Consider the following 144,179-nt stretch of genomic DNA (forward strand, 5'->3'; position numbering starts at 1 on the left):
TGTTTGCTTTCTAGTGATCAATCCACATGTATTTTATCCTTCAGTCTAAGTGATTCATTGTTCAATTAACATTTCTTGCCTTCTATAAATTATTCCTCAATTAAGTTTAGTGTAGGGTAATTGGTTTCACCTGTGGCAGCTTCCTCCCATCTGCATTACTGCAGAGACATGCTGTCCGAGAAGCTCTGCTGTTCGTGATCCCAAATGTATTTCACGTGTATTTTTCTTCCAATGACATACTACTCAGGTCAGAGGAAAAGTTATGCACTCATTTAAGGGCAGCATAGGGCTATTAGCACAGCATTTTCAGTTCTTCTCAAACTCATTACTATATGAATCTTCATGAATTTATGTGACTCCCTGTTATACAGAATACAGACGTCTTTATTACCACCACCACCATCATCATCTTCATCATAGATCACTTCTGTATCTATTGCTGATTCTTCTTGTGTTTGATAACTTTTACAGAATTTCAGAATGTCAACCTGGTCCTTTTATGAAATGGCCAGTCTAAGATTGAAAAAAGGAGGCACAACTTGGAAGAAGTCTTTTTATGTCTCTGCAGTATGTGTATATGTATATACAAACATAACCTACATGAGGGAAAATACAAATAGAATTAGGAAAGTTTATGTTTCTGTTATTACAAGTTCATCCTCTTGCTAGAGTGTGGTATAATGAGGTGGAGGAATTAGACAAAGAGTAAGAACAGGTCTCCTTTTTAGCTCAAACTTGTTACTGCTTATTTTGGTGTTTCTCATTAAAAAAATTATTTTAGACAGAGAGAGAGTGTTGTGGGGGAGAGGGGGAGAGTGAGAGTGAGAGAGAGAGAGAGAGAGAGAATGAATCGTGGGGCTCGATCACACAACAATGGGATCCTGATCTGAGATAAATTGAATCAGATGCTCAACCAACTGAACCACCCAGGAACCCCATTCAGTGCATTATAAATCTGTGGGGGGTCTTGTAAAACTACACATTCTCTTTCAATAATTGTGGGGTAGGGACTAAGATTGAGAATTTCCTACAGGTTATTAGGCAATGTTGATGCTGGTCCACATTTTCTGTAGCAAGAACTTGCTTAACTAACTTTGAAGAAGTTCCTCATTCATTTTGAGTTTTTGTTTTTGTTTTTGTTTTTAATTTACAAAATAAAATGGTTGGACTGACAAGTATGCAAGGGATCTCGTCAATCTTACAATGTTTTGGATTGTAAAAGCCCTCAATACCTCTATTAAAATATATTAAGCTCTGTCCTTTGGTGATTTTGTCATAAATTTACTTAAAAGAATTTGTTCCCATACTCCTTTTCATGCCCCAGATGAAGTTTGAATCACAGTTAAGGAAATATTTGAAATTAATGAAAGATTTCCTTTTTTATAATTAAACTACAAACCATAACTTCCTATTACAGAGACATACTAAGAAAATAATTGAATTTCTATGCACCAAATGCTTGGTACATACATATCATCTTTATTTTTAAGAATATGGTACTTATCTGTGTAATATATATATTACACATATAAAAGTAAATAAGTGATGGGGTATGAGTAGGAGAGTAGTGTAGGAAATCCTGAACTCATTTCTTTCCATGGATCCACCAAATCACAGCTACATATGAATCCTTTCCCTCTGGAAAAGATCTGAAAAGTAGATGAACTCTTCACAACAAAGAAAGGTTAAAAGACAAAAGAAGTAAAATTAACTAAGACTATGATAAGTAGCTTAGGATATATAAAATAAAAAGATATAAAAGGTGATATCAAAAACATAAAACATGAAGGGGGAGTAGATATGTAGAGTTTTGGAATGTGTTCAACTTTAAGTTGTTATCAACTTAAAATAGACTATCATTTACACACAGAGTGATATATGTGAACCTTATGGTAACCACAAAGCAAAAATGTAATGAGAAAAGAATCCAAACATAAAACTAAATACAGCCATGAAACTAAAGGGAAGAGAAAGGAAAGAAAGAGAGGAACCACAAAAACAGAAAACAGTTTACCAAAGGTTAGTTAGTACATATCTATCATTACTTACTTTAAATGTAAATGGATTAAATTTATAAAAATATATGCACAACATAAGAGCACCAAAATTTCTGAAGCAAATATTAACAGACCTAAAGGGAAAAATTAACAGAAATAATAATAATCATAGGGGATTTTGACACCCTGCTTACATCAATGAATAGATCATTGAGACAGAACATCAATAAAGAAACAATGGCCTTGGGGTGCCTGGGTGGCGCAGTCGGTTAAGCGTCCGACTTCAGCCAGGTCACGATCTCGCAGTCCGCGAGTTCGCGCCCTGCGTCGGGCTCTGGGCCGATGGCTCAGAGCCTGGAGCCTGTTTCCAATTCTGTGTCTCCCTCTCTCTCTGCCCCTCCCCCGTTCATGCTCTGTCTCTCTCTGTCCCAAAAATAAATAAACGTTGAAAAAAAAAAAATTAAAAAAAAAAAAAAAAGAAACAATGGCCTTAAATTACACATTAGATCAGATGGGCTTAGTAGATACATACAGAACATTACATCTAAAATCATCAGAAATTGAATCGGTTATCAAAAATCTCCCAACAAATAAGAGTCCAGGACCAGATGGCTTCCCAGGGGAGTTCTACCAGACGTTTAAAGCAGAGATAATACCTATCCTTCTCAAGCTATTCCAAGAAATAGAAAGGGAAGGAAAACTTCCAGACTCATTCTATGAAGCCAGTATTACTTTGATTCCTAAACCAGACAGAGACCCAGTAAAAAAAGAGAACTACAGGCCAATATCCCTGATGAATATGGATGCAAAAATTCTCAATAAGATACTAGCAAATCGAATTCAACGGCATATAAAAAGAATTATTCACCATTATCAAGTGGGATTCATTCCTGGGATGCAGGGCTGGTTCAACATTCGCAAATCAATCAACGTGATACATCACATTAACAAAAAAAGAGAGAAGAACCATATGATCCTGTCAATCGATGCAGAAAAGGCCTTCGACAAAATCCAGCACCCTTTCTTAATAAAAACCCTTGAGAAAGTCGGGATAGAAGGAACATACTTAAAGATCATAAAAGCCATTTATGAAAAACCCACAGCTAACATCATCCTCAATGGGGAAAAACTGAAAGCTTTTTCCCTGAGATCAGGAACATGACAAGGATGCCCACTCTCACCGCTGCTGTTTAACATAGTGCTGGAAGTTCTAGCATCAGCAATCAGACAACAAAAGGAAATCAAAGGCATCAAAATTGGCAAAGATGAAGTCAAGCTTTCGCTTTTTGCAGATGACATGATATTATGCATGGAAAATCCGATAGACTCCACCAAAAGTCTGCTAGAACTGATACAGGAATTCAGCAAAGTTGCAGGATACAAAATCAATGTACAGAAATCAGTTGCATTCTTATACACTAACAATGAAGCAACAGAAAGACAAATAAAGAAACTGATCCCATTCACAATTGCACCAAGAAGCATAAAATACCTAGGAATAAATCTAACCAAAGATGTAAAGGATCTGTATGCTGAAAACTATAGAAAGCTTCTGAAGGAAATTGAAGAAGATTTAAAGAAATGGAAAGACATTCCCTGCTCATGGATTGGAAAAATAAATATTGTCAAAATGTCAATACTACCCAAAGCTATCTACACATTCAATGCAATCCCAATCAAAATTGCACCAGCATTCTTCTCGAAACTAGAACAAGCCATCCTAAAATTCATATGGAACCACAAAAGGCCCCGAATAGCCAAAGGAATTTTGAAGAAGAAGACCAAAGCAGGAGGCATCACAATCCCAGACTTTAGCCTCTACTACAAAGCTGTCATCATCAAGACAGCATGGGATTGGCACAAAAACAGACACATAGACCAATGGAATAGAATAGAAACCCCAGAACTAGACCCACAAACGTATGGCCAACTCATCTTTGACAAAGCAGGAAAGAACATCCAATGGAAAAAAGACAGCCTCTTTAACAAATGGTGCTGGGAGAACTGGACAGCAACATGCAGAAGGTTGAAACTAGACCACTTTCTCACACCATTCACAAAAATAAACTCAAAATGGATAAAGCACCTGAATGTGAGACAGGAAACCATCAAAACCTTAGAGGAGAAAGCAGGAAAAGACCTCTCTGACCTCAGCCGTAGCAATCTCTTACTCGACACATCCCCAAAGGCAAGGGAATTAAAAGCAAAAGTGAATTACTGGGACCTTATGAAGATAAAAAGCTTCTGCACAGCAAAGGAAACAACCAACAAAACTAAAAGGCAACCAACGGAATGGGAAAAGATATTTGCAAATGACATATCGGACAAAGGGCTAGTATCCAAAATCTATAAAGAGCTCACCAAACTCCACACCCGAAAAACAAATAACCCAGTGAAGAAATGGGCAGAAAACATGAATAGACACTTCTCTAAAGAAGACATCCGGATGGCCAACAGGCACATGAAAAGATGTTCAGCGTCGCTCCTTATCAGGGAAATACAAATCAAAACCACACTCAGGTATCACCTCACGCCAGTCAGAGTGACCAAAATGAACAAATCAGGAGACTATAGATGCTGGAGAGGATGTGGAGAAACGGGAACCCTCTTGCACTGTTGGTGGGAATGCAAATTGGTGCAGCCGCTCTGGAAAGCAGTGTGGAGGTTCCTCAGAAAATTAAAAATAGATCTACCCTATGACCCAGCAATAGCACTGCTAGGAATTTATCCAAGGGATACAGGAGCACAGATGCATAGGGCCACTTGTACCCCAATGTTCATAGCAGCACTCTCAACAATAGCCAAATTATGGAAAGAGCCTAAATGTCCATCAACTGATGAATGGATAAAGAAATTGAGGTTTATATACACAATGGAATATTACATGGCAATGAGAAAAAATGAAATATGGCCTTTTGTAGCAACGTGGATGGAACTGGAGAGTGTGATGCTAAGTGAAATAAGCCATACAGAGAAAGACAGATACCATATGGTCTCACTCTTATGTGGATCCTGAGAAACTTAACAGGAACCCATGGGGGAGGGGAAGGAAAAAAAAAAAAGAGGTTAGAATGGGAGAGAGCCAAAGCATAAGAGACTGTTAAAAACTGAGAACAAACTGAGGGTTGATGGGGGGTGGGAGGGAGGAGAGGGTGGGTGATGGGTATTGAGGAGGGCACCTTTTGGGATGAGCACTGGGTGTTGTATGGAAACCAATTTGTCAAGAAATTTCAGAAAAAAAAAAAAAAGAAAAATAAAATCATCAGAATACATATTCTTCTCAAGAGCACATGGAACATTCTCCAGGATAGATCACATATTAGGACACACACAAAAAAAATCTCAATAAATTCAAGAAGGTTGAAATCGTTTCAAGCATCTCTTCCAACCATAATAGTATGAATCAATTACAAGAAAAAAAAACTAGAAAAACTACAAAAGACATGATAATTAACATGTTACTGGTCATAGAAGAAATCAAAGGTGAAATTAAAAAATACCTAGAGAAAAATTAAAACAGAGATATGACCAATTTAAATCTGTGGGATATAGCAAAGTGGTTCTGGGAGGGAAATTATAGCAAAACAGGCCTACCTCAAGAAAGAAGAGAAATTTCAAACAATTTAACTTTACACCTGAACAATTTAACTTTACACCTAGAAAAAGAAGAACAGGCAAAGCCCAAAGTTTGTAGAAGGAAGGATATAATAAAGATCAGAGCAGAAATAAATGAAATAGACACTAAAAAGACATTACAAAAGATCAGTGAAACTAAGAGCTGGTTCTTTGAACAGATAAAAAAAATTGACGAACCTTTACTAGACTCACCAAGAAAAAAGGAGCGTGGGCTCAAAATCAGAAATGAAAGAGAAGTTGCAATTGATATGAAGAAAATGCAAGGCTCATAACAGGCTGCTATGAACAATTATATGCCAACAAATTGGACAACCTGGAAGAAATGGATAAATTCCTAGAAATTCACAATCTTCCAAGAATGAGTCATGAATAGAAAGCCTGAATAGTTTTATTACTAGAAAGGGGATTGAATCACTAACAAAAACCTCCCAACAAGCAAAGTCCAGGACCAGATGGCTTCATTGGTGAATTATACCAAATTTTCAAAGATGTAATACATTTGTTCTTCTCAAGCTCTTCCAAAGAATTGAACAGAAGGGAAAGATTCCACACTTGTCTTATGAGGCCAGCATTACCCTGAAACCAAAACCAGACAAAGACACCACAAGAAAAGAAAATTATAGGCCAATATCCCTGACAAACATAGACCCAAAATTCCTCAACAAAATATTACCAAACCAAATTCAGCAATACATTAAAAGGATCTTTCACCACAATCTAGTGAGAGTTACTCTAGGGATTCAAGGATGTTTCAACATCAGCAAGTCAATCAGTGTGGTATACCACATTAACAAATGAAAGATAAAAATCATATCATTTCAATAGATTCAGGAAAGCATTTGACAAAATTTAACATCCATTTATGATGTTGGGTGAGTATAGAGGGAATGTACCTCAACATAATCAAGGTCATATATGACAGACCCACAGCTAATATCATAGTCACTGCTGAAAAGCTAAAATCTTTTCCTCAAAGTTCAGGAACAAGAGAAGAATGCCCACTCTCCCACTTCAACATAGTATTGGAAGTATGCAATTAAGCAAGAAAAAGAATTAAAGTCATATAAACTGGAAGGGATCTAAAAGTTTTACTATTTGCAGATGACATGATATTGTATATAGAAAACTCTAAAGGCTCCAACCAAAAACTGTTAGAACTAATAAATGAACTCATATAATGGCAGGACACAAAATTACCATATAAAAATCTGTTGTGTTTCTATACACTAATAACAAACTATCAGAGAAAGGAAATCTATAATCACATCAAAAACAATAAAATACCTAAGAATAAACATAACCAAGGAGATAAAAACCTTGTACACTGAGAACTGTTAAATATTGGTAAAAAAAAAAAGATTGAAGACACAAATAAGTAGAAATGTATTCTGCTCATGGATAGGGAGAATTAATATTATTAAAATTCCATATTATCCAAAGCAGCTACAGATTGAGTGCAATCCTTATCAACATGCCAATGGCATTTTTCACAGAACTAGAACGTATGATTCTAAACTTTGTATGCAACCAACAAAAGACCCTAAGGAGCCAAAACAGTCTTGAGAAAAGACAAGCTGGAGGTATCATGCTCTCTTATTTAAAACTATAGTGCAAAGCCATAGTAATCAAAACAGTATGATTTTGGCATTAAAGATGCATAGGTGGATGGAACAGAGTAGAAAACCCTAAAATAAACCCCATGCATATATAGTTAATTTATCTATGATAAAGCGGGCAAGGATTATACAGTGGAGAAAGGACTGTCTCTTCAATAAATGATTCTGAGAAAACTAGACAGCCACATGTCAAGAATGAAACTGGACAACTGTGTTACAGCATACACAAAAACCAAGTCAAAATCAGTTTAAGACTTGAATAAGACTTGGAAAATAAGACATGAAACTGTAAACATAGGCAGTAAGCTGGTCTTAGAGATTTTTTTTTAAAAATCTGTCTCCCCTGGCAAGGGAAACAAAAGCAAAAACAAGCAAATGAGACTACAGCAAACCAAAAATCTTTGGCATAGTGAAGGAAACCCATCAACTAAAAGAAAAGACAACCTACTGAGTGGGAGAAGCTACTTGCAAATCCTATATCCTTTAATGAGTTAATATCCAAAATATATAAAGAACTCATACAACTCAATAACAACAACAACAACAAAAATCTCAGTATTCTCAAAGTATCTGTCAATTGCCTTCATGGGCTTTGAAAATGAGAGAGAGTCTCGATAGACATTTTTTCCTCAAAAAGACATACAGATGGCTAACAGGCACATGAAAAGATACTCAACATCACTAATCATCAAGGAAATACAAATCAAAGCACAATGAGATATTACCTTATACCTGTCAGAATGGCTGTTATCAAAAATGTAAGAAATAAGAAGTGTTGCTAAGGATGTGGAGAAAAACAAACTGTGCACTGTTGGTGAGAATGTAAATTGGTGCAGCCACTGTGGAAAATAATATGGAAATTTCTCAAAGTATTAAAATTTTTTTCTAATGTTTATTTATTTTTGAGAGAGAGAGAGAGAGAGAGAGAGAGAGAGAGAGAGAGACTGAGCATGAGTAGGGGAGGGGCAGAGAGAGAGGGAGACACAGAATTCTAAGCAGGCTCCAGGCTCTGAGCTGTCAGCACAGAGCCCAATGCAGGGCTTGAACCCATGAACCACAAGATCATGACCTGAGCAGAAGTCAGATGCTTACCCGACTGAGCCACCTCGGCACCCCTCAAAAAATTAAAAATAGAGCTATCATATGATCCAGTAATTCCACTACTTGGTATCTATTCAAAGAAAACGAAAACACTAATTTGAAAACAGGTATGCCACCCTTATGTTAATTGCATTATTTACATACAACATATGGAAACAATCTAAATGTTCCTAAGATGAATGGATAAAGAAAATGTGGTATATATATTCAGTGAAATGCTACTCAGCCATGAAAAGAATTAAATCTTGTGACAACATGGATGGACCTTGAGGGTGTTATTTGCAGTGCCATAAGACAGAGAAAGACAGATACAGCATGATTTTACTTACATGCAAATCTAAAAAACAAAACACAACAAAGCAAAACCAGACCAATAGATACAGAGAACAGATTAGTGTTTTCCAGAGGAAAGAGGTGTTGGTGGGGGTGGGGGTGAAACAGGTGAAGAGAATCAAGATGTACAAACTTCCAGTTATAAAATAAAGAAGTCTGGGGGATGTAATATACACCATGGAGAATATAGTCAGTAGCATTGTATCAACTATTTAAAATAGCAGATGGTAACTGGATATATTGTGGTGACCACTTCACAATGTATACAGAAGTCATATCACTATGTTGTACACCTGCAATTAATATAATATTGTATGTCAATTCTACCCTAATAAATAAATCTTACAAGTATAAGTAAATACATAAATATACAAACATTTGCTTTTTGTTTGTTATTCTAAACATCTTTTAATGGAAAGCCTCATGAATAAAACAAAATACAAGTGAATTTACTTGTATCAACAACTTTAGAAATGTATTTTTGCCAGTTTTCAAAATCTGTACTGTATTCTTCTGCCAACTCATTTTTTAGGGGGATCTTATTATTTTAAAATAAATGCCAAATATAATTTATGATTTTTCTAAATACAACATTACTTTACCACATTTACTACAACATTAAAAATTTCAAAAAGATTGTTGCTCTTATAAGACCACTTTATTTGTGTGTGTGTAACTCTGTAAACAAAATTGGTGTGGTGTGCTGGTAGATGTTTGCCAGCTGGCTCTCTGAAAACCACAAAACAAAAGAAAGCACAAAGAAAGCATTGGTTCGCTGCATTTACAATTTCTCTGGTGTAAATACTTCCACCATGACCAGTTTGAAGCCAGAAATTTGACATTAGTAACAACATGGATTTGAAAAGAGGTGCTTATACATGTCTCTTGAGCCAGAATAAGCTGACTCCAGCACAGAGTGTAAATCTGCTTACCTAATTACATGACTTAGGCACATAAATATATATTTCCTCTGTAACTCAAATGTTAAAGTCCGGGGTCCTTTTAAGTGTGGAATGGGTAACTTATTTCTATAAATATTTTTTTTATTTTTTATTTTTTAATTTTTTTAATGTTTTTTATTTATTTTTGAGACAGAGACAGAGCATGAACGGGGGAGGGGCAGAGAGAGAGGGAGACACAGAATCGGAAGCAGGCTCTAGGCTCTGAGACATCAGCCCAGAGCCCGACGCAGGGCTTGAACTCACGGACCGCGAGATCGTGACCTGAGCTGAAGTCGGACGCTTAACCGACTGAGCCACCCAGGCGCCCCTATAAATATTTTAATTTATGCCAACAAGTTATCAAAGTATTTCTGTCAATTCCCTGCATGGGAGGTATGGAATATGCAGGAGTAATGATTTCTTTATTTAATTTTTTTAATGTTTCTTTTGTGAGAGAGAGAGAGAGAGAGAGAGAGAGAGAGAGAACAAGCCAGCAGGGGAGGGGCAGAGAGAGAGAGGGGGAGACAGAATTCCAAGCAGGCTCCAGGCTCTGAGCTGTCAGCACAGAGCCTGATGTGGGGCTCGAACTCACGAACTGTGAGATCATGAACTGAGCAGAAGTTGGAAGCTTAACCGACTGAGCCACCCAGGAGCCCCATGATTTCTTTATTTAATTAAACAATATCATACATCAAGGTCATGGGACCTTGTACCAATTGACACTCCAAAAATTTGTTCAATGAACAAATGAAATGTTACAATATGTAAATGAAATGATAATTATGAAAAAAATATGTATTTTCTTTCACATATCATTGAGGCCAGAGAATTGCATGTTTTATTTAAAATAATATTCTTAAGCTATATAGGTGATTTATATTCAAAATTTAAAATGCCTGGGGCCATTTTCAGGCATGTGAGTCATCTAAAATCAAGAGATGGAAATCTTTGTGTGTGTGTGTTGGGGGGGGTGATGTTAAATAATGCATGAGCAATGTAATTTTATTGTGTATCTCATTAGTAAAATGCTGTGGGAGATAGTAATGTTAAAAAAATAAATCTTTCTTTTCTTAGACACCATTTTTCAGCATCATCACATTTAAAGAGTCAATTTTCAGACAACCTGATGGGAAATTGTATGAAGTTATAATTCAGTACAGACAGTTGCTATTCTGTGGATCAAAAGGAAAATCATGAATCTCATTTCTAATTCAAGCTTCAGTCTCTTTCTCTCTCTTTATTTCCCCCACCTTTTTTTAATCTTCTGCAACAAACAATTTCAAATCTCTTCCACCTAATAAAATGTAAATTACCTTTTGGGTTCAAAGTTATTAGAGCAGTTTTATTAGCTCTTGCACTGTGCAGTATTCTGGTAAGGAACTGGGTTATATAAATAATCATCTTTTTCCTTATCTCCTGGCTTCCATCTATAATTAATGGTTTACATCACCTTATCTTACAGACAACTATTTCTTCATAAACAAATATGGATCTGGTGCAGATGTGGCTGAGTGTCCTAAAAAGCCAATATATCAATTTTGCTGCATTTTAAAACCTACAATTTTATGCCTAACACTTGGCATTGTAACCATGGTATCTGCAGTTAGATGTCAGATCCAGAAACATCAAATAGAAAGATTATTTCTTGAGTCTTATAGTCAGAACTGTAAATTGGGCAAATTGTGAGAGCATGTAAGAAGACTACGCGTAATAAAGATTTTTTGATATTTTAAAAAATATTCACCTTAGGGAATTTGTTATTTGAAATACTTACCAGGAAAAAAGTTACCTTACTCTACATATGATCCTTAGTTTTTAAAGTTTCTTTTCAAATAAAAATATATTAGCTGGATTTTCCCATGTTTCTTTATTAAGAGGTAGTGTGAGGAATAACTGAGCTGTATCTTTCCAGTGTGTAAATTTTGATACATATACATGTAAACATATAACTCTACATTTTTGAAATCATATTAACTTCTAGATACCAAAGCATTTTTTAGAAATCTCAGTATGTTGAATAGATTCCATAGTGGACATCTGTTTTTGATTTTTCCTGCTCAGCATTTATTTTCCCTTTCTTACAACTTTCCAACCTACTTAGGAATGTTTTCCCCTCACTGTGTAGTTTTGGTGGGAAATTAATCAAGGTGCTCTGCCTACAATCAACAGAAACTAGCAGAGTTCTTGTGAACTCCTCCAGCCAAGTATCTCATATTAACTGCCTAACCCTCCCTCCCTACAATTAAACCTGTGGGGTAAGCAGGACTATATTCTAATCTTCAGCAATAAGACTTTCTCAGGAATTATGAATATGACTTTATATAAGAGATTAAAACAGACTGATTTGTTGTTGCTGTTCATTCACTTGTTTTCCTGTTTTTTTTCCTAGTTGAGGCCTGAGTTTTTATTTTTATTTTGTATTTATCATTTTTTAAATGTTTATTTATTTTGAGAGAGAGAGAGAGAGAGAGAACGAGCAGGGGAGGGGCAGAAAGAGGGAGAGGGAGAGAGAGAATCCCAAGCAGGCTCTGCACTAAACTGTTAGTGCAGAGTCTGACACCGACCGATGGGCCAGGAGATCATGACCTGAGCTGAAACCAAGAGCCTGACACTTAACCACTGAGCCACCCAGGCACCCCATTTGAGTTTTAATTTTTAAAATAACCAAAAGGTCACCAATGGGTTTAACTAAACCAGATGCAGTTCACTGAAGAGGAGATTTAACTACTTTTTTGTTTATTTTGTTTGCTTGAGAGAGAGAGAGCCAGAGGGAGGGGGAGACAGAGAATCGTAAGCAGGCTGGGTGTGGAGCTGATGTGGGGCTCAATTCTCATTACTGAGAGATCATAACCTAAGCCGAAATCAGGTTAACCATTGAGCTTAACCAACTGAGCCACCCAGGTGCCCTAACTACTTTTTTAGGGAGCAGAGATAGCTGCTTTGTGATTTAAAATAACTCCAAATTCTTTTTCTCTCTCCATTTTATATTATGGATGGATATTATAATAGAAAAGATGGTATATTTGTGTTTTGGATCACAGGTCTCTGATAACTGCCATCTGGACAATTATGGAGTCCGTTATGAAATAAGACATTCTGGAGCAATCCTAGGATGCTATGGAATTGTGTAGGGTCAGAGGCTGGGGCTGTTTCAGCTGTATTGAACCAGGCTTAATGTCAATAGGTGGTTAGCTGACATACTCAAGGGTCCTGTTCTCTGAAACCCTATATGAACCATATGATTCTGGAAAAGAAGAACACGTATTCTTTAAGAGTAATCGTATTATTCATTGGAAAGAAAAACCTTTTGCTTTTCCTTGGTTTGGTTTTGAAAAAAACTTTAATGGCTTAAAGTTTTGCATTCTAAGCTCTTCCTCAGTCAGACGAAGGACAAGGAATATTGTTGTTTCACCTTGGATAAGTCACTTAACTTGGACCTTAACTTCTTTACCTATAATAAAATCCAGGCTTATTACCCATATAACAATGTAGTTACCCCATGAGTTAAAACACTTTGCATTTTCTAGTTAAAGTGAAATATGTAATATAATTAAAAAATAATACAATGATGATTAATCATTTTTCACAATTTAATTATGCAATATGTATGATTAATCATTATAATTTAAAGGTTATAATAAGCAAGCAGAATAATTAGGTATAATGGAACATGAGGTATAGGTTAAAAGGTATACATTAAAATTACTCATAAGTATCCTGGAAAAATTATTAAATGATATTACTGAGTATGCCTTTAATGTAATTAGTTTATGGACTTTATATGTAAAAGACAGGCATTTCTCTCCCTTTGCACCAAACAAAGAAACTTTCCCTTGTTTTCTCTATCTTCTTTTTCCAGCTGAGTGTATATTTTTAAGTGCTCTGCAATTTTTATTCAGATCTTCTAAAAAGGGAACAGAAAGAGATCTGAGATTTTTGGAAGGACAAACAGGGTCAGCTCTCCTGGTAGAATCTTTAATGCTAGTCTTCATTTGAATGGACTATTTAAATACAGACAGCTTCCATCATACCAACACCTCATCTTTAATTGCCTGAAGTTTGGGCGAGTTTACCCGTGCAATGTCAAGGAAAGGTTAGTTGTTGTTTTTTTTTTTTAATTTATTTCAGCAAAGGAAGATGTTCAATAAGAGGAGGTAACCCCAAATTCCATGTGGTTCTTGCTACTTGATACCAAAAAAGGAATTATTAACCTTTTTGCCCTCTGTAATGGTAATATTGGAGAAAAAATATCTGCTTATTCATTCATGTATTTATTCATTCAGAAAACATACAGGATTGACCATGCTTCATATAAACATCCAGTGGATGTCCACACAGCTATCCAGTGCCTTCCCTAGTAGGGAGAGAAGTTCCTAGAGTCCCAAAGTGAAATTTGTGCTAAAAACAATGGCCACATTTTCAATTGAGTTTGCTGGAAACAAGCAAAAAACCCAAATATTGATAATATGCTGAGCATAAGTCAATGAATTAAGTCTACTTTGAGATTTTTAGCCTATTTCAGGGAATTAACATCTTTAGTAACATCTTTCAATGGGAGAAGACATTCCAGGTTCTAGACAAATGACCAAGTTTAATTTTGTAATACAACTTGTAAGTTAGAGCCTAGCTATTCTAAGAGATAGACCACCAAGATCATCATGTTATCGCAGGGATAAAAAAAAAAAAAGATGTAAATAGCATTTTTCTGCTTTAATGTCCTAGAATCTATGATACTTAAATTGAGAGAAGTGTTTGATTAAATCACTAAATGAACAAACAAAAAAACATTTTGAAAAGCAAGTGTCATTTGTAATGCCTTTAGGAAATGATTTCTCAGTCCCACCTTTATAAATAACTCTCAGCAACATCAAAAGGAATTAAGTATGTTTCTGGAGAAGCACATAAACAGTATGAGGTAACAGGAACCTACTTGGGTCTTGCTATTATGAGTCCTACTAAAGCATAGTGTCAGGCAGTGCAGCAGAGTTAAGAATGTTGGGTAAGAACTGCACATGATGTATCTGTTGAAAGCTACTAGTATGGCTTCTTGGAGAATGGTCATATGTGATGAGAAGGAGAGGAAAGGAAAAGAACTGCAAAAGTAAATGGAAGTAAACCAGCTGCAGCCAAAACTGCACACCAAGAGACAGTTGCACTGGGCTACAGTGAATATTTTAGTCTCTCCACCTATTTCTGCTTTCTTTGCCATTGAGATAGTCTTTCAATAAAAATAGAGGGGTTTATGAAACTGTTCTCTTTGTTTGGCAGGGACCAGTGTGGTCATAATCATTTTTGACCTATTATGTATCTAGAGAAAACAAAATTGCAGATGGACCCATTATTGTAGTTTAGTTGGAGGAATACAAGGTATGGATGGGAATTGCTAAATTAGTACTGTAAACCTTACCTGCTATGGAAGTACTGAGCAAGTTGCCACTAAAGCAAGCTTCACTGTGCAAGTGGTGCTTAGTTCAACCTTGAAGGAATTCGGTTATTTAGATTGCAGGGTAGGAGAGCCTACCAGTGGAGATGTAATACTGAGTAAAGCTCTGAAAGTATAATATGTAGGCAAACTCTTGAAGATAATGAGCTGATCATTTTAGTGTAGCAGAGGAATTCTTCTGGACAAGAAACTGGTATTTCTTGTGTTTGGTTAGAGTTGGTTAGTTTTAGCTTCTCCAAATTCCCTTTTCTTCCTACTCATAATGGTTTACCCTCTGAAATTATAAAGGTAGCAAGTGAATGGTTTTTCATTCATTTATTCATTCATTCAATTTGGATGATATAATGGTATGTTTTATGTGTCAGTCTTGGCTAGACTATAGTCCCCATTTATTCAATCAAACACTAATCTTGGCGTTGCTATGAAGGCATTTTGTAGATGTGATTAAAGTTTATAATGAGTTAACTGTAAATAAGCAAGACTATCTTAGCTAATCTGGGCAGACCTAATTCAGTTAGGTGAAATGCCTTAATAGCAGAACTATGACTTCCCAGAGGATGAAGAAATTCTGCCCCCAGATAGCAGCTTCAGTGTATGCCTGAGAATTCCAGCCTATCCTTCCTAATGTCCAATTTCAGACTTCTGACTTACCCAGCCAGCTCTACAATAATGTAACGCAAAATCTCTTATTATCTCATACTTATTCTGCTTCTCTTTTTGGGACCCTGACTGACATAAAATGTCACAACAAATAGATTTGAGGGGGGAGGTGTAATGGGAAAATATTTTAATGTTTTAGTAGGAAGATGTTATTGTGAAAAGTGGGGCTTTCGTAAACAATGACTAAATCTAATGGTAGTGCACAGGGTAGATTGCAGGGAGAATGTGTGTTAGAGGCAACCTGACTGGAATGTTAAACTAATTCAATGAGAAGTTTGAGACTCAGTTTTATATACTGGACATGGAGTATAAGGATTCCTGCTAAAACAAGGGACCTGAGGAATCAGAGTAACAATTGAAGTTAAAGTCTATTGAAAAAAATCTGAAGATTGGTAATGCAACTGGAGATACCAAATCCAATTGCACCCACGATAGGGTTCTTGGTGGTAGATGCTTTGGAGCCAGGTGAAGATACAGTCAAGGCTAGAGCAGATCAGAATTGGAAAGAGCCACGACAATATGATTCCAGGAAGATTTCAGATTGGCTTGAAGAGCTAAGGGCAGGATGAGATTCAAAGTACTAAGACAGCTTAGGATGCCATAGCAATATGTCATAAATGAAATAACATATGACTCAATTAAGGCATTGTTGAGAACGGAAAAGAATGCGGTAGAGGAAGGTGACATTAAAAAAGAAAAAAAATACTCATATTTGCAGGAGAATTACAAGAGTAGAAGGAAAAGGAACCAATGTGCTCCCCAAATCACAAAGTGTTTAACATGTGAGACCAAATGCACACAGATAACAAACCTCTGTATGACTCTTAACAGAGTAGTGATCTGCAGTGACTCACATATTCTAATATCCTTTGCTTAAAAAAATTGCAAACATATTAAACTATTGGACAATGAGTTTAAACTGCTGTATTTCAATTTATTTTTTTCTTTATTTTCCTTTTTCTATTTTTTCTTTTGAGTTTTTAGTTTTAATTTCTCCATTTTTTACCAATGATCTGTTTCTCAGTTCTACACTAAGGCAATAAGTGCTCTAGTGTATGGCCCCAGTTCAAGGGTCTGCTTTTATTGTAAATAAAACTAGACCTGCCAAACATTGAGAGCCAAGCTTTCTTTTTCTCTCAGCTTTTGACAATCCAGAGAGACCAGAACTCTGAAGTAACATCTCCTATATGTGGCCCTAAGGTTTTGTCCCTGAAACTGTTCTGAATTTAATGAGATATCTTGGAAAGTATGGCACCTCTTCTATATTGTTTATTAGTGGCCTGTAAAAGGAAGGGGAATAGTGTTAACCTCAGCACATATTTTTCCAGGGGAATTTAGAGTATTTGTCACTTGAGATAGAGTTACCTACCTCTTAATAGCTACCCATAGACATTATATGTTTCCTGACAAGCATCTATTTGGTACTCCCTAAAAACAAAATAGGCCTAAAGCTCAACAACAACACTTGATATTAGATATTGTAACAAATATTAAAATTGCAAGGCATTAGTGCTATTGAGAAAGAGACATTTAAGAAATATTACAAAACAGAAAAAAAAATTATTTTTCTGAAATCGTTGAAAGCAAATTAAGCTCAGAGATAGGGTATCTAACTGCCGTCTTCCTGAAATGTTTGGTTAAATATTTAAGCAGTATTTGGTATTTAGATTCAGAGGGATTAGCATTTCAAGGCTAGGTCCACAACAGGTTAGCACTGTGACCATGACAAACCTCTTAAACCTCCATTACCTCATCTCTAGATGGGCAGGGTGGTGATAACAGTGTCTACCTGTTTGGATTCATGTGATTAATAAATGCAACTAAGATGTTTAGTGCCATGTGAAATGCTGTTGACTCTATTCTTTTGTTATTTTTACTGATTGGCTCAATTATGCTAGTTTGCCAGGCACACTTTATTTAGTAGACATGGAGTTGGGAAGAAAGAATCGTGACTGAGATTTTTAGTTCAGTGTATTAAAATTAGAATATGGTCTTGCTATCACTGGAAAATATGTGTAGCTCTCATTTGAAAGCAGTTCTCACATCTTTTCAAAAAGATATGTTGGAAGCAGGCACATGTTGTCCACTGTGGCATACATATAAGAGTGAGTGCTGCTTTATAAATTGAGAATTCTTACAAAATTGCCTTTAACCTTAGTGGTCCTAGGAAGCTACCTCCTAAGTGGATTATTGCAAAGTACTTGACCAGTCTATGATTTCCTGAAGCCCTCAAGCTTAGTTTAATGGTAAAAGTTTCAGGCCAATCCAAGTGAGTAAGAGTTACATTTTAGACCATTGGCAACCTCAGGCAACTTAAGTTACTCAGAAGTAGCTGCATCTAAATGAATGAATTCACTTGCTAGGGTCTCAGAACAGCTGTCACAGAGGCCCTGCATTGAAATGAACAAACTCTGTAGATTTAAAATAAGAATATGATTTACCAGGAAGGACTGCATAAAAGCTGTACCCAGAAAAAAAGGAAGAAGATAACATTTATTGTGGTTTCCATGATGTTATGTTAATTGCAGCGTATATTAAAATGAAAGATTAATATAAACCAAAGAGAGAGAACATCAGTAATAGTCATTATAATGATAAAACAGCATATCTAAACTCCTTTCTCCAAAAATCTCCGTGTCATAATTTGATGAGCAAAAAATACAATCTTATTTGTTATCACCATTAACAAAACATTTGTAATATGCCGAACTGTATAATTATGTTAACTTGTAATAATTAATAGAAAAACATATCGTAAAGAATTACTAATGAATGCCATATGGAAATAATGAAGAAATTGATCTATTTCTTCATTGTGTAACCTAATTAAAATTTATAACTAAAAGTATTATGCTTTGTACTAGGTATTTGGTATATGTTAAGTTTGACATTTTAAATTAATGGCAAGTGTGATTATTTAATAACTGCTTTGGAAAGCTAATTTTCTCAAAAGTAAATTCAATAATTTCCTCATGATATATCAAAAAAATCTCAAATAAATTATAATTTGTCCTAATGGTGCCACAAAATAGAAAAAAAATAATGTCTATTTGATATTGGTTGTGGGAAATCCTTCGAAAATGTGGATGCATGTAATGTTATAGGATATTATCCTTTTTTTTTTCCTTCTCTGAATTTCATCCTTTTCCATCAAGCATACCGAACAGAAAGCTACCCTCTCTACTTCATTATTTTCATAAGGATTGTGGCACACCAAAACATAGAAATAGACCACATCTATTTTTGGATTGCTTTTTTTCTTTCAAGGCCAAAGTCCAAGTATAAACATGGACAGTTATTGGAGGAGGAGAAAAGAAAGGTGGAACCATCTTACCTCATTACTTGTTGCCTTAGCTCTTAGCCCAGGCCTATGGCACTGTTCTGGAGAGCTGGCAAAACTCTATGATGGACTAGAGTTTTCAGGCAGCTTAGGCAATAAACAAAAGTAGATACCACAAAGGAAAAAGAAATGCTGGTTTTCCAGCCCAAATATGGAAAAAGTATTTTTTGAAACTGAATAATAATTTTTCATATTACACACTATATTTTATTTATTCAATCATATACCTTTTTTTGAAAATTTAGTTGATGTCCAATGTGTATTATAATAAACACTACTATAAAATATGATTTATATATTTATTTTCAAACACAGCCTCAATTGTTTACTTAGAGTAAATTCTTCCATTTGGAAGTCTAGAGTAAAAACATATATATATCTATATATATATTTATTTTTGATAGAGAGAGTACAAGTGGGGGATGGTCAGAGAGAGAAGGAGACACAGAATCCGAAGCAGGTTCCAGGCTCTGAGCTGTCAACACGGAGCCAGTTGCAGGGCTCAAACTCATCAACTATGAGATCATGACCTGAGCCAAAATTGGATGCTTAACCGACTGAGCCACCTAAGCGCCCCTAAAAAGATATATATGTTTTTAAGCCTCTTAATGCATATGAGATATCTCTTTCTGGAAAAGTTTTGGTAATTTTGAATCCAACACAGAATGTATGAAGTGGTTATTTCACTGTACTTCTACTACCATTATCTTCTCCGCCTCCCTTTTTTTTTTTTTTGCCAATTTAATGGGCAGAAGCTTACACAGTTATTTTAATTTATATTTTTGTTACTGAAAAGATGCAACTTTGAAAAAAAGTTTTTTTTCAATTTGTAATGATTTTTTAAAAGAAAATGTCCATTGTTTCTAATGTGTTTTTAATGCTTTGTAAAATCTTTATGTACATTAAAAATATGGCTTGTCCATGAAATTTGTTGCAAAAATGTTCTTCATTTGCCTTCTACTTATTAGTTTTATGTGTAACTTTATAAAGGGATATTTGGTATTAAATGTTAATGTAAACCATTCTATTTTTCATTTCTTTTGTGTTTTTCTTTAATTAGTGATATGCCTTTTCCATTTTCATTTAGAATTAAGTTGAAAAAGTTGTATATGCTATTTCTTCTGTGTTTCTTGCTTTTATTTTGAACTCTAATCAGTCTGAGACTTATGTTGTCAGGGCACAGTACAAAATAATTTTCCTCATTCATTTTTTGGATATCTTTATGCTGATAGCTATTGTTGGCTAGTCATGTGCTGTGTCTTAGGGATAAAGTAGCATATATAGGACATATTCCATGCCTTTAAACATGTCACCTAGAAGCAAAGAAGAAATTGCAGAAAGTACGAGAAAGAGCATTGACTATTCAGAAGCTGGAAAAACATCAGTGTGGTCTGTGCAAAGAATATGAAGAGAATCACAAAGTAGAGGCCAAAAAAAAAAAAAAGCCAGATGACAGCTTCATGAGAGACACTAAGAGATTGGACTAAACTTACTAAGGGCCACAAGGATGAAAGTTGAAGGATGTAGCAGAGATGGACATCACACAATTTTGCATCACTTGTCCCTGTACAAGTATAAAGCTAAAGTCTCATATCCCACTGCAATCAGGAACACCCACATTGGATTGCTCCGTGTTGGAAAATAACACTCATTCTGTTAAACCACTGAAGCCTGGAGGTGGTTATTACAGCAACAGTTTCCTGTCCAGATATAGTGAATATAGAGGGTATCCATTGTTGAGGTTCATGTCATTCATTTAGCATTCAAAATATAATGGGTGATTTCTAAATAAATATGCGTATGTTAGATCCTATGGTGGTTATAATAAGATGGTGTCTGCATTTAAAATATATGAAGAGACTTGGCAGTGGTAGGTAGGGGGAAATATTAAAAAAAGAAAGGAAGTTAAATTGTAATATACTTTAATAAAAAATTGCGAGCTGGGACATCAGCTTGGGAGTTTTCTCTCCTCTTGAATATTATTCTCTGTTGTTCTGTATCCAGTTTCAGTCATGAATAGGACCACTTTAAATTATTAAATAGTGATAGGGCACCTGGGTGGCGCAGTCAGTTAAGCAGTCTACTCGATTTCAGCTCAGGTCATGATCTCATGGTTGTGAAATGGAACTCCGTGTTCGACCCCACCCAGGGCATGGAGCCTGCTTAAGATTCTGTTTTCCTCTCCCTCTACCCCACCTCCAGGCATGCACGTACTCACTCTTCTCTCTCTCTCTCTCTCTCAAAAAAATAATTAAAAATAAAAATAAATGATTAAATAGTGAAATGGGGGAAGTGAGCTTTAGAAGTTGCCTTATAAGTGGCAGTTGCACACACACGCGCACACACACACACAAATTTTCCTGTGAGGTGTGAATGTTCAGTTTTATTGGTTGTACCACCTAATATGCATATAATTACAAAAAGATTTAAATGCTACTAAACTAATCTCTTACCTATTATCACAATGCCTTTAAATACATGCAATAGTAATGTTTTTCTCTCAATAGATTGCTTTGTTTTGGGAAGGTGCTTGTACTACAGATTGAAGTGTTGGTTGAGTATAGAGTTTCTCTTTTTAGTGTCTAATAATAAGCAGTGTAAACAGAGAAGTCAATTGAGGTTGGCAGGTTGGGAGAGTAGGGTTGGAGTTTATGCTATTATCTGCAGAAGCAAATTGTACAGGCAAAAGCAATCAGCATAGATCAATTTAGCCTGTGGAGTTGAGTTTCTGGTAAAATACGGCTCTACATTCCACCTCCATTTATACTTGCCCTACAGGTTATTATTTATTATTGAACATTATTACAAATTCTTAAGAGAAAATAGTGTAATTCATTTGAAGTGATGCTATACTATTGTGCATACAGTACGCTCAAATTTTCGCAATTACTATTCTGACTTATAGGGTAATGAGCTGTTATTCAAGTTACTTCTTGTGGTTACAATGTTAGCAGATTCATTTCTATTTGTTAAAGTATTATGATTATTTGTAGTCATTAGGAAAATAGTTCTTAATTAAGTAAACTCTATGAATCATTTTCTCTGAATACTTGTATGCCCTTTGTAAGATGAATTAAACAGTGGTTTGCTTGCTATAACATGTAAAAATCTATCAACTATTTTGGGCTATTAAAGGTTGAGGAAGCTTTTATCAAAATTACATTTCAGTAGTTGTGACACACTGGGAATCAACATTATATACTTATTTCTAGGTTCTAGGTTGTCTAGTTATTACAAGAGTGATGCCATGATATTTTCTTTGTATTGTAAGATGAATTGTGTGTGTGTGTGTGTTTATATATACATATGTGTATGTTATCTATGTGTGCATTATTACTGTCAGTACCATATCAAGTGTTGCTTATCAAAATTTTTTTAAAAATTAAATAAAGTATGGATTAAATAATAAGAATTTATTGAATACTTTACCTGTGGTGCACCTTACATTAAACTAGGGGATCTATGGTATACAAGTTGGGTGCAATGTGTAGTTGTCATTCTAATCTTATAGTTGAGAAGACAGAAATAATGCATGAAAAGTAACTAGAGAAAGGAGACAATTAAATTAATAAATCACATAGTAATTCAATACAGAAGTTCAGAAAAAGGTGAGGTGAGTAGAGGCTTTAGCAGAATTTGAAGATCTCTTGTAAACAGTTTAAATATGAATTGAGGTGGCAGCCTGGGTAAAGTTTGGGTAAATAAAGAAATGTCTATTCTGGATTTGTAGAATGTCAAGAGCACGTACATATGAGTTGGATGTGTTTTTTTGTGCTAAAGGAACCAAAGGGTGGAGGAACCATTGGTTCTCAGTGAGAAAACAAGTCAACTAAGTGGAATGAGGTGGAGAAGGCTTTGAAAACTACGGAACAGATATCTAAAAATCTCCATTATTTATCTATCCATCCCTCTATCTATCACCTATTTATTTGTTCCAATTCAGAAGCTCTTGAATCTCTAGATCAATAATGAAAATGCTTTTGTGAATTGAGTGTGTTTTGGGTAGCAATGACATGATGATAGGTTTGATTTCAATATATTTTCCCTCCAAGAACATAGCCTCTCCACCTAAAACCTGGTGTTCTTTTTTTATTACTAATTTTAATAATTAGCCACTTAGTGATTTTATTTTATTTTATTTTATTTTATTTTATTTTATTTTATTTTATTTTATTTTATTTTATTTTTAGAGAGAAAGTGTGCACAGACGTGTGTATGTGGGCAGGGAAGGGGCAGAGGAAGAGAGAGAGACAGACTTTTAGGCTCCATACCCAGCATGGTACCTGATGCAGGGCTCAATCTTATGACCTTGAGATAATGACCTGAGCAGAAATCAAGAGTTGGATGCTTAACTGACTGAGCTACCCAGTGCCCTAAAACCTGGTGTTCTTAACCACTTAAATAATTTATATAAGAACAGACCATTTTTCTTTGGTCTTAAAAATTAACTAGTTGGTTGATGTATGGAAAGCAAGCTATCACTATTATACGTTAGACACATCATGTGTTTTATCATATAATTCTTCACACCAGTGCCTGGAGTTAGGTGTTTTTATCATTTAACATTTGTAATCAGGGACATTAGAAGCATGTTATTAAGCATATTCAGACTTCTTTAATTCCAAAGTCTGTGCTTTCTTTTATATTCAAAGTGCCACACCAAACTGTCCTTGGTTAGGTATGTTCAAGGTATTCATCTTTCTTCTACCTCCTTCAAAAATAATATGCACTCTCTGCTCTCCTGTTTCCCATAGCTCAGATGGGCATGTTGATACCAGGTGCCCCTGTATCTTAGCTGACAGTTGATGGAACCAAAGGCAGGTACCTGATCTAGGTTGAGTCAAATAGTTTGTCTCACTATAGGAATTCGAACTAAGATACACAGTGATAAGTTGAGCTGATGTTGGTAATTGGATTTATAAATGATGAGGTAAAGCCAGAATTACTGCTATGAAGTGTCATGGTGTCTTACAAGTGACACTTAATGTGGAAGCAGAAAATAAAAGCCTTAGAGAAGAAGCAAGTCCCTGGGAGGAAAATGAAACAGATGTGGATTGAGAAACAGAAGCGTGCAGGAGTCTGTGTCTTTGTATGACTGAAAAGGTCTTTATCATATCCTTCTGATTGAATAGACATAAGACTCTAGGTTCAAAATCCTATTTCCACTGCAAGTTGTGGATTTTATATTATTTCACAACATCTTGTAAAAAAGAAAAGCTGTATTCTAGTTCATTTTTATCTCTTTTAAGCAGTTTAGTTTTTCCTAGTGGAAACTTGTAAGTTTTGTTGTCATTTTTATTTGTTTGTTGCTTTTGTTGTTGAGGACAAATATCTCACTGAGTCACTGTGATTTAGGTATGCGAAAATTACACATTATTCAGTTTTATTTAATAAAACTCTGCTGCAATAATTTTCAATGTGAATTGAAATATAATGAACTTACACAGAAGTAAGAGAAATTGATTCTATCTTTCACAAATAACTTAATCTTTTCTTCTTCATGAAGGAGCACTAATAGTAAAATAATTTAAACCAAAGTTTTTGCTTGCCTTAGATCACTAGGAAGGTGATTATTCCCAAGATTCTTATAGACAACAATCATATGTGAATATTGTAGAAGAATGTCAAGACAATTCATAACATTTATAAACCGTGAATCTAATGCATTTAAGTAATAATTTTAAAGTAATAGTATGAAAGAATTACTAGTTTGGGGGCTCTGCATGTGATTATTTCTTTAGTATTAATATAAAATGTGACAGCAATTTCTGAGGTTGTCTCTATGTAATAAAAGTCTAATTAGAAATAACAAACAGCATATTTGGAAGGGGCCAATGGATTTTTCTATTGGAAAATGGATACAATTTGTTTTTCCCATTATTTTGTATATATTTCCTTTTAAAGATATTTCATGCCAAGGTAGACTACATATAGAGAAAAAATAATGCTTAGATGATATAGGGATTACTCTATACATGTTTGTGGATGGCCATTGGTCCTATTTGGTTGTACAAAAAGGGGGCATTTTTCTGTTCTCCTTTAAGCAAAGTGGACCTAGACCATGTTTCAAATGACGAAAAAACAGGTGATAAGAGGAGGGGTTGGAAAGAACAGTTGCCATGGTTCTTTGAATGATTCTAGGTAACTAAATTCTTTAAATCACTATTTGTTCGTTGAACAAGTATTTATTGGGTATTCCTGTTGTGTTCCAGGTATTCTTCTAGGTGTTCAGAATACATTAGTGAATGAAACAGACAAATATCCCTGCTCTTGTTGAGCTTAAACTTTTTCATAAGTCCATTTTTCTATACTTAATTAAAACGCATCATAACTGCTTGGCAGCTCTTACCAGCAATGTGCAAAATTTGATGTGTATTTATGCCTCTCCTTTGCATCTACTTACTCATTCAATTTGCTTGTTCTCTCAAATATTGAGAGCAGAGTGCTTATAAATCCCTACATTTTTCAGTGCAAGATCACTTACAAAAACCCATGGCAGTGCTGCTCCAGAGAACATATGAAACTGTCATAAAAGTGCTGATACTTCTAGGGTACCATTTTTTTTTGTTTTTTGTGTTTTTTGTGTGTTTGTTTTTTGCGAGATAAGCTAGTTGTAAAACCAGGCAATTCATAGACATTACTTTACATATCTAGTTTGGGGAACTGTGAGAAAATCATGGGTATATTTTGAATTCCATTTGTATATAGTACTTCATCAGGAAGATAGGAAATAGAGAGTTCAGGGGAAGATAAATGTGAGAGTATTGCCAAATCCATGTAAAATCTCAGTCTGGAGATCTCCACGAGATCATTGTTGGCTCTACAATGAAAGACTTGGGAAGACACACACTTAAAGGGATAGGAAATTTCACCATGAGCTAAAAATAGTATCATTGAGCCAAGATTTAAATTTAAACAGGTCAAATAGAAACAGAGAAAGTAAGTAAGAATATATAATTTTGTATCATTATGCAAAAGGTTTCCTGGATATGCTCTTAGGGATTTGAAAGAAATGCATAGCATTAGCACTTGCCAGTGGAAGCAATTGGCTAGAGAGGAAGCAGTGAGTGGTGACACTGGGAAATCAAACCAAGAGAATTAGGTACTGCTTCACATGGCTAGAGACACTAGAGAGAAACAAATCCCTCAAAGTTCTGTTGCTAAGTTCCTGAAAGCCACTGTTAGTGCAGAGAGAAGAGCTTCTGGATTCTGCCACCAGATAACTACATAGCCATTTTCAGCAGAATCCATAGCCATCAAGAGGCATTGCTATTAAGGAAAGTTTTATGGAAGTTTTAAATAACATCAGAAAACACTTGCAATATAATATGAAATGAAAATGAAAGTTGCAGAATTTTCTATACAACTACAAGAAATATGTATGTTATATATGTCCATATATAGAAGACAAAGAAAAGGAATACATATTTTCTTCAATGCACATGATTTAAATTTATAATCATGGAAATTTTTTTCTGTAATTCAGTCTAATTACTATCAAATTTCATATAATACTCTATTTTGGACTTAAGTCCATCTTAAAGTCCACTTAAAAGAGTTTTACAGTTTGGAAACATTTTTTTCTGTGCATCAAAGTAGAGTTACTCAAATATCAATGTAGTAGTGAGTGAAGAGTGAGTGATAATTTCAGAGTTCTGTATTCTTCACTTTTTAACTGGTAAAAGGGTACAATGGGTGAAGACAAGCATAACTACTTCAAGATATTTTAAGAATAGCATAATAAATGTTAGCTATAACCATAAGAGTTATTATGATTTGGGTCTCATTCTCATGGAAGCTGAAAGGAGTTTATGGGGTTCATCACCATGTGTCTCCTTTGGGTGGAGGCTGGTTACAGAGACATGTACTGGGGTTGCTTAGGATTGTGTGAAGTGAGAAAATACCATGAGGGAAATTAGTGATGACTGTACATAAGGGGTGTCAAATTGAATTTTCTTCCAAGAAGGTTTCCATCAGAAAGAGGAAGTAAGGGAAAGCTATGTAGGATCAAAGTCAAGTGAATAAATAGTGGAAGGAGAGTTGCTAGAAACCTTTTCTTAAAGACCATGAATTTGGTTTCTTTTCAGATTAGTTTCTCTTTGGTCCTTTGCTTTAACAGTGTTACCATCCAAAATGGTCTATGACTTCCACAGTTGTTGTTGTTGTTGTTGTTGTTGTTGTTGTTGTTGTTCCCTTACAGAACTCACCTACAATTTCTTGATAATTAATACTGTTTGTTGTTTTAATAAAGGGTTTGCCCCTCACAGTTTATATCCTGGATTGAAGTTGACGTGTGTATGCTGACCACCAGAAGGCTGTGAGAGCAGGAAGGGTAATGTCTAGACAATGTCAAGTATGGTAGCCAGGTAAGAGGGAAGTTGTGTAATCCATCCTTTTAGAAAGCTGAGGAACAGTAGCTGTCCAGAAAAGTCAGGATAACTCTCCACAGGTATGAAACAGTGTATCTTTTCATAGATTGTTAGGACAGATTTGAGCGCTCATAAAAATCTGCATTAGGCAAGTGATCTCTCAGTTGGTCAGTTTTAATCTAATAGTCACCAGCAAGAAATACTAAAAAAGGAGGATGAAAAAAGTCAGCCATCAAAACTAGCTTCCATATTAAAACAACATAGTTCTTATCTTTTTTTTATTTTTTTTTAATTTTTTTTTCAATGTTTATTTATTTTTGGGACAGAGAGAGACAGAGCATGAACGGGGGAGGGGCAGAGAGAGAGGGAGACACAGAATCAGAAACAGGCTCCAGGCTCTGAGCCATCAGCCCAGAGCCCGACGCGGGGCTCGAACTCACGGACCGTGAGATCGTGACCTAGCTGAAGTCGGACGCTTAACCGACTGCGCCACCCAGGCGCCCCAAACAACATAGTTCTTAGATTGAAACGTCAACCAACAGCACGTAAGTCATGAAATAAATTGAAATAATTTATGACAATTATTAATCAATGCAAATCATCTAAGATAATATGTTAATTCAAATTAACATGGCGCTCAATAAGATAATAGATACTACAACTCAGCATATACCATATATGTTATACCCAGTAATTTTATATATTCAAAAACATTTGTTGGACTCCTGCATGTTAACTTTTATGCAACCAATTTACTTTTCATTTTGATTTGCTGAAACATTCAACATATAATCAAGAGGACTTATTGACCTAAATACTAATCAGCAAGGCTAAGGCATTTTCTTTTTTTTTTTTTCATTAATTTAAATTTTAGTAACATACAGTGCAATATTTTTTTAAAAAGTTTATTCTGTGCATCTACCTGTGAAAAGTCTGTATCCATCATATTTGTGTTTATGATACAGAAACATAAAAATCTGAGTGTTTTCATCAACAAGCTGACAAATGCTAGAGAAATGAAAACAGCAACATTGACAGCAACAGGAAGACCTTATTTTCATTATTCAAAGAGTATGCTACTGTCATGATTTGAGAAGTAAGAAGGAAGTACAATCACAGTAAAAAGCATTTAGCTGCTCTCATGCTTTGTCTAAGGGAAATGAGATGATTTTGTTTTGAATTTGATTTGATTTGTGTTCTCAATTCAAGGTAGAAATATCATTTGCCATCCTGTTAGAATTATACTATTAATTTTAATATTAATTTGACGAGCTGATTTTAACTCTCTATTCTATGATAAACCCTCTAAATTCTATATCCAAATATTATTTCTGCCATAAGCGTTATAGGCATTGAAAGCTTGATCCAGCTCTCTAATCCTGTCCAGCTCTGATATTATGTTACTAGAGCTCTTAAAGTCTTTGCATTCATGTCATGTCTTTGACATTTATATCAGGTACAATAGATGAGCTTAAAATAAAACAAGTGATACTTGCATTCAAGCTACACAACCCCTTTCTGGCAAGGTTCTTATCTTTCCAATAAACCACAGAATTTATTGCCTATGTTTTTTCTTTAGGAGAAAACTTGACCTTGTCTCATACCACATATTGTTGACACTTAAGCTTTTACAAAACAGTTTATTTTCTTTCTTGTAATTGGTTTCCTTTAAAAAATTAAGAAAGGAAACTTCTCCCTACAGGCATCTAATTCTTATCATTTTATGCTGTTTTTTTGTTATTGTCAGAAAATATGTTCTCAAGGCCATCTCAAAAATTATATTCATGTAGAAGAGTTTTACTTCATATAGCCATGCTACAATTGTATGTGCTCTCCATAAAATTGAAAGGAGAAACAAAATTATAGACTAATGAGATAAAATAAAATCAAGCTTTATCTCAAGAGTAAAAAATTGACATGTTGAGTTCTTACAATGTACCAAACACTCTTCTAAATACTTTAAATATGTCATTACTTAAGTTGGCACAAGATGAACTGAAGTTCAGAGAAACTGAATGACTACCACAGGTCATCCAGGAATTAGGTGATGGAGTTAGAGGTTGAACATATGTGTTAGTTTACAGACTCTGACATCTTATGACTATGCTATACTATTTTCAAATGTTGCTTTAAGTACTGACTTTCCTATCCACAGAAAGCACAAAAACTAGATAAATGGAGTATTTTAAAAACTAGGGATATAATTCACATGAAATTCAGAAGAATTTTAATAGCTTGTAAATAACATTTGTACCATTCTACTTTATGCAACTTTTATCAAAGTTCTGTAAAAGTTTGTTATTATGTGTTGACTTTTTTTAAAGTAAAAACATTTTTTAAATGTTTATTTATTTGAGTGACTAAGAGACAGAGTACAAGCAGGAGAGGGGCAGAGAGAGAGGGAGACACAGAATGTGAAGCAGGCTCCAGGCTCTGAACTGTCAGCACAGAGCCCTACGCGGGGCTCAAACCCACGAACTGTGAGACCATGACCTGAGCCGAAGTCAGACTAACTGAATGAGACACCCAGGCGCCCCTTATGCGTTGACTTTTTAAAAGTAAATATATGGTCGGGGGTGCCTGGGTTGGTAGTTGGTTAAGCATCCAACTTCAGATCAGGTCATGATCTTGTGGTTCATGAGTTAGAGTCGCATGTCAGGCTCAGTGCTGACAGCTCAGAGCCTGGAGCCTGCTCAGATTCTGTCTGTCTGTCTGTCTGTCTCTGTCCCTCCCCTACTCATGCTCTATTTCTCTCTCAAAGCTAAATTTAAAAACATTAAAAATAAAAGTAAAAGTAAATATATTGTTCATGACTTTGTAGTTTTCTTGTGGTGAATATGTGCAAAGAAGTTTCCTGGTTATATGAAAAGATTTTTAGTTTGTAAATTTTTCCAAAAATCCCTGAGATAGTAAACCATTTATTTTTCATTATTGATATTATTTACATGTTGAACATTAAGCATTTCCTGGTGTTTGAGAGCACATGCCTAATATTGAAGCATATCTGTAAAAAAAAACCCAATTACAAAACAGATAACATGTAAGGAATTCATTACATAACATTCTAAATGAGATGTAAGAGAGGGATTCTGTAAAGTAAAAGGGCATCAGCAGAACTACATAAATGCTATTTACTATTCTGTCATGTTTTTAAGACAGGAGAAGAGTAATGTGGACATAACCGTCTACTTAAAGAAATCCCAGATTTCCAGTTAAGATCTTGAACCCGTTTATTATGGATTGAATTGTGTCCCTCCAAAATTGATTTTGAAGTTCCAACTCCCAGGACCTCAGAATGTGACCTCATTTAGAGATTGGGTCTTTCTAGAGGTATTCAAGTTAGAATGAGGTGATTAGTCTGGGCCTTAATCCAATATGACTAGTGTCTTTATAGAATGGAAAAACTTGGAGACAGACACACATACACAGGGCACACAGTGTGAACATGAAGATGGACATGTACAACCCAGTGAGAGAGGCCTGATACAAGAATAGTGGTTGATTATATTTTTGTCACAGATTATGACTGGTTCAAAAGAAAATAATTTGTTTGCATATGCATAAATTTGCACAATTTCTTCTTCCACATTTTTGTGTGTTAAAAATAATTCTAATAAAACTTTGTTCATAATATTGCCTAACTGTAAAACATAAATGATTTTTCTTTTAACCAGTAATAATACTAAAGTCAATATAATGTTGATCTTTGAATGTTCTGTGAAATGAGTTGCTCTTACTTTCTCTTTTAGATCAGCTGAAATAGCTGAAATGGGATTAGGCGGATACCAATTCTATTTTAATTGTGTTTTTCTTTCACCTCTTATAATTTAAATATATTAAAATTATTGGAAATAGGAACAGAGTAGCTCATCAGAGGAATGAATTTAAAAGCTATTCTTACTATCACTTATAACTTCTGAAAATATATATTATAGAGAATTACACTTTACTGCACTTTCAGACTCAAAACTAATTGTAGCCACACAGTCATTGGTGATTATTTAGAAATAGTCTTTTAAAAAGTACTTTCATAAATATTACAAATAGTAATTTAGAACCTTTCTCAAAGCCTAGAGAATGAAGTTGTTAGATGTACATTAAAATTTCATTATTATCAAATGCTTCAGAATATATACATCCACTCTTAAATGCTATAAAAATATTTAGAAAATACGAACTTGAAAGTAAAAATATGCTTAAACTACCATCTATTCCCATCCTGGCAAAAGACACTCAGAAAATGGCAAAAAGGCATTCAGTTTTTATTCAGTAAAAACTTGCTCTACAGCATTATCTTCTGAATTAATATCTTTTTCCGAATGATAGCTTTCCTTTGTCATCCAAGTACAAAAAGCCTGTGGTAATTGTCATGGTGTCTGATTCATTGTCCATAGTATCTTCATGTATAGTTTTAATTAAATCTGGAAAGGTTCACTTCTACAACTGCCAGTGGCTCAGCGTTTTCACGCTGCAAACTTGGTATCCAGCCTATAATAGTGTCTCTTGCTGTGTTAAACAGCTTTTCAGTATGTATAGTTGTTGGGCCTGACCTTTTCATCTTCTAGTGTTCAGATTAACAGAAGGTAGAGTGGCTGAGAGGCCTCACTGATAAAATCTTTTTGCTTAATTCTTAATTCAGAATATGGTGGTAATAATAGTTCTTAGCTTAAGCACAATCTGTTTTAAAAGTTCTATAATTGCTAAATTATAATAATCATAATCATGTGAGATGACTGGAAGGGAAGAGATCAGGAAATATACTTTTCTGTTTTAAAAGGATTTTTATTGCATTCAGTTGAAAGCATGCCTGCTTGAAGCAATATACGGCTAGTATTTCAATTACACAATTTTTTAAGAGGCTATCACTGCAATCACTTACTTGGAAATAATGAAGAACTTCCCATTCCATCACATCCCGCAGTATGATAGGGTGTGTACCAATCTTTTGAATCTACTGGCAATCAGCAGCAGGATAGTAGCAAATTATTTGAAATTGGTTAGGCATTGGCTTAAAAAAATAGATGGAAAGAAGAGGTATATTTATTTCCATTCATCAAAATATATATGAATAATTATGTACATTTAGTAAATATTATGTTTGATTTGGAGATTATCTCCCCTTGTACGAGAATGATATGTTCATGGCTTCATTATATTAAAGAAATTTATCTGTGTTTAAAAAGCTACTAAATGTGGCTTTTAACCCTGGAGCATTTGACCTTCTGTTTTTTTTGTTTTGTTTTGTTTTTTAACCACTGTAAGAAGAAGTGGAGTCTGAATGTTTCATCATTTTAATCCTTTATATCACTCTGGAAAATGTAATCAAAGGTTTGAAATCATATGTTTATGTTAAAAGCTTGGAAGGATTTTAAAGGTTAGTCTTTAAAATTTAGTGTTCCATTCAATGCAATCTCAGTCAAATTGCACGAGCATTCTTCTCAAAACTAGAACAAGCAATCCTAAAATTCATATGGAACCACAAAAGGCCCCGAATAGCCAAAGGAATTTTGAAGAAGAAGACCAAAGCAGGAGGCATCACAATCCCAGACTTTAGCCTCTACTACAAAGCTGTAATCATCAAGACAGCATGGTATTGGCACCAAAACAGACACATAGACCAATGGAATAGAATAGAAACCCCAGAACTAGACCCACAAACGTATGGCCAACTCATCTTTGACAAAGCAGGAAAGAACATCCAATGGAAAAAAGACAGTCTCTTTAACAAATGGTGCTGGGAGAACTGGACAGCAACGTGCAGAAGATTGAAACTAGACCACTTTCTCACACCATTCACAAAAATAAACTCAAAATGGATAAAGCACCTGAATGTGAGACAGGAAACCATCAAAACCCTAGAGGAGAAAGCAGGAAAAGACCTCTCTGACCTCAGCCGTAGCAATCTCTTACTCGACACATCCCCAAAGGCAAGGGAATTAAAAGCAAAAATGAACTACTGGGACCTTATGAAGATAAAAAGCTTCTGCACGGCAAAGGAAACAACCAACAAAACTAAAAGGCAACCAATGGAATGGGAAAAGATATTTGCAAATGACATATGGGACAAAGGGCTAGTATCCAAAATCTATAAAGAGCTCACCAAACTCCACACCCGAAAAACAAATAATCCAGTGAAGAAATGGGCAGAAAACATGAATAGACACTTCTCTAAAGAAGACATCCAGATGGCCAACAGGCACATGAAAAGATGCTCAACATCGCTCCTCATTAGGGAAATACAAATCAAAACCACACTCAGATAACACCTCACGCAGGTCAGAGTGGCCAAAATGAACAAATCAGGAGACTATAGATGCTGGAGAGGATGTGGAGAAATGGGAACCCTCTTGCACTGTTGGTGGGAATGCAAACTGGTGCAGCCACTCTGGAAAACAGTGTGGAGGTTCCTCAGAAAATTAAAAATAGACCTACCCTATGACCCAACAATAGCACTGCTAGGAATTTACCCAAGGGATACAGGAGTACTGATGCATAGGGCCACTTGTACCCCAATGTTTATAGCAGCACTCTCAACAATAGCCAAATTATGGAAAGAGCCTAAATGTCCATCAACTGATGAATGGATAAAGAAATTGTGATTTATATACACAATGGAATATTACGTGGCAATGAGAAAGAATGAAATATGGCCCTTTGTAGCAACATGGATGGAACTGGAGAGTGTGATGCTAAGTGAAATAAGCCATACAGAGAAAGACAGATACCATATGGTTTCACTCATGTGGATCCTGAGAAACTAACAGAAACCCATGGGGGAGGGGAAGAAAAAAAAAACAAACAGGTTATAGTGGGAGAGAGCCAAAGCATAGGAGACTCTTAAAAACTGAGAACAAACTGAGGGTTGATGGGGGTGGGAGGGCGGGGAGGGTGGGTGATAGGTACTGAGGAGGGCACCTTTTGGGATGAGCACTGGTTGTTGTATGGAAACCAATTTGACAATAAACTTCATATACTGAAAAAAATAAAATAAAATAAAATTTAGTGTTCAAGAAATCATTCCTAAGTGGAAAGAGCATTTTACAATTTCATATAGCAGCAAACTTAGAGAAGATCGAAGTCTGAGTATCGTAATAATGTACTCTGAGGAAGAGTGATGCCAGGTACATTTAGCGAGTTTCCTTAATATTATGAGCTGATTAAGTTAGCATATTTAAATAGTTTAGTAAGTATTGATAAGCAATGAGTATAGTTAAAAAATATAAAGCAATAGATAAACTTCTGCACATATTACAGTGGGGATACTTGCAACAGGTCTCCCTGGAAAAATCATAGATTTTTGAAATTTAAATAGACTTTAGAGATTATTTTAATCCCTGCATTTTCTAGATGCTTAAACTGAAGTTCAGAGTTGTTAGAATTGCCAGTGGTCACAAAGCTAGATGGTGACAGAACCAAGAATGTCACCCATTCTTCTGTTCCCCACATGTTTTTCTGGCTAGAAATATCTAAATTAGAATATCACGTCTACCGTCCAGTGTTTTAGAGACCATGAGCATTTTGCCTAAACCATACAGAACAAAGGTTTCCTCATCTGTGAAGGATGGAAAAATATGAGAAGGGTTGATAATTTGTTTTTAAATGCATGGTCACATGGTGTATATAGTGAATACTGGTAGCTATTATAACTATTAAAAATTATTTATGCATCCTTGGCAGGTTTTCTTATCTACATGTAATTAAAGAAAAAAGAATGAACTAAGGACTCCTTGGGCTTTCTCTGGGTGAAGAGAATACATTTTTAAATGGGGCTGCTTCTGTCTGTAGAGACTAGGGCTTTAGAGGGCCCTGACTAAGTATTTGACCATTTAAAGGAAAGATGTTAATTTAGCTTTCCTGTAGTCTTTGGTATTAGCCCAATGTAGAAAACCTGCAAAAGGGTTTATGTTATTTAGTAAAGGAGCTTTAATGAACACGGGAAATGCAGATTTGAGACTAAAATTTAACTTCTGGTAAATTAACTTCTGGTAAGAAAATGGAGAGATAAATAGCTGTCTCAGCAAGAGAGGACAGAATCTGGGGGGCACAGAACATTGTCTCGGGTGAAGTAGAGAGATTCAAAGAAAAGAAATATAACCAATAAGAAACTTCTCATTGGGGAATAGCTCAATAATTTTAAGAACACATCTATCTAATATTAAATTTATTCTACTGAGGGGATATTCAATACTGCCATAAAAAGTATAATTTGAAGTCAATTTTGTCTTTTAACCACAAATTATTATCAAGACTGTAGCTGCACAGAGTTATGCTAACAAAAAATAAGGAATGACCCTGTTAATGATATTTTGATGCAATTTTAATAATCTGGGCAAACTGAAAGAACGATGCCTAGGAATCAGTCATTCCAAAGATTTCAGTTTTCTCCCCCACACCCCCTGCATTTTCTAAAACATAAGTTGGGAAAAGGCAACAGCAGCCAACCAAGGGACTGGAAAAAGGACTATAGAATGCTCTCCATTAATACCATTGCTACTATGGTTGAACAGCTTAACTGAGAAAGATGTTGCCCACAAAAGAACACTGTATCCTATGTAGGATGGTCCTGCTCTATTCTGTAAAAGCCTGTCTAATGCAGTCCTAAGTCTGTGAATGGGATAGCTCTACATTTAAAAAGATCACAGCTTGTGGACTCTGACAAAAGAGTGAAACACCTACCAAACAGTAACAGGCACTGTTTATGTTGCTTTTGTTCTAATCTATTTTGTTCCATGACATTTGTAAGTGAGCATATTTATGCGTGTGTCTATGCATATGTGATATTTTTGTGTGTAGGTTATATTTATACATGTATGTATATACACATGATCTCTGTGTATTTATATATATGAGTATGAACATAAATATAAATGACCCTTTACTCTAAGATCCAGGCTTGAAGCACAACTCACATGTTGAATCTTCAGAGTTCCCCCTAACATTTCACTGACAATGTAAGCCACATAGCCAAGCCTGACATCAGTGGGGCAGAAAAATATAATTAGCTCTCAAGCAAGTTACAGTAAGTACATACAATATATAACACAGTCTATCAAACATTGATTAAAAGTATGTAATTTAGCAATAGGCATACATGTTTTAGGTTAAAAATATTGAATTAAGCATTCTATATCCAGATACCCTCAATGTATAAGTTTATAAATGTGCTTAAATGTGGTTGAAAAACAGAACTAAAAGTATTTTTCTGATAAAATTATTTTTCAAAGGAAAAAATATGTAATGTAAACAAATTGAAGTTATCATACCAGTTATAAAATCCCAAATTATACCACTAAATTCTAGAAATTGTAGGGAAGTTAGGGCTTCTCTCAAATCCTTACTAATTGAAGAGGTTTCATAAAAGAAACTCCATATACTATTAAACTGAAGAATTATACTAATATCAAATGTAATAAATTAGAAATGCGACAGTTATTTTTATCCAGCTAAGTTCAACTAAGGTAAGAAATAACTGTGACATAATTAGCTTTACTGTATAAAGTAGTGATTACCTGAAGAATGACAGGATATGCTTTTTTTTTTTTTTTTTTTACCATCCCCACCATCTTGTCATAATGAAAGGCTCCCTGCGTGTGTCAATTACATGAGAGATCTGGACAGATAATCTCTCTGAGAAGTGGCAGTAAGCATTTGCCTTTGCCCCTAACCCTCACCTCTCCTTAGCCTCCATTTTTTATTCATCAGTACAAAAACCTATGTCCTAGAGTATACATGGGTTGGAAGGAAGGAGGGACAGGATTCTGAAAAGGACTGCTTATTCTGAGAAGCTTGTATCCCACAGTAAAGCAATAGATATGTGGATAGCGAGGACAAAACCCTGAAAGTGGGACTATTAAAGATCAGAAAAATAGTAATATTGGTGAAAATATAGCTATACATTTATATGGCATTACCTACAATCAGTGTCTCTTGACTTCCCACTTTCTGTGATAAAAATATTACCAACTCTATCCTTTCTTGCACCTATATTTTGCACCTTCGCATCCAAATTGGTACTTTTATATTGTACTTTTTTTCTTGTGTTTTATTATTATACTTTTAAAGAACAGTAACATATTTAGATTTTCTTTTCATGAGATAGCTACATTTTTTTTAGTATAGTTGACACACATTGTTACATTAGTGATTTGGCAAGTTTATACATCATGCTGTGTTCACCACAAATATAGCTACCATTTGTCCCATTACAGTGCTGTGACAATATCATTAACTGTATTCCTTATGCTCTGATTTTTATTCTTATGAGTTACTGATTCTATAACTAGAGACCTGTATCTTCCTCTCCCCTTTACCCATTTTCCCCACTCCCCTCCCCTCTTAAGCTATCAGTTTGTCCTCTTAGTTATGGTTCTGATTCTGCTTTTTGTTTTGTTTATTCCAAATTTGTCTTTCTCAGTCTGACTTATTTCAATTAGAATAATACCTTCTATGTCCATCCATGTTGTTGTAAATGGCACAATCTTAAAATCTCATCCTTTTTTATAGTTGTGTAATATTCATCTGTGTGTGTGTGTGTACATTTTCCTTATCCATTCATCTACTTATGGACACTTAGGTTGGTCTTGGCTATTGTAAATAATGCTGCAGTAAACATTGGGGTGCATCTGTCTTTTCAAGTTAGTGCTTTCCCTTGGTAAATACACAATAGTGGAATTATTGGATCATATGGTATGTCTATTTTTAATTTATTTAGACACCTCCATACTGTTTTGCCCAGTGGCTATACCAGTTTACATTCCTACCAACATTGAACAAGGGTTCCTTTTTCTCCACATCCTCCCCAACACTTGTTGCTTCTTGTCTACTTGATTTTAGTCATTTTAACAGGTGTGAGGTGATATCTCATTGTAGCATTGGTTTGCTGTATGTATTCTTTGGAAAAATGTCTATTCAGGTCCTCTGCCCATTTTCAAATTGGATTTGTGTGTGTGTGTGTGTGTGTGTGTGTGTGTGTGTGTGTGTGTAGTTGTGTAAGTTCTTTATATATATATTGGATATTAGCCCCTTATTGTATGTATCATTTGCAATTATCCTCTCCCATTCAGTAGATTGTATTTTGTTTTGTTGATGGTTTTTTTTGTCATAGATTAATTGACCATGTAATTATGGATTTATTTCTGGGCTTTCTGTTCTGTTGATCTATGTGTCTGTTTTTGTTCTGTACCTTACTGCTTTGATGACTTTAATTTTGTAGTATATTTTGAAATATGGAATTGTGATACCTTGAACTTTGTTCTTCTTTCTCAGGATTGATTTGGCTATTGGGGGCATTCTGTGGTTCTATACAAATTTTAGTATTATTTTTTCTAGTTCTATGAAAAATGCTGTTGGTATTTTGATAAAGGTTGCGTTGAATCTGTGGATTGCTTTGGGTAATGTGGAAATTTTGACAGTACTAATTCTTCTAATCCCTGAGCATGGAATATCTTTCCATTTGTTTCCATTTTTTGTGTTTTGTTTTTTTCAATTTCTTTCATTAGTGTTTTATAGTTTATAGAGTACAGGTCTTTCACCTCTTTTGTTAAGTTTATTCCTAGGTGTTTTATTCTTTTTGGTGCAGTTGTAAATGAAATTATTATTATTTTTTATTTCTCTTTCTGCAACTTCTTTGTTAGTATACAGAAACACTACCGATTTCTGGTTATTAATTTTGTATCCTGCCATTTTACTTATTACTTCTAATAATTTTTTGTGGAGTCTTTAGGATTTTTATGAATAATATGTGATTTACAAGTAGTAACAGTTTAACTTCTTCTTTACCAATATGGATGCCTCTTATTTCTTTTTCTTGTCTCATTGCTGTGGCTAGGACTTCTTAATAAAAGTGGCAAGAGTGGACATCCTTGCCTTGTTCCTGACTTGAGGAAAAGGTCTCAGTTTTTCACCACTGAGGAATATGTTAGTTGTGGGGTTTTTTTTATTTGGCCTTTATTATGTTGAGGTATGTTCTCTCTAAACCCATTCTGTTGAGTGTTTTTATCATAAATGGATGTTGTACTTTGTCAAATGCTTTTTCTGCATATTGAGATGATTAAATAATTTTTATCCTTTGTGGTATTGATGTGGTGTGTGATATTGATTGATCTGCAAATATTGAACCATCCTTGCATCCTGATCATGGTGAATAATCCTTTATTGTATGCAGCTTGCTAATATTTTGTTGTTGGGGAATTTTGCGTCTATGTTCTTCAGGGATATTGTCCTGTAGTATTTTTTTTTAAATTTTTTTTTCAACGTTTATTTATTTTTGGGACAGAGAGAGACAGAGCATGAACGGGGGGAGGGGCAGAGAGAGAGGGAGACACAGAATCGGAAACAGGCTCCAGGCTCTGAGCCATAAGCCCAGAGCCTGACGCGGGGCTCGAACTCCTGGACCGTGAGATCGTGACCTGGCTGAAGTCGGACGCTTAACCGACTGCGCCACCCAGGCGCCCCTGTAGTATTTTTTTTTAATGATATCTTTGTCTGGTTTTGGTATCCAGGTAATGCTGATCTCATAGAATATATTTGGAAGCCTTCCTTCCTCTTCTGTTTTTGGAATAGTTTGAGGAGAATAGATCTTAACTCTTCTTTAAATGTCTGGTAGCATTTGCTTGTGATTATATTGTACTTCATATTGCACTTTTTTATATTTGAATTTCATCTTTGTACTTGTATGTTATGACATACAAGATGGTGCTTCTTGGGATACTAAATAATGAGCAATTAGAACTCTTTTATTGCTCTCCTGAGTTTGGAATTAAGAGAGAGAGAGAGAGGAATAGTGAAAGGGAGAGATGGAAAGAAGGAGGGGGTGGGGAGCGGAGGAGGAGGAGGAGACTTAAAAGTCTTCTTTGCTTTACTGCTAATAAAAATTGAACTGGAAAGTAGGAGACCAAAGCTAATTAACTCAGAACAGACTGAACAGAACAACTACAGACCTTCCCTGAAGAGACAGAGACTGCTTATATAAGCAAACAACATGGGGAGAGAGACAATCAAGATTGGTTATTAATTTTGAAAGGGAGAGGGAGGAGAGTGGTGAAAAAAGAAGAGACTCTTGGAATGTTTCTCTATTATTTTTCACATTGAAGAAGTCAAATGAGAATTTCTATTCCTCTATGGCAACATTAGAAATGGGGATATGTCCCTCTAAGCAGTTACAAAGTTAAAAGTTAGTGATGTCTAGACACTATGAGTATGTAAATATTGTTTGATGCAGAATCAAGTAGTATACTATGAATGTGCTCTTTTCTTTATACCTTTTAAAATTTGTGTTTATTTTGTTTTTATTTCTTCTTTTGAATTTTCCTGCATCTCCTCTGGAGTCAGACTGCCTGATTTGAAACCAAACTTAATCACATCCTAGCTATATGAATTTACTTTCGTGGTCTGTAAATAGTGATATTACCACTATATCCTTTGTAGAATTATTGTGATGATTTATGGGTTAATATACATAAAATGCCTAGAACAATGCCTGACACACAGTAAACACTCTAAGAGTATTTGCTATGATTCTGCCTTTATTATGGTATATTCTTTCAGTTTCTCAAATCATATAGTATTTTATAAGTCATATAGATGTAGATAAAAATTTTTTCTAACAATTTCTCCTGGAGTCTTCTGTTCTCTTGCCCAGTATTGAAAAAAATTGTGACATATGCCTGCAGACTAATGGCCATCTGGAACTTTCCTCTTAGATTTTGTATATAAGATCCTCAGTGGTCCTTTTTTTATTGCCCTTCATTTTACTGAAGTACATCTTTAAAACTACAAGAAGGTATGTGTATGACGTAAATTCATAGGGCCTTTGTGGTTTGAAAAGTCTTTATTCTCTTCTCACTTTTAATTGCTAATCTGTTAGCTAAAGGTTTTCTTTTATTTTCCCTCTGATTTTTTAAGGCATTTTTTTTCTTTCTAATAGCTGCCTTTGATGATGAGAGGTCTATTTGCAGTCTTAAAAAGGTTAATTTGTAGGCTGTTTTTTTTTCTTTTGAGAATCTTTTAGGAATCTTATTTTTATCATTGGTAATACAGAATTTCAGAGTGTGGGTCACTTATTTTTATTCACCCTGCTTAATAATTTATAGAGCCTTTATTTTGATTATGAATGCCTCCTATCAGCTTTGATAAATTATCTTCTATTATTCTCTCACTCTTATTTTTTTCTTGAACTCCCATTAGCTAGATGATATCTCTCAAGTAAAGGTAATTCACTTGATATATATGTTATACATATATAATATATACATGATAAATGATATATATGATATAATACATATAATGTGATATATATAATATATATATAATGTGGTAAATGGTATATAGGCTTATATTAAAGGGTTTTTTTAAGATTTATTTTATAATAATTTTGTAATCAGTTTCTTTTTATTTAGGTAATTGCACTTTTTATTTTTCAAGAAATTCTTCTTGGTCTCTAAATGTATTTCTCACAGCATTGAGTTTACTAATTAATTTCCCTCAAATTTTTCTTTTTTTGTTGAAATACATACACCTCCCCCAGTCTTTTTTTGTGTGTGTGTGGGTGTTTTGATCATCTTTTTTCAGAATACAGGCTTTCCTTAAATATCTAGTAATTCTTGCTCATTCATTCATACTTAATATAAGGTGATACAAAGGATGATTATAATTCCTGTGTTTGTAGATAGAATTTTCAACAGACTGCCTCACTCTGGAACAAACAGGCTATTTTAAAAAGGCTATTAAGTGCAAGAATTCAGAATATTTTACACTGGGGTACCGAAACTGCCTTAGCTCTCTCCTTATAATTAGTACAGTTTGTTTTATTTTCTTTGGTTTCTTTAGAAGATAACCATCAATTGTTTTAGCAGGGATCAAGATGCCTAGTGGATTTCATTTTTCGCCAGGGTCTAGGAGAGTAGTGGGATCATTGCCTCTTTTCTTTTTAAACTTTCAAATAATACCTTTTTTCCATTTCCATTCCTCACTCTTAACTTCTGTTAGACTTTGTCTTTGAATTTGTAGTTTCCTTAGGCATCTACTAGGTGGGCTGATTGCCTCCCAGATTTCTAGGTGATGTCTGTTAACTATGCTTCACTAGAATTAGTTGAAATCTCTCCTCCATTGGTGACTTTCATTCTGTTTTCTTTATTTTAGGATTATTTGCACATTTGTTCTTTGCACACTTATTTATAATAATTTTAATTAGGGAGCTCCTGGGTGGCTCAGTCAGCTAAGTGTACGACTTCAGCCCAGGTCATAATCTCGCAGCTCGTGAGTTCAAGTCCCGTGTCCGGCTCTGTGCTGACAGCTCAGAGCCTGGAGCCTGCTTTGGATTCTGTGTCTCTGCTTTGCTTTCTGCCCCTCCTCTGCTTGTGCTCTGTCTCCCTATCTCTTTCAAAAATAAACATTAAAAAATGTATAATAATTTTAATTAGTGTCTCAGGGGAGTTATAGTATGTAGAATATACATATACATATACATATGTCCATCTTGATCTCGACCCAAGTTTAGTTTTAAAACATTATGTGTATGGAATGTGGACTAGAGTAAAGGAAGAATGGAGAGTGAGGGCTAGTCCAGATGAAATGATGGTGTGTTAAATTAGACTGGCTTCTGTGGAGATGAAGAAATGTGTACGATTCAATAGGTATTTTGGAAGTGAAGTTTACATTACATTATTTGGTGATTTGGTAAATAAATTCACATTTACATAGTTCAGGGTTTCCTCACAGTTTTAGTTTTTTTGGTAGCTTTTGTTTTATAGAATAAAAAGATGATTCTCATCTTTTAAATATCACTTCATAAAGCAGTAACAATATTTTATTATTTTAGTTAATCATATATTATTATTTTCAAACTCTGTTCTATTTCTTAAGGAATGAAAACCACAAATACACACAGTATTCTATGTGTTGATAGGCATTATTTGAAAATTATGTTAATTCCTGTTGTCCATGATATTGTATAACAGGAGGCAATTCCTGAAACAATCTTGGCCAGGTCAAGGTCATATAAAAAGCTTCAGTCTCAGTGCGGCTGGGTTACTCTGTAGTTATTTCATTAGTAAGATGCAAACTTATATAGCTATGGTTCACATTCTCTAAATCGTGATCTGTTAACTACCATGATTACAGATATCTCTTGAGAAAGATAAATGCTTATAAGATCAAAAGAAGATTATATAACCAGCTTGGATTTGGCTTTACAATCTTGATTGGGACCATATTACTCCTGGTGATTTATAGTGTACCACATCAGAGTGTACCACATCAAGTATTAATTTTACATATTAGGCCTTGTGAAATTAGTCCTGAAAGGCTTCTCAGGTAAGGGACTCTTCCTGAGTAGGAGGCTTCCACATACCACGTTGTTATATGAGATTTACAGTAATAGGGAATCAATAAAAAAAGGTTAATTTTGAAAGGTATAGACAAAAAATAGACCTGATTATTACTAAAGGGACATCTTTTGGGGTACCTCGTTGGCTCAGTTGGTTAACCTTCTGGCTCTTGATTTTGGCTCAGGTCATGATCTCATGGTTGAAGAGTTTGAGCCCCACATCTGTCTGTCAGTGTAGAGCCTGCTTGGAATTCTCTCTCTCCTTCTTTTTTTACCCATCCCTTGCTTTCTCTGCCTCTCTCTCAAAAATCAATAAATAAACTTAAAAAAAATAAAGGCACATCTTTTTTCTTATTACTTTCACTCATTCAATGTCATTGTATTTGACCCACCCATACACTTTTATGAATATGGAGTGAAAAGAGGATTAAAGTTTCCATTATATATAGGTATACTAATAAAATTAATTAGAACCTGTGACAAGAGGAAATTGAAGCAAGAAATACAAGAGAAGTGATTTGTAAACCTAGCTGCTCATCAGACACCATTAGGGATTTTTCAAACTTGGAGGTGGGTTTTGAGGTTGAGATGATTCTTGAAAACTTCCAGGTTGAAAGTCCATAGATGTTTTGAGGAAGGTTAAATTTCAAGTCCATGGTAAAGCACAATTGAGGATGTTTCAGATTATGGGACTGGGATTGCTTTTGCTGATGGTCTTTTGTAGGGTGTGTGTGTGTGTGTGTGTGTGTGTGTGTGTGATAATTAACATGTAACATGTTAGTTTCAGGTGCATTTACTGAAGAGACTGTCTCTTCCCCATTGTATATTCTTTAATCTTTTGTTATAAATAAATTAATTGTATATGCATGTGTTTATTTCTGGAGTCTCTATTTTATTCTCTGTTTTTGTGTCAATGCCATGCACTGTTTTGATTACTATAGCTTTATAATATACTTTGAAATCAGGAACTGTGATGCCTCAAGTTTTGTTCTTTTTTCTTAAGATTGCTTTGGCTATTCAGGGTCTTTTGTAGTTCCATACAAATATTAGGACTGTTCTGATTTTGTGAAAAATGCCATTGGGGTTTTGATAGGGATTACATTAAATCTGCAGATTGCTTTGGGTAGTATGGACATTTTAATAACTTTGTAGCAAAAACCAAACACAATTAAAAAATGGGCAGAGGATCTGTGTAGACATTTTTCTAAAGAAGACATACAAAAGGCCTAAAGGTACATGAAAAGGTACTCAGTTTCACTAGTCTACAGGGAAATGCAAATCAAAACCACAATGAGATATCACCTCATACTTGTTAGAATGATTGTCATCAGAGAGACAAAAGATAAGTGTTGGAGAGGATGTGGACAAAAAAGAACTCTCTTGCATTGTTTTTGGAAATGTAAATTGGTTCAGCCACTATGGAAAATAGTATGGTAATTACTCAAAAAATTAAAAATAAAATTACCATGGGATTCAGCAACCCCACTTCTGGGTATTTCCCCAAAAAATGAAAACAGAATTTCAAAGAGATATCTGGACCCCATTCTCATTACAGCATTATTCATAATAGCTAAGATAGAAAAACTACCTAAGTGTCCATCTGTGAATGACTAGATAAAGGAGATGTGGTGTATATATACATGATGAAATACTATCCATCCATAAAAGAGAACATCTTGCCATTTGTGACAACATGAAGGACTTTGATGGCATTATGCTAAGTGAAATAAGTAAGATGGGAAAGACAAATACTATATGATCTTTTCTGTGGAATCTAAAAAAATTGGAACTCATAGAAACAATGACTCTACTGGTGATTACAGGGTGCAGGGAGGACAGGGGAGAAGGAGAGTTTGTAGCCAAAGAGTAAAAATGTCCAGTTATAAGATAAGTAAGTTCTGGGGATTTAACATATAGCGTAATGATAATAGTTCATCATACTGCATTATATACTTGAAAGTTGCTGATCAACAAGAGTTGATCTTAAATGTTCTCATCACAAAAGAAAAATGAAAATTATATGATGTGATTCAGATGCCAGCTAATAATATGGTGGTAATCATTCTGCAATATATGAGTTTATCAAATCAACACATTGTACACCTTAAATCTACATAAGATTATACGTCAGTGAGAGTTGACCCTTGAACACCATGGGTTTCAACTTCACAGTCATTTATACACAGATTTTTTTCAAGAAGTAAAATACAGTAGTATAAGTGTATTTTCTTTTCCTTATGATTTTCTTAATAACATTTTACTTTCTCTAGCTTACTTTATTGTAAGGATACAGTATGTATAATATATATATATAACATAAAAATATGTGTTAATTGACTGTTTATGCTTCTGGTCATTAGTAAACTATGAGTAGTTAGGTTTTGGGGGAGTCAAATTTACATGTGGATTTTTGATTGCACAGAGTTGGGTGTAGGGTGCCCCAACCCCTAAATTATTCAAGCATCAACAGTGTATCAACAAAGTTGGGGAGAAAATAAAATACATAGTAGAGTTTAAAATAGAGTTGAAGTCTCTCTTTTACAGATATAGTTGAACTCTCTAGATTTGGAAGCTCCATTTTTAGATTATACACCTAAATTAGGAAGTGGAATAGAGGATAAGAGTAAACCAGAAAAGGGGCGCCTGGATGGTCAGTTGGTTAAGTGTCTGACTTTTGGCTCAGGTTATGATCTCTTGGTTTGTGAGTTCAAGCCTCACACTGGGCTCAGTGCTGTCAGCATGCAGCCTGCTTGGAATTCTCTCTCTCCTCTCTCTGTGTGTCCCCTGTTCATGCACTGTCTCTCAAAATAAATAAATAAGCTTAAAAGAAAAAGTAAACCAGAATAAAACCAAGAAAGATATTTATTCAGAAACCAAGAGAGAAATACTTACCTTAATTAATTCTATGAAAAGGTGAAGAAAGAAAGCTTGAGGAAAAGTCATGGCAGAAGTTATTTAAAAGTTAGTTGTGAAAAAAAAGGAAGAAGAAATCACTTATCACTAAAGACTTTTTAGAGCAGTTTTTTTTCTTTTTTTACTCCACGTGGCTTTAAAAAAACATAATTGTAACCATATTCAACAAATAATTTTAATATTCTAATTGAAATATTACAATAATACAATTACTATTGTATGGCATGCATTTATGTAAACAAACATTTGGTAGATATATATAATGGTGGCATAATACTGCATTTAATGGATAAATCATACTTCAAGATCAGCTGAAAATGGACATTTAATTTGTTTCCAATATAGGCTATAATTAATATTTCAAATATTGTTTGGTATATGCTGGGCTTTTTTAACTTCTTTCAGGATTATTTTCTTTTTTTTTTTTTAATTTTTTTTCAACGTTTTTTATTTATTTTTGGGACAGAGAGAGACAGCGCATGAACGGGGGAGGGGCAGAGAGAGAGGGAGATACAGAATCGGAAACAAGCTCCAGGCTCCGAGCCATCAGCCCAGAGCCCGATGCGGGGCTCGAACTCACGGACCGTGGGATCGTGACCTGGCTGAAGTCGGACGCTTAACCGACTGCGCCACCCAGGCGCCCCTCAGGATTATTTTCTGAGTGAATAATTCTGTATTTAAATCTATCGTGTAAAAATTTAACTGTTTTAGAGGGTCAAGATTTACATCACTAAATTGCTTTGTATTTATGCCTTGAGCAGCATACATTGGGGGATCTTTAGCAATACTTTTACAACTTTGAGGTATCTTTAATATTTTTAAATCTTTTCTGGTTAAGTGAATACCAGTCTTCTATTTCTCCACACTGCTTTCATTGGGGATAGGGAACAGAGCAATTGTGCTGCAGACCCTCAGAGAGGCTATTGCAGAATGTTAGGACTTCTTATAGATGTTAGACTCCAGATAAAATGTGGAATATAAAGACTTCATTTTAATATCTCATAAATTATGTCCCTGTCTTTCTTCATTCTGTTTCTTTTGTGTACTTAAATCTGTATTTTATGCAGCAAGTGATTGCTGTAGGAAAATATGTATCTTAGGAAATTTCGTGGATAACAAACTCTGGCAAGTTATGTTCTATGAAATGGAGGCAGGAATCTTAAAGTTAATAATGTTGTTTGGGTCACCAACAGATTGAAATATTAACATATGAGGACAGATTTATAACTTCCTATACAATTTGGTCACAGAAAAAGGAGTTGAAATATATATGTTAGCTGCTGTTATGCAAACAACAGTGGAATTTACACACAAGATAGAAATAAAGAAAAAAGGAGTTATTGAAGAAGGGAAAGTAATATTTAAAGTGATAGGTGTTAGCAACTCATATGAATTCCTCAGTGCTAATCTGAAATTTATATACTTGTTTCTGGTCCAGACACAAAATAACAGATTAAAATTATTATTGATGCTTTGCTTTTGGGACAGACTATTGAAATGAGATTGCTACTTTGGGAGAAAAACAGATCCAATAATCACCTGAACACAATACTGAGATTGATAAAGTATTGTCCAGCTCTGACTTTTTCCATAAGGTAATGGTTTTTTCCCCATTCAAATTCCTAAAAATATGTGGACTGAAAAAAGCAAATATATTTATGGATGATTTCTTTCAAACACTTTCTGTAGAATCTGTTAACAAGAAAAAATAGTCTAACAAAAAGAAAGAAAGAAAAAGAGAGGGAAAAAGATATTAAGGAAAAGTAATCCTCAGGGTGCCTGTGTGGCTCAGTTGGTTAAGCTTTTGACTTTGGCTTAAGTCATAATCTGCGATTCGTGAGTTTGAGCCCTGCATCAGGCTCTGTGCTGACAGTTCAGAGCCTGGAGCCTGCTTCTGTTTCTGTCTCCCTCTCTCTCTGCCTCTCTGCCCCTCCTCCACCTGTGTTTTCTCTGTCTCTCTGTCTCTCTCTCTCTCTCAAAAATAAGTAAACATTTAAAAAAAATAAAAGAAAAAGAAATCCTAGAAAATTAACGAACTGTTGAGTCTAGAGGTTTGGGGCACCTGGGTGGCGCAGTCGGTTAAGCGTCCGACTTCAGCCAGGTCACGATCTCGCGGTCCGTGAGTTCGAGCCCCGCGCCGGGCTCTGGGCTGATGGCTCAGAGCCTGGAGCCTGTTTCCGATTCTGTGTCTCCCTCTCTCTCTGCCCCTCCCCCATTCATGCGCTGTCTCTCTCTGTCCCAAAAATAAAATAAATGTTGAATCTAGAGGTTTAACTGAACCTTTCAGATTAGACTTTCTTTAAGCCCCTGTCAAAAATGACCATAGGTAGCATATTGCTCTGACATCAAGTTGACATAAGTTATTTTTCATGTGGTGCCTGTAGTATCAGTTTTTATTAATCATCATTTCACATCTACTATGTTTCCTAGAGTGTAAATATCTTTACAATTCCCCTGTTGAATTTTGCTCTCATTCTTTTTACTTTTCTGTATTCTTTCTTAACATCATGGAGATGATTTGTTCTGTAGTATATCTATATACTACATATATATATACATACACACACACATATATATACATGTACATAAATATATATATACATGTACATGTATATATACGTGTGTGTATATACACTTATTTACTTACTATACTTAATTATTTTACCAGCACAATTATGAGAAAAAATGAAAAATAAAACACAAAGTTTTGCATATGGGGTATTTTTCTATACAGATAATTGGCATTATAAAACATGAATTCTTCATCCTCAGGTACGTAAGTTATTATAGAGAATATTTACTGTAGTAGAATTGCTACATTTACCCCACACTCTTTTATTATTCAGTCTTTTATCCATTTATTTATTACACAAACATATACAGAGAATGTACTATGTGTGAGGAACTGAGCTAGGAAATCAGAGTTAAATAAGATAGTGTCTGTTCTCAAGAAATTTAAGGAATATATTTTTGTCAACATAATTAAGTTCTATATGACCAGTCTGGAGGCATATGAGATCCTGTTAAGTAAGGCTGAATCAGTCAAATTGCAATATATACAATTTCTGATCTGTATATCTATTATTTTACTTTTATAGATTCCCCCTTTTCTCACTCTGTGGCACCTCTTCCTATTTAAATGTTCAGTGTACCTTCCTCAATATATTGTCCTATGAAAAACCTGATTTTTCAGAAGGAGTAGATATCATTCATAAGTTATTTAGAATGACTGATACCAATGCATTCTTTTTCTAATAACACTACTTTTTAAGCCAAATCTCAAACTGCAGAAATTTAATCGTTAATCACCATTAAAGAAATGTTGATTATCCCAATCAGGTAGGGAAACTTTAGGGCAGGCCTAAAATTTTACTAACTGTAACCTTTGTAAACCAAGCCAGGTAGGAGCAGGCATGTGACTTATTCCCTGCCTTTTAAAACATTCCTTAAACTATTTTCTGTTTTGAGTTCTGGCTTACTCCTGGTTTTCCAACTGGTTTCAGACCTAGTAAAAGTACAAATACACATGCACACACATACTCTGGTTTTAATAAATTGGAGAAATGAGGCCAAGACCCATGGCCTCCATACTTCAGTAATTCAAATTAAGTTTTTAAAAATTATAATGACTGTCTGTAGCCCTTCTTGGATTTCTTCTGAACTTGTAGAGGTAATCTGAGTTCTGTTTGTATGAAATCATCAGACTTTTTATTTCATCCTCCTGTTGATGAGGTTGACTGACTGCATAGTAAATTCAAATGAGAAAAATGCTACTAATTATCAAAATGATCCAAAGACCTAGTTCAAATGAAAAGCTTCCAATGACCAAAGCTGGAACAATTTGAGGAAAAAAGGAAAAGATGATTTTATTTGTTTTCTATTGCTATTGTTAAGAGATTACCACAAATCTAGTGACTTAGCACAAATTTGTTATCTTAAAATTCTGTAGGTCGAAAGTCTGACTCAGATCTCTGCAGGTTACAGCAAAGTGGTCACATTGCTGCTTGCCTTTCTAATGACTCTAGGGGAGAATCCATTTCTTTGCTCTTTTATTTTGTTAACAGAATTCACTTCCTTGTCATTATAGGGCTGGGGTGCCCATTTTACTGATGATGTTAGAAGGTGATTACAGCTTCTAGAGGCCACTTCATGAGTGCTTGTGGCCTTCTTTTTCAACTTCAAAACCAACAACAATTGGTCAAATCTTTTCTCATGTCACATCCCCCTGACCCATTCTTCTTCCTTTGTTCTCTACTTTTAAGGATTCCTGTGATTAGATTGTACCCACTAGATAAATGAGGATAACCTCCCCATCTCAAGCTCAGTCATTACCTAAATTATGTCTGCACAGTATCTTTTTTCATGCAAGGGAACATGTTCATGAATTCTAGGGATTCTTTGGGGGCGATTATTTTTTCGATAATGCTATCAAATAAAAGAATTATCCATGAGTCTATGCTTATACACATAAATAATTTAATAAATACATAAGTGGGAAAGAGGGATATGTCTTCATTACAGAAGAATTCCAATTGATAAATAGAAGTAATGGGGGAAACAAAAGCACCAGACTAACGATTGTTGCAAGCAAGATCCACTAATAGATGCTAAAATTAGTGAGCCAAAGATAATATTTGCATAGTTTCAAAATAATCTTCAATGTATGTATTAATACAAAGGGAAAATAGTAACTTTACTTTGTAGAAACCTAGCAGACATCACTTTCACCAGTGGATCAAGATTAACTTCCCATTAATAAGATATATAACATCATATACACTGTAATGTGATTTAAGAGAAGGACACAATACTTCTGTTATGTTCCTGTCAAAAATTCATTTCTTCATCCTAATCATGAAAAAATGTCAGACACACCAAAACTGAGGCACTTGGCCAATACTGTTCAGAGTTTAGTTCATTAAAGACAAGGAAAGACTGGGAAACCATCATAGACTCTGAGAGAGTTAGGGGGACATGAAAAGATTTCAGTGTGGGGCTCCTGATCAGAATCTGGAACAAAAAAATGTCATTAGTGGAAAATAAAACTTGCATTTTAGTTAGTAATATTGGGACAAAGTTGATTTTCTGATGTTGATAATTATACTGTGATTATATACGATGTTAATATTAGAGAAAAGTAGTGAGGTTATACGGGAGCTTGTTTGTGCTATTTGTGCTACTTTTAAGTCTAAAGTTTTTTAAAGTTAACAAGAACAACAGAAAACACCGGTATAGGATTATGTATATTTTAAATTTCCTTCCTTTTGTTTATCTGTATTTTTTGTTGGTAATGATTATGTATGTATTAATTTTTTATTTAAATAAAAAGGTTAAATAATAGGGGTGCCTGAGTGGCTCAGTAGGTTCAACAATGGACTCTTGATTTTGACTCAGGTCATGATGTCACAGTTGTCAGATTGAGCCCTTTGATGGGAGCCTACTTGAGATTCTGTCTCTCTCTTCCTCTATCCCTGTGCCCTGCTTGTGTGCACACGCTCTCCATCTCTCTCTCTCAAATAAATAAATAAATAAATAAATAAATAAATAAATAAATAGGTTAAATAATTAAAAAAAGGCCTGGCTCAATCACGGAGGCACAATACTCCTGCTACAAGAACACACATAGAGAACAGCCCTAAAGAATTGGCTCATTAACAAACAATCCCTATGAGGTGTAGGGCTTCAGGAAAGACATTTGTGTCTTTCAGTTTATAGAAGAATATTTATCCATTAAGATATTCAAAGGCTTCTTTCAAAGTAGTTTCATGTATTGGGAATAACATGGGTTTGGAGTCAGAAAAACCAGTTACCTACTTCTTGGTCATTACTAGATCTTGTTCACATCAGTTAACCTCTCATCCACTGTTTATTCATCAGTTATAATTCAACTAATATTGTTTGGTAGTGTTTTTTGAAAGGATTAAATGACACAAATGTGGTAATATGCCTGGTAACCATAAAATGCTCTTCACTTATCCATTACTATTACTGTCTAGTATCTCCCATTGACAACTGAGCCTCTAGCAACCAGAATTCCTTGTGATAACAGATCTGAGAAAGTTAACTGAACTCAGTGCAGAACGCTGTTTTACCCTCACTTAACTGAAGTGTGGCTGCAGGGAAGGCTTTGGTGAAGAGGAAGATGAGTGAGCACTTTTCTCTTTTGAGCCTGCACTTCAGATGAAATATATATGGAAATTAAGTCATTTTTACTTCATCTTGATTTTTGTTGCTCTCTTCATACCTTTCTGACCTTCCTTTGCCCCTGAGCTTTTTCAGTGCTGAGTGATGATCACGTAGGTAGAAATCATATGGAAAGCATATCATGCGTGCAGTATGCACAGGGATGCAAGAATTTAATTTTCTTTCAGTGTAAAGCAGTCCTGCCTGTTTAAAACTGATTTCCCTTTACAGCAAAATCTACAAAAGTGCATTGGGAGAAAAAGTTTTCCACTTTAAATAAATTCTGCTGCTTGTGCTTTACGTGAGGAGATTTATGAAGTTCATTTAAAAAATTGGCTAAGTAAAGGGAGTTTTCAATCTGAAATGAAGACAAACTAAGGGGAAAAAACATAAAAATATATGGAGATCTGACTCATCCTAGCCCATTAGCTCAGCACTGGTGCACGCATACATAATGTTAATGCAGGAGTATAGTTTTAAAACCTGATTAGAGTGTAGACTGGGAGTTTAAAAAATAATCAAAGGAATCAGCTTTAGAGTACACATCAAAGAATACTCTTTGTGCAGATGGGAATGAAGAGAAACAGAGAAGAATATCTTGTATTTAATCCTTGATTCTCAGGGCAAGTGTTTTAAGAAAACAGATAAAAGATTAAAGCTTGACTCACATACAAAATAAGAGAATGAAATAAATTTATGACCTGAAAAAACCAAAACTCTTCATTTCTAATTATATCTAGCAATAATCTTCTAACATCCTAGTAAAAGCATTAACAATAGAAAGTTAATATACACAGCAGATTCTTATTTATATTCTTGTCATTTGGTTTTGAATTTGTAGTTAGAGAGCTCACATCCAGCCTCCTTCCAGCAAAGTAAAGATAAAATGTTTTTATTAAAAAATTCTTCTTCATTTCTTTCTCTCAGTTGCACAGTAGCAATAAGAAGGCAGATTCCTAATATAGAAAAAAGAATGATGTGCTACGAATGGATGCATCAGCCTAATATGATTAGCATATCTTTGCAGGTAAATTTTTTTCCTTGTGAGGGAAAAACATTCTGTACCCTTGTCACATTCCTCAATTTATATAGAGGAAAATGAGTCATTAGGGATGGGTTATTGTCTGTGGGTGAGACAGTCCACTCATCTTGTAGTTGTATGCATTTTCCGTTTTAGATTCTACACATTGCTCTAAGTTACCATGCATTGCCCGAAAAATTAAATGTCTTTCTTTGCATTGAGAAACAAATGCAGAGCAGCTCATTTTCTTTTGCTGAGAGGCAGAGCTAGAGCATAGGTGTGAAAAGAATTATTCTTAATATAGATGAGAAATGTTTCCCCAAAAGTATTGAAAATTCTCTTCTAGTCTAAGCATAGTGCTTCTTAAAAAGTCTTGTACAATCATTAACACCAATTTATGTGGGAGGTAATTTGAAAAGTCTTTTAGAAAGCCTGAGAAGCCAAGACTATAACACATCTGTTCATTAGCTTTCAGTCTAACTACCATGCAGTCATTCACCCTCACCTTCCTAAATCAGTGTTCCTATTAAATGGAGGATGTCTATCTCTGAACTCTAAGGAACTGAGCCTTGCTAAGACTTAGAACATATGTAAGGAGCCCTACTCTTGAGGTCATCTGTCTGATCCATCACCCAAGGGAGCTGTAAGTATGGTCAGTATTAATGATGATAAAGACTGAATCATATAATTAAAATTTTGAATCGGATTTGAGATGTACATGTTACAAGAACAGAAAATAATCTATTTGTGGTATATCCTATGACTCTCATTTGGCAAAGTCATCGATAAAGTAGGTCAGTGTTTATGGAACTTCTTTCTGGAGACTAAGAGTAACTGAGTACTATAGTTTCTAACCTAGATTTAATTTAGTGAGCCAAGAGACAGAACAAATAGGCCTGGCATTCTGCAAACCCCGTTAAAATAAAATAAATAAAATAAAATAAAAGTGTATTCAAGTGTTGTGTGTTCACTAAAGCTGAGTGTTGTTAAACTGTTAAATCCCTTAAAGGCTTAATTCATATTATGCATAAATTCAGGTTCTAAAATACTTGGCAGATAATAGGCTGCTGGTGTGTGTTGGGGACAGGGATGGATGGATATCACACCTTTGCAAGAGGACTCTGGAATTTATTAACTTGAGAGTAAAATTATTTAAATTGATTTTAAATTGACAAGGCATGAGCATGAAGTCAATTAAGATAAAGGTAAAGCAAAATTTAAAAACTACCTAGGCTTATCTCAATTTACCTTCAGAACAATCCTATGTGACAATTCTCAATTTAGGAAGCTACTTTTCCCAAATCATACAGCAACCAAGTGATAGAATTAAATTGATGATTATTATAGTCCACATTTTTGGAAGTCACAAGGAGTTTTACTGTGAAGGTAGGTCTTCAAATTGCTGAGGAGTTTAGAGGTACAGCCTTAAGAAGACCAAAGATGTCACTGTAATTCTGGAATCCTTCCCCCCCCACCCCGTCCCTCATGGTTTGCATAACAAATATCAATAGATTGTTTTTCATATATAGTAGCTCCATACCAAACAGGAACTCAATAATTCTAGTTTGAATTATTTTGAATGTGACATAAAAATATATCAAAGAAAAAGGAAATTAGACAAAGAAATTAAAGCAATTTGGACCTTGAATGTCAATTCAGTGAAGTTTTGTGGAAGAATAATTGTTTTTGTGTGTTTTTATGTGAATACTTGAATTCATTGTTTATAATTTGAGATGGAGAAAAAACCACCCACCTCTAGATTGTATTCATTTTTCTGTCAAAAAGGAAAATATTTGTGATTTGTGGCATGACAGATAAGGAAGATTATCAGATCTCTATACACCACATATACCTGCCACTCTTCTTATAAGGCATTCAGCTAAATAGATAGATGAGATCCATGTCAGGTATAAAAAATATGGAATACCCTCACGTGCAGTGAGATATCCTGGATTACTTAGAAAGATTCTTTTGATTAAACTAGATGCAAGAAGACTAACATGAGGTCCTTTATACCAGTGCTGGTTTATTAGTATTTATTGTAATGAGTTGGCTTATGTGATTGTGGGAGTTAGCTAGACAACTCTGAAATCTGCTGGGTAAATTGTAGACCACAGGTGGAATTTCATTTTCTTCAAGGAAACCTCAGTTCTGCTCTTAAAGCCTTTCAACGGATTGGATCAGACCCACCCTAATTATCCAGGCTAATCTCTTTTCTTTGTTTTTAATTTTTTTTAACGTTTGTTCATTATTGAGAGACAGAGAGACACAGAGCATGAGCAGGGGAGGGCTAGAGACAGGGGTGACACAGAATCTGAAGTAGGCTCCAGGCTCTGAGCTGTCAGCACAGAGCCAACATGGGGCTTGAACTCACAAACTGCGAGATCATGACCTGAGCCAAAGTTGGTTGCCCAACGAACTGAGCCACCCAGGTGCCCCTGGGCTAATCTCCTTTACTTACAGTCAACTGATTAATGATGCTAATCACATTTACAAAATAACTTCCAGAGCAATGCCTACATTAGTGTTCTATTGATTAATTGAGGACTATAGTTTAGCCAAGTTGACGGATAGAACTGACCATCACATCATATTGATTGAATTGAGGACAAAAGTTGCATGATTTTTTCAGTAGATGCATACATATACACACATACACTCATCCAGTAAAGTTGAACTTGAAGTCTTCTTCTGATAAGATGTATCTACAAAAATAAAAACAATACTCAGAGATAATGGTAAAAGACTGAAAGCTTTCCCAATAAGATCAAGAGTAAAGAAGAGGATGTCCATTATCATCACTTCTATTCAGTATTGTATGGAAATCCTACCCATGTTAATTAGACAGGACAAAGAAAAAGAATCCATACTGGAAGGGAAGAAGTAAAAATAATCTCTATTCTCAGATAAAATTGTATGTGGAAAATGTCACAGAAACCATACACACACAAACAAAAAATGTTCTAATAAATGAGTTTAGCAAGGGTGCAGGATATACGTTCAATACATTAAAATCAATTGTATATATGTAAACTAACAATGAACAGTCTGAAGATGAAATATGAAAACAATTCCATTTATAATAGCCTCATAAGGAATAAAGTACTTTGGAATAAATTTAACAAAGAAGTGCAGTAATTCTTTACTGCAAACTACAAAATGTCATTGAAAGAAATTAAAGAAGACCTAAATGAATGGAAAACACATCCTGTGTTCATGAGTTGAAAAACTTAATATTGTTAAGATGGCAAGACACCAAAATTAATCTATGAATGCAATACAATCTCTATCAAAATTCTAGCTCTCTATTGGCAGAAATTAATAAACTGGCCATAATAATTTGTTTGGGAATTCAATAAGAGCTAAAATGATCACGAAGAATTTGTTCAAATTTGTTCATTGTGGAGGAGTCACACTGCCTTATTTCAAAACTTCCTACCAAGCTAGTAGTCACACAGTATAGTACTGGCAATAAAGAAAGATATATATAGATCAGTGAAATATAATTGAGAGTCAAAAAATATGCACATAAATTTATGGTTAATTAATTTTGAACAGGGGTGTTAAGGCAATCCAATGGGTAATGAATAGTCTATTTAACAAATGGCTCTGGGATAACTAGATATACACATGCCAAAGAATAAAGTTGAACATTGTCTTCACACCATACATAAAAATGAACTCAAAATGGATCTTTAAACTAAATGTAAGAGCTAAAACTATAAAACTCTCAGAAGAAAGCATAAGCATAAATATTCACCTTTGTGACCTTGAGTTAGGCATTGTATCATCAGATATGAAACCAAAGCACAGGTGCCAACCATAGGAATTTTTCAGTTCATCAAAACTGAATACATTTGTGCTGTAAGTATTATTATGAAGAAAGTGAAAAGACCCACGGACTGGGTAGAATTGTATTTGCAAATTACATATTTGATGAGGCACTTATATCCAGAATATATAATGAATTATAACAATTTAATAACAGACAAATTATCTGATTATAATGGGCAGAATTTCTGAATACAGATATCTCTTCAAAGATGATACCCAAATACAGGAAAAGATACTCAACATTACCTTACCAGTTACTAGAAAAATGCACAACAAAAAACAAGACACCAAAATTATATATCACTTCACATCCACCAGGATGGCTAATAACAAAAAAGACAATAACAAGTCTGATAAGACTGTGGAGAAATTGGAAACCTCATATATTACTGACAGGAATGTGAAAGGGTGGAGACATTTTCTTTTTTTTTTTTCTTTTTAAATTTTTATTTAAATTTTAGTTAATATACAGTACAATAGTGGTTTCAGGAGTAGAATTCAGTGATTCATCACTTACAACACCCACTGCTCGTCATAACAAGTGCCCTCCTTAATATCCATCACTCATCTAGCCCATCTCCCACCCATCTCCCTCCATCAACCCTCAGTTTGTTCTTTATCATTAAGAGTCTCTTATGGTTTGTTTCCCTCTCTTTTTTCCCCCTTCCCATATGTTCTTGTTTTGTTTCTTAAATTCCACATATGAGTAAAATCATATGGTATTTGTCTTTCTCTCACTGACTTATTTCGCTTAGCATAATATTCTATAGCTCCATCCATGTTATTGCAAATGGCAAGATTTCATTCTTTTTTATGACTAATATTCTAATATATAATATACATATGTATATATATAATATTTCTCCCACATCTTTTTTATCCATTCATCACTTGATGGACAGGGGCTCTTTTCCATAGTTTGGCTGTTGTTGATAAAGCATCAACAATAAACATCCAAGTGCATGTGCCCCTTCAAAGCTGTATTTTGGTATCCTTTGGGTAAATACCTAGCAATGCAATTGCCGAGTCATAGGGCAGTTATATTTTTCACTTTTTGAAGAACCTCCATACTGTTTTCCAGAGTGGCTACACCAGTTTGCATTCACACCAACTAGAGAATAGTTTGGTATTTCCTTAAAGTATGAAACATAGAGTTACCAAATGATACAGCACCTCCTCCTAGAGAAATACTCCAGCAAAATCAAAATACACACCAACACACAGGCTTGTGAATATTTATAGCAACATTATTCACATAGCAAAAATCAGAAAACAACCAAAATGTCCATCATTTGATATATCTCACTAGACCTATTAAAAATTATGAAGACATTGGTAACATGGTGACAAAATAGAAAGGCATGATGCTTCCAGGAGGGGAGAATATAATGTATTATATATATATATATATATACATATATATATATATATATATGGATTTTTAAATTTTATTTTGGGCAATAAGTTGTTAAGTGGACAAGTAAAATTAGTATATTTGCACAAGTAAAATTAGTATATTCACAGAATGGTATATTATTCAGCCATTAAAAAAAGAAGTGAAATACTGATGTACTCTACAACATGGATGAACCTCGAAAACATTATGCTAAATGAAAGAAGCCAGTCAAAAAAGATTGTATGGATTGTATACATATTATACAACTTATTTGGACAATAAGTTTGAATTTAAGAAGATAGAATTTAATAATGTCAAAGGTAAACCCAGTATTAAATATAAAATACCAACTATATTACATAGTACATGTGAAACAGGTTAGAGGAATTAATCTAAGTTCAATAAATGGTATTATATGTTTTTCAAAACAGAAGAAAGGCATATAATTGGGTATGTTAATAAGAGCATGTGTCTAGAACAAGGTAATACCTTCTATTCTATGACAGGTCAAATCAGTTCTCAGTCCAAAAATTTAAGAGAGCCTTTGAAAAATGCATTGTGCCTAATGAAGAACACCGGTGCTATTTTGAATGAACAAATCATGCAATATAAAAATCATTTTTAGAACTAATGTGTTTAACCTGAAAAAGAGAGGTCGGCACAGGTAATTTTCTTTACATATTTAATGTAAATTACTTTACTGTAATATAAAGTATTACCTTTTGATCCAGAAAACAGAATTAAAAATAATGTCAAAAGTTAAAAGTAAGAAGATATTGATTTTAGCAATAGAAAACTTCTTTTAATACAGTGAAATGAATTGACTTAGTAGGAGGCAAGTTTTCCATCAGTAATGGTGTTCAAATAGATGTAGCATAATTAATTGGGGATTTTATTCTTAGAAATTACAAGATCTAATGGGATTAGAAGTTTCTGACTTTCAAATTAACAAAATAGTGGAAAGAATGTAGATTTTGGAGTCTGAAAGATTAGGTTTTAATTAAAAAGATTTTTTTTCTTGAGAGAAACAGAATGCAAGCAATGGAGAGGCAGAGAGAGAGGGAGACACAGAATTTGAAGCAGGCTTCAGGCTGTGAGCTGTCAGCACAGAGCCTGACATGGGGCTTGAACTTGTGAACCATGAGATCATGGCCTGAGCCAAAGTCCAACGCTTAACCAACTGAGCTACCCAGGCACACCTGAAAGATTTGATTTTAAATTCTATCTCTGCTAACTCTTAGCAGTATGGCTTGGAGAAGTTGCTAAATTTCCAAATTCAATCTTTTCATATGTATGATAAGATTTGATAGATCTTTCTTCATTAGATCTTTATCAAATTCTGAAAATGTGTGTTTTTTTTAATGGAATGAAAGTCATTAAAATCATTTAAAAGAATTGTGTAAGTTTTGTTTCTGGTTTGGCTTTTAAGAAGCTTGGAAGTCACTACTTTGTTCTATAAGAAATGAAAAGTTAAACTGAAAGATCAACAACGCTTCTTAGGTTTGAGCCCTGTCCCCCAAATCAGAGACTGATAGAAAAATAGAGAGAATCCTAAGTGGAACTTAGAACCTTCAAGGGAACTTGTACCCAGAGGGTAGAGAAACTGAATAGTAATTGAAGAATTACTGGAAGCTTAGAGTGGACAACTCAGACTCAAAAACTCCAGGAGAACCAGTGATTGGAGGTTGGAGAAGGCCACACTTTTAGGACTTTCACTTCCTGGGGTTCTACCAGGTTCTAACTGTAATTGGAGAAAAATCCTCTGATGCATCTGCAGGAGGTAAGAGGAAAGGAACCATTTTGAAATATGCCAGAGCATTTTTTTCATCTAATGACATCTGCCCCCAGGAGAAACTAGTTAACCAGAGGCTAACCTGCTGGGGTTTTATCAGAACCTAACTGACTAGGAGAAGGGAAATACCCAACCCCAACCTAATCTAGGCATCTTGTCCCATTGAAGAGGCAGGGTGGAAAACTGAGAAGCATGTGTAATGTTCACAGTGTGGAGGTACAGGGTCACTAAAAGTCTAAGACCTAATAATAGGACTATTATTCTCCTTTTATATATCACCACCACATTAATAAAGGCCTATTTATAGCAGTTCATTTTACCCAGTACATAATGCCCAGCTATCCAGGAAAAATTACAAGGCATATTAAAAGGCAAAAAACATAGTTGTAGGAGACAGGGGAAGCATCAGAACCAGACATGGCAAAGATGTTAGAATTATCAGACTAGAGGTTTAAAACAACTATGATTAATGTGCCGAATGCTCTGATGGGTAAAGTAGCATGTAAGAATTAATTGGCAATGAAAGTAGAGAGATGGAAATCCTAAGAAAGAACCAAAACAAAATGCTAGATATCACAAATGCTGTAACAAAAATGAAGAATGTCTTCAGTGGATTTATTAGTAGACTGGACACAGCTGAGAAAAAACTCTGAGCTTGAAGATATCTTAATAGAAGCTCCCATACTGAAAAGCAGACTGAAAAAAGTCAAAGTAGGACATTCAGGAACTGTGGGACAATACAAAAGGTGTTAGAACATCTGCACACTTGAAATACCAGAAGGTGAAGGCAGAGAGAAGGGGACAAAAGAAGTATTTGAAACAATAATGACTGAACATTTCTGCAAATTAATGTCAGGCACCAAACCAAAGATTGAGAAAACTCAGAGAACACTAAGGAGGATAAATGCTAAAAATATCTATCCATTAATATATGTATCTATATCTGTGTATATGTCTAGACATATCATTTGCAAACTACAGATAACCAAAGATAAAAAACATTGAAAGAAACTAGAAGGGGGGAGGAAACCTTACCTATATTAGAGGAAAAATAAGAATTATATTTGTCTTCTTAGAAACCATGCAAGCAAGAAGAGAGAGGGGTGAAATACTTAAAGTATTGATAGAAAAACCCATAGGTCTAGTACCCTGTGAAATTATCCTTAAAAAGTGAAAGAGAAATAAAGACTTTTTCAAACATAAATTGGGCTTTGTTGTCAGTAGACCTATACTACAAGAAAAAAGTATTATAGAGAGAAGGAAAATGATATAGATCAAATATTTGGATCTTTGTAAAGAAATAAAAAGTATCAGAGAAGTAATAAATGAAAGTAGACAAGAATCCTTTATTTTTGTTATTCTTATTGGTTGAATGGATAACAGTTTGTTCCAAATAATAACAATAAGTTATCTAATTATGTATGCTTTTGTATGCAACTGTGCTTATGTATGCTTTATGTGAATAAAATGAGTGGCAGCAATGATACAGGGAGGGGAGATGGGATTTGGGATTATTTTGTTATTATAAAGATTGTGTGTGAAGAAGCTTGGATAGTTCTATTTTTAATTTTCTGAGGAACCTCTATGCTATTGATCCAGCAATTCCACTTCTGTGCATATATCCAGAGGAAATGAAAACAGGGTATCAAAGAGACATCTATACTCTCATGTTTACTTCAGTACTATTCAAAATAGACAAGATATGGAAACAACCTGAGTGTCTGTCAACAGATGAATGGATAAAGATGTGGCACCTGTATGCAATGTAATATTATTTGGTCATAAAAAAGAAGGAGCATTCTGCTTTTTGCAACTACACCGATGAACCTTGAGGACATTATGCTAAGTGAAATAAGTCAGAGAAATGTAGATACTGTATGGTCTTAATTATAGGTGGAACCTAAAAAAAACCCAAACTTGTAGAAAAAGAAAGTTAGAAAGATGATTACCAGTGGCTGTGGCAGGGACGGAATGTAGAGATATTGGTTAAAGGGCACAAACTTCCAGTTAGAAGATAAATTCTGGGGATGTAATGCACAGCACTGTGATTATAGTTAACAGCGATGTACTATATACTTGAAAGTTCTTAAGAGAATAATCTTAAATGATCTCACCACAAAAAAGCAATGGTAATTATGTGACATGATGAAGGTATTAACTAACCCTATGGAGCTTAGAATTGAGTCTATTCTGCTTTGTTTTTGATAGTGATACTTACATTGATAAACGTTATTGTACATGGCAATATATCAACTCTATAGCCAAAATATGGAGACTATTATTATTTTAATCTAAAATGTCTGCCCATTATTAATTCAGTCAAACATAATGATCCAAAAATAAAGGTCACATTATAAGTAAGCTAGGTTACATTTCTTAATTTTTTCTAAAAAGATTTCCATTTCAAAATGACCAATATAAATTATATTGCCACAGAGAGGGAGACAAGCCATAAGGGACTCTAAAATACAGATAATAAACTGAGGATTGCTGGAAGGGTGTTGAGTGGGGGGATGGGTTAAATGGGTGATGGGCATTAAAGAAGGCACTTGCTGGGATGAGCACTAGGTGTTATGTGATGAATCACTAAAACCTATTCCTGAAATCATTGTTACACTATATGTTAACTAACTTGGATTTAACTTAAAAAATAATAAAAGAAAAAACTATATTTCCTTTGCTATAGATAAGTAAGTAAATTAATAAAATGATATATATTTCATTTGTCTTTTTATGTTACTAAAGGAGGGTTATTTTTCTATTTTATCTTGAACCATTGTACACCTTCATTCTCTAGTCCCTTTTTATGTTTTATTTATTTTATTTATTTTTTAAAATGTTTATTTTATTTTTGAGAGAAAGCAAGGGAGAGAGAGGAAGGAGCAAAGGGGGAGAGAGAGAGAGAGAGAGAGAGAGAGAGAGAGAGAGAGAGAGAAAGACAGAGAATCCCAAGCAGGCTCCACTCTATCAGCACAGAGCCCAACATGGGGCTCAAACTCACCTAGGCGCCCCTCTCTAGTCCCTTTTTAGAGTTTAGTATCCAAAATGTTGTGTTAACAGCAGAGAGATGTTTGTCAGCTTTCTCTTAATCACTGAATACTAGTTTTTCAATGACGGCAATATTGAAAGCCTAACTTGCCTCAAAATGATATAGTTGCTGTGGATATTTAGAAATGGGAGTGGAAATTTCCAAATTGATAAGAGAGCAGGTTTTAGGCTTACACTTGGCTGTTCCAAGAGAAATTAGATGTTTTTGATCATCGCTTTTTAATCAAATTTATTATTCACTTTCAGGTAGACTTGCTCTCTCTCCAACTTTGATGTTTCTAAAACTATAAAAATTGCTATCAGAAATAATCTCTTAGAGATAGGTAATTTCATTGAAAATAGATTGTATTTAAAAGAAGTCCAGAGATACTTTGATAGTCCAGTTGGTCCTACTTTTGTGGTTTGTCTTTGGTTATTAAGAATTCATTTGCAAGTGTTTCATATAAAAGATGTAATTTCTCTGATGAATGATTGAATAAGAGAAGCAAAGATCTTCCACAATGATTCTGAGTTCAAAACAGTTCATCATTTAAAATCTTTCTGTTTTTCTCTTTTGAATATTTCACTTGGTCACATTCCCTGATAGTAGATTTTGTGGAAGTAATTACATTCTTTCTTAACTCAGCTTTGAAACATTTAAAATTAGATAATAAATCATTTAAGAAATGAGTATAAGTACACTTTATATTCTAATCAAGATGTACAATAAGCTGTACTTAGTAGTTTTTAAACAAAGGTTGACATTATGACTTGAGTGACAGATTGATATTCTGACCTGGGTGATGAAGTAGATTTCAGTTATTTGAAAGAACAAATTTGAATTGGCCTTAATACTCCACCTACTATGTTCAATTACTGCTTACCATATGAATAGGAATCTACATCAACATGGCACACTGAGTTACAGTTTTTGGAGGCACATTTTAGGAAGCGTATTAAGATGTGTTTAAAAGTATTTCTGTAAACTGATGTAATCAGTAAACCATATGTTTCCATTTTTAAAATCTATTTTATAATAATAGAGAATGTTCATTAGGTATTTACAATGTATTAGGCACTATTCTTTGTTCCTTCAATGTATTAACTCATTTAATTCTCATGGTAACTCTATGAGATGGAGCCTGTCATTAACCTTATTTTATAGATGAAGAAACAGACACAGAATAGTTAAGTAATTGTCAAAGTCACACATCTACTTAAATAGAGAAATGGTGGTTCAACCACAGGCAGTTTTGTTTCAGATTGGCAAAACATGAAAACATAATATTCCTTTAAATATTTACAGATCTTATCTACCAATAGTAGCATTAGACCTTTATGAAAAGTTCATGTAGAAACATTCAGGAAAACATACCCAAAGAAGCCAGACTGGGTCAGACACTGACATTATTTACAACTTTTCTAAGAGTGCATTTTTAGTTAACAGACAGAAGTCATAATCTAATAATGCAGTCACTCGGTTAAATCCAATGTTTTTTTGTTTTTGTTTCTTTATTTGTTTTATTTATTTATTTTTAAAAATAAATTTTTTTTTCAACGTTTATTTATTTTTGGGACAGAGAGAGACAGAGCATGAACAGGGGAGGGGCAGAGAGAGGGAGACACAGAATCGGAAACAGGCTCCAGGCTCTGAGCCATCAGCCCAGAGCCTGACGCGGGGCTCGAACTCACAGACCGCGAGATCGTGACCTGGCTGAAGTTGGACGCTTAACCGACTGCGCCACCCAGGCGCCCCTCTCTTTATTTGTTTTTTAAGTAGATTTCATGCCCACTGCAGCACAGAGCCCAACACAGGACTTGAACACAGGGCCCTGAGATCAAGACCTGAGCTGAGATCAAGAGTAGGACACTTAACTGAATGATCACCCAGTGGCCCAAATCCAATGTTTGTTTAAATTGATTACATCATTATCATTTCATTCAAGCTTCACTGTCAGTATTCAGGTGTCAGTATGCTTGGGAATTGGAGTCAATTTTTGAGTTTAAACTTTTGAAACCATTTATAGCAAGTGAGTTTTATGAGAATATCTGATAAATTAGGGCCCCTTGGAGGCTCGGTTGGTTAAGTGTTCGACTTTAGATTTCAGCTCAGGGCATGATCTCACGGTTCATGGGTTCCAGCTTTTCATCAGGCTCTGGCAGTGTGGAGCCTGCTTGAGATGCTCAAGGGAAAGGGAGGTTTATATATTAAATGTGCGTGTCTCCATTACTGTATAATTTTCCTTGTTTCCCTCTTTCTTATTTTTTTATCAATGTAAAATTAAAATATAGTGAAATGTGACAAAATTGAGTGTATGACTTGACAAAATTTTAAATCTTTATAACCAGCTGCAGTATCCCAAAACTCTATCAGTGTACAGATCACACCCATTAACACAGAAAATATCCCTGTATAACATTTCAATTAATACCCACTCACCCTTAACGCATGAAACTCTATTAGTTTCTATTTATATACCTCAGTTTGGTAGTGGCAGAAGTTCATGAAAATGAAATAAATCACAAGTACACTTTGTGATGTCTGTATCTTCTGCTCAAAGTAATGTTTTTGAGATCCACACATTTTTTTTCAATATATGAAGTTTATTGTCAAATTGGTTTCCATACAACACCCAGTGCTCATCCCAAAAGGTGCCCTCCTCAATACCTATCACCCACCCTCCCCTCCCTCCCACCCCCCATCAACCCTCAGTTTGTTCTCAGTTTTTAAGTCTCTTATGCTTTGGCTCTCTCCCACTCTAACCTCTTTTTTGTTTTTCCTTCCCCTCCCCCATGGGTTTCTGTTAAGTTTCTCAGGATCCACATAAGAGTGAAACCATATGGTATCTGTCTTTCTCTGTATGGCTTATTTCACTTAGCATCACACTCTCCAGTTTCATCCATGTTGCTACAAAGGGCCATATTTCATTCTTTCTCATTGCCACGTAGTACTCCATTGTGTATATAAACCACAATTTCTTTATCCATGCATCAGTTGATGGACATTTAGGCTCTTTCCATAATTTGGCTATTGTTGAGAGTGCTGCTATAAACATTGGGGTACAAGTGCCCCTATGCATCAGTACTCCTGTATCCCTTGGGTAAATTCCTAGCAGTGCTATTGCTGGGTCATAGGGTAAGTCTATTTTTAATTTTCTGAGGAACTTCCACACTGTTTTCCAGAGTGGCTGCACCAGTTTGCATTCCCACCAACAGTGCAAGAGGGTTCCCGTTTCTCCACATCCTCTCCAGCATCTATAGTCTCCCGATTTGTTCATTTTGGCCACTCTGACTGGCGTGAGGTGATATCTGAGGAGATCCACACATTTTTATTTGAAAAGCAGTTCATTTACTCTTTTTTAGTTTTTTTTTTTTAATTTGTTAATTTCAATTCCAGTTAGCTAACATACAGTGTAATATTAGTTTTAGGTGTAGAATTTAGTGACTTGATACTTATATACAACACCTGGTATTCATCATGACACGTGTACTCCTTAATTCCCATCACCTATTTAACCCATCTTCCCCACCGCCCCAGTAACCATCAGTTTGTTCTCTATAGTTAAGAGTCTGTTTCTTGGTTTGCCTCTCTTTTTTTCCCCCTATGTTCATTGGTTTTATTTCTTAAATTCCACATATGAGTGAAACTATATGGTATTTGTCTTTCTCTGACTGACTTATTTTACTTAGCATAATACTGTCTAGCTCCATCCATGTCATTGCAAGTGATAAGACTTCATTCTTTTTTATGGCCAAGTGGTATTCCATTGTATAACATTTTTTTTCAGCTAAATTGAGTCATTTCTGTGAGAAAACACATCATCACCATTGTTAATAATAGTAGTTGAAATAGTCTTTATGCGAAGATTTATAGTGGAAAATAAGTATTATTATGATTCTTTCTAAAAAGAATTCAGAGACCTGCTATGTCCCAGGCATTTTTTTTTCCATGATGGAAAAACGGTAGTAAACAAAAGAGAAAAAATATTCTGCCCTTGATTTTACTATCAATTGTTCATGAACTTAAGGAGATTTCTACAAGAAGGAACAAAAATGTAAATACTTAGAGTGGCTTAGCAGGTAACATAAATAGGTTAATAAGACAGGGTTAATATATCAAGAAATAATGGGGCCTATAATGACCTGGACTGTTCATACCCAGTCCAGATGTTTTTGGGTTACATTTCTTTAAGTCATTTTATCAGCCAACAAAATGCTTCTGTTTTTTAGAACAAGGGAGATTTCACCTTTGTTTAACAATCTCAAGGATTAGGGGGTAGAGTTAAGATGGCAGGGTAGTAAGAGGACCTTAGACTTGCATATTCCCTTGAACATAGCTAGATAAATATAAAATCAATCTTAAAAACCAAGAAATCAATCTGAGGACTGACAGAACAAACTGCACAACTAGAAGGGGAGCGGAGGACACATCATGGAAGGTAGGAGGGGTATAGATATGGTTTGCGGTAGAAATGAATTGTGACTACTATAGAGAGGAAGAAGCCCAGATCATAGAGAGAGGTGTATGTGAGAAAGGAGCGTGCAGATCCCACAAGGAAAACACTTCCCCAAAGCCATTGACTGGGAAAACAAGAGGGTTGATTTTTGTGTTTTTTGAACCAGCAAGACTCAAAGACTAGTGTTTTAGGGGTTCATGGCATGACTGATATAGAGCCCTGAAGACACTGCCATGCCCCTGTAGAGAAGGCAGGCAGGTAACCTAGCAACAGATGGCAGGATCTGAGGATCTCCTGAGATGCAGTGGTTGAGACAACTCCCCCTTCTTGGAACACATCTGAGAGAGGTATCATTGATTCACAAGGGACAAAATAGCCAGCGGATGACATTTCCCTCCCTCACCCCTCAGCATCAGTGCAGGGACACCTGATGAGGGCAGCTAACCTGGACACTGACCTCTTAGTGTGCTTTGCTCCATATCTATGCTCCTGAGCTCTGCTGTGACTGCCCTTCTGGGTCAAACCTATATCAGTCACAGCACAGTGTGACCCTCTCCCAGAAGACAAGTGCAGGTCCCTGCCACACCAGGTTCACAAAGCTTGGAATTTTAAAATTCAGCTGTTCTGACTGGCATAGAGCCCAAAGTGCATTGTGTGTCTCCAGGCAGGCAAGCATCCTGAACACCATGTGAGTTATACAAAACCTCAGCTCTAGTGGAGATGCCATCAGGTCTCCTTTAACAAGCAGACCAGAACATGCGTAGTTAAAATTCACCATTCTCTGGCCAAGGTCCAAATACTCCCAATTGCAGGTAAGGAGAAATTCTGCAGAGGAATGACCTGAGAGATAGATCAGAGAAAACATAGCAGCAGAATGCATGCAGCATACACCAGAGACAATTCCTGAAATGCCAGGCCTTGGACATTACATGACCTCTTCTTCATAAAGCCATTACTCTCATGAGCAAGAAACATAACAGGCTTTCCTAACATAGAGAAGAAGATGGAGACCTAGGCAAAATGCAAAGATGGAGGAATTCATCCCAAAAGAAAGTACAAGAAAAACTCATGGCCAGAGATCTAATCGAAACAGATATAATATGCTTGATCCAGAATCTAAAGCAACAATAAAGATACTAGCTGGACTTGAAAAAAAGCATAGAAGACACCAGGGAGTCCCTTACTGCAGAGATTAAAGAATTTATAACCAATCAGGCCCAAATGAAAAATATAATAACCAAGAATCAAAACTGACTGACTGTAATGACCACAAGGACAGAACAAGCAGAGGAATGAATAAGTAATATGGAAGACAGAATTATAGATAATAATGAAGCTGCACAAAAGAGGGAAAGAAAAATCTTGCATTTTGAAAGTAGTCTTATGGAACTCAGTAACTCCATGAAACATAATAACATTTATATCATAGGAGTCCCAGAAGAAGGAGGGAAAGAGAAGGGAGCACAAGGTTGACTTGAGGAAATTATGGCTTTGATAACTTCCCTAATCTGGGGAAGAAAACAGACTTCCAAATGCAGGAGGCATGGAGAACTCCCATCAGAATCAATAAAAGCAGGCCATTTCATTTTGCTACTCTGAGTGGGTGAGTTCCACAGCCTTGTCTTTGAATTCACTGGTATTTTCTTCTGCTACATCTAGTCTGCTGTTGAATCCCTTTTGTGTATTTTTCAGTTCAGTTATTGTATTCCTCAGTTCTGTGATTTCTATTTGGTACATCCTTATATTTTCTATCTTTTTGTTGAAATTCTCACTTTGTTCTCTCAAGTTTGATCATGAGCATCTTTATGATTATTACGTTGAACTTTTTATCAGGAAAATCACTTATCTGTTTCATTTAGGTTTTTTTTTTTCCTAAAGTTGTATCTTGTTCTTTCATTTGGAACACTTTCCTCTGTTTCTTCATTTGCTTGACTCTCTGTTTTGGTTTCTTTAAGGGGTGGTCATGTGTAGGAGATGAACCTTGTTGTTCAACCTTTCCCTACCTCTTGGTTGTCTCTTAAACCTAGTGCTTATCCCAGAGTCCTATTGTTTTTTTTTTTTAAATATCTCCCAGTAGTTGAAGAGACACTAAGACCTGCCAGTTTCTCAAAGGGGTGCATCTCAGTGAAAACCTAAATTCAAGTTGATTGGAAGCTAAGACCTCAGGCATTAGTTATTAAATAATGCAAATGTATGTAGTCCTATGGGACTGCAAGTGTAAGTTCCACTGGCCATATGGCCAAGTGATCTGAGTGGCAGTTAAAAAAAATCAGGGTTCCAGATGAGTGTATAAACGCTTTTCTGGGAGATACTGGTGAGGTGTAGTGAAGCAGAAGGAGAACAATAGGATGGCATTACCAGCCTATGTTCCCAAGAGTGATTCCTTAAGGCCCCTAGATATGCACCAAACTTGAAGTCTGTCCCTCAGGCTGAAGCTCCAGGACAAGCAAATAGGCCTCTTTCATAAATAGAATAGGATGGTGTTTCACTGCTGTCTATGTAGTGCCCTGGGGGTAGTAGCCTGTCAAGAATGGTCTCTGTAATTATTACAGTATCAGGGGACCCAGGAACACAAGCCCCCTTGGTCACAAAAACTAGGTAACCCAGGGGCATCCACTGGTGGCAGGCACAAAAACTGAGGCACAAGATGCACTTAAGAGCTCCAAGTTTGGGAGATACTGGCACTCTGGAGTGCAGCAATGGGAAAGCCAAAGATAATGGGCACCCTCTGAAGTCTCTGGAAAGGATTACAGTCAACCATTAGTTGTGTGTTTAATTAGAATCCTGCCCTTCAGGCTGCAACTGTGATTAACTAATAGGCCTTTTTTGCAGAAAGGCTGAGTTCTTGGGTGTGTTGCCTCTTGCTGTGCCCTGGAGGTGGTAACTGTTTAAGAACTCTTTCTTTGTGTACAATCTTGTGGGACCTGTGAGTGTAAGCCCAGCTGGCAACCAAAACCAGGCCATGTAAAGATGTCCCCTGGTGGCAGACACACAAATCAGGTGCCAGACAAGGGTATATAAGCTAATTTCTGGGAGATACTGGTGAGCTATAGTGAGGCAGAGAGAGCACGAAGATGGGATCTACCAGCCTATGGTCCCAGACAGCACTTTCATAGGCCACTACATATGTATCAAATCAGAAGACTGCCCCTCTGGCCAAAGCTCCTGGACAAGCAGATATGCCTCTTACATAGAAAGACAGGTGGTGTGTTTTAGTTTGCTATCTGTGCAGTGCCCTGGGGTGGTAGCCTGCGAAGAACTGTCTCTGATTGTTATACCCCCATGGGACCCAATAACATAAACTCCCTTGGTCTTCAGAGTCAAGTGATCAAGGGATGTCCTCTACTCCATCCACAAAAATCAGGGCATCAGATGCATGTAAAAGCTCCCTTTCAGGAGACAATGGTGCTTTCAAGCATGACAGAGGGAAAGCATGAAGATTGCACCAGCTGGTTATAGCAAGACAGAGGGGGAGTATAAAGACGGTACTCTATGGAAAAAGGAGAAAGAAAAAGAAAATTAGAAAATGAAAAAAGAAAAATAAAAAGAGAAATGATGCCCATTGGCTATAATAAGGCAGAGGGAGAATGTGAAGATGACCCCTGCCAGTCTTCATCCTGGAGTGTTCCAGCAGGCTTCTATACATGTGTCTTAAATTAGATGCCTGCCCCTCAGCCCTGCACTTTAATTTAAGCAAATTAACCTCTTGAAAGAGGCTTAAAGTCTAGGTGCAGTCAGATGCCTGTGAGCTGGGCCCTGGGGCAGGTGAGTCCAAGCTTACGAGCTCTTCAGGAGCCATTTCTCAAATGGCTAATTTTGTGGGTCTTGTGGATGTGAACCCCATTGTTTTTCAAAGCTAGATATTGGCAGGGGCCTTATCTCTCACGTACAGTTATTAAAAGTTGGAGTGCTCGATATAGGGTACAAACCCTTCCCTCCAGAGGGAAGCTCCAGGTTTTGAGTTTTCTTCTGATTGTGAGACACTCCATCAAGGATTGTTTTTATGGTGAAATTGTGTCTTGGCCTCTCCTACCTGTTTCAATGTGGTTTCTTCTCATTTTTCCCAGTGTATAGTTGTTGCTCAGACAGACTTTAGGTTTTTTTCAGAGGAAATTGTTCCATATGTAGCTGCAGACTCAGTGTGTCCATGGAAGGGGTAAATTCAGGATGATCTTGAACAAGATCTAAGTGAAGGATGTTTTGTTGATGTCACCATCAGAATTCTTAAATTGTGTGTATACATTGCTTAAAGGAAATTAATTTATACTACTTAGATATTAATTTCAAATATATTAAATTTTCAAAAAGAGAATTTGTATATATTTTCTATAAATTAATAAGTTCCCAATAGCAATGATAATAAACCAGCATTTTATACAGTAATGTTATAGCAGAAAAAGTCACTATTTTAATACCATTTATAGCATTTAATTAGTACCAAAATATAGGCAATCTTTTGTATTCAGGACATAAATAATTTTGAGTTCCCCATTGCATAGCAGATAGAAATTATCACAGAAATATGAAAAACTGACTATTACTGGATCAAATGTCCCTTAGAAAAAGTACTTCTCAGGGATGCCTGGGTGGCTCATTCGATTAAGCCTTCAGCTTCAGCTCAGGTCACGATCTTGCAGTTTGTGAGTTCGAGCCCTGCATCGGGCTCTGTGCTGACAGCTCAGAGCCTGGAGCCTGCTTTCGATTCTGTGTCTTCCTCTCTCTCTGCCCCTCCCCTGTTCACGTTCTATCTCTCAATAATAAATAAACGTTAAAAAATTTTTAAAGGAAGTACTTCTCAGATATGCAGAATGATTCAAACTATATTTCTTATAATTGACTGAGTTTCCTCATAACTGTTCATCTCAAAGACCACCAAGGATGGAGAACAAAATTGGTATTTGTTTTCTAAAACTTTTCTTATTGAAATGACTTGTTTTCTATTTATAGTTTTCCAGTCTTTTTTTTTTTTATCCCTCTTTCTTCCCCATTAGCTTCTCCATGCATGAGGAGCTATGGAGTTCTTGCAGCACAGTAAGAGGGGTCTCAGGTCTGATTGGATATTATTGGGAAACTTTCTGGGTCTTCTGTCTATGACTTTTAATGTACCAGTATTATGTGTCAGCCTGGCCTTATCCTACAAACTGAAGAAAGTCTGCAAACTGTTTCCTTGTTTCTCCTTTTCTCTACCTAGTCAGGACCTAGTAGTTCTCTCCACTGACTCAGCTCCGCAACTCTCTTTCCCTGGTGCTTCATATTACTAAAACCTGGTTTTCATTAACCTCTAACCTTGGTGGTCTACTTTAAGCCTTTGCCTCTGTGTGTTTGTGTCTGTGGTATGGCAACTTTGGACAATTGCCAACATATAATTACCTCTTTCAGATTCTTAAGAAATGGACCCTTTGCAAAACACTCTCTTCTCTGGGTCTCAAATGGGAAGTGTAGCCAAAGTCCCTTTGCTTTTATTTCTTCCTTCAAGCTATCTCACAAATCTCTTCCAGTGGGAATCTTGGTCTGGCCAGGGAGGTCAAAGCATACTTCTTTCTTTACCTTCTTCTCACTATCAGTTTATCAAGGCCAGGTTTCCCTCATCTTCTCCTGCCTGGTTTTTCTTACTTCTCTTTCCCAAAGTGGCATTTTACATGCCATCTTCTTAAGATATATATGGAACAGAGGGAGAGAAACTGAGACTGAAGGAATAAAGTGTTACAAAGCATAGTATGCCTTTTATATCAACCTGTCATAATATGAATTCTTAAAATAAGGCAAGAAACAAGCCTTGCCAAACTCCCAAACATTTGCAGATGTATCACAATTTCAATAAATTTTCATCTCTTTTATTTTCTGTAACAAAGCTTTTATTTAGCTGTATAAGTGGATTACAAATTTGGAGTCTGCATTATGAATCCTTGAGCTTATCTTATTTGTTTATACCTTCTTATAGTATGCCTCTGGGTATAAAATACATATTCTCAAGAACAGAGATTTACAATAAACCTAAGACCCCCAGCTCCTAAAACAGGGTTCAGGGACTATAAATACTCAATTGTTTATGGAGCAAATGCATAAGCTAAGAATATGGTGGGAATTCTCCAACACATAACAACCACTTTTCCCACCAAGATTTCTGCAGTGAGAAAGAAAAAAAAATGATTAATCGGGTGTAGCTTTTGTTCTCTTTAAGAATATTCTGAATTTATCTGTCCTAAAGAACTGAACGCATCCTGCTAGCATTTAGAAGTAGATTCTTAGCATTCATAACCTGAATAGGTTTAACATAGTAATTCTAGAACACATTAACATCAAACCATCCTTTGTAAAGTAGGAATTGCTCTGAGCCCCTTTCATCATTTGCAAAATTTATTTATTTAGGTACTAGTCCTTAGCAAAGTGTTTTAATGTTTTAGGTAAAGTCCCATCTTGCTTGGCATAGAAATAAAGGCTCAAAAGAAAATTAGCTTTTATTATTACAAATGGAGAGAATTGATCTAAGTGTTTATTTATATTCTATCCTAACATGGTGGCATATTGTGGTCCTTAATAACTGTAGAATATGTAATTTAGAGTTTACATAGCATTTTTACACTATTTCACTCATTACTCACTATAGTTCACATATTATTCACCATTTTTGATATTGAAACAAACTAATAGTAACTTTGCTACCACAGAATTACTTTGGTTATTTTTAAAACATGGCACAGACATTTTAACATAAGAAAAATTAAAATGGGGAAGGGAGGAAAGTATGGCCATACATATGAAAGAAAAGCTGTGGAGGTGGAAAATGAAGGTTGTTAAAAAAAAGTCCTTGCCTTTTAATTCACTTCAAAATGGAGCAGTTTAGAAAACAGTGATTCTTAACTTTGTAGGTAACATGTATAGGAACCAAACTCAAAATTTACTGTGATCAGGAGATAACAATTATGAAATAATGATAAGTAAATATCAAATGTAAAATGAAACCCTAAAAAAACCCAGACTAGACTCTTAGTAAAGCCTGGTGATTGATTGTTCATAATTGGTGAACCATATATTTACCCCTGACTAATAAATACCATCAGCAGTTCAATGTCAACTAAGAAGGCAATGTATTTTCACTTGTTGACACTGTTTCAGAAATTGCAAGCATTAAAAAATCATTATCTTTTATAATGCATTAAAAAACAATTATTACCTTATGGTTTCGACACCAATGTACAAAGATATAATTTTGTGACGTCAATAATCGAAAGGAGTTGGAACAGTTTTAAATGATCAGAATCATGTATGTTAAGATGTAAAAGCTGGTAAAAAAGTTAAGCTGATAAAATTAAAATTAGAGTCTTATAACTTTAGAATATTAAATGTAATCCCCATGGTAACCACAAAGAGAATAGTTCTAGAATATACACACAAAAATTTTGCAAATGAAGAAATGAGAAAGTAATTACAGTGTTTCACTGTAAAAAATCAACCACACAAAAGAGATAGTAATGCAGGAAATGAGGAGCACAAAGCTATAAGACCTATAGAAAACAAAAAGCAAATGACAGAAGCAAATGCCTCTATATCAGTAATTACTTTAGATGTAAATAAATTAAACAGAGACAGGTATTGGTTAGAAGGATAAGAAAAATGACAGACCTATATGTTATCTACGAGAGGCTCCCTTTAGATGAAAGAAAGAAATAGGTTGAAAGTAAAAGGATGGAAAAAAAATATTCCATGCAAAGAGTAACCAAAAAAGAGCAGAGGTAGCTATCATAATATTAAGCAAAATATACTTTAAATAAGAAAAGTTCAAATAAGGACATTATATATTAATGAAAGATTCAATACAGCAAGAAGATACAATTATAACCATTTATACACATAATGGACTATTAAAATATATAAAGCAAAAATTGAAGGATTGGAGGAAGAGATAGACATTTCTATAATAATAGAGAAGTCAGTATCCCACTTTCAATAATAGATAGAACAACCAGACCTATAAATAAGGAAATAGAGGACTTGAACAACACAATAAACCAGCTACACCTGACAGACCTATATAGAACAACCACTCTACCCAACAACCATAGTATATAATCCTTCTTAGGTACACATGGGACATTCTCCAGGATAGACAATCTGTTAGGTCACAAATTAAGTCTTAATATGTGTAAAAGGATAGATACCATACAAAATATCTTCTCTGACCACAGAGAAGGAAAATTGTAAAATTAGCAAATTTGTGGAGATTAAAGAACACATTCTTAAGCAATCAATGAATCAAAGAAGAAATAACAAGAGAAAATAGAAAATAGTGTACTTAGAGATGAATGAAAATGAAAGCATAACATATCAAAATGTATGGGATGCAAAGAAGGCAGTGCTAAAATGGAAATTTATACAGCAGCTTCTTACTCAACATGTCTCTGAGGCAAGGGAAACAAAAGCAATAATGAACTATTGGGACCTCATCAAGTTAAAAAGCTTCTAAACAGTGAAGGAAACAATCAGCAAAACTAAACAACCAACAGAATGGAGAAGATATTTGCAAATGACATATCAGATAAAGGGTTAGTCCAAAATCTATAAAGAACTTCTCAAACTCATCACCCAAAAAACAGTCCAGTGAAGAAATGGGCAAAAGACCTGAATAGACACTTTTCCAAAGAATTCATCCAGATGGCTGAGACACATGAAAAAATTCTCACCATCACTGAAATACAAATTAAAACTACAATAAGATATCACCTCACACCAGTCAGAATGGCTAAAATTAACAACTCAGGCAACAACAGATGTTGGCAAGGATGTGGAGAAAGAGGATCTCTTTTGCACTACAGTGGGAATGCAAACTGGTGCAGCCACTCTGGAAAACAATATGGAGGTTCCTCAAAAAGTTAAAAATAGAACTACCCTATGACCCAGCAATTGCACTACTAGGTGTTTATCCAAGGGATACAGGTATGCTGTTTCGAAGGGGCACATGCATCCCAATGTTTATAGCAGCACTATCAACAATAGCCAAAGTATGGAAAGAGACCAAATGTCTATCAACAGATGAATGGATAAAGAAGATGTGATATGCATATAAAATGGAGTATTACTCGGCAATCAAAAAAAAAGAAATCTTACCATTTGCAACTACGTGGATGTAACTAGAGGGTATTATGCTAAGTGAAACTAGTTAAAGAAAGAAAAATATGACTCCACTTATGTGGAATTTAATATGCAAAGCAGATGAACATAAGGGAGGGGAAGCAAAAATAATGCAAAAACAAGGAGGGGACAAAACATAACAGACTCTTAAATACAGGAACAAATTGAGGGTTTCTGGAGGAGTTGTGGGTGGGGAGATGGGCTAAATGGGTAAGGAGCATGAAGGAAGACACTTGTTGGGATGAGCACTGGGTGTTATACATAGGGGATGAATCACTGGAATCTACTTCTGAAATCATTATTGCACTATATGCTAACAAACTTGGAGTAAATAAAGTAAAATAAAATAGAAATTTATAAATGCTTACATCAAAAAACAATGTAAGATCTCAAATCAAGGGCATATCTTTGTAACTTAACAAACTACAAAAATAATAAAATAAACCTAAAGCCAGCAGAATGAAAGAAATAATAAAGATTAAAGTAGAAATGATATAGAGAATGGAAAAATAGCGAAAATCAACAAAACCAAAAGTTGCTTCTTTGAAAATATCAACAAAGTGAGAAAAACATTTAGCAAAATTGTCTAAGAAAAAAGGGAGAGAAGACTCAAATTACTAAATCTGAAATAAAAGTGGGACATTAATACCAATTCTATAGAAGTAAAAAGAATTATAAGAGAGTATTGTTAACAGTTGTACCCCAACCAATCAGATTAACATGTGTAAAAGGGATAAATCTGATAAACACAAATGGCCATTCCTCACATTCCTAATAATAACACATTTCTAACATAAAGGTGGGAATGTACATTAGTACATTCATTATGGAAAACAGTTTGGTGGCTCCTTAAAAAATTAAAAATATAAATACTATTTGATCAAGTATTTCTACTTCTGGGTGTTTATTATCAAGTTCATTATTTATTTGGATGTTTTGTAGTCCTTCTATGAAAAATGAATCTTTAGATTTGCTATATTCTATGTGTAGTGCATGAACTTTCCATTCTGTTTTTCATTAGTTTGATGGAAATATAGCCTTTGTTTCTTTCATGTAAATTCCCAATTAGTGCCCATTCTTTGTGAGGAAGTGCTTCCTACCCTCAAATACGTGCTGTGGAAAACTAGTGAATAGTAAGAATGGTGTGGAAAGATAAAGGTGCAGAAGTGCTTTTCAATTCTACTATGAAATCATTGACTAGCAGTGGGCTTCTTCCCTCATAGATTGTAACATGCTCTGTCAGCTAAAGACTGATTTGTTGTTCAGTCAGAAATGCATGAACGAATAAGGTATGAATATAAAGATAGAACATTTTATTATGCGAGTGTAAGTGGAAACCTCTGACTGCCAGTGTCGTGTTATTCTCTGAGGCCCAATAAATGTAGAGAGGTGGAAAAAGGAAAAGGACCAGGGGGAATGATTTATGATAAAATATTAGTAAAATTATATATGGATGCTTTGGCCAAACTTGAAGTAGTGTGGGAAGTGAATAGAAATGGATCATATATTTTATTCCACTCAGTGCCAACTCAAATGTTCACAGTGAAATTGCTTGGGGAAATGAAAAATTATGTGCTCCAAAGCTACAATAAGGATGATCACAGTACTGCCATATTTGAAAATGTGGTGAGAAGTGACAGTCTACCACTGATTTTACATGTGCTTTGTCTCCTTGTCTAGATTGTAAACTGTGAAACAAGTATGCGTTTTCTCTTACACATATATCCTTTAAAGAAGGTTTAAACTTCCTTCGATTTGATACCTACTTTCCCTTTGCCAATCTACATTATTTACGAGTAAATTGTTTTCTACCTATTTCACAAATCCTCAAATTCTCTTTTTAATTTCAGCTGTTATTCTCACCTTGCAGAAATTATCATGGAAAGTTCTTTTTCTAATTATCTGATTATGATTAGGGTGAAAGCTTTAAAAAAAAGTGCTAGTTGATGTGTTGAGAATTTTCTTCTAAAGAATAATGATTTTGTGGCCCCATTTAAAAAATAGGAACACATTCCATATTAATTTTTGATAGCATGGCTACTTCTTTTGTTCTAAATGTTTCATAGATCAGATATATTTTACGTTGGCCTGCACAGTTTGGCCAGATAAAAGGTTTGACTCAGTTATGCACTTAAGCAATGAAACTCTAGGATCAGAGTGCTGGGGTCTCACATCCCAGCCACACCATTTCCTAGCTGTATGATTTGAGGCAAATTAATTAACTTATAACAACCTCCCTTTACTCTTGTGTAATATAGAGATAATTCTACCTATTAAATAGTACTTATGTAATATAAGAATATCTGGCATTGGGAAATAATAAATGATTAGCTATTATTAACTACATTTCTGAAAATTAAATAAAGAAGTTGAAATAATGGTAATAGGACCTCAGTTTTTAAATTTATCTTAGGAAGAAATAAGTCAATGAGAAATCATTCCATTCTAAATAGATAGAGACTAGAGGTGGGGCACAGGCTTGATTAAAGAAGATTGAATCTCATCTGAGACTTGGGACTGCTGCAGTGTTTATTGGGTTTATTCAAATGGTAATCTGAATACAAACTTGACACTTCTAACTTTTCTCTTATAAGCATAAGCTAAACAGTTGAATATGGGGTCACTGTAGAGGCTAAGGTCTGGCCCAGGTAGAATTATTAATATCATCTTTATTACCAGTTACATTTATATGGAGAAAGAAAATCTACAGGTTAAAAAATCTCCTCCTGAGGTAGAGGTCTAGGGGCAGATGTTGTTGGCACCATTACTCTGTTTTATTTCATTTATGTTATTTTTAATATTATTATTGATGATGTAAATAAATATGCTATTTTTTTCTCTTTTTGATACTTTTAATTGAGCATCATGTATGCTTTTATTTTTATGCACGAGTGAGATGGGTGGGATTGAAATAAGCCTTCTAAAAATTCCCTAGAATAGTCCATAAACCATTTTTAAGCATGCTTCATGACTGGTTTATTACAACATCGTCATAATTGATGCCCTACATTTTCTCAGTTTTCCCACATGACTCTGGCTTCGTTCTGACCCAGACATTAATCTCAAGGCCAGACATTACAACCAGGCTATCATCCTATCATCTTCAGCTTTACTTTGATAAATGTTCCTATATTCTCATAATACTTTGTCATCTCTTCTTCATCCTCACTATTGCAACAGACAACTAATGGTTTTGCTATTGGCAATTTTGCACTTTCATTCTGTTCACTAAACTCTTGTCATAGTGGTTTTGCAAATGCCTTCCTGATCAAGTTACTCTCCTGTAAATATTTTTAAAAATATTTCATAGTTCAAAAATTATATGATAAGGTAAAAACACCTTAGTATATAAAACTAAATGACTATTGATTAGTTTCCACTTATCAGTCTTATTCCCAAGTGTGTTTTCCTTCTTTGGGAATTACATTTAGTTTCCCGAATAGGATCTATTTGTTCTAATGACTCTGAGATTTTGGTCATTCTTCTCCCTGTGCTTGGAATGCTGACAGGAATGAACTTGGTTGGGTGTCTGAGTTGTGACTAATGAGTGTGTGCACAGTAGAGAAGTATGGTATAGGGATGTTGTGGTGCTAAGTTGTGAGCCAGGCCTGAAGTATTGTCTGGACTGGTTTATAGGCTAATCTGAGGACTGAATAATTACCTTTTGAGACTTCACTTACACCGCTGTTTTTTGGTATTTTTTTCTCTCTAGCATGGTGTACCCATCCATAGGCTTGGCCACTAAAACCTCTGAGCTTCAGCCATATTTTATACAAATGGTTCACAAAGCACTTTCTTCTGCCTTTTGTTTTCCCCTTTTGATTTCTGTTGTTAATTTTATGTGTCAACTTGTATGGGACATGATATCCAGATATTTGGTCAAATGTTATTCTAGTGGTTTGTGTGAAAGTATTTTTTAGAAAAGATTAATATTAAATCAGTAGACTGAGTAAAGTAGATTACCCTGCATAATGTGGATGGAGTGGGCCTCATCCAATTAGTTGAAGGCCTTAGTAGAAAAAGACTGATCTCCCTAGAAGAAGAAGGAATTTTTCTAGCAGTCCATTTTTGGACTCACACTACAACACTCCCATGGGTCTCCATCCTGTTGGCCCATGCTTCAGAGTTTGGCTTTGTCAAACCTCCACAATCATATGAACCAATTAAAAAAATGTATCTATCATCTATCTGTCTAATCTCTATCTATCTATCTATCTATCTATCTATCTATCTATCTATCTATTTATCTATCATCTATCATCTATCTTCTTGCTCTCTTTCTCTGTAAACCTAATACATTCCCTAAATGCAGCTTGAGGACAGGACTATGTCCTTTTGTAATTCTATCATCTAGCATTTTGTCTGGTTTCAAATTGATAACTAATACAACTATTCAGCTAACAAACTATAATTCCTGTTAAGGCCGTATTAGTATCCTTAACCTGCCTCTTCCATCACATATCTTCAGTTTTCAATTATCTGCTCAAATAACTGCCAACATATCTCCGTGGTATCCTGTTACCTCAGCATTAGATGACAAGTCTTCTCTCTTATATTTTATGCTTTTTAAATGAACATCTGAAACTACTATACACAGTATACACTACTATACACAGGGATACACTACTATCCCCCAGTTATCCACAAAGGAATATGTCCCAGGACTCCTGGTGGTTGCCTGAAAACATGGATACTACCAAACCCTAGATATACTGTTTTTCCCTATACGTACATACCTATGATAAAGTTTAACTTATAAATCAGCCACAGTAAGAGAGATATTAACAACAATAACTAATGATAGAACAAGTATAGTAATAAACTATAATAATAGCTATGTGCATGTAGTATCTCTCTCTCCCTTTCAAAATACCTTGTACTGTACTCACCCTTTTTCTTCTTGTGAGATGATGTGAGATGATAAAATGCCTATTTGATGAGATGAAGTAAGGAATGATATAGGCATTGTGAAGTAACATTAGGCTATTATTGACCTTCTGATGATATGTCAGAAGGAGGATCATCTGTTTCCAGACCACAGTTGACCATGGGTACCTGAAACCTTGGAAAACAGAACCATGAATAATGGGCACACTATTATAGGTAGCACCTTCTTCCCATTACATAAACATTGCTCTGAGCAGATGCTTTGTTCATTGTATCATAGCACACTTTGTACATTCTTCTTCTCTGCCTTTGCTCAGCTGTCATCCTTGTGGGGATATCCTTCATAACATCTATCTAGAGAATCTTGCCTCCATGTAACCCCACCTCTGAGACGTCTCAGTGAATTAGTTCTAAAGATCTATCTTGTTATAAAAGCCCTCTTCCAAAGTCATAAATTTAACATATCACAGAGTGTCTTATATTGCTGGTTATTCATTTTTCTCTCTCTGTGTTCCTTATATTAGTGTTAATATGTCCATGTAGGGGCAAACATAGAAAGTTAAAAAAGCATACATCTGAAACAAGATGAACAAAAGAACATCTTTTCAGAGAATCTGGAGAAATTGAAATGGAGTATCATGTCAGATTGTGTTTTGATTTTATTATCAATATAAGCTTAAAAGACATTTCTAATAGATGCTTGTAAGAGGCTTGAATTATTATAATTTTTTTTCAAATCTTCACTAGAGTGTTATTGAAATTTGCTCATGAAGTTTCTTCATTTTCCTGATCATTATCTAAGGCTTAAGGAGCTAAATTATTTTGTCTTTTAAAATAATAGTCTTATTTTAAGGAAAAAATGCATAGCTTAGAAGAAAGGCAGGGAGACCTATCCATTTCTTTACCTATCTATCAAAACAAATAGTAGAATTTGGCTTTTTCAGTGTGTGTGTGTGTGTGTGTGTGTGTGTGTGTGTGTGTGTGTGTTTATGGCTTAAAAATTGTTTTGTTTTGTTTTTTTGCTCAGTATATTCCAAATTTAATCCTTCAAAATATTATAAAGGTCAAAATCAAAAGTAGGGTAACAAAATAATCATTTAAATATAGCCACAAAATACTATTGTAAATGTCATATTTAAGATAGAAGAATAAAAATAAAGAAAAAAGGGACACTGATTTTTAAGACTATTTTTTCTGGGGCGCCTGGGTGGCGCAGTCGGTTAAGCGTCCGACTTCAGCCAGGTCAAGATCTCGCGGTCTGTGAGTTCGAGCCCCGCGTCAGGCTCTGGGCTGATGGCTCAGAGCCTGGAGCCTGTTTCAGATTCTGTGTCTCCCTCTCTCTCTGCCCCTCCCCTGTTCATGCTCTGTCTCTCTCTGTCCCAAAAATAAATAAAACGTTGAAAATAAAATTAAAAAAAAAAAGACTATTTTTTCTAATGGCAGTTTTTTGGTTCATAGTAAAAATTGAGAAGAAAATGCAGAGATTTACCATATACCCCTTGCTTCCACATATGTATAGCCTACCTTATTATCAACATCCCATACCAGATTTGTATATTTGTTACAGTGATGAACCTACATTGGCACATCATAATTACCCAAAGTTTATAGTTTATGTTACAGTTCATTCTTGGTATTATGGGTTCTGTGAGTTTGGACAAACTCATATGTATCATATGTATCGACCATTATAGTATCATACAAAGTATTTCTACTAACCTAATAACCTTTGTGTTCCTACTATTCATTTCTCCTTCCACACACAAAATCCCTGACAATCACTAATATTTTCACTGCCTCTTATAGTTTTGTCTTTTCTAGAAGTCAAATAGTTAGATTTGGATAGTACGCAGTCTTTTCAGATTTGCTTCTTTTACTACGTAATATTCATTTAAGTTTCTTCCATGTCTTTTCATGGTTTGATAGCCTTGTTACTTATTAGCACTGAATAATATTCCATTGTCTGGATATACACAGCTTATCCATTCACCTACTGAAGGACATCTTGGTTGCTTCCAAATTTTGGCAATTGTCAATAAAGCTGCTTTTATGAACATCTGTATGAAGATTTATGTGTGGACATAAGTTTTCAACTCCTTTTGGTAAATACCAAGAAGAATGATTGCTGGATTGCATGGGAAGTATTATGTTTATTTTTGTAAGAAGTCACCATATTGTTTTCCAAAGTGGCTGTTTCCCATTGCTGTCAGCAGTGACTGAGAGCTTCATTGATCCACATCCTTGCCAGCATGTGGTGTTGTCAGTGTTCTGGATTTTGGCCATTTTAATAAATGTGTAATAATATCTAATTTTTGTTTTAATTTGCATTTCCCTGGTGATAAAATATGTAGAACATCTTTCCAAATGATTATTAGCCATATGTGTATCTTCTTTGGCAAGGTGCCTGTTAAGATCTTTTTGACCCATTCTTTGATCAGGTTGCTTGTTTCTCATTGTTGCATTTTAAGAATTCTGTGTATATCTTGGGTTACAGTCTTTTATCAGATGTGTCTTTTTGCTCTTTTTGCTGATATTTTCTCCCAGTCAGTGGCTTGTCTTCTCATTCTCTTGACATTGCATTTCACAGAGCAAAAGTTTATAATTTTAATGAAGTCTAGCTTATCAGTTACTTCTTTGGTGGTTTGTGATGGTGTATCTGAAAAGTCATTGCCATAGCCAAGGTTATCCAGGCTGTCCAGTTGTTTCAGCAACACTTGTTTAAAAGATTGTTTTTGTTCCATTATATTGCCTTTAATCCTCTGTCTAAGATCAGTTGACTGTATCTGCTTGAACCTATTTCTAGGGCTGTCTATTCTATTTGATCCTGTTTATCTGTTTGTCCATTCTTTCATCAGTAACACACAGTCTTGATTACCTTAGCTTTATAGTAAGTATTGAAGTAGGGTGGTTTCAGTCCTCCAACTTTGTTCTTTTCCTTCAAAATTGTATCAGATACTTTGGATCTTTTGCCTCTCCATACAAACTTTAGAATTGGTTTATCAATATCCACAAACTAACTTGTTGGGATTTTGATTGGGATTCTATTGAAACTATTAATAAACTGGAGAAGAAATAACATGTTGATATATTAAGACTTCTATCCATAAGCATTTATTTAGTTCTACATTTATTTAGTTATTTTAATTCACTCATCAGAGTTTTATAATTATTCTCATGTAGATCTTGTACATATTTTGCTAGATTTATACCTAAGTATTTCATTTTTGAAAGTGCAAATGCAACTGATGTGTGCTTTTTATTTTAAGTTCCATTTATGCATTGCTAGTACATAGGAAAGTGATTGTTTTTGTGTATTAACTTTATATCCTGCCATGTTACTATAATTACTTATTAACTCTAGAAGGTTCTTTTGTTGATTCATTTGGATTTTCTACATAGACAATCATGGCATCTACAAACAAAGATGGTTTTATTTCCTTCTTATAAATCTGTGGATATTTTATTTTTTGTTATATTGCATTAGCTGAGATTTCTAGTATGATATTGAAATATAGTGGTGGGAGGAACATCCTTGCCTTGTTCCTGATCATAATGGGGAACCTTCAAATTTTTCATACTCAGATGCTTAGATGTTACCTGTAGATTTTTTTCCTAGATATTCTTGATCAAGTTGAGGAAGTTCCCTTCTATTCTTAATTTATTCAGAATTTTTATAATGAATCGTTGGATTTTGTCAAATGCTTTTTCTGCATCTATGGATATGATCATGTGATTTTTCTTTTTCAATCTGTTGATTTTATGGTTGCATTAATTGATTTTTAAATGTTGAACTGGCTGTGCATACCTGTGATAAGTTTCACTTGGCTGTGGTGTATAATTCTTATATATTTTTAAAATCACACTTTTCTTTTAAGTTTATTTATTTTGAGAGAGAAAGAGGACCCGACTTGAGGGTGGCCGAGAGAGAGGGGGAGAGAGAGAATTATAAGTGGGCTCCACACTGTCAGTGCTGAGCTTGATGTGGGGCTTGAACTCATAAACCTTGAGATTATGACCCTGAGCTGAAGTCAGACACTTAACCAACTGAACCACCCAAGCTCCCCATAGACTCACATTTACTTTTAAATAAAGGAGAAATGTCAGCGTCCCACTCTTGATTTTGGCTCAGGTCATGATCTCACAGTCTGTGAGTTCAAGCCCCACGTCGGGCTCTGTGCTGACAACTCAGAGCCTGGGGCCTGCTTCAGATTCTGTGTCTCCTTCTCTCTTTGCCCCTCCCAGCTCATACTCACTCTCTCTCTCTCTCTCTCTCTCTCGCTCTCAAAAATAAAATAAACACTAAAAATAATAAAAAATAAAAATAATAATAAAGGAGAAATCTCAATAGTGTAGAGCAAAGTGTTTAGATTTACAACTTTGAAATATGAATCTGAGAGACTTCTCCCATTATGTCATTCTGATATTAAGAACCATATGATATGAACAATATTCAGTATTTAATAACTGAATAAATGAATGATTGCATAAAGATTAGATAGAGTAATGAATTTTATGTTCATTGTGGGTGATTGGAATAGACTTTTTTTTTTCCTCTTAAATTTAAGATATTAGAAGGAAAACTCAGGGGAGAATAAAAAAAGATACAATAATGGATCTCAATCCTGGTTGCCCACTAGAATTACCTAGAGAAGGTTTATATAGACTAGTACTTGGGATTCACCCTTGAGGAAATAAAAGCATGATCTCTGGGGATGGCGCCCCAAGTATAATATTGTTAATATTAATAATACTGTCATCACTCTTTGGGTGATTTTAATATTCTGGCATTGTTAAGAACTGCTGTTTCAGAAAAATAAAGCATGTGAGCATGATAATAAGTTAAATATTTTGGGAAAAAATTACCCAGCACTATCTATTTCTTTAAACATATGTTTTTCAATAAGGATGGGTGTTCTAAATGAAGCACTGACTCATAGTTAGAGATGCTATCACTGCTCTCACATAGTAATAGCTGAGAAGATGAAAATATTGCTTTTTGTCACAACTCATATATAAAAAAATAGTTTTAGACAATTGTATGTTCCAAAAGACAATGTTCTAATGTCCTAAGTCATTGTGAGAACATTTTCCCCTGTGGTTCCTTACTGCAGTAACATTCTTTTCTTTGCCTTACATTAATTCACTTTCCCAATAGGTTTCAAAAGTTTTCTAAAGATTTCTTTTCACTTAAGGTATATATTATAAACTCATTTGCTCTCCATTTCAGTTAGGAAATATGTAATCTGACTCTAACTTACTAGGGAATGTTATTTCTGGGAATCATGCCATAGAAAATAATATAGTATCATTTAGTCTTGCCTGTCTGTTTGATTAAAAACTTTTGTCTTTGGGGCGCCTGGGTGGCTCAGTCAGTTAAGCATCTGACTTTGGCTCAGGTCATGATCTCATGATTCACCAGTTTGAGCCCTATGTTGGGCTCTGTGCTGACAGCTCAGAGCCTGGAGCCTGTTTCGAATTCTGTGTCTACCTCTCTCTGCCTCTCCCCCACTCGTACTCTGTCTCTCTCTCTCAAACATAAATAAATGATTTAAAAAATTTTTTTAAATGTGTCTTTAAATTTATCTTCTTAAAAATAATGAAGTGCAACAAGATTTTGAGAGCTGGCGGTTGAGGAGGCTTCTTGCTTGTACACCTTTTACTTTGATAATTGAGGGAAGAGAACACAGAAAACACAATTTTGTATTTTAAATCCTCACCTACTGTTGAATCATTTCTGTATTAACATTGTAACAATAAATAACATTATTTTAGCTTCTTAGTTATATATTATAGTATTTGAGGAACTTGTTTTTTAACTCTAATATATTCAGACAGCTATTCATTTTAAAAGGAATGGAAAGTCTGGTGGGGTGAATCTGAGTACCTAGATAATTAATTACATTTTAGTTTTCCAAAATAAAGAGACTGGTTAGATTGTTTTAAATCCTGGGAGTACTTTAACCTTAATGTTAATGTTAACTAAGGCCAATTATTCTGTGTCCATCATAGAAAAAACAAGTTCCTAGAGAGTTGATTTAATTACATGTTCGAAGTATGAAAGTCTTCACTTTCTCTTCCTTCTATTGCCCTACCTCCACCTCTTCCTCTTCTTCTTCCTCCTAATCAACCTCATTCTTATTTTTTTCCCTAGAGTCACTATGCTTTTAATGTTTATTTTTGAGAGAGAGAAACAGACAGACAGAAAACAAACTGGGGAGGAGCAGAGAGAGAGGGAGACACATAATCTGAAGTAGGCTTTAGGCTCTGAGCAGTCTGCACAGAGCCCAATGCAGGGCTTGAACTCATGAACCCTGACCTGAGATCATGACCTGAGTCGAAGTCAGATGCTTAAATGACTGAGCCACCCAGGCACCCCAAAAAGTCACTAAGATTTACGAGGAACTTTATGGGCATGGAATATTTTGTTCAACCTAATATTTTAGAAGATAACTACTCTGAAGGGTGAAATAAGGAAACACTGAACAAAATCTTTACAACTGTGTGGTAGTTAAAGATTTCTTAGGCAGGGTAGTAAAAAGCACCAAAAATTACAAGTTGGGCCTCATAAGATGAAAAATATTTCTTTTTCAATAGATATTAAGAAAGTAGAAAACTAAGTCTCAGATGTAGAGAAAATATTTTCAGTGCCCATATATGACAAAAATCTTCAGTCCATACTGTATGAGCACTTCAGGAGACAAAATAGATTTTAAGTAAAAAATGGTTTAAGAGACAAAGAAGTATATATTAATAAAAGTTTCAATACAACAGAAAGATATAACTATTATAAACATTTAAATATTTGGGTTTGTATGATGTAGCATCTAATGACAGACCATCAAAATAATGTGAACCAAAAACTGACAGGATTGAAAGAAAAAAAGATGGTTCTACAATAGTAGTTGGAAACTTCAATACCCCAGTCTCAATAATGGATAGAACAGCTGCACAGAAGATAAATACTTATACTATTTATAGTAACCTCTGTGATTTAAAGAGGGCCTGAAATTCTCAAAATTTTGAAAATATTTGCTTTGTAAAGTTCTTAAACCTAAAACAAGAAATGAATTGGGATATTATAAAATAAATTTTGAGTCTTTTAATCATTATCATTATCACTAGTATTCTTAAAAATATTAAGTATAACCAATCTTTAACAGTGCCCTTCCCTCATGAAAGGAAGCTTCCACATTCTAAGGACAGTATACGTCAGTATTAAATAGATTTAAATTTATCTAAATCCATAAATGTTTGGGGGAATTTTATTTCTCTCTGACATTCTATCATGGATCGTCAAAATAGAGATTTTTTTTTTCATTTGAGTCAAGATATTATGTTCCCAAGAGTCCTTATATCAATAGTTAGTCGTCCTTGGACGACCGTATTTAAATACGTTTGTCCTCCTTAAAGGTGCCACTGTGGCCCAACATACATGGGCAGGAGTTCTTTGCGGAAGGTGTGAACAGAGCTTGGAAGCATACAGCAGTCTGCACAAATGCTCATAGGATCCTTCATGGGATGGAGTGGATCTATAGTGAGAAGAGGATGGAGGTAGTGCCTTTACCATCAGGCATGGGATTTGACCCTTGAGGTCAATTTGAAGTTATTTTAACAATATAGGAATAAAGAACATATTCTATTTAACAGTTTGATAGTTTGATTTATAACTTCAGTATTTAGATATATGGTGCATGGGCTTTTTAAAAATCTTTTATCCTGCTTCTCAGAATGTCAGAGGCAGACTGATGAGGGATTATTAAAGATACACATTTTTTACTTTATAGTTGTTCATATGTACTTTCATTGTAATCACCTCCAAGCCAGAGGGTAAGAGTAGGTTAATAAAATTAGGACAAACTTCTGGAATCAGAAAACTGGTATGGGAGGAGGCCTTAAGAGTCTTTGCCCTTAATATTAAGCATGAAGCAATTTAGATTATGAATTTTGTTCCAAATTATCCAGAAAGGTAGTGGCAAAGCCAAACTAAAAGCCTAGGTGTTATGCCCAGAATTCGTGATCCCCAAAGACCACTAGGGAGCCGAGTCCGATGCAAAAGCAAAAGAGCCTTTATTCGAGCTAGCTCGAGCTCAATCCCCTACCTGCACCGACGCAGCGGTGAGATACCAGGGAGAGAGAGCGAGTTTCAAAAGGACAAAGGTTTTATTGGAGCGTAGGGGCAGTTGGTGAGGTAATGGCTATGGCCTCAGCCGATTGGCTGGGGTAGGGTCTGAGTCCTGTTAGGCAGGTGGGGGGGGTACTCAAGGGGAGGAGGCGTGGTCTGAGGTTACTGCGATTTTCCCGGAAAAGGGGTCATGTCGGGGACATAGTCACTCAAGGTGGAGAACACAGAATAAGATGGAGTTGGCCAGCGTAGGCCTGCCCTTTCATTGGTACATAGACAGCTTTATAATTGTCTTTGCCTTTTATCTTTTATTAATTAATCTATTTATTTTATATTTCTCTTAGTAGACTGCTTAGTGCAAATAACTTTTTAGGTCTTATCAAAAGTTCAAAAAATTAAAATCATGTCAGTACATGTTGTAAAGTCAAGGCTCAGTGACTTATGGAAGTTGCATTTTTAATTTTGTAAACAATGTCATTTCTACTGGATCAAGAACTGACATTTTTTAAGGACTTTAAATGGTATTAGCCAGTTGTTCCATTAATATTTATAGAAACCATCTTATAAAATTGAAATTATGATTTCTTCATTATGTTTACATAAATATTGGAAATTCTAAGAACATGCAAATGTAAACAACTAAATTTATGTTTTATCTGGTGATTAATATACATTTTACAAACATTAGAAGAGCTAATATAAATCAATAAAGAAAATTTATTAAATTAATTAAACCTGTGCTAATGTACTATACTGGTTTGAAAATTGATTAAGTAATGACACTGCTCCAAAATGAATAGTCTTCAGGAAACATAACTTGCAATTCTAAAATCCAGATGAAATTATTACTGTGACTGTCTTAACATGATGTAATTCTGCTTTGGATATCGTATCACATATATTTGAAATTAAGGACTAAAAATTATTGCCCAACTTATAGCTTATATTCCATGCAACTATCATCAGTTATTTAGCCATATCTGACTGCCTAATCCAATTAATTTAAATTTAATGCCCACTTACATTCGTCATTTATCAGACACTCGTTTGAATTGCAGGAATAAGGGAGCATTGGCATTCATTCTGGAAAATACATCTGTTTAATGAAGGGCAAGAGGTCACGTCTATAGAAAAGGTGCTTAAAAATGCATCATCAGGGGCGCCTGGGTGGCGCAGTCGGTTAAGCGTCCGACTTCAGCCAGGTCACGATCTCGCGGTCCGTGAGTTCGAGCCCCGCATCGGGCTCTGGGCTGATGGCTCGGAGCCTGGAGCCTGTTTCCGATTCTGTGTCTCCCTCTCTCTCTGCCCCTCCCCCGTTCATGCTCTGTCTCTCTCTGTCCCAAAAATAAATAGACGTTGAAAAAAAAAATTAAAAAAAAATGCATCATCATAAAAATGAGGAAGAAACTATTTTCAGAAATTTTTACTCACATTAAAGTATTACAGTATAATATAAAACTTTACTATATATGGATGACACCACCTATTTTCTTTCAGTACGCATTATTCAAATGTTACAAAGGTGATCAACCTTTAACCTTTATATCTTTTTATATGTGATCTCCTTTAATTTTTTGAGGCAAGCAAAAAAGCAAGAAAAGAAAAATAAAAGAAAAAATGGCAAAACAAGTATTCTCAGATTCAGGGAGTTAAATATGCTATTAACAGAATGAGAATCTATTTATATAAATTTATTCTTCTATTGAGTTCATTTATTTTCAGTTAATTGCCACAGATCATCAACATAACTAAAAACAAATTTAATTCAATTTATTTTAAATAATAAAAGCTAATATCTTCCCAGTAATATTGGTATGTTACGTACTTGTTTTTATTGAAGCGAAGAAGCAACAGTTGAGCAAAATCTTGGAAAATTTGGGCAAAGTTTTGACAAGATTTTTGAGACCATACATTGAACAAATGACTCATGGTCATGTAAATATTGGTAGTAGAGATAAAAGCCAATCAATCACTACTAACTCCAATTGGCAGTAACTTGATAAGGCCTACAGATCAAATCAATCTTTGAACTATTGGTTTATGAGCTAAGTAGGTGAATACAGATTCAAGTAACAGTAGAGTGACATCAAGACCCAGGTTTATCTGATCACACATGGAGCCTGGCTGATTCCATTGATTAGGCAGTAGAGATTGTGATCCTCTTTCCTGCTGTGCTCAAAAGTAAGAGGACAAAGGCAGAGAATCACCCTGCCATTGAACACATCAACAGTGGCTTTCAAGAAACATGACAGAGCAATTGTTCATTGAATTTGCTTCTAGGTAAAGAATTTTCTAAAGGTTAAGGTAAAACTTTATCACATAGGGTGCCCCTCAAAAGTGACCCTATGGCCATAGAGTCTATCAAGAACCATTCTTGTGGCTCAGTTATGCTTAAATGCACAGCCCAAAACAAATAGAAACTTGCAGGAAGTGTCATTCTGCAGTGTAAAATGTGCGGATATCATCAGACTACTAAACATAGCCAAAAGCTATTTGACATTTCTCCTATCCAGAGGTGGATTCTTTTTTTTTTTTCCTCCTTGAATGTGGGTGTTCATATGACTGCATTGACCAATGCAGTATGGTGAATGTGTAGCTATGATACGTCCAGGCCTTGCTTTTAAGAAGACTGGAGTCTCCCTTGGCCTTTTGGAATCCTAGACTATCATGTAAGAAGTCAGTCTTTCCTGTGGAGTAAACAAATGGAGAAGCTCCAAGTTTTGATGGGAAGAGGGCTCTAGCCAAATCCAGGCTTCTAGCTATCTGTGCCAAGACACCAAGGATATGAATGAAGCTATCATGAACAATCAAGACAAGTGGAGCTTCTAGTTGAATATCACTGAGTGGTCAGAGTCAATAATACATGGAACAGAAGAATCATCCCTGCTTAAATTCTTGGCCCTCCAAATTGTGAGATATTAAAATTGTTGATTTTCATCACTAAAATTTGGAGCAATTTGTCACACAATAGATAACTAGAAGAAATGCTCATTTTGAATTTGATTTTTTAATGTAATGAACTACATTTATTGGAAAGAATATATGTGCATATCCTAAAAATAAAGACTAAGAAATCTCTTTTTTTTGGGGGGGGGGGCAGGGGGACAAGAATAACTAGGCAGCTAGGCAGACTAAGGGTAGGAACCAATAGAAGAAACATTTAAATGTGAAATTAGGAAAAGACCTCAGTATTAACAACAACAAAAATCTTATTGATAGATGTATTGATTACAATTGACTGGCTAAAGAACACTCTCTCTGTGATGTAACAACATTGTGTTTCTTCCTAATGACATATTACCTTTAATTATAGGATAATTATAACTCATAATGGCATTCGCTTTGTCCAACTGCTTGCCTTAAATACTGACCATGTAAGACCATCTGAAGGTCTGTCTCAGTTTGAATACTTTAAGGAAATAAAGCATAAAACACAAAGAACTAGTGTTATATTTAACCCTAATCTCGTACTAATTAATGAAATTAATGATTTTCCTTAGGTCCCATGATAGAAGACACTAAAATTTTACCAAGGGAAGAAAATGATCAAAAAAGTCTTCATTTTCCACCAAAACACCAACCTACAGTCAAGAGAGTGCTTACAGCTAGGTGTAGCATGTAATTTTTAAAGTTTAGAAATTAAAAAAATTAGATAACTTTCTCAGAAAATATGAAGATATTAAATCTCCATTCAGAAATTGATAAATACCAAAATACTGAATAGGTAGTGAAAGTGTTTATGTACCATCAAAGATTTTAATTGACTGAATCTTCATATAAGATATTCATTAGGTGACTATTTTTTATCACTTCAAATGGACACAGTTACAATTAAACTGAGGTAACCTTTCCATTTCGGGATGGCTTGTTCAGACTATTTGCAATTATGAGTGAAAGGGTCACCTTTATCCATGCACTAAATGAAAGATAATCATGTTTTGTCCCTGCCACTATTTCATGGTTTTACCTTGGAAATTAATCCTATCAGGTTGACCCCTAAAGGTACACACCAATTGCAGTAGGAAAGTTTAATATCTCATGATATTGATAGTTAGGAGAAAACACAGACATCAATTGTACTTGAAGATTTCTTATGCTAAATTCATTTAGAATCTTTACTCATCAAAACCCAAGAGTTTTGGTCAAAAGGTGTGTCAAGTAATGGGGATGGAAATATGCTCCAGAAAGAGCAAGAAGACCTGATGCTGTGGCAGTGCTAGCCAAGAATGATCAGCCTGGGGAACTACTTACAGTTACACAAACTGTGCTCTGCATACTGCTGATCCAGAAGTTGAAGGTGAGCATGAAAACCTGTGTGTGCTCTGTTTGTCAGTCTGCACACACAGGCACAGGTATCCTCAGCCCAGAAAAGAAATCCTTTTTACCTTATAGGAGTTTTTCACAGTAATTGCCTTTTTCTAACTCTTAAAAAGATGACATTTTATTGGCAATGGCCCTGAGTCTATCTTTCCCAATCATTGTGTCCAAAGAGACATCTGCATTTTTTAGTCTGATCTAGACTGAAGCAGGGATGAGCAGTTTATAAGGCAGAGATACTTGAAGTCAGGTGGATTTAGAATTGTTTGCTTGAAGGTCTATGTAGGTTGAAGAAAGTTATTCTAGTCAGCAGCTGGGTATTCTTGGGTAAGGAAAAGATCTAGTTCTTAGTAGAAAGTGATAAGCAGGAGCTACTTTGAGGCTTGGCAACCAAAATTGGTAAGAGGGTTAGGGCAGGATAGGGCACCATACCCAGCAGGAATGTTGGCAGAGGCAGTAGTCTGAGGCTAACTAATATATCATTGTTTGGTTCTTGGTTCCTCAGAGATTGGGTGAGACTTGTGTGGGCAATTTGGTTGTCTTAGATATTAAAAAGTGAATAAATATTAAAGCTAGAACAAGAATTTTTGTACCATCTTTCTTTAATTTATGTTCTGACATGTCTTGAAGATATGAATTTACTCTCCTCAAATATTAGTACTACTCATAACTGATTATTAAAATATTAAAAATATTAGCCAATATTAACTTGTAATACTCTTGATTTTCTAAGTACCATGTTAAGTGCTTTATATTTTTTATCTCACTTAATCCTTATAATATCTCTGTGAGGTGAATGAAATTTTCTTATTTTTGGAATTTAGGAACCTGGATGAGGTTTAAAGAGGTTAAGTCACTGTAGATAGACATACACAGGAGTGGCAAAGACATTTCAATCCTCCCTTCTTTTAGCATATGATTCCTGTGAGTAGGCCATTTTCCCCTTCATTCTTTGATGGCAAATGAGATTTAAAAAATCTTTACTTTAGGTCAAAACAATTAAAGAGATATTTTCACCTAATACTTAAAATCTCTTACATTTACTTGTATCTAATCAGTATCCTAGAGCAGTATATTCTTTCTTTTAACTGATTATCACAATCAAAATAGGGAGCTTTGTTGTTTATCTTTATAGTGGTTTATAATTTCTGTTTTTAAGTCCTTTTTTTAAATTTTATTTTCATGTTCATTAATTATAGGGGGGAAATATACTACAAAATTGTAAGAGAGACAATAACACCAACAATACATAACAATTAATTTACCTAGATATATCTAGCAGTATGGTTTGGAAATGTATAAAATAAAACTTGTGGAGTTATAAACCAAAAAGGACAAACCCACAACCATGTATAAGGTAAGAACTTAAAGAATTACAAGCAAAAAATTTATACACATCTATCAGAAGCAGATGAATCAAGCTGTGTTTACTTGTTTTATTTTGTTAAAAGAACCTCTTTTACTTGAGTGTGTAATACACAATGTTCCAATAGTTTTCTATTTATCTGGTTTTAATTGTTATTCCATTGCCAGAGATTTGTATGAAACAGATTTAAGGTGGGATTTAATATCTGTAATTTTCAAAAAATCCTTTTAGTATACGTGTCCATCCTGGTTTTGGAGTCACTGTTCTGTAATTAATCCTTAAAAGCCCATATGTTTAAGTCTATTTATGATCTGACCAAGGAATCTCTAGAAATCTCTGTTACCTGATCACTGAAAATAATGCTGAGATATTGAGAAGGTGTGTAAAGTTCTATTTATTGGCTTAAGTTTAAAATGTAGACATGTAACCATAAAATGAGAAAGTTTAATTTAGACACTCTGAAAGATTGCTTGCAAATTTGACATTATACCAGTTCAAGAGTTGAGTATTTTGTTGTTGTTTATCTTTGAATGCTGATTGTATTGAGCAATAAAGAGGAATGTACAAAGTGACAACTTCGAGTTCTTTCTAGATTGCTGGAATCAACACACCAGGGCCTACTGCCTGGCATGACACTTTGCACTACTTTAAAAACTTTCCTTTTGTAAAAATGGAAACTAACGTCACTTATTTGCAGGATTTGAGGGAGAATGTGTGCAAATCACTGGCTCAGACTAGACAATTAAAAATGTTATTTTTCCTGCAGAAATATATAATCTAATTAGGAAGCCAAAGCAGGGAAAAACAAAATAGTTAATTCTAATGCAATGTGGTCAAGGTCAGTGAAGGATTTCTCAGTGTGGGTTCAGCCAGCTTCTCTCCTTCCTACACCTCAGGTTTTCTCATCTACCTAGGGGAGATCATCAAAAGAGGTTGAGTTCAACAATAGGTTTTTCTGCTGTTTCCATGGCAACCAAATGAAAATAATCACCAGACTTCACTTCAATCCTTAATGCAATTTAGTCAGCAACATTTGCTGAGCACCCACTGTGTGCAGAGAAATGTACCGGAAGGTTATGGCAACAAGAAATTTTATTGTCATAAGTGGAAACTGCTAGGAGAAAATAACTTTCTCTAAAAATATATCTTCTGAAGAAAATTTCTAAAAATCTGCCTCATTATTTGCGCATTAGGGTTTCTAGGTTTACATTGGGCACTAAGTGTTTCTTTGCAAACTTCTACAGAAATAGTTACCAAGGTAAGAGTGGAATTTGTCCTCTACTCTGAAAATGAATTGAGTCTGTTGAGATAATAGTTAAACACTGTTTTACCAAAAGTTGTGGATTTCTCTCTAGAATTTTCTCCTGGGAATATAGAGACACCTAAAAACAAATGTAGGAAAATGGTATTTCCCCAAAGTTTGCCTTTTTTTTTTTTGGAAGCTCCTGGGACAGGAAGGTTAAACAGGAAGAATGTCATTAAATAATAGTGAGTAGTAAAACAGTTATGGTGACCTTTCTCATAAAAGCCAGCTTGTAATGACTAGCTGCAGACTGTCAGATAAAGAATCCAAATATCTTTCATCTACCTCCTCACAGCCATGTGTGGCTAGTCCATACTAGGCAAGAACAAATACCAGGTGTCTTCCACGGACATTCTTATCTCTTCAAAATTTTTAGTAATGTGTTTCCTTAACACCCATCTCTAATCTGCAATTTTCCAGAGCTACTTTCCACTGAGATTTATTTCACTCAGGTTGGTTTTATGTATGATACTATGTATGCTCTTTTATGTATTTGCATATTTCTCCAACTAACCTAAACAAGAAGAATTAGTGAAATATGATGACGCGGCATACCGACATGCTTATTTAAACAGTGTGCATTTATTCAATTTTAAAGACCATTGTTTCTTACTACACAGTTAGCAGAAGTTCCTTATGTTAAGAAATAGAAAATATTAAGAACAAGATAGGAATATTAAAGTGATCCATAATTCAATACTCTTGGACTCTATTAACATTGAAGTGTGTCTTTTGCTTTTATTGTTAAAAAATGAGCTTGTTCTTTTTACATAATTTATAACCTCCCTTTATATTTACTGATATATCATTGATCATATTTGCATATTGTTATGGACCGAATTGTGCCCTTCCCCCCATTCATGTTGAAGTCCCAACCCCTATTGTTACTATATTTGGAAATAGGGTCTCTAGAGAAGGTACTAAAGTTAAAAGAAGTCATAAGGGTGTGATTCCTATCTGATAGGCTTAGTTTCCTCCTTAGAAGAGGAAGAGGCAACAGTGATCTCCATCTGAGCACACAGAACAGTTTGTGTGAGACATATGAGAAGGCACCCTCTGCAAGCTTAGGAAACAGTTCTCACCAGAAAGCAACCCTTCTGGCACCTTGATCTTGGACTTCCAGCCTCCAGAACTATGAGAAAAAAAATTTCTTTTGTTTAAGTCACTTAGACTGTGGTGTTTTGTTAAGGCAACCTGAGCAGACTATACATAAAATGTGTTTCTATAACCACATTTTAATCATGACATCGTATCTTCTGTATGTCATAATTTATTTTTACTTCCTTATTTTTAGATATTTCAATTTCCTAAATATATTTCAATCTTAATATTTATTTTCATAGGAAAAGTTTTCAGAAATATTTCTGAATATAAAACAAAACACATCTTAAAATATTTTTGATCCATATTGGTAACTGTTAAGCCAATCTGTACCTCTGTGAGCTATGTGAGAGTATGACCATTTCACAGTATCTCCATATGTAAAGAAATTACCATTTTTCAAAAATCTCTGTAAATCTGGTAGTCAAAAATTATGTTTTATTTTTTTTACTCCGTTTGAATTTTTAAATGTGATTTATAGGGAATTGCTTATATTTGTGATATTTTATAGTGATTTGATAACTAATTTTTATTAGCCTTTCTGTGTCTCAACTTAGTGACTTGCATATGCATATCCTTGTAGGTATTTACTTTTTAAACTATAGGAAAATATGCTTATAATTACCTATTGTTGTATTGTAAGAAAATTATGTACAGAGCCAAGAGATTGTTATAAATGATATTTACTTCATTGACACAAGAAACACATTTATCCATGGTGAGTTGGCATTGAGTAGCAGTTGAACATAAAGAGCATGGGGAATATTTGATTTCCAAATCACCATTTCCTTATGTTTTTGATTCTAGCTACTGCTCATAAAATTTTTACTTCTACTCTTAATACTTTATGTGATATTTCCCAGGTTAAACTCCTCATTTTACACCTTCTAGATAGTTAGCCAATATCCTATATAATTTTCTGACTAATATTTTAAGTCTGTAACTTTTTATGTTCATCTGAACCCAATTTGACTCTTCTATTTTCTCTCAAAGAATTATCTCACCATCCACTCAGGTTCTTATAGCAACAACATGGGTGCCATGTTTGACTTACTTATTTTCTTAAATTTACATCTAATGAGCCAATACTTTGATAACTTCAACATTTATTGATAAGCTGCTCTATATCAGATAATGTTCTAGACTTTTGGCATACAGCAGGAAACAAAGCAAAGTCCTTGTTTTTGCAGAGCTTATATGAATGTGTGTATGTATTAGGGTGCAGTCAGAACACAGAAATGAACATAGAACTTTTAATTTAAAGAATTATTGACTAGTTATAAGCAACTAACCATTAAGGGATAAAGAGAACCCTATAGAATGCAAGAATAGTAGATACACAGACCAGCTACTACTAGGGCTGAGAGCACAACCGAAGGAAGAAACAAAGTTAGAAACGACTTCCCACTCCAAAGACTGAGACTCAGATCTTACTGGAAAGAATCTGCTTGTAGTCCCATTGGAAAGAATCTGCTTGTAGTCCCATTGGATAGTAGAGGATTTGCCTGAGTTACTGGGAAGGGCTGGCAAACAGGAAACTGCCTGCTGGGGAATGATGTGCTTAGAAGCCCCCCATTGGGGCACCAGCAAAACATCCTGGGATGCTTCCTGCTGGAATGCCACCAAGACTTGCTGGGAAACTTTTCACTGGGTATCTGGTAAATCTTTTTGGCAAGCCACCTGCTGGAGTGCTTTGAAATTCCCTAGGAGTCCCTCCACCTTGCCTAGTCTACCTATGAAACTCACTGGAGAGTAAATGCCACTGGATGTCCTGCATACCACTGCTGGCTATGCACTGGAACAGGAGCAAAAGCACACCAGGGCTAGAACCATTCCTCTTGCAGTGTTCTTGTGCTCTTTTACTTACAAAGTTTTAACATTGTGCCAACTGGCAAAATAGAAATGTTTATAAGATTCAGATTCAGTATCAGAAACAAGACAAAGAAGGAAGAATTTGTAGCTGAGAGGCAAATGGTTGTTAAGTAACACAGTCTACTTCTTTGGTTGTAATAACAAAACAACTCTGTTTCCATTTAACCAGATAGAGATACAATTATTTTAAGTAAAGTTGTCAACTATTCCTTGAAATGTGAAGAAACTGATTCCCAAGAGTCGTTTTATCCATTGCTAGCTATGCTAAATTATTCCTCAAATTCTGTCACAGTCTTATTGAATATTATGTTACCTAAAAAAATAAATTTAAGGTTAACCTGTAACAACTTGTATATAAAGTATTGTAAGGTTAACCTATGACAATTTGTATATAAATTAATAATGAATACAGGGATGTAGAAGAAAATAACTAGCATATAAAAACACATATAGACAAGCAAAGAGAAAATAAAACTACTATATATCTTGATTCCATAACTGGTCACAAGTCTGTAATTGGTCTATAATTGGCATATGACTACCTTTTCTACTAGCATTCTATATTACCTTGCTCGCAACAGGAACCTCATTTGGTTAGGGTTTTTACCTGTTGAAGTTACTCAAACACTCATTCCCAAAGGATCTGATTGTTCAACAGTCCTTTATTGTCTTGCTTTAGTTTTTATAATTAAATTTTTTTAAACATTTATTTATTTTTGAGACAGAGAGAGACAGAGCATGAACGGGGGAGGGGCAGAGAGAGAGGGAGACACAGAATCGGAAGCAGGCTCCAGGCTCTGAGCCATCAGCCCAGAGCCTGACACGGGGCTCGAACTCATGGACCGCGAGATCGTGACCTGAGCTGAAGTCGGATGCTCAACGGACTGAGCCACCCAGGTGCCCCTTGCTTTAGTTTTTAAAATTTTCTTTTAAGTACTAAAATTCATCTCAGAGAAGTTTCTGGGTTTTAGACAGTGTTCTTTTCCCTCAGTTGTGTAGCATTTACTCAGTTTTTCCTTGGTAATTGGGATCAATACTCCAGAAGATAATTCCTTTTATCTGCCTGTTGATTCAGAAGCATCAAGAGCCCCTGATGATCATGAGGCAGACCCACATTACAATTTAATGGAACCATTGTTGTGTTTCATGGTGAAAGCATTCTTCCGTTGGTGACTAAACCTCTAGACCAGCAGAGCTCAAAGTTTTCAGGAGAGACCACAGAAGTTATGGGAGTGCCTTATTAAGTTGAAGAGTGAAAGAAGCAAGTTCAGTGAGTACCCTTTCTTTGATACTAGGACTCATGGATTCTGGATCTAGTGGAGACAGCACTATAATATGATCTCCAGTTCAAAGATATTTACCATCCTCTAAGACAATTCAGTTGCTTCCCAACTGGCACTAAATCTGGGGTTTTACTAAGTCATTACACCTTCCAATTAGACCACCTGCCTCTAGGTGATGGAGTATATGGTAAGATCAATTATTTCCATAGCCTTGAAACTTTGCTGTATGACATTTGCCTTGAAATGAGTTCCTTTACCAAAAATAAATGCTGTGAAGAATGCCATGATGATGGAAAAGAAATTCATCTAGGAGTTTGTGGATATTTGTGCTGGGAGATGAATTGCTGGCATGGCAAGCAATTCCATATTCAGAGTATGTGTCTATTCCAAGTGAGATGGGCTTTTGACCCTTTTATTATGAATTAGATTCAGTATAATCAATCTGTCAGGTGGCTGGCTAGTGCCCTGGGAATTGATGCCATATCAGCAGTTTAGTGTTGATCTCTGCTTTTTGTAGATTAGGCACTTAGTAGGAACAATTGCCAGGTTAGAGTTGCTAAGGGCATGTATGTCCGTGATGTTGAGCCCATCTGCAGTCTCCATTTATGCTCTTATGGCCACTTCACTTTGGGGCTTGCTCAGAAAGTACTGGGGTTTCTGGGAAAGAAGTTGATCAACATCTACAGAGCACATTATATTGTCTGCCTGATTATCATGAACCCTTTCAGTGTTGAGTGTACTTTGTATCTATTTTGTTCTGATCACTGGTATATCATTACTGTCCTCGATGGATGATTTGTTCATCTTGTCTTTGATGGCTAAATGTTGCCACTTGGCCTATATTATATGGAGTGCATAACATCCATTGAAATTAGAAAGATTATCTCAATGATGGTGTTTTAATACCTATATAAGCCTTATAAAAGAGAATATCTACCAGAAATAGAAATGCTTGGAGTGCCTGTGTGGCTCAGTTGGTTGATCATCTGACTCTTGATTTTGGCTAAGGTCGTGATCCCAGGGTCATGAGATCGAGCCCAGGTCAGGCTCTAAGCTGAGTGTGGAGCCTGCTTAAGATTCTCTCTCTCTCTCTCTCTCTCTCTCTCTCTCTCTCTGTCTCTCTGTCTCTCTGTCTCTCTCTCTCTTCCCACCCCCCTCTGTCTCTCTCTCTCTCAAAAAAAAGTAGAAATACTCAATTCACTTATGTATTTCTTCATGCCTTAGTGAAAGGAGTATCTCATGTGCTTGAGGGTGTATTTGGTATGAGTTTGCAGGTCATGTGTGATAAATCCATGCCAACGTTCCTATATCCTTAAGACTTTAATTATTATAAAATTTAATCCCTATATCCTTAAGACTTTTTAATTCCCTCATCACATCATTACTGAGAGTTTGGGAATATGCACCTCACCTACCATAGGCCACAAATGAATTCAAGTTTCAATCAGTCAATTAAATAATCTGGTAGTGCCACCTTTACCTCCATGAAGTGACAGCTTTAATCTGGAATCTCTAAGTGCACAAATATCAATGAGATATTAATATGATACCCATCTGGGAAATCAGTGAGATACCAGTAAGATTTCTGAGAATCAGTGAATAGAAGACCCAGCTCTCCAGTTTTCAGACTGTGGTTTTAGCCGAGAACTGAAGGACATAAGCTTGGCATTTTCTTTCAGTAAATGCTCCAGTGAAGATACTATATAGATTTGTAGTCACTACCACTGCCATCACAATTGAGTGCAGCAAACATTTGAGTCCAAAGGTGCTTGTTTTTGTTGGCACATTATCACAATCAGTGACAGGGGGCAGTTTCATTCATTTTTATCCCACTGTATGCTGTGGATTATATCAATCCTATTCACTCTTGGAAAGGATCTAGGACTTGAGCTCAAAACCAAAACTATAATCAAACCAGTACTAAAATCCCATCTTTGAAGGTCTATCTCCTGAAAATATTCTCAGTACCAATTCTGTCCAGTCAAGAAACAGAAATTGCACTACTAATTTGAATAGGAAAAAATTAATGTAAAGGATATAAAGAATTTAATTTAATAAGAGACCTATTAAAAGGGGAATTACAACTAAGCAGTAAATTGTATTGAGTTTTTTGTTATTGCTATAACAAATTACCACCAACTTAGTGACTTAAAACAATACAAATTTATAATGTTATAGTTCTGTTTGTCTAAAGTCTGACCTGTATTTTATTGATCTAAAACTAAAATGTCAGAAGGGCTGTGTTCCCTCGTGGAGAATCCATTTCCTTGCTTTCTCCAGCTTCTAAAGACCACTTGCAATCTGCTTCATGACCCCCTTCCTTCATCTTCAAAGCCAGCTGTGGTTTAATCCTTTTTATGTTGCATTTTTCTGGTCCTTCTTCCATCATCATATCTCCCTTTGACTACAGCTGAGAAAGCTTCTTCATTTTTAAGGACTCATGTAATTACTTTGGACATACCCAGATAATACAGGATAATCTCCCCACCTCAAAATTGAGAACCTTAAATCACAATTATAAGTTTCCCTGTTCCATGTAAAGTAGCATATCTCTGGTTCCAGGGATTAGGTATAGACATCTTTAAAGGGATATATTTTTGGCTGCCACAAGATCTCTAAAGAATCTAAGAATAGCATATTAGAGGGGGCAGCTGCTACCTCTGTGGTTAAAGCAGAGTACTCAAGGAAGGAACAGACTTGGAAAAGAGCATCCTCCAAGGTTGATATTTAGGCCTCATTAGCAAAGGTAAAATGTGTATATGGAAATGGATGGAAACAGTTCCAAACTTTGGTATTCTCTCTGTTTGGTGGGCAAGATGAAAAATGAACACAAATGAATAAATTAAATAGTGTCGTATGTGCCAAAGAAAATATAAAAGTATGATATGTTAAAATGTTATTGGGAGAAGTTACTCATTTAGATTTGTTGGTCAAGAAGAAATCTTTTTGGAAAGTCACATTAGCAGATACTTCATTGGTATTAAGCTAGCCTTGTAAATCTGTGTAGACTGAGAAATGTCTCCCCTCACTCTGAAGTAGGAACAAATACAACAACTTTGTGGAGTATTAAGAAGGGCTGTAGGTCTGGATCTTGGTAGTGAGGGGAAGAGTGAAGGATATGTTTAAGAGGTAAAGAGTCAGGTACCACAGGGCTCTCTGTAAGCCAGGAGATGATGATTAAAATTTCAAGTTTTCATCAGAGTAGGATGAATAGCAGTTAACAAGTTTTGACAAATAGTAACATGACCTAATTTATATGTTTTTTTTGTTGTTGTTGTTTGTTTGTTTTTAATCACTCCTGGGGCACCTGGGTGGCTCAGTCAGGTAAGTGTCCTACTTCGGCTCAAGTCATGATCTCACAGTTCATGGGTTCAAGCCCCACATCAGGCTCTCTGCCATCAGCACAGAGCCCACTTTAGATCCTTTGTCTCCCTTTCTCTGCCTATCTCCCACTTATGCTGTCTCTCTCTCTCTCTCAAAAATAAATAAACATTAAAAAATTAAAAATTTCTCTTGTTACTGTATGGACAGTAAATTGTGTCTTATTGATTCTTCTCTCTGCTCTTTGAAATGTGAGTCATTTGTGGGCAGGGACTGTGTCATTATTGCTGTCTTCTTTAGAATCTGGCATATTACTTGAAACTTGGTAGAAGCTTTGGAAGGTCTTTTGAATGAATGAATGAACGAATGAATGAATAAAATATATAAATGAAACAAAACTGTTTCTCAACAGGGAGTTGTCAAGAGTGAGAAGGGAGTGCCAAGTGATAGCAAAAATGGATAGAACACTCTTCTGAGCAAGACCAATCTTCCATGGTGATGATAGGGACAGGGAGATTAATCCAGTTAGCACATTGCCTATACTTCAATTGCCTGTAATACTAAAGGAGTATCTATTTGCTTTTTCCTAATTTTGAGTTTCCTTTTGAGCATCAATGCTGATAGAGGCAAGTTAAAATGGTTATATCATACACTGGCTCTATGCAAAAATAATCCCATAAGCAATTAGATAGCAGCACTAGGATATTCTTTTAGAGAACAGGTTGAAGTTAGCTCATTTATACATAAATCATATTCATACCCTTCATGAATCACATTTATTTTCTGCAGCATAACTTCTTCCCAAAATAATTTCTAAACTTTCTCCCAAACTTTCTACCCAGACTATTTAAAACACATACAACTCTGCACCTAATTGTACCTAATAGTTTTTACTGAACTAATACTTTATTAAAGCTTCAGCATGGATCATACAGAGGTGATAGCCAGAAGTGGAATATGAGCATACCACCTTTGATATAGATCCAAATATTGATCTTGGATTTTTTCATGCTGAGGTTGAGAAAATAAGGTTCTGTCTATTTTCTCTGTTTGTTTCCTTTGCTTATTTATTTTCTCTTTCTCTCTCCTCATTTCTTCTATCCATTATATCCTGGCTTATCTATTCTGTTATTCCTGGATTTACTAAGTCAATTCTTAGTTCTACTATTCAACCTTTAGATTTGCCTCCTCCCGTAAGACTGATGCTCTCTGTCATCAAGATTGTCTTTTGGCAAAACCAACTTTACATCTTTTTCTAACATTCTTATGTAATCTAGAATAGAAATGGAGAGAATGGAGCAAACTGGGAAGTATTAAAATGATAGAAAGGTAAGTGGTTTTATGTACTAAATGTATGTTGCTAAAATGCCAGATGAATATCCAGACTGGTTAGAAGAACTATGAGTGTAGCAAGGAGAGAAATGGATATATAAATAAGAAAGAATGTTGGCTGCGAAGGTAGATTTTACAGAATGCTGAACCAAAAGAGGGGAGACAAAGAATAGTCAGAGAGAAGAATATTGAATTTTAGTCTTGATATGGAGATTCAGGATGATGATGACATTTAAAGTGTGACTGTACTATTTAGCAAATGATACATAGTAGAAATGAAGATATGGAACAGTGTTATGTATATAATTAAGGGTGTGTGAGATCAGATATCTATTACTTTATTTTGAAATTCTTTACTGGACTTTTGGAATACCTGAGGCATAGAGTAGTCATATGTCATTTGTATTGCCTACACAAATTATTGATTTTAATAATCTCTAATAGAATCTATTATAGGAATTTTTTCATTTCAAATTTTTATTTAAATTTAGTTAACACGCAGTGCCATATTGGTTTCAGGAGCATAATGCAATGATTCATCACTTACATACAACACCCAGTGCCATCATAACAAGTGGCCTCTCTCTAGCCCGTATCCCCACCTACGTCCCTCTAAACCCTCAGTTTGTTGTCTGTTTTTAAGAGTCTCTTATGGTTTGTTTCCCTCTCTCTTTTTCCTCCCCCTGCCATATGTTCATCTGTTTTGTTTCTTAAATTTCATATATGAGTGAAATCATATGATATTTGTCTTTCTCTGACTTATTTTGCTTAGAATAATACACTGTAGCTCCATCCACGTCATTGCAAATGGTAAGATTTCATTCTTTTTTAATGGCTGAGTAATATTCCATTGTATATATATGCAACCTCTTCTTTATCCATTCCTTAGTTGATGGACATTTGGGCTCTTTCCATAGTTTGACTATTGTTGATAAACCTGCTGTAAACATCGGGGTGCATGTAAACATCTGAATCAGTATTTTTGTATCTTTTGGGTAAATACCTGGTAGCACAATTGTTGGATCATAGGGTAGTTCTATTTTAAACTTCTTGAAGAATTTCCATACTGTTTTCCAGAGTGGCTGCACCAGCAGTGCAAGAGGGTTCCCTTCCTCTACATCCTTGCCAACATCCGTTGTTTCTTCTGTTGTTAATTTTCACCATTCTGACCAGTGTGAGGCAGTATCTCATAATGATTTTGATTTGCATTTCCCTGGTGGTGAGTGATGTTGAGGATATTTTCATGTGTCTGTTAGCCATCTGGATGTCTTCTCTGGAAAAATGTCTATTCATGTCTTCTGCCTATTTCTAAACTGAGTTACTTGTTTATTGAGTATTGAGTTTTAGAAGTTCTTGATAGATTTTGGATACTAACCCTTTATCTGATAGGTCATTTGCAGATATCTTCTACCATTCCATAGGCTGCTTTTAGTTTTGTTGATTGTTTCCTTTGCTGTATGGGATCTTTTTATCCTGATGAAGTCCCAATAGTTCTTTTTTGCTTTTGTTTCCCTTGCCTCTGGCAATGTGTCTAGTAAGAAGTTGCTCTGGCTGAGGTCAAAGAGTCTGTTGCCTGTGTTCTTTTCTAGGATTTTAGGATGGATTCCTGTCTTACAGTTTGTCCACTTTGAATTTATTTTTGTGTATGGTGTAAGAAAGTGGTCCAGTTTCATTCTTTTGCATGTTGCTGTCCAGTTTTTCCAATACCATTTGTTGAAGACACTGTCTTTTTTCTGTTGGATATTTTTTCCTGCTTTCTTGAAGATTAGCTAAGCATATAGTTTTGGGTAGCATAAGAAATTTAAAACAGTCTTTAAGCACTCAAAAATTATATTCCTTCCTCTCCTTGCTTTCTTTTAACTATAACATGAAAATTTTGTTTACTGATAGAGAGATTTCAGGTTATAGTATTCCATTCTAAATCATGAAATACCAATGAATTTGTTCACATTCTTTTGTATGGTTTTTTTTATTAAAGCTGAAGACTTTTGTATTCTTGGTTAAACTAATTCCTGGGTTTTCAAATAGATTTTGTGGCTATTATTATCATATCTTTTTGTTATTTTAATATTATATATTATATTTTTGTACTGCTTAATGCTGATGTAGATAAATCTTACTGTTTTATGAAGGTCGGTTTTTCCATATTTCTTAAATCTATTGTTAGTTAATGGGCATTGAGAAAAAGAGAGACATCAGGTTTAGTCACATTACTTTGTATTTCTATGACTCAGTTTCCATGTCTATACACCAGGAGTATTAATAGCACCTACTCCATAGGGTAACATTGATGTATTATTCCAAGTGTGAACTTAATCTAGAAATATGATTCTCAATTCTGTATTCATTTTTGTGATCATTCTGAATTGTGGAAGTCAAGAAAGTTAAAATTCTTCTCGTCAGAAAGAAATGGTTAAAATGGATTGAGATCCTCCCATTATTGGTAAAATCAGTGGCTTATAAGCTAGATACCTTTACTTTGTTTTGCAAAGATTCACCATAAACTTAACTTTCACCTCCCTCCATTCTAACTCTCTGCAAACCTAAAATGTCATTACTTTACTTATTTTGAAGTCACATTAATGATTTCTAAATAAAATTAAGCCAATAATACTACTTATTATTTACAAGAAAGACTTTTCTCCTTCAAAATCAAAATCCTTTTACAATAGCTTCCAATATTAGGCATCAACTTGGTAATATATAACATTCTAAAATGCCTATTGAAAAATGTATTCAGCTGTGAAGATTTCTAGAAACAACTTCACACATTTTTTTTTCTTAATTTCATGTCAGTGACCAGCACTCAAAACCAAGGGCAAATTAGGTATGGTACTAAAGAGTGTGAAACAGTTGGTAGCCAAAGACTCAATTACTTATATTTAAAGAAACTGCCTTGATCTCTAAGAATATGAGAAATGAACAGAAGTAGAGGATTCTGGTAGTATTTTTGAACCTGAAATATAGCATAGGACCACTATTAAAAACTTATAATAGAACATTCACACCAGCGTGATCATGATCATTTTGCACTCTTCTGAATCTCTGTAATCCTCAAGACCTGTTCAGGAGTGCTGAGAATTAAAGCTAAAAAAGTGGACAGATGTGTAGGCAGTATTCATAATAAGAGTTTTTGTGTATTTGCATTTACAACATAACAATCATCCATCTTCAAACTCTCAGAACTCCAGTATTTGACATGATACTTAAAAATATTCAAATAAAACCCATACTGAAAAATTATAATGAATGGAATCATACTGATCAAGAACATACTCTAAACTTGGGAAATGATGAGTTTTCTAAGTGATTTAATAATAGAGTATGACCCACATTTTAAGATAAATACTGTAAATATAGCATGGCTAACAAATATCAATGTTTATTCAGTTTATATACATCAAGATTGATCTATGGTGTGAATACTTCCTATTCCAGTATTAAACTTTAGAACAAATACACTGTGTCCTCTGACAGTATTTTCCTTTTAGTTGATAAGTGTATGCCTGGTCTTTATCTAAAGCTTACTATATTTTTCAAAGTTATTTATTTGAGAGAGAGAGAGGGAGAGAGAGAGGAGAGAGAGAGAGAATGAGTAGGGGAGGAGCAGAGAGAGAGAAAGAGAGAATCCCAAGCAGGCTCCAGGCTGCCAACATGAGCCCAATACTGGGCTTGATCTCACAAACCTTGAGATCATGACCTGAGCTGAAATAAAGAGCCAGGCTTTTAACCAACTGAGCCACCCAGACACCCCCAAAGCTTAATATATTTAAAAACTCAATTATACAACCTATCTATTACAGAGCCATGTATCAGACAGAACCTAAACATATTTTCCTTAATTTGAATTGATTTGCATTTAATAATTACATTTGCAAGAATGTAGTTTTCCTATAATGACAATAATAAGCAAAGGAAAATACAAGTGCATAAGTATGCTAAGATAATCTACCCTCAAATTCAATTCAAATAGCTATATATTTTTTACTTGAAAATACAGCCAGCCATATATTTTCCAAGTGCTCTAAGAAACTACAGGCTATCCACAACAGGGCTTTTTTAAAGTTCTTTACTAAAATAGATATTAATGGAATACAATAGTTGCTAATGGGCTATTGAACAACAGGATAGAAAGGAAGCTAGACTGGGGTGATGTATACCAATTAGCAAGTTCTTAGAGTAGCCGCAGGGTGAAGCACTGGTTGTTCCAGACATCAATCTAAGCAAGCCTCAAAAGAGGATTCAACTCTGAAATAAGCCACACCTGAATTTCTGCCTAGTTGGAGATTTCATGTTGCTTGATCAACTTATAATTAGCATGATATATGGCAGGAAACTTTTTCATTTAAAAAAATTAAGAGATTGTGAACATAATTGTCTTACTAGAATTTGACTAGAATAACCAAACATATTTCCCTAGTGAAGAATTAAACATGACCCTTCAGGAGGGTGAAAGGAGTTTCTGAGCATCTGAAACTTTACATTTTATGAAGCAATAAAAAATTCTCAAAGAGCCAGCTAACTTCATATTTGCATATGAACTATGACCAATGATTCACTCTGAAAACAATGTGAGGGTAAATTTACAATTTAGCTCGGAGTCTGCATAGCATGGTGTAAATGAATCAAACAATATACAATAAATTTCATGGACAGTTAAGTTTTAGTTCTGGTGGTGTAAATCACAGGTGGGCTCCCATTACAAATAGATATATTGTTGGGATGATAAAAACAGTGAAGTTAAAAAAAATGTCTTATCCTGCTTTAAGTATCTGAGCTTCAGAAGAAAGAGAAACTCAGTGGGGGAGATAACCAGTGGTGATAGGAACAGAAAAGAACTAATCCCAGTGCCAAAAATAAAAGGAAGAATCAAAGCTAAGCCACCTGTGTGACCTATCTGAACAATCCTAGGGTGAAATGAATCAATCCAACTTCCAATTTGTGGCTGAGCTATAGAAATGGACCTAGAAAAATCAAAGAGGATTGGTTGGGGGAGGGGAAAGGGGAGCCTGCTGGGTAGTTGTTTGATCAAGCTGAGCTTTGCTCCATCAGATGAGAAAATCAAACAGTTTTACTGTGTGTTGGTGGAGCATTTATGGATTTTAATTCTGCCGGAATGTACATGTTCATTTTGGCTAGGAATGAAGTCAGACAGACCAAGTCACCTAACACATTTAATCTCTATTTATCAAACATTCAACTCCATTTCTTCCATTGATCTGAAAAGCTAGAAATTCAGAATTCATAAATAAAATTTAGCAAGAAAAATCAAACAGTTGGAATCACAGATGTACTTGGTAGGTTTGAAGATTTAGATGCATTTTCAAAGCTTAAATAAGCCTGCATTAAACTATTTAATACAAAAATAGATTTAGATGCATTTTCAAAGCCTAAATAAGTCTGCATTAAACCATTTAATACAAAAACAGAATAAAAGTCTATTAATATTAAGTTTTATTACAATTTATAGTCGTCTTGTTCTCCTCTCTCCTCAGGGAAAAATAATATTTCAGTACTAAATTTGCATGTCTATAAATCTTCTGAAACTATTAAAAATTACCTTTTAGTAAATTTGCAAGTAAAAACAATAAAACACATTTCCAAAGCTGATAAGAGATAAATAGGTCAGGACAATTACATGCATCATTCTCTATGTTATTAAAAAAATATAACGAGGTATTATTAAGGAATTTATTTTCATTATTTTCAGTAAGATTTTTATCCAAAAATGCACAGTCATGGAAAAGAAATTCCCTTTCAGATTTTCCTCAAGACCTATGGAGTGCTAAATGTATAGAGTACATATAAATTGGATGGCCAAACAGTTTTTTATATTGGGTTTTATGGTCATTTAAAGTAGAAAGGTAAAAGGAAAAAAGATAGGGGGAAGGGATAGGAGTTATTTTTGAACAAAGGTATTCATCCTTATCTTGTGTCCGGAGGAGAGACTGAGGATTCAGGCTCTATGCAGAACAACCACTGAGCTTTAACAGGGAGTCTCTTCATATACGCTAAATGAATGTGGAAATAGCTTATCTTTCTTCAGTTACATTAACCATTCAAGAGGTGATCACAATCAGGAAGAGTATTAACACTGTGAAAAAGTTGTACATACGTGTATTATAATAGTTGCATTTTATTATTCAGTTAATTTGGTGGAAAAATAGTACTAATGGTGCTGGTATTGCTACTAGACAGTGGTAACTGTGAATGATTATACGGGATGAATGGATCTGCAATCAGATTCCAGCTCTGCCACTTTCTTGTTGCATAAGGTTGATGAAGTTACTACATTAGGTGAGCCTCAGTTACTTCATCTACAATATGAAGATGTAAAATTTAAATGTAAAACAAAACATGATGGCTTAGGCATATTAAACACACGTTAATATTTAATTCTTATCAATAACATTATTTTTATGCAATCACAATAATTGATTAATAGCAGTGTGCTTATATATATTAATTGTAGTATAATGCATGTTATAGAGCAGGTACACATCAACTATTGTAGGATAAGTGATAATAACGAATACTGGAGAGGCAAAAAAAATTATTTCATTTACTTGGACTTAAATTTACAAAATTTTGTGGCTAGGTAAGGCATTCAGAGTTCATGTCAATCTATAGAAAGTGGTGGAGTTTTTTTTTAATTGATGAATGCCTTACTAATTTGAAGTGCTTCATTAGAAGAACTTTTGTAAATGGTTTGCAGGAACAGCAGGACTGCTCATGCATAAACTTAATGAACTAACCAATAAATAAATTGGTAAGATTATTAATGAGATGCCTGCTTATTCAAGAATTCTTTAGAGGCCTGTCTATAGGATCTTTAGAAGACTTTAGTGAGTTTTCTCAGATTCTTGATCATTTTTACTTGTCAGGAGTGGCACATGCAGGATGTGAAGAAAATTTGATTAGCATGGGTAATTTTTATATGAGTTCACACTGAAACTAAAATATTAACAAAGGATGATAGAAACCAATACTAGTTAGGGAGACTATTTCTATACTCATGCTAGAATTATGTCAACCATGTTTAACTTGGCTTAACTAATGTGATTTTTTTTTAATTATCAGCATATAATTTCAAAAAACACATAGAACTTGGTAAAGAATTTTCCAAGGTAAATGCCATGATATTAAAATTTTATTCAAGACTGTATGCTAAACCTGGACGTTTCCAAGACATTGCAACATCACAATGAGTAAGACACATTCTCTTCTTCCCTGTCAAGGAGAAAAGCAGACAGTGAATCAAAAATTACAATACAGGCCCTTCTAACATCCTATTTGGCCATCAAAAGTAAGTTTCCTGTAAAGAATTAAGAAAAAATAACTAGTTAAAATATGACATATTATTTACCACAGACACACTGATTTCCTTTGCCACTGCAAAACACTAAGTACTCTGGACATTCTTGTTTAAGTCTAGATTTCATCCTTATAGTTTTTGTGAATATATCAGTGAAGGTGTCAAAACCAATTCATTGGAATTTACATGGCACATGAAATGGTTTTGCTATTCTGGGTTGAGTTTCCATTAATAGGATAAACTTGGATGATGTAGTTCATCTGTGTTTAACTTTTAAAAATAAACTTAATTTGAACTGTAACATACTTACAGGAGACTACATGGGTCATAAGTGTTTAGCTCAGTGTATCACTACAAAGTGAACATCCATTTAGCCATCTCCCTGGCCAAGAGATTGAATAGTATCAAGTCAGAAGCCCCTATCAGGCCCATATCCAGTTACTACTTCCACCCATCTTCTTAGAGGCAACGGTGTTCTTTTAAAGCCAACTGCTTGTGTTTAATATTACATTTGTGAGATTTATCATTAGTGCTGTGTATAACAGTAAATTGTTCATTCCACTCCTATGGAATAATCCATTGTATTACCAGATCTCAATGTATTTATTCATTCTATTCTTGTTTGATATTTGATATATTATTATAAATAAATATTTGATGTATTATTATTTATTGCTCCTCTGAATATTATTGTATATGACTTTCAAAGGACACATGTATGCTTTTTCTTGGATGTACATTCAAAACTGGAGTCGCTCTTTTATAGGATTTATGCATGTCAAGTGTATGTAATAAAAATATCTTCTTAGCTGGTTTTCCACTGTTTAAATGTTGTCTGACTTTTTAAATTAAACATTTTGTTGGAGCACATGGGTGTCTCAGTCAGTTAAGCATCTGACTCTTGATTTCATCTCAGGTCATGATCTCACAGTTCATGGGATTGAGTCCCGCATCCGGCTCTGGGCTGATAGCGCAGAGTTGGCCTGAGATTCTCTTTCCCTCTCTCTCTGTGTCTCTCTCACTTGCCCCTCTACTGCTCACATTCTCTCTCTTTCTCTCAAAATACATAAACTTTAATAAAGTCTTAAAAAACTTTGTTAAATTAATAGACTCTTTTTTAAAGGTCATCTATTTCTGAATTCTAGTTTCTTTCATTTAACAGTACGTCAACCCTTGTGCCATTGCAACACTGTCTTAATTACTGTGTATTTGTGTAAGTCTTGATGTAGCAGCCAGTCACACACAGAGTTGGGACATCAAAGATTTTCTTTCCAGGAAGCAGCTTTATTCGTGACAGCATGGGTTCAGTGGGCTAAGACCCCAAAACACTGAGCCCTGTGCACGGTGTGTGTGTGTGTGTGTGTGTGTGTGTGTGGCGGGGGGGGGGGGTGGGTTGCCTTTTGTACAATTTTTGTTCCTTTGTCTCCCATATATGGTAACATACAGTCAGAATAGGCGGCCTATGTTACAGTTGTGAAGAATGTTGCACACATGCACATAGCCAGGTTGCCTTCCCTTGTCTTGAGGTTTTCACCACATTCCTTAGGGAGTGGCTCTACCATATTGATATACAATTGTTTATGTATTTCAATTTTATTATTATTTTATTTAGATTTTTTCTTGATTCTTAAGAACTTCCTACCTTGTTGTATTCCCAGTGCCTTTCAAGACTTTTTGTCTTGCTTTTCTAGTTACTCTTCATTGTCTTCAGCTTATCTGTCATTGGAAACAATGGCAGTATTTTACAAATAATAACACGATAATGTATATCCCACTTGCTTTCCCTTGCTCTATTATGAACTTTATAAAAACAAAGAAACATAAACAACTTGATGCATTGAGCATAATGACATGCATGTATACCATTATCTTCCTTCCATTGCTGTTTCCCCTATTGAATTATCCAAATGTATTTTCTTATTTACTCTCCCTCATTTATTAAATACTTTGTCCTTGTTTATGGACTTCCTCTGTACTATAGTCTCTGCCATGATCATTATAGAAAATCATCTATGTTATAGATTGAACTGTGTGTTACCAAAATGTGTATGTTGAAGTCTGAACCTCAAGTACCTCAGAATGTGTTCTTATATGGAAATAGTGCCATTGCAAGTGTAATCAGTTAAGATGAGGTCTTCTTACTGGAGAAGAGTTGGCCTCTAATCAAATATGAATGGTATCCTTATAAAAAGAGAAATTTTAGACACAGACATGCACATGAGGAAACACATGTGAACATGAAAGCAGAAATCGAGGTGATGACTCTGCAAGCCAACCACTTCCAAAATTGCTACCAAATTATTAGAACCTGGGAGATAGGCATGGAGTAGGAATTTCCCTCACAGCCTCAGACTGCTGACACTTTGTCTCAGACTTCTAGCTTCTAGAACTGTGAGAAAATATATTTGTGTTGTTTAAAGTACCCAGTCTCTGGTACTTTATTGTGGTAGCCCTAAGTTTAAATTCTCTACAAGGCTTATGTGTTCAAAATAATGGACTCTCAGTTCATCAGTTTCCTTACTAAGAATTACTTCTTCGGTTTTAATCACTCATTCATGTTGTTACCAATGAGAACACTTCATCATCTTATTTTACCTCCAAAATGACTAATCCAAACATGTCACTTTTGGCAAAATTCCCTTTTGTGATAAGCATGTTCTTCCAAACTAGGTCATAGATGCTTATCCATTAACCTCATTCTTTCTCTTTGCTCATTCTTTCATTTCATTCCTTAGAAGCATATATACTATGATTTATCATTACAATAAAAATACTATAAAATAAAGGATGGAAAAGCAAATATCAGGCCAATAATATCTAAAATAAAACCAAGTGAATGAATATTAATATGAACTAAAATTAACAGAGATGTTTGAGGGACCAAGATGGTGACATATGAGACTCTTGAACTTCCCTCTTCCCATGGACACACCAAATATATGGCTACACACAGGGCAGTTTCCTCTAAGAGAAATCTAGGAGCTAACTGAGTAACTACTATTCATAGGGAAAATGAGAAAATACCCACGCTGAACATGTAGGAAAGGCTGAGAGGCATTCCCACTATAAATCTCATTCCCCTTATTGCTTTATACACTCAGGAGGAACACCTAACTGCCAGCTTCCCCCTGAGGAGCAAAACACCTAGTTCTGAAAGCCTGTGAGATTTGTGTGCAAGGGTCCTATAGCACTATAGCAAACAAAGAAGTAATTCTCAAGTGGTGTGGGAGCACTCCCTGTGGCTATAACCCTGGGTTCAGTGATGAGGGGGTAGGCAAAAACACTCACCTCTCAGTCTTTCCCTGTAAGAAACTAACTGCATGCTCTACAAGGTGCTGCCTGAAGTTCTCTCTTCTAATTAGCATGTATCTAGGGACTAGCTGTAATGCTCCCCAGAGCCTAGGGGAGCTCCTGGGCATTTCTTGCTTTCTCCCTCCAGTTCACTCAACAATAAAATGAAGTCACCAGCATCTCTTTGGAAGTAACTTGTTAAAGTCAGAGTATTCTAATATTATAATGGTGGTGGATAAATCACTTATAACTAGTATAAAGGTTAAAAGACACTAGTGATAAGAATGTAACTCTAATGGATATTAATTATATCCAATACTGTAAATGGATAAATGGTATAAAAAGACGTAAATTGTGCCATCGAAACATAAAATGTGGAGTGAGGTGTAAAAATGTAGAGCTTTTGGTGTATCTAAAGCAAGTTGTTATTAGCTTAAAATAGACTTATAACTATAAGATGTTTTATGTAAGCCTCATGATAACCATAAAGCAAAATCCTGTAGTAGATACACAAAAGGTAAAGAGAAAGGAATCAAAGTGTACCACTATAGAAAATCATCAAATCACAAAGGAAGAGAGTAAGAGAGGGAAAAAAGCAAAAAAGAATTACAAAACATCCAGAAAACAATTAAGAAAATGGCAATTGTAAGTCCATGCCCATCAATAATTATTTTAAGTGGAAATATCAAAGGCCCTACTACATTGTTCAATTAAAAGACGTTGAGGGGATGAATAGATAGAAAGACAAGACTGAATGGTATATTACCTAAAAAGACTCACTTCAGCCTTAAGAAGAAACAGAGACTGAGGGTGCTTGGTGGCCCAGTTAAGAGTCTGACTCTTGATTTCAGCTCAGGTCATGGTCACACAGTTCGTGAGTTTGAGTCCTGAGTCGGGCTCTGCACTCACAGCATGAAACCCGCTTGGGATTTTCTCTCTCCCTCTCTCTGCCCCTCCTTGCTCATGCTCTCTATCAAGATAAAAAATAAACTTAAAAATAAAAGAAGAAAGAGAGACTGAAAATGAGGATATGGAAAAAGATATTCCATACAAATAGAAATCCAAAGAAAGAAGGGGTAGTTATACATAGACAAAATAGACTTTAGGCCAAAAACTGTAAAAAAGACAAGGTCAATATATAATGATAAAGAGGTCAATTCATGAAGAAAATATAATCATTGTAAATATTTTTGCAGTCAACATCAGAGTTCTTAAATATGTACAGCAAACATAACAGATCTGAAGGGAGAAATAGACAGCATACAAGAGTAAAACTCTTCAATACCCCACTTGGGAACAGTATGAAGGTTCCTCAGGAAATTAAAAATAAAGCTATCATGTGATTCAGCAGTTCCACTTCTGGGTATATATCCTTAGAAAAGAAATCACTGTCTCAAAGAGATATCTGTACTCTTGTGTTCATTGCAGTATTATCCATAATAGCCAGTAGTTGTATGGAAACATCCAAAGTGTGTGTTGGCAGATGAATGGGTAAAGAAAATGGTGGGGGCACGTGGGTTGGTTAAGTGTCTAACTTCTGCAGGTCATGATCTCATGGTTTGTTAGTTTGAGCCCCTCATCAGGCTCTGCGGATGCAGACCCTGCTTGGGATTTCTATGTCTCCCTCTCTCTCTGGCCCTCCCCAACTTTCTCTGTCTCTGTCTCTGTCTCTCAAAATACATAAGTAAACTTTAAAGAAAAGAAAATACACACTGTACACACACAGTAGAATATTACTTGGCCTTAAAAAAAAGGACATTCTGCTATTTTTGACAACATGGATGAAACTTGAGAGCATTTTGTAAAGGGAAATAATTCAGAGAAAAACACACTGCATGATATCACTTGTGGAACTAAAAAAAGAATATGAACTGATATGTATATATATATAGTAGTATGGAGATTGCCAGGGACTCAAGGATGAGAGAAATAGGGATAGGTTGGTGAAAGGGTACACATTTTTAGTTATAAGATGAATAAGATCTGAGGATCTCATGTATAACATGGTGGCTATAGTTGATAATACTGTTTTGTGTAATTGAAATTTGATATTAGAATAGAATCTAATTCTTCTCATCAAAAAGAGGAAAAAGGTAAATATATGAGGTGATGAATGTGTAGATTAATTCAATGGTAGGAATCCTTTCACAATGTAGAAGTATATTAGATCATCATGTAGTATATTTAAATACATTAAAATTTTATGTATTAATTATATTTCAGCAAAGCTGAAAAATTAATAGAGAATAAGTGTTAAATAATGAAAAAAGAAATAATTTATCAAAAATATAAAAAATCAGGAACTTACTTTCATGTATGCATACAAAATACATATCATATACACATACATATTTATGTGTGTATATATGTATAATAACACAATATAGGTTAAGCTTGAATACAGCACCTATTGTATTCCAGGCAGTATTTAATCCCATTACTTTTGTGTAATCCACTTAACAAACTTTAGATATTCTTTTTAAACTCTTTTATGCATGAGAAAACTGAGGGATAGAGAGTTTAAGTAACCTGCTGAAGATCACACAACTAGAGAGCAGTGGTTATGCTCTGAACCCATGCAGTTTAATTCCAGGCTCCTTAAGTAATATATTATTCTAAATTAACTTGACATGTAGCACATAATATCAACCTGTATAAAAGCAAGTAAATGGAATAATCACATAAAGAAATTTACTGGGGTATTTTGAAAAAAAAAAAAGAAAAGAAAAGAAAAGAAAAATTTCTGATGAAAGCTCAAACAGGCCAGAATAGTAAAGACAAAATTTAGTAACAACATACTTCATAAGACTACTTACAGGATTATGCACAAACAGGAATGCTATCAAGTAAACAGCTATACTTTTAAAGCATTTTTAGAATATTGAAAAAATTCATTATTCCACAGAAAGAGAATCATGCAAATCCCATTGTGTGAATATGATACAAAAATTAGAAATAAAAGAATAAATGTAGTCCAGAGATTTCGTAAATTTATAGATAAAATCACAGTTTAAATTACTAAATTTTTAAAATCAATAAAATTATGAAACTATAATTAAATTTTAAAATATTATAGCATGTGAGATGGAGCTAGACTGGCAATTAAATGAATGTTTATATCATAATTGCATTTATTGAAATGTAAAGAAAGTTTAAAAATAGGTTAGAAAATCATTTAGCCCAAGAATTTTGGAAACAAGCAAGAGAAAAATGCCCATAGAATGTAGACGTTTGGAAATTGAATTAAGCCAGGATTTGGTTGAAAATCCAGTCCAAAACACATACACAAATGGTAGAGATTAAATTTTAAAAATACCTCTGGGAATACTACCAAACAGGAAGTTTAAATCTCAATGGTCAAGATGAGAAATGAGGAGTGCAAACAGTATTAGAAATAATTTTAAAGATTTATCTGTAGATGAAGAAGGAGTTTAAAATATCATAAAATTGGGGCGCCTGGGTGGTGCAGTCGGTTAAGCGTCCGACTTCAGCCAGGTCACGATCTCGCGGTCCGTGAGTTCGAGCCCCGCGTCGGGCTCTGGGCTGATGGTTCAGAGCCTGGAGCCTGTTTCCGATTCTGTGTCTCCCTCTCTCTCTGCCCCTCCCCCGTTCATGCTCTGTCTCTCTCTGTCCCAAAAATAAATAAATGTTGAAAAAAAATTTTTTTTTAATATCATAAAATCTTTTGAACAATGTTTTGAATAATTAATGATAATACATTTGAAAACTTCAGTGTAATAAGTAATATTCTAGAAAATTATTATTTAAAATTATTTAAACATAACTAGAACTCTGAATTTATCAGTAGCCACAAAAATTACTGGTAAAAAATCAATACACATATTAATAAATTAAACAATTTAAAAAGAGAAAAAATATCCACTTTCTAAATCTTTTCCTCAAAATGGAGAAAAGGAAGTGTATGATCATTTTTGAAGCATTGTACAACATAAGCATGCAGAGGAAAAGGGGAAGGGGCAGGGAAAGCTATGTGCCAGTCTTCTCTATGAATCTAGGTGCAAAACTTCAAGTAAATTATCATGAAATTAAATCCATCAATGCATTAAAAACTCAGTCTTGACAAAGTTGGTTTCATTCAGTAATTACAAGGATGGTTCAATATTTGAAAATCTAATAGTGAAAAAGTCAGAAAATGCCAACATCGTGACTTAACTTAGGTTGCTGGTTTCTTCCACCAAAATCAGTCCTGAAAAAGAGAAAAGTATGGATTTAGAACTGTCATAACCAGTATTAGAAACCCTTAGAGGAACTAAGGCTTTTTGAACTGATATGGGTGGATACAGTCTTAGTGGGAAATAGTTTGGGGAAAAACTTTCAGTTTTGCTTTTGACACTTCTCTCTCATTTTCTTGTGTTGAGCAGGCTCATTTTGTTACCTAGTTGCAACAGCACAGTTAGATATAATTGATTGAGATGTATTTAATTTTAAATGGTGAAAACTAAAATTCTTTTTCAATTGCCTATAGAGACAAATATTAAAATTATTCTACATTATATACAAAGGACCCTTATATATTTGTCATAGAAATAATATACACCTTAAACTGCTGAATACAGTGAAATAATACAGTAAATAAGAAATTAATAATAAATATAGAAAACAACTAATCCAATCCAAATGAAAAATATAAAGTCTTAGGTAAAAAATATAAACACATACTTTCAGAATATTTAAAGTATCATAAAAATGCAAAAGTAAGTAGTCATAATGGATGAGCTGTGACCACAGCAGTACTCTGATAATATAGCTGTAATCAGTTATATTTCAAAACTAGCAAAAAGCAAAAATAAACAACTTGTGCTTTCAGCTCAGTAAATGTCATTAAATATATAATAAATATGTCATATATATATATATAATTACTGAGTGTAAAAATGTTGCATGTGAATGCTAATCAACAAAAGTACTTAAGAGATTATCTCTGTGTAGAAATAAAGGGGCATACAGTAGGTGATAGCCATAACACATCTTTGGCTCTATTGATAATGTTTTACATCTTAAACTAGATGGTACCTACACAGGTGATTTTTAAAAGTTATTCTTTATATATTTTTAATGTCCTAAATATTTACCAATAATTTAAGGTCATTAGAATATATGTGTCATAACAACACATTAAATTTTGAATTAATATAGTTCATTTTCTGCAGTCACATTTTAGGGTCTGAGATTCAAAACACATCTGGTTAATCGATCTTTTCAGTAGCTAAGCAGATTTTATTATGCCCCAAAACTGGAAGAAAGAAAGGTCCCATTTGATGAATTTGGGACCACTTACTCTATCTATTTGGTTTAGTTTATATGGTACATCATTCATTATCACATAAACTACATACTGACAATTCTGAGCATTTCAATTCAGGACAGATGGCTTTAGAGTCAGTAAATTTAACAGGAATAGTCTATGACACTTTTGCTCAGCAGTTCTTAATGTGCTTTCATACACACTGTGGAACAACGGATGAGAGTCTCAGGTTTTCCTTGCTCATAAGGATACAGGATAAAATGTGCATCCAAGAATATATGATTATGTTTTCTTGAAGAGTTATTTGTAAGCATTAATGTCCCTATTAAATTGAATTTCATATATTTCACATTTTAATATGGAAGAAAATAAGAAAATAAATGTCACTCAATAAGAATGTGTAACATTTTATTTTACTATTATAAACATCTGCATTTTCATAGGGAATCAGAATAAGTGCTTTTATGGGTTATCCACTTCATCTTTTTAGCAGTACTGTGAAATAGATGTTCTTATTTACTTTTTAAAGATGAAGAAACCGATTTTCAATGAACACTTTAATAAATTGCCTGAGTTCTCTTAGATAGTAAATGCACAGGTATTAATGGGGCTATTTATATTCTGTTTTATTCAGGTACAACATACAAAGCCATGCAGAAACCCAGAAACCAGTAGTGTGGATTTCAGTAAATTTTCACAAATTTAACTGAACCTCTACAGCTGCCATCTGTTTAAAGATTTGCCAAAAATTATAAATTCCTTTTATGATCCCTCAAAGTTATCAATGCCTCAGAGTTATTATTGCTAAAGGTCCACCCTTGTGATTTCTATTATTGGGGATTAAATTTTTTTCTATTATATAACATACATAAACATATATATATATATATATATATATATATATATATATATACATAAATAATTTTTCTATTTACATAAGTGGAATCGTGCAATCTACATTACTTTGTATCAGCTTTGTTTCATTCAAAAAATGTCTGTGAGATTCACCATGTTGGTGTATGCATTAGTAGCCTCGTAATTTTCAGTGCTGTGTTTTACTTTATGGATAATATAAAAATATTCATCATTTGTTGATAGACATTTCTATTATGTACATATTAGACTTTTTATGCAAAACATTGTTAAAACATTTTACGTATGTCTAGGAAGAGGAATCTCTGTGTCATGGAGTATACTATGATCAGTTTACAAAACTAATGAAAAGCAGTTTTCCAAAACACTTATTTATTATCCCACCAACAATTATAAAAGTTGCTCCAGATCCTTATCAAAACAGTATTGACTAATTTTTATTTTTTTGGTTTTAGTCTTTCTGGTGATATTTTTTGTGCTTTTAATTTTTGTTGCATTTTATTGATAACTGAAGAAATTGAAATACCTTCTCCCAGGCAAATACCTTCTCCCAGGCAAATACCTTCTCCCAGGCTGTGGCTTGCTTTTTCACTACCTTAATAGTGTTCTGTGATGAACAAAAGTTTTAAATTCTAATACTGTCCAATTTATTAGTTACTTCTTTTATGATTAGCATAAATTATAACCTGTTCAAACATTCTTTTCTTATCCTAAGTTTATGAAAATGTTTTTCTGCATTTTTTTTCTAAAAATTTGAGTGTTTTCTTTTCGTATGTTGTGTATTAGATCATTTAAAGTCTGCCAGAGTGTTGAATTTAGGGCTGGATGGCTAAGATATTCTCAGCCAGGATAGCTTGGCTTTGCTAGGGAGAATACCTTCCTTCAGAAGTCTAGCTCCTTCCAGTAGGTTTTCTGACTATATACTCACAACAAGCATAGAAAACCAAGTGAAAACATTTGGGAAAGACTACAGAATTAGAGGACAAAGGACAAGGATGTGGGGAGATAGCAACTGGGGCCATTAATGCCACTCAATGTACCGTAGTCAGTTCTTTGACGTTAATTATTTGTCTCCCAAATGTAATATGAAAGAAATTTAAAAATTTATTATCTTTTAAGGTACTCAGATGAATCATCCAATCATGGTATCAGGCTCAAAGACTTGACTATCATATCAGGTCCAAATGGGTCTCCTTGGAAGTTATTCTTACTTATCAGGGGACCTATAAAATTAAAAGATAAGTTTTCTGCTTTCCACACAAATAATGGACAGTAGTTTTATGATTTAGCTATTAGACACACTGCCATCCACAGGGGAGAGAGTTGGAAATATATAGCACTAGTATGTAGTAGTTATGAAATCCACCTGCATTAAGGCTGCCAGGTTCTACTACTCTTAGGTTGGGGAATGTTTCTTGATTTAAGCTCCAATTTTTCTCCAAGGAGTGACTCTACAGTCCATTGTTCTCCATGGTTCTTGGATCAGCTGTCTGAGAGTCATTCCTGTTCTATCACAATGAGATGATTGTTCCAGGATTGTGTCCATACATTGAAGCTTATCAAATTACATAGTTTAAATATGTCCAGTGTAATGTATGTCCATTTTATGTCAAAAAAGAAAGTCTTTAAGTGTACGTGAAAAAATAAGTAAACATATAATAATGTTACTGTCTACCCCACTATACAGTAACATATATGAATCATGAAAAAATAATGGAGCTTGTAAAGATGTAAGTCCCAAAACACTGCATACTGCATACACAATTATTATGAAGCTTGAAAACAAGCAAAGCTAAGAAGCATATTGTATTTGATAATATTTTGTTTTTGTATTAAGTGATGTGTTCACAAGTGTTCATTTCTTTTTACTTTAACAATTAATTACTTGTGTGTTGTATATACTTTTGCATATATCAATTATTCAAAGGATAATAAAAAGAATAAAATATGTAAGTATATCAGTAATATAGAGCAGATTGTGATACTTACTATTTAGCAATGAGTTGCTTTTGGACTTTAGAAAGTAAGATGTGTGCCTCAAAGCATTAATGGTGGTGGTGACAGTGATATACCATCATTATAAACCAAATTCCTAAGAGGTGATGTATACTTTGAAAATCATATTTGAACATATCATACTAATGCCATTTAATTGATTTGTCTATAATAGGATATATAGATCTTAAATATATGACATTGTAAACTCAAAAAGTTATTTTTGATTAGAAGCCATTGAACTTGCTTTCAGACAAATCTATAATCTACATATTTTTATTCTCAGGGCTCTTCGTGTTATCTCATCAAAGCACCTTAAATATAAGATATATTAAAGATATAATAAAAATAGAATTAAGTAAGAACTAACTGATAATAGTCTTTTCAAAACTTAATGGTGTAAAACAGTGAATTGATCTGTTCATATTAATTCAAAATGCTACCGTTATGGCAGGATTTTTTTTATTTTTAATGTAAAGATGAAATCACCCTATTAAATTCTTTAAGTTTAATTCCATTTAAGGTATTTCAATAAAGAACGTCATTTGTATGGTGGTACAGCAGGATAGAAACATCTGGTGTTTATGCATTGTCTGCTAAATCACAGATGACTAATTATTTTCCATGTGTCCAGAAAAAAAATTGATTAATCACCCATCCTTGTTAGCCTAATGTTCTGCAACTAAGATCTGTTCTTTTAAGTCTTCAACCTCCTTTGTACATTTTATGGCCTTCTTAACTGCAGAGATATTTATTTCCATATTTTTCAAAAATGTCTTCAAATATGTTTGCTTTAGATACTTCTAGAATTTTTGTTTCAAGATGAATTTTAAAAAACGTCATTGAACCAGCCCATAGAAATTCTTTTATGATTTTGATTGAACATGGTTTAATTTGGAGAAATTTGATATCTCCATTGCTTCATTGCTATTTCTGCCTCCTAAAAATATCTGCCAACTAATTTATGGCTTTGTATGTGTTTCAGTTAGGTTTTAAAATTTTCATTGTATGTTTTTTTAAATATATTTTTGCTATTTGTATAGGAATTTTACGCAATTTTTTCTAAATTGAGCTTTCTAATATAGAGAGAAACTATTGATCATTGTATAATCTCTAAATGGGGTTGATAATGCCTGATTTGGGGCAGGAGAAAGCTTAAAATTGAAATACAGAAACAAATTTGGATAACTTCTCTAAAGGGAACTAACTTAAAGCAATTTTAATTCTACTTTGTTTTATAGTGCTTTCCAAAGAATTTTGAAAAACCAGTGTTTACCTAATGACCTTTTTTTCTCTTTCTCATTCAGAATAACTTAATTATTTAATGCATTTTACATTTCAATGGTACTATTATTATGTAGATGTTTTTTCCAAACTGTTATAAAATTAAAGTTCTGAGAGCAAAGGCAAATGGTTTGGAAAACAATGGGCAAAGACATTCCTTGCAAAGAGCAGAACAAGATTGTGGCAGATGTGTTCACTAAGGAAACCTAACCACTGTCAAAGCAGGCAGTTTTCACAGTAACTGCTTGGCGAGATTTTGTAACTGTTTGAGACCATTCACTGTTGTGTGTTATTCATTCTGTATAATAATCATTGGAATTAATTATTGTGTTTATCGTTTTTTGTTTGCTTGTTTTTAGGCAATCAGACCACAAGAAACCACATCCAGACTGATCAGAAGGTCCAGAAATCTTGGACTCTGCCCTGGACACCATTATTTGGTAGGACTTTGGATGGACTCCCTAGGGAAAATATGTGTATGGGTATAAGGGTGGTTGGTGGAGACTATGGCAGAGGTACTTTATCTCTTTACAGTAATTTCACTTTCTTTCACTATTAAAAGGATTTACACATTTCAGTTGGGCATGTTTCCTCTCAGCTAAAGGTACATTTTCTTTTTTTATTGTACGTATTTAAAGTATACACATTAATGATTTGATATACATATACATTCTGAAATAATCCCCACAATCAAGCTAGTTAGCAAATCTGTTATCTCGCATAGTTACTGTGTGTGTGTGTGTGTGTGTGTGTGTGTCTTGTATGTGAGTGTGGCGAGAATACATAGGATATACTTTCAGCAAATTTCAAGTATAGGATACAGTATTATTATCTAAAGTCACTATACTATGTGCAATAGATTTCCAGAACTTACTCATTTTACAGAACTGATATTTTTATTCTTTGACCATCTCTCCATTTCTCCCACTCCCCAAACCCTGATAATTACCATTCTACTCTTTGCTTCTATGACTATAACTATTTTAGATTCCACAGATAAGTGAGATCATACAGCATTTGCCTTTTTTTGCATAGGTTATTACAGTTAGAATGATGTCCTCCAGGACCATCCATGTCACAAATGGTAGGATTTCCTTCATTTTTTAAGGGTGGATAATATTCCATCGTATGTCTATATATACTGTATATGTCTTGCCTATTGTGAATAATGCTGTAATAAACATAGGAGAGCAGGTATCTCTTCAAGATCTTGACTTTAATTCCTTTGAATAAACATCTGGAGGTAGGATTGCTGGATCATATGGTAGTTCTATTTTTAATTTTTTGAAAAATCTCCCTAATGTTTTCCATAATGGTGGTACCAGTTTACATTTGCACTAATGCATACATTCCCACTAACATGTAAGGTTGGTTCTGTTTTCTCCACATCCTCACCAATGCTTAGTATCTTTTGGTTTTTCAATAATAGCGATTCTAACAGTATGAGGGGATATCTCATTGTAGTTTTGATTTACATTTCCCTGAGTACCTTTGCATATATGTGTTGGCTATTTATATGCTTTTTTCAGAAAAATGTTTCAGATACTTTGTGAATTTTTTATTTGGGTTATTTTTTGTTATTGAGTTACATGAGTTTTTTAATAGATCTTGAATTTAACCCTTTATATGAAGCATTATTTGCAAATATTTTCTTTCATTCTGTAGGTTGTCTTTCATTTTGTTGATTACTTTCTTTGCTGTGCTTTTTAATTTTAATATTGAACATAGCTAAAACACAATATTACATTAGTTGCAGGTGTACAACGTTGTGATTCAGTTTCTATATATGTTATGCTATGCTTCCTACAAGTGTAGCTATCATCTTTATCAAAAAGTTCTTACAATATCATTGACTATATTCCTTATGTTATGCCTTTTATTCCTGTGACTTATTCATTCCATAACTGGAAGCTTGTATCTCCTATTCCCCTTCATCCATTTTTCCCACCCACCCATCTCCTGGCAATCATCAGTCTGTTCTCTGTATTTGTAATTCTGATTTTGCCTTTTGCTTGTTTGTTTGTTTATTTATTTATTTATTCTGGGTTTTTTTAGGTTCCACATATGAATGAAATCATATGGTATTTATCTTTTTGGGTCTGATTTATATTACTTAGCATAACACCCTCTAGATCCATCCATGTTGTCACAAATGGCAAGGTCGCATCCTTTTTTATAGCTGTGTAATATTCTATTGTGTGTGTGTGTGTTTGTGTGTGTATAGCAAGTTCTCATTATCCATTTGTCTATCAATGGACACTTAGACTGCTTCTATATCTTGGATGTATTATAATGCTGCAATAGACATAGAGGTGCATATATCTTTTCAAAATAGTGTTTTTGTTTTCTTTACATAAATACCCAGTATTAGAATTATTGGACTATATGGTATTTCTATTCTAAGTTTTTGAGGAAACTTCATACTGTTTTCCACAATGGCTGTACCAGTTTACATTTCCACCAGTAGTTGTGCAGAAGCTTTTTAATCTGATGTAGTCCTATTTACTTACTTTGGTTGCCTCTACTTATGGTATCATATCCTAAAAACTGTGCCAAGACCAGTATCAAAGAGCTTTCTCTGTATGTTTTCTTGTAGGAGTTTTACAGCTCGAATCTTACATTTAAATCTCTAATCCATTTTGAGTTGATTTTTGTGTATGGTGTAATATAAGGGTCCAATTTCTTTCCCTTCCTTCTCTCTCTCCCTCCTTTCCCTCCCTTCCTTCCTTGCTTTGTTTCTCATGTGGAGATAACCAGTTTTTCCAATAACATTTATTGAATAGACTGTCTTTTCCCCATTATGTATTCTTGGTGCCCTTTCAGAGATAAGTTGACAGTATATGCATTGGAAGACTGTATTTTCAAATTTGTCTTGGAGATAAGTAAAGCATTATGACTAAGTGCCGGTTATGGGATATGAGAGAAAGGTATGTATGTAACGTCTCATTCATGTTTATGAGAATAGTTGTGTTAATTCTTTCCCATTCATTTCCTTTCCATTAGCTGAAATGTACAAGTGATATCGTAAGCTATAATATACACACTAGGACATGATGTATTGAAACTAAACCTTGAGGATGAGAGAACCTTGGGTGAGAGAACAGAAAGAGATTGGATTCTCAATAACACATAATATTTATGTATATTTTATACTTTTCACTGAAAGTAGTAGTATATATTATATAATCTATAAATACATTACTGATGTATTTAAAAAAATAACTTACTGGTTGGGTGCATTTTTCAGCCCATGCCAAAACCTGGGTGCTAATACTTCAGTAGGGAGCACAATACCAGGGAAATAGGAGAGAAGATACCTTTAGGGTGAAACAGAGAAGAAAAATAGCAGCTATTTAAGGGAGTGCATTATTCAGCTGGTCACAGTTTTAGAACAGGTTAACTGGCGGTTGATCTCATAAGAAGTCTTGATAGAGGCAAAGGAAATTTCTTCATTTTATAAATAGTTGGACAAAGGAGAGAAAAGACTATCATTTGTATATCTTCTTTATTTTTATTTTTATTTTTAACATGAAATTTATTGTCAAATTGTTTCCATACAACACCCAATGCTCATCCCAACAGGTGCCCTCCTCAATGCCCATCCCCCACTTTCCCCTCCCTCCCACCCCCCCATAACCATCAGTTTATTCTCAGTTTTTAAGAGTCTCTTATGGTTTGGCTCCCTCCCTGTCTAACTTTTTTTTCCCTTCCCCTCCACATGTCTTCTGTTAAGTTTCTCAGGATCCACATAAGAGTGAAAACATATGGTATCTGTCTTTCTCTATATGACTTATTTCACTTAGTATAACACTCTCCAGTTCCATCCACATTGCTACAAAAGGCCATATTTCATTCTTTCTCATTGGCATGTAGTATTCCGTTGTATATATAAACCACAATTTCTTTGTCCATTCATCAGTTGATGGACATTTAGGCTCTTTCCATAATTTGGCTATTGTTGAAAGTGCTGCTATAAACATTGGGGTACAAGTGCCCCTATGCATCAGCACTCCTGTATCCCTTGGGCAAATTCCTAGCAGTGCTATTGCTGGGTCATAGGGTAGATCTATTTGCTCATGGATTGGAAGAATAAATATTGTTAAAATGTCAATACTACCCAAAGCAACCTACACATTCAGTGTAATCCCAATCAAAATTGCACCAGCATTCTTCTCAAAGCTAGAATAAGCAATCCTAAAATTTGTTTGGAACCACAAAAGACCCCAAATAGCCAAAGTAATTTTGAAGAAGAAGACCAAAGTTGGAGGCATCACAATCCCAGACTTTAGCCTCTACTACAAAGCTGTAATAACCAACACAACATGGTATTGGCATAAAAACAGACACATAAACCAATGAAATAAAATAGAGACTCCAGAATTGTACCACAAAAGTATGACCAACTAATCTTTGACAAAGCAGGAAAGAATATTCAATGGAAAAAAGACAGTCTCTTTAACAAATGGTGCTGGGAGAACTGGACAGCAACATGCAGAAGAATGAAACTAGACCACTTTCTTACACCATTCACAAAAATAAACTCAAAATGGATAAAGGACCTGAATGTGAGACAGGAAACCATCAAAACCCTAAAGGATATAGCAGGAAAAAACCTCTCTGACCTCAGCTGCAGCAATTTTTACTGGACACATCTCCAAAGGCAAGGGAATTAAAAGCAAAAATGAACTATTGGGACCTCAAGAAGATAAAAAAGCTTCTGCACTGCAAAGGAAACAATCAACAAAACTAAAAGGCAACCGACGGAATGGGAAAAGTTATTTGCAAATGACATATCAGACAAAGGGCTAGTATCCAAAATCTATAAAGAGCTCACCAAATTCCACACCCAAAAAACAATCCAGTGAAGAAATGGACAAAAGACATGAATAGACACTTCTCTAAAGAAGACATCCAGATGTATATCTTCTTTTCACAAAGTTATTCTTGAGGCATGAGCTGTATTCTCCTCCATATGGTTACTTGGCTCCTTCAAAGGAGGCTGGTTCCTAGAGCAAGGCATAACACACAGGGAGAGGGAAGGAGCTGGGTGTCTGGTATGTGTGTGATCATGAGCATTACCTGCTGAAGCTTGCACCTCAGCAACAGCAGAGAAGCCATGGGCCAGAGTGAGAAGAGTTGAAACGGGAGTAACTTGCTGTTTCTTAGTGTCTGTGAATGACCTGAGGAACTTGTTCAACAGATTTGACAGTCCAGATGATTTACTCTCTGTGAAGTTGCCAACAAAGCTCTTTGGAGCCTTTTTTCAAAGAAAAAGCATTTAGTGCTTGTGGTTTGCAAGAAAGCATTAAGTGCCCAGTAGTGTTCTTGGAGTGTCCACAGTAACATTAAGCAGAATGTATTGGAAGAGGTAAAGTACAGGATTGAAGGACAGTCTGAGGGGTGTCTGAGTGGCTCAGTCGGTTAAACATCAGACTTCCGCTCAGGCCATGATCTCGCAGTCCACCCCATGGGTTCGAGCCCCATGTCAGGCTCTGTGCTGACAGCTCAGAGCCTGGAGCCTGCTTCAAATTCTTTCTCCCAATCTCTCTGTCTGTCCCCTATTCTTGCTCTGTCTCTCTCTCTCAAAAATAAATAAACATTAAAAAGAATTTATTTAAAAAAGATAGTCTGAGACAAGTTCTGTAGATATGGACATTAGAAGAGGTAAGGCTCTATAAAAGACAAATACTAGTAGCTTCTCTTGAAGGGCTAGATTTTTGTAAGTAATCAGTGAGGAAGTTTAAGTTTAAGGGCATTTTTAAGCTAATATATTTGAAAAGAATCTGCTTCCACTAAAGAAGTCTATGGGGTTTGATTTAGTGAGTGAAAGAGGCCAGGAAGCTTTGAGTGTCCAGGGAAGTCCTCCTCTGGCTGTGGAGTGTGAGAGGCCCTGTTGATACTTATGAAAAAAACATGCATTTATGAGACTCATTTAGATACATAGTAAACTTAAGTAGAAGACATCTCAAAGTGTTGGATATTTGTGCTCTGCTGTAAGTTCAGAATTCCCCCAAACCCCTATTAAACCCATAACAGGAAGGAATCTCTTACATCTTAATGAATTTACATGAATTTACTTTTTTTCATGAAAAATCTATAAATAATAGGTAAATAATTTTATAATTTTGAATTTTATGGATGTTTGTCCAGTTCAACTAAAGGTACCCATCATTTTAGAAAAAGAAAATCATGCAGTTCAGTGGTTTAACTAAATTAAATTCACAACTTCCACACATTGGAGAGAATTAAGTCTGAACCTTTTGGTATTCAAGTGAGTTTCAGGCTCTTTTAATTGTTGGGTTATTTTAAGCATAATACTTTCAAAAAATTGAAGATGCCTTCCAAACAACTACTTGATAATATCCCTGAGGAATTAATGTAAATGATGATATGTATTAGCAGTGAAGGGAAAATATCCAATATCTACTTAATGAATTTGCACTTTTATAGAATACAGAACAGTGATTAAACAATATTACATGATCTGTTAATTTTTTCCCATGTTTATAAGAAATATGGCACTGTAAATTAGCCATGACTGTATTTTAGATACCTAAGAATAAAGCATCATCTCACTAGTTCTTCATAGATATTGTATAACTATATTCTCTGTTGAATCAATCTATGAATACAGAATAATGGTCTTTGATGTTTAATACTTTTGGTTAGAATCCCATTTTTATAGTTCAAGAAATGTGTTTTGACCCATGCACTCTATGTTCTGATTTATCTACTTCACATTTAGTGAACCAAAAATAGTTTTAAAAGAGTTCTGAAGATGCCAGTGAACATTTGAAAGTATTTTATGATACCTATATTAAAAAAAAAAGAATTCCCATTATAGGGGAGTTTAAATTGTCCAAACCATAAAAGGATTATTTTTCTAACAAGTGAACTAGTGTTCTGTTCCTTGTGTCTTTCCTGTATTCTGTAGACTCTTTGGAGTAATCCAGGATCAATTCTGCCAGTGCCCAGGCAATTAACTCTTTGGCTGCAGTTCACCTACTAGTTTGATATCCCATCCTCTTATTAGACACTGGCACTTGAATTCCACCCAGCCTTGATAGGTCTTTGAACTCAGTGCGATATTGTTATATGGACTAGATTTTATCTCATTTAAAATTGCTCACTGATGCACACAAATGGAGAAAGTCAAGGGGCTCTTCAGCAGGAAGTCCAGTGTTCACTGTAGAAGTAAAGGATCACTTTTTGAAGCCATTCTTTGTTTTCCACAAAAATGATTTATGATACTTAATCAAAGAAGTTTTTCCTCCAAAATGTGCTGTGGTTCTTATTAAAATATTGCTATAGACTGAATGTTTGTGTTCCCTCCAAATTACTCTGTCAAATCATAACTCCCAATGTGATGGTATCGGAACCTTTGGGATGTGATTAGTTCATTAGGATGGACCCTTCATGAATGAGATTAGTGCCCTTAAAAAAGAAACTTCAGAGAGCTCCCTTGCCTCTTGCACCATGTGAAGGTACAGAGAGAAGACAACTGCCTATGAACCAGGAAGTAGGCTCTCACCAGGCACCAAATCTGCCAATGCCTTGATCTTGGACTTCCCAGCCTCCAGAACTGTGAGAAATTAACTTATGTTATTTATAAAGCTACCCAATCTATGGCTTTTTGTTATAGCAGCCCAAAGAGTCTAAGACAAATGTATTACTAGCAGGCTTAAAAATTTAAATATTAGTTTTCTTCAAGAATGTTGAGGAAGTAATTTTATAGCTTTCCACAATATTTTGAGATCCCTCTTTTCCTAATATGATGGAAACAGATATGAAGAGGGTAAGAACAGTGTTTATTAACTGTCTCATCAAACATAGAGTACACCTACCTGGTAAACTAAAAATAAAAACTGACTCTTGACCACCCCCACCCCCCAAATTCATTCTGTTGTTATTTTACTCAGAGATGATAAGTCTCTTCAGACAGAGAAAACCTAAGTTCTGGTGGTAAGAACAATTAGAGTTCCCATTGATGATCTTAGACTATAAAGTGTGAGTTAAAGTCATGGTTCCTGTCTGTTCTAGAAGGCAAACACTAAAAGAAGAATGCATAATAGATAATATATAGAATATGTAATAATTGTCTTGTGTTTTTTTTAAATTTTTTTTTCAACGTTTATTTATTTTTGGGACAGAGAGAGACAGAGCATGAAGGGGGGAGGGGCAGAGAGAGAGGGAGACACAGAATCGGAAGCAGGCTCCAGGCTCTGAGCCATCAGCCCAGAGCCTGACGCGGGGCTCAAACTCACGGACCGCGAGATCATGACCTGGCTGAAGTCGGTCGCTTAACCGACTGCGCCACCCAGGCGCCCCATAATTGTCTTGTTTTAATTTGGGATATTACCAAGTGGCTAGTGAAAGCAATGTATATTTGTATTTGAAGTGGTGGTGAATAAGGTGAACTAGATTTTAAATATACAGTTTTTTTAGGGTTTTTTATTTTTTATTTATTTATTTTTTTAATTTTTTTTTTTAACATTTATTTATTTTTGAGACAGAGAGAGAGAGAGAGAGCATGAACAGGGGAGGGTCAGAGGAAGAGGGAGGCATAGAATCTGAAACAGGCTGTCAGCACAGAGCCCGACTCGGGGCTCGAACCCACAGACCGTGAGACCATGACCTAAGCCGAAGTTGGACGCTTAACCAACTGAGCCACCCAGGCGCCCCTAGGGTTTTTTAAAAAAACTTGATTTTTAATGTTCATGTTGAACACAGTCTTTGTGAAGAAACCAGTTTTTTAATGTATGCATAAGTTATCTAGGTAAAGGCACTATACTTGATATCAGGAATCAGTATTAGAAGTACTTCTAGATCATCTATTGAAAATGAATTATATTAAAACAGATTACATTAAACAAGTTAAAACAATTCATTTTAATTATGATATATATATATATATATATCCAATCTTTAAATACACATATCCTTTCATGCAATGTAATCAGATTTATGTTTTATTATTTTTTTATCAGGATTTTAACTTTAGCAACAAGTCAACAATATCATGTAATATATGCTAAACATGCAAATATATAGTTCATAAAATTACCACAAACCTGTAAAATATGACCTCAAATGCATATATTAGAATTAAAATGTTATGAATTGATTTGCATTCATTAAAATATATTACCTTAATACTATCAAGCAAACATTTTACAAATATTCAGTCCCAGTCTAATTCTGGATTCCTTAATTTTGTAAGTAAAGAAACGTCATCTCAGCAAATCAAATATTGTGGTTTATCTACATTTTTTAAATTATATAGTAGTTGAGGAAGGATTACCATCTATCATTGTATTTTAAACCCACTATTCTCTCTCATCTACTAGTAGATCAGTTTTATTTCTGGCAAGTGACAGGGAATATTAAATGAAAGGGAAATATTCCAAAAATAATAGATTTGATATCTTTATTTTATGATGATTTTCACTCTTTTAGCAACATGATGTTTCAATTTAACAATTTCTTGACTGCTTTCTCTGTACAAACCATGTGTTGAGTACTGGGACCAAGCAAAGATAATTGAGTTAGGTGCTTCCCATAAGGAACCTTCCACCTTAGAATAGAGTTACACATGCTTTTCAATAGCTATAATTGCAGGTCTACCATAGACGCTGCCAAAATGGAAGTGGGAATCCATGGTGAAGCATGCCAGAAAAAAATAATTAATGATAAGTGAGAATGTGAGTTGAAACTTTAATATCTTGGTACTTTTCAAACAGTACCTATTTTTTTTTTTTTGCCTGTAAAATTTAAGCATATGTTGCCCAGTCCCGAAATCTATAATTGGTGAAATAAAATACAAGAAATGCCCAAGAAAATTTAGAGTACACAAAGTGGTGATCAGTTTTCTGAACTCCACTGGGCATGTATCCTTCTCAAGTTTTATACTAGCTAATTCTTGTATATGATTAACAGTCTTAATAATTATCATTATTCTTACAGTTTATTTTCAGACATTGTTTGAGCCCACATTGTAATTTTTGATTCCCTACTTGTCTCTGTTACTTTAATTTGTCCTTAGAACTCAGTCAGCTTATCCTTAGTTATTTTATTTATTTATTTATTTATTTATTTATTTATTTACTTATTTACTTAAAGTTCATTTTATTTTGAGAGAGAGAGCATGCATGAGTGAGCAGGGGAGGGACAGACAGGGGGCGGGGGTGGTGGGTAGAGAAAATCCCAAGCAGGCTCTGCATTGTCACTCCAAGTCCGACCTGGGGCTTGACTCAGGAACCATGAGATCATGACCTGAGCTGAAATCAAGACTCACTTGCTTAACCAACTGAGCCACCCAGATCCCCCTATCCTTAGTTTTTATTTTATTTTATTTGAAGTTTATTTATTTTGAGAGAAAGCACAAACAGGGTAGGGGCAGAGAGAGGAGAGAGGAGAAAGGAGAGAGAGGAGAGAGAGAATCCCAAGCAGGTTCCAAGCTGTCAGCACAGAGCCTGACATGGGGCTTGAACTCATGGGCTGCAAGATCATGACCTGAGCTGAAGGAAGGCGCTTAACTGACTGAGCCATCCAGGCACCCCATATCCTTAGTTATTTTAAGTAAAATAGCATCACTTATACAGTTGTCAGTAACTTAATCTTGTATCTTATTTTACACACTTTTAAGATGATTATCTCAAAATATTTCTCAAATGTTCATTTTATCGTTTCTCCAAATATGATTTTAAACCTGCCAAATATACCCTGAAATTGGATCTCAAATTCTAATTAAACTGAGATAAACTTATGTGACCTTAAAAACCCCAGTGTAGAATGAAGTTATGTTTCTTTCTTTTTATTTTAATTTAGAAGTAATATTCCACATGCCTGAATCTGTATTTGTTTAATAGATTTTTATTATTGCTCAAAGTATAATATCACTTACAGAAAATATATTTTACAGGTATTTCTATATACTATTCAACTAGAAAAATACAATTATTTTATTAATTTGAAACTGTTTTTAATATGCTGGCAGGGTATAGTATATCTTGTTAAATCAGCAAATACAGTTATGGGTAATATAATTACAGTGTAGCTATAAATATAAATGTTTAATTAGACACATTTGCATTTAGGGAGATAGAGAATGTATAGTCTTGATGAGGTTTAGAATGTGTTTTATAATTTTGTTACTAAACAACTTTATAAGGCTCTCCTAAAAGGAATGCTGGGTATTTATCTTTTTGATGTTTTTATTCCTGGAGCTATCTTTATGGATAATTAAAATATTAAGTTTCAAAGACTTGTACTTAGTATGTTTATCAGTCATGGTCTCAGCTGGAAACAGACAGCAAGTTAAAATTAAGATAATTGAAGGAGAGTTTAATAAAAGGACTAAATATAAAATAGGGAAGATACAAGAAAACTACATGAGAAAGCAGGACTCCCAAGCTAATAAGAGTGGTTTTTATCTCCCCTAGCCCTTTTTGATGAGCTTGAGGAGAGGACATTTCTGGAACCTCAAAAGGAAATAGAGAGGGCTAACTTGGAAAGCAAAGTTTCGTTTGGTTGAAGGTCATAGGCAGACTTAAAGTAAGGAAGCAAGGAAATAAATGTTCTAGTATCTGCTCCCATGGGTCTTTGGAAAGGATTTCCCTATTTTCAGGAACCTTGAGCTCATGGGTGTCTTGTGATGTGACTTATAAAAGTTAAGCTTCAGAGACATAAGTGCAGGGTGAATCTCAGAGGCAAACAGAATATATCAGGCACAGTACATGTCAGGAAACAGTGAAATTATTGTGTTAAATAATTTACAAGTAGTCTTTAGCCCATCAACATAATCAAAATAAAGTGTGTATCACTAGGACATAATTTACACCAGGCTGATCTTCTCAGAGTAATGGACAAACAGAACACAAAAGTAGCATTAATTTACTCTCCCCTAAAATACAATATACCCATAATTTGGTCTTAAAGACACCTTTGAGCAAGTCAGTTGTGCTAATTGTCACCGTGCCTTCTGACTGGACTGCCTTCTGATAGTATACTCTCCCATGTTTTTTTCCTGTTTAGCTTTTCTTCCTAAAATAAAGTATTATGCCAGCAAAATGGAGGAGTAGGCAGCTCTAAGCTCTCTTCCTCCTCAGAGAAACATTGAAAGGTAAGCAAAAACTGTTTGGGCCACCTTTGTCAGAACTTGGGGAAACCGTCAAAGATGTAGAGCAACCAAATGAATGATGGACCAAGGAAAAAGCAACTTGCAATCTTGTAGGAAAACTTTGTGGTGTTTTAACTTGACTTTGCCCTACCCCCTCCAGTCTTGAAGAGAGAAGCCTGCTTTCCCAGTGCAGGAGTATCTTCCTTGGTTCCAGAAGAAGCAGACCACACCCTGTTCACAAATTATTGCCTGTGTATTTTCTAACCTATCTAAAAGACTAACACAAGGCATTTGTGTCTGTTTCAACCAACTCAGACCTCAGGCCAGAAAAGTGGTGAGAATCACTTGGAAACATTGCAAATGAAATGACAGTTCACAGATGCCTGGGACAAAAGGTTGTAGTATGTTTTAATTGCCTAAGGCCCAGAAGCAAAACCTGGGAAGAAATTCTTTGGGGAATTAGAACATTCAAAGTACTATTCTATATGGTGGGGTTTGGAAGTTCATGCACTTACAGCAGGAAGCATTCTCAAAAAGGACGTGAGAAGACTGATTTTTCCACTTCTACCTGATTCCTAAGCTCAGTATAAGCCTGGCTAAGTGTTGAAAGAGTGCCTGGGCACTCAGCCAATCTGTAAAAGCTGGGGGAGGTGTTATTTGTTTAGTTATTTTTAGTTACTTGTGTTCAAGAAAATCTCTAGCAATGTACTAGCTGAACAAAAACTTAGAAGATGAGGCTTCAGTGTCCATACATGGTAAGGAATACAGTCTTTGCAAAAAATAATACTGAACATCCTGAATGAAATGGACACTATAAGCCTTCAATCATTAAAGCAAGGGAGAAGTGACTCATCATGTATAAGGATCCTCAAAAAGATTAACAGCTGATTTCTGATCAGACTATGGAAGCCAGAAGATAGTGCATGACATATTGAAAGTGCTGAGAGAAAACAACAGAAAACATGTTAACCAGCAATTCTTTCACTTATAACCATCCTTCAAATATGAGGGAGAGATTAAGACTTTTTGAGATAAATAATAGCTGCAGGAATTAATTGTCACTAGATCTGCCCTATATGAAATGCTATACAGAGTCCTTTGGTTGAAATCATAGGAAACTAGACACTACTTAGTAACCCAGGGATCTCTGTTAAAAGATAAATACATCAGGCAAATATAAACACCAGTATTATTGTATATGTGGTTTATAACTCCACTTTTTATTTAATACAAGATTGAAAAGACAAAGGAATAAAAATAATTACAAATCTTTACTATTGGCCACAACATGTATATAGAAGTGTTTGTACAACAAAGCATAAAGTGGGGTGAGGTGGAGCTGTATGAAAGCCACATTTTTCGTATGCTTTTCAAGCTAAATTGGTATCAAGTTAAACTGGAATTTTATAAATTTCAGATGTTAAATATGATAAAAACCACAAAAATAATATATGTATTTCTACCTAATGAGAAGTGAATTAAAATTCACTACAAAAAAGACACAAATAGCTTGAAACTGAAAGGATGGAAAAAGATATTCCATGCAAATAGTAGTAACAAAAGGAGAGTTGGGGTGGCTGCAGTGTTACAAAAGACAAAGGATATTATATATTGATGACAGGGTCAATTCATCATATACATAATAATTATAAACATGCATGCCAAAACAACAGAATCCAAAAATATATGAACTAAACACTGACAGAAGTAAAGGGAGAAATAGTTCTACAATAAGAGTTGAGACTCTAATGCATCACTTTCAATAACAGATACAACATCTAGACAGAGGATCAATAGAAAATAGAGGACTTGAATAGCACCAGAAAGCAACTACACCTAATGGACATATATAGAATCCTCTATCTAATGGCAGCTGAATGCACATTCTTCTCAAGTGTACCTGGAACATTCTCCAGAATAGATCATATGTTACACGGAACAAGTCTCAAAGATAAACATCATTCAAAATATCTTCTCTGAGCACAACGGACGAAGTTAGAAATGAGTAACAGAAGGAAAATTGGAAAATTCTCAAGTAGGTGGAAGGTAAACAGTGTATTCTTAGACACTCAGTGGGTCAATGAAGAGATCACAAGTGAAAATGGAAAATATTTAGAAATGAAAGCAGATGAATACATAACATACCAATACTTACGGCATGCAGCAAAGACATGCTCAGAGAAATTTGTAGCTGTCTGTGCCTGTATTAAAAAAGATCTCAAATCAATAACCTAGCCGCTCCTCAAGGAACCAGAAAAAGAAAAGCAAACTAAACCCAAAGCTGGTAGAAGAAAATAAATATGAAGATTAGACAAGAATAGAAAATAAATAACACAAAGTAGAGAATAGAACAGATATAGAGATAACCAATGAAATGAAAAGTTGGTGCTATAAAACTCTTTCATATTTTATTGCATATTTTCTAAGTCACCATTCTTTAATTAAGTTTTGCTTATTAATAAAGTATATGCTTCTCTTTCTCAAAGGGGAAATAATAGGAACACTAAGCATGTGGCATAGTAAAATTCCTGGTAATTGATACCAGATTAATCTTTTAGGTAATGACAATAGAATGCATATTGATAAATATATCAATTTATCTTAAATAAGATACTTCATCTACACAGTGCTGAATTCCAAATTGCAGACAGGTCTGCTGCTCAAATAGTCTATACCATAATGAAAAGAAATACATTCTTGTTAAATTTGGTGTCTGATTTTAAATACCACCTACTGATAAAGAGTGAGCCTTTAATGGTATAGCATAAATCAAACTTTGGATTCATCCCTACTTTTGTTTTAGACTCTATCAGAAATTACACAGAAAGTATACTGGTTTGATAGGTGAAAATGCATCGTTCTTGCATGTGTACCTGTTTGGACAGAATCCTATTTTCAGTCCTAGAATTGAATGCCTACTCTGCATCATTCATTACTTTATTCATTCAAATGCTGACTAGAAATGTGGAGCTAAATGATACAGCTTCTTGGCTCCAGTACATAAAAAACTAAATCTAATTACAAATTTAAAAGTTTGTATGAAGAAAACTATCAGAAAACCGAGAAAGAAAATTATTGGGGTAGGGAGCAGAGACAGATTATTCTCCATACTTAACACCTTATTTGCTCTATATTAAATTAATATTAATTAGGTATTATTATTATTCCCAATAGAATGAAAGTACCAGGTAATTTTTTTTCTTTCAGGTATCCCAGAATTCTAGAGCAGTGCCTGGCATCTGATAACTACTCAGATGTTTATAAATGAGGGAAAGAATGAATAAAAAATGAAAGAGTAACTTGAAGGAGAAATGAGGTAACTGCAGCTCAGAGAGGTAAATTGATTTGTCTGAGGTAATCACATGAGTTTATTCTAAATTTATGTCCTATAATGAGAAAATATGTTTTGAAAAATTTATTTGAAATTGGATATAACATCAATATTTCTTTGTGAAGAATTAAAATAAATTAACCTAAATATTGTGTTATGATCTAACATTTTCCCCTTTGGACAATAATCTTTTTTTATCAGATTTTTTAAAATTGAAATTCAAGTTGGTTATACAGTGTAGACATGGCTTCAGGAGTAGAACCCAGTGATTGATCTATTACATATGACACCCAGTGCTCATCTCAAAAAAATGCCCTACTTAACTGCTCAACACATATTTAACCCATCCTGCCACCCATCTCCCCTCCACTAACCCTCAGTTTGTTTTCTGTATTTATGAGCCTCTTGTGGTTCACCTCCCTCTGTGTTATTATCTTATTTTTCCTTCCCTTCACCTTTTTGTTTATCTGTTTCTCAAATGTCACATATGAGTGAAATCATATGATATCTGTCTTACTCTGACTTATTTCACTTAGCATAATATCCTCTAGTTCCATCCGTGGTGTTGCAAATGGAAAGATTACATTCTTTTTGATCACCGAATAGTATTCCATTGTGTATATATACCACATCTTCTTTATCCTTCATCGGTGAATGGAAATTGGGCTCTTTCAAGACATAGGACATAAAATAAATGTACAGAATCAGATGTATTTCTATACACCAATAATGAAGCAGCAGAAAGAGATATAGAGGAATCATTCCCCTTTCCAATTGCACCCAAAACCGTAAGATACCTAGGAATAAACCTAAACAAAGAGATAAAATATCTGTATGCTGAAAACTATAGAAAGCTTATCAAAGAATTTTAAGAAGACACAAAGAAATCAGAAAATATTCCATGCTGATGGATTGGAAGAACAAATATTGTTAAAATGTCAATACTACCCAAAGCAATATACACATTCAATGTACATATACACATATGGCCAACTGATCTTCAACAAAGCAAGAAAGAGTTATTTAATGGAAAAAAGACAGTCTCTTCAGCAAATGGTGCTGGGAAAACTGGACAGCAACATGCAGAAGAATGAAACTGGACCATTTTCTTACACCGTACACAAAAATAAATTCAAAATGGATGAAATCCCTAAATGTGAGACATGAAACCATCAAATTCCTACAGAAGAAAACAGGCAGCAACTTCTTCGACCTCGGCCACAGCAACGTCTTACTTGACATGTCTCCAGAAGCTAGGGAAATAAAAGCAAAAATGAACTATTGGGACCTCATAAAGATACAAAGCTTCTGCACAGCAAAGAAAACAATCAACAAAACTAAAAAGCAACCAACAGAATAGAAGATATTTGCAAATGGTATATTGGGTAAAGGGTTAGTATCCAAAATCTGTAAAGAACTTAGCAAACTCAGCACCCCCCACAAAAAAAAAAAACCAAATAATCCAGTGAAGAAATGGGCAGAAGATATGAATAGACACCAAAGAAGACATCCACATGACTAACAGACACATGAAAAGTTGTTCAACATCACTCATCATCAGGGAAATACAGATCAAAACCACATTGAGATACCACCTCACACCTATTAGAATAGCTAAAATTAACAACTCAGGAAACAATAGATGTGGAGAAAGGGGAACCCTTTTTGCACTGTTGGAAGGAATGCAAACTGGAGCTCTCGGGAAAACAGTATGTAGGTTTGTCAAAATTTTTAAAGTAGAACTACCCCATGACCCAGGAATTGCACTTCTAACTATTTATCCAAAGGATACAAAAATGCTGATTTGAAGGAGCATATGCATGCCAATGTTTATAGCAGCATTATCAACAATAGCCAAATTATGGACAATGATCTTGAATTTAATAAAAAGGACTAAGGAAATCAGTCATTTCAAGGGCAGGGCCCCTTTTTAAACTATACCCTTGAATTCTAGCAGCATTTAGTACCATCACATACTCTCAGTGATCCTTCAATATAATGATGATAAATAGCATAATTTTCTAAACAAGGCAAATTTCAAAGAACTGTAGGTCTTTGCTAAATAGTAGGATGCTAAACTTCATCTAAATTAAGTCTGCATCAAAGTTTGTGTGAATCATACCACTTTAACAGAATGCTTCATGAACATAAGAAACCTTTTATAAGCTGATTTCAAACCATATCCAAACATTGTATAATAATGTTTAGTAAAATGTCCATGTTTCTTTTACTTTATTCCATTTAATTGAAGACATTTCAACCTAGTATTACACAAAATTTGAAATAATTC

This window comes from Prionailurus bengalensis, chromosome F2 (genome assembly GCF_016509475.1).
Source record: "Prionailurus bengalensis isolate Pbe53 chromosome F2, Fcat_Pben_1.1_paternal_pri, whole genome shotgun sequence".
NCBI classification, from domain to species: domain Eukaryota; kingdom Metazoa; phylum Chordata; class Mammalia; order Carnivora; family Felidae; genus Prionailurus; species Prionailurus bengalensis.